We start from the raw sequence: 144179 nt of genomic DNA on the forward strand, positions 1-144179 counted from the left end.
CTGATGGTTGAGGAGAATGGAGGAGAAGAAACATGTCACCATTCAGCCTCTAAAAATAAATTCTTCAGAACGCTCACTGAACCGAGCAATTGCCGATAGCTTTGTTTCACATCAGAGGAACTGTTATATTTATTTTTCAAGTGCCCCTAGTAGGAAAGCTGCTCCTCTCCTGGATTTCAGCAGGCAGCGGTGGGTCAAACTGAGAAATGGAAACATCATGTTTTCAAAACATTTCAAACTAAATAGTTTATACTTTCCCCAGATAACCCAAACCACTCAGCGGAGTCTGTATGCAGTTGTGAAATGTTTGGGTACACCACAAACAGCGATTTCCTTATGGACTCTGAATGCTGGGAAGTGACAAGCTCAGGGCGCTCAGTGAAGCAGGAAAGTGTTCTTTTCCCTGGGTCTATGATAAATGATGAGCAGTGCAGCAGCTAATGGAGAGCTGATGGTATCGTGCTCAGGTTCTGAGGCCACAAGGTTGCATTGCTACAGAGATCCACTTGAAAAGCTGCAGCTCTATTAGTAAGGGCGTTATTGGATGAGAAGGGGAATTAGCTGTCCAGTTCTTAAGGTGTTGTCACACTGAAATTGCTGTTTCCCCTAGAGATTTCACTGCATTGTTGTAGGGCTGCAGTTTCTGTAACACAGGTGCTGCAGCCTACCTGGCCAGGCCAACAGCAGATGCAGCTTTGAGCCACCTTCACCAAGCTGTGCTGTGCCTTGTGCCATGCGAGCAGCCTCTGCTGGGCACCACTTTTGGGATGCATGCTTCAATATGACCAAATGCTGCTGTGCTGCCTAAGAATCCCCTACTGCACTCAAGAGGTTTGTGTTTGGCTAGCAGTGGTTGCTCTGTGATGTGGCTGTGATGAAGGAGCAGTGAGTCCCCAAGGTGGGGACAGTGGCCATGTCCCCAGCCTTGCCTTGGGACTTTGTGCCAGGTCTGCGATTGTGGCACTGTGTCTTCTCAAGGTGTGCAGCTCTCTCATTTCCTGAGCCCTCTTTCTACCTTTCTGTATTTACCTCCGACTTGTACTGATTGTACTCTGGGTACATTTTGTGAGATAAAAGGTGTCTGCTCAAACAGAAGAGCCAAACCCAACTGTGCTCTCTGTTGTCCTAGCTGGTGACATTTAGTAGGTCTGCAGCAAGGTGCCAAGTTTCAGATAATTGCAGCAGGGTTGGTCACACTTCTTGTTCTCAGCTGTTCTGGAGTAGAAATAAGACCTGAAGTAAATCTTCCAATTAAGAAAATACCTATTAAAAGGCTGTGTGAATGTGGAACCTGTAATATTACGTATGCCCTAAATCACATGAGTGGGTCCCAATGTGTCCAAGCACTGCACTGACATTTTCCTGTGGCACTTTTCCATTGGGAGTTTTGCAGCACTGGTTGCTCCCTCCTGCCCCCAGCTGGATATGGGGTGAGATGGTTGTACCAGGAAGCATCGCTGTTAAGTGGGCATGGTGGTGATGGTGTGGTGGCTGTTCTAGGTGATTTTAGTGACCTTTTCCAACCTCAGGAGTGTGGTGGATTTGCATGAATAGTCAAGTTCACTCCTAGAGCTGTGTGTGGATAGGGGATGTTTCTGTTTCATTTGTGCTGCCTACCAGAATATTAGTTTTGCAGGGACTCAAAATGTTATTGAAGTGGAGGTAGAGAAGAAGAGCAGCACATCCCCACCAAAGCACTCCTCTTTGGGGCAGCAGGAGCTGTCAGTGTTGTGTTTGCAGTGCTGTCACTTCAGTGGGAGGTTAACTGTGCCAGGCAGGTAATTCACTTTAAAATTACTGTTTTACCTCGCTCCATCCAATTACTCAAGTTATTTTGCTATCGCATGGATCTCTCTGTTAATGTCAACAAAATGATCACGTTAAGCAGCAGCATCAAGGTGCATCACCCACAGAGAGCGCTGACAGCAAGAGGAGCGTGCAGTGTTTCAGGAGCTCCATTAGCACCAAATGACACTATATATGGGCAGCCTGGTTGTCATGCACGGTCCTGGGGTGATGTTGGATTTGTGAGCTGAGATTGGCAGCACAGCCCTCCCTTTGGCATGGATGGCAGCAGTGGGGCGGATGGAGGGGACACATGAGCACCAGCACAGGGCAAGACCCTCTGCTTGAAGGGAAAGCAGTGTTGTAAAGAAAGAAAACTGGGAGCCATGTGGCTGTACTGGTCCTAAATATGTCCCAAAAGGGACAGCTTTGGCTGAGGACAGAGCAGAACTTTTTGCTCAGCAAAGGCTTTGCCACACCGGTCCAACTAATGGTGGGAGTGCCCAGAACCATATGAGTCACACAAATTGATCCAGAAAATATTCTACACAGAAACTTTTGTGAATTCCCTGCTGCGTCAGCACTCCTGATTTCTTAGCAGCAGGAGCTATAAAGAAAAGTCTAATTAAACAAGCCAGATCAGAATGCAGAAGATATTGAAATCTGGAAGATTTAATTCAATATTTTTATTACATACCTTTGGAACCCTGATTATCCCCACACCCTTCAGGTATTTATTTAACTAAGGAAAATTATACTGCTGATTACAAGATTGCAGCTCCATTTTCACCGCTTAGAACTTTTTTTTTAACAGCTCCTGTTACACTTGCATGACTTTAAAGTTTCAAAACATCTTGAAATTTTTAATGCTGTGTTGCAGAAAGGTACTTAGATAGAGATGAAGGAGGCAGAAGATTTGCTTTGCAGTCTTTTTGATGGGAAAAATGTTAGTTTCTTGGTTTGGATAAGCCTGTAAATGATTCTTTTGAGTCATTGGGCAGTGAATTCACAGCCTGCTGTTGTCCTTCAGACTACGTGCAAACTGAAAAACTATGAGAGATACCTTTAAACAGCATAAAAAGCAGCGTTTTCTATGTGGGGAGTAAGAATAAATTATGCAGAAATCATGGCTACAGGGTGTGTGAAATCAGACCTGCAATATCCTTCTGGTAAATAAATGACAAATAGAACAACATATTAGAAAAAAAAACAAAACCAAGAGTTTTTCCAATAAATCCTTGCACCTGGGCATTTTAAATCAGAATTCACTTCAGCCAGAACTACACACTGAGTTGAGGTCAGGAGAGATTTCCAGAAGTATTAGGATTATTATCCAACAGTTCAGTTAATAAGAGCTGTAGAATTGGATTAGATTTTTGTCATTTCGGATGTTACAGCAATAGGGACCTTTGCCTGACACAACATCATGAATATTGGATGGGATCCTGCAGTGCCTCTCCTCCACGTTATGATATTATCCAAGGCTGAAGGTTATGAATACATGAGTTATGTTGTTCACTTCTCAGCTGGTAAAAACAAAAAAGCCACCACCCCATAATCAAGTTCCGATACACAACTAGATATAATATAGCTTTTCTTTATATATATATATATATCTGTATATATATCAAGTAAAAAATCTAAAATAGTTGGAAGTAAAAAATGAAAAAATAGCTGATTGTGTTACTTTTTCTTTACAGTGATATGGTAGCAAATACATGGCAAATGAGTAATAAACCTTTACATAAGGTGTTCTGGTCCCGTCTCCATCTGCAGGGCTCAGACTGAAGTAGAAAATGGAACAAGGTGATTTTTGTTGGGTCTTTTTTTTGTGTGGGTTGTTGTTGTTGTTGTTTGTTTGTTTGTTTGTTTTTGGCTACAGCTTCTGCAGATGATGAAGATGCTGTTGGTAAGACAGAAGGAAAAGACAGCATTAAATAAATAGAACTCCAAAGTGTTTTGCAAAAGACTGTACGTACCACAGGGTAAAGTTTACTTCTGAACTGGGGGAGCTACCACATAGCGTCACCAAGTTTAACTTAGGCAGAAAATGCTCATGCTTATCCTGGCCTCACAGTAGTCCACGTGGTGCCACCTGCTCTTAGAAAAACCCCTGTTTTATTTCCCTGCTTTTAATCCCCTGCAGCCAATAATAAAAAGGCAAAACCAGAAATCCGTTGGCAGGGCTGAGCCAGAGGTGAGACCTCAGTGATGCACAAGTCATTCACTGCCCTTTGTCCAGGTGTGAATTTCCCCAGAATCCTTTACACTGAAAAAGTCCATTGACTGAGCTTGGCAAATGGTCACACTGAGCCCAATTCTGGCTGTAGAAAAGAAAGAAGTACAAGTCTCAGCGTCAAACAACATGATCAACACAAACAGTAATTTTTTCGGTTGTCTGCATAATAATAACATCATGTTTGCATATAGAACAGCTTTTGCATTATTGCTCTACTTATAAGAATATAGTAAGGAACTTATAACAGACTTGCACATTACAAACTTAAGGTTCTTTGGTGAAGAATGAGAGAACAGTATTTTAGCTGTAATTAACTCTTGGAGGAGTTTTCATTCTTATCTGTTGATCCTTTGGATTCTCTCACAGAGGAGAGAAAGGTATTGAGTCAGCTTTACCATCGCAACGATGGCAACGCCGCCGATCATCATGCACGTGGGCCAGAAGAGTGAGTGGAACAGCACGTTGGAGCTGTACAGTTTGGTCAATATCACATTCTTCTGAGTGCCCTCAGGGTCGTAGAAGCAGGAGAAGCGCTGATACTTTCTGAAGTTTTCCATCACAACATTCACCGCTGACATGGATTCCTCGTAATTCTTACCACACTTGGGTATGTATGAACACTGGGGAGAAATCAGAGGGAGAAAAATGCAGCTCCAAACCAGATACAATGTCTGTTTTCAGGTGGCAAGCAGGAAAATCTCAAGATGATTATGCTTTTCATAATAAGAGCGCAGTACTATTAAGCTAATAATAAATTTATCCCAGACAAAACTCAATATTTTGTACATCTACAGAATTTCCCATTGGAGAGCCTACAAGTGCTGTACAAATATTAATGCTTTAATCTGCACAGCGGCCTCATGAGATAGGTGAATACATTATTATTGCAAATTTACACATTCAAAAATGAAACTGATGAAGCACCTCTTCATCTTAAGTGGCATGCATACCCGTACAGAGAGATGGGTAATTGACTTGCTGTAAATACAAATCTGGCAGCTCAGATCTGGCTTGTATGGCATCAAAATGATATGAGTAGTCACAGGAGTTCACTCACAGAAGGAAAGGTCAGCAAGAAGCCTTAATACAAATCTTCCATTGGGGTAGTGCCTCAATTGAGGACAAATAGAAAACCAAGGAGACTTCACCTATTGCTGGGGCTCAGCCCTGGCTCTTGAGCTGTTGCTTAACTTGTTCTTGGGTCCTGCCATTTTCCCCTGCCTGCACTGCTGATCTTGCTTGTATGGGGTGATAGTTAAATTTAGGTAACTTAGTGATGGCAAGAGAGTTTTTCAGAGGAAAAGAGATGTCTTTATCATATTAATGTAACGCATGGGTTTTTATTACTATTGTTTTAAGTTATAAACTTTATAAATGTCCCTTTGTTCTTTTTCATGACTGCACTGTGACTTTTCATAGTGTACTGAGACAGATCTCTAGTCCTAATAACGATTCAAGGATTAACCTCATAACAGGATTTGATTGATTCATTGGCAAGTTTATTAGCCCAGAATGTGATTTGAAGCACGGCAGGAAGATTGTCTGGAGTTAGCCGAGTGCAGCATTAAGGGTAGAGCATGTCAGCCTGCCTTAATGAATATTTCATAGAGCCCTAGAAATTAAAGATGGAAAATATCAGGGCAGTAGTATCTCATCCATCTTCCTGCTGGTATAGAGCTGCTCCCCCCAGGATATTCTCTTGCACTCTGCCCAGCTTTGTCTTAAATGTCCAAAGCCGCAAGCCCTCTTCCAGCATCTGTGACTCTTTAATAGATCATAATCTAGTCAGTAGGGGAAAATTGTCAGTGAATCTGTACCTGATTTTCTTTTAGTGAGTCATGCTATCATGGCCCTAGCAGCAATATTGCCAGCTCTGATGCTTTGTTGACTTTTTTGTTGTTGTTGTTGTAAGTTTGGTGTGAGATATTTTTGTTCCTTGAAGTCACAGCTGCTACTGTCCTGAGAGAGGAGACTGAATGAGGACTTGGCTGCTGTTGCATAGTCCTCTCCTCTTGACAGAAAACAGCAGACATGTAAAAGCCCCAATGATGACAGATTCCTGGAATCGGAGGCTACAGAAATGTCCCCAGAGCGCAGTGGGGAGGTTCTGCAGATCTTGGCTTCCTGCAGGCTTGAGTATTCCACAAACACTTTTGAGGCAGACCTGATGCAGAAGCAGAACTTGAGCTGTTGCCTCCTACGCAGAGCCACCGGCCGTGTCGGGCTGGTTGGGCTGCCTGAGCCAACCAGGTTTGAAGTGATGAAGCCATGGAAGGCAGTCATGCAGGGGAGCTTGATATGCTTTGCATCACAGCCAGGCTCCTTGTGCCAAAATCATCTCTCCTCCTGCTTCAAGATAACTGGTGCCCTTCGCTCCATGTGCTAATGTCCTTGTTTCAGTTCTGCGCATTGTGTAGGTGATGGGCAGGCAGGGAGGCAGACGCTGATAATGGGATGCTTGCAGTGTTTTCTTTGGTTTGATTGTCATTTAGTTTTCTACAGTGCTTGGCAGGGAATTTTATATCTGCCATTCTTATGCTGTGTCTCTGAATGTAAACTACTAAAGCTACGCTGCTTTATTACAATTCTGCATTGCCAGACACCTGGAGGTCTGCAAATACAGAAGTAAACTTTGTCTGGACCTCTGTCTCAAGTAAGAATTCTGTGATAAAACATGGGAGAAGCGGCTGTTGTGTTGCTAGAGATCTGATCACAAAGAGCACACACTAGGTATCTATAAGGAGAACTTGCTAGGTTTCCAACCCTACTTTTCTAATTTAAAGGACTGGGCAGTTTGTACAGGCTATCTGCCTCTCAACATGTCCAACCCAAAGCCCTGCTCAGTGAGGAGTCACTTGGCCAGTCAAGCTGTGAGTATCTCCATTGAAGGAGACGGCACAACAACTCTGGGCAAGCATGTCAGTGGTTCTGATGATCAAACCTGCTTGCTTACCGCACTTATGAAGCATGGATATAAACCAGTGGTGACATGAAAGGAATTAAGATGATGTAGTATGGAATGGAACTGGGGCTTTTGGAACTGTTCTAAGCTGCTCAGCCCTTTCTTGGCATGACAGATGGCTCTGGGTGTAGGACACACTGCCCAGTGTACCTCCCCTGTCAACTCTTATAGTGTATGGCAACCAAGTAAGGAAAGTATAGCTGTGAAAGTATTTAAGCTGCCATGATTCTAGTATTGGCAAGGGGCTGGTCTTGCCTTGAGGCTAGAGATAAAGTACAGACAGCGAGCGCAATGACAAGCCATGAAAAACCGTGGATGCTTTTCTGGGATAGGCTTGAGCAGCTCAGCTGGCATCCATTTACTTCCCATTGAGACTGGCAGCAGCATGCCGTATGTCTCAATATAAATGGCACCTGTTCCTCACCACACCATGTGGGACAGCAGCTCCATTAGGTAGCAAGTCTCCTAGATTAATCATTATTTAAAATCAAAGTGCATTCTGCTCATTTTGCTGCTGGCAAGAGGGGAGAGATGGGCTGCAGGTGCTGCTTGGCATGCGTGGTGGTGCTCAGTGAGGCAGGGGGACCTCTTGGAGGTTGTATGTGCTGGTGTATAACATCTCTGTGCATCCTCATCTGTGCCAGGGCTCAGTGAACCAGGGCAGGCTTCTCTCTGGCTTATTTAGAAGGAGGAAAATGGGGAATGCAGACCTGCAAGGTAGGGGTGGGTAGAGGGGAAATAGTGAAAATGGTCCAGTGGCTGCTTAGGGTGAAGAGTTTGCTGGGACATGGATGCAGAAGGTGGGGGTGAGTTTGCTGGGAAGGTGTGATGAAGCAGAAGGAAGGTGCTGAGTACTGAGCATGGGTTGAGCAGGTGTGGGGTTTTTGCCATTTCCTCTGTCATTTGGGAAAATACTATCTAATCTGTAGCCATGTGTTGTGCTACAGCTGTGATGATCTTTGGGACTGAAATGGGACATCCTTCTAATCCCCCAAGATCTGCACTAGGGATTGTCTCAGTGCCTCTGCCACCTAATGCAGACCTTAGAAAAGGTTTGGGAGAAGGAGGTCCCTGCAGAAATGGACTGTGCTGGCCTGAAGCCTGGAGGCTTTGCTGATCCCAGCCAAGTATTTTACAGACACGGTGAGTGTCCGCTGAAAACTGTGTTTGAATTCAGGTCACATAGCCAGCAGCACGTGAGGAAAACCTGGGAATCCTCTTGAGAGCAGAGCTTAACCTGTAAAACAACCTTGGGTTGGAGGAGTATTAATTGTGCCCACATGAAATTAAGAGGTGGAGGTGTTTGGGAAGATTTCAAAACCTGTTTTCATCAAACAAAAATCAGTAGCAGAATGTGGAGATTTATGCTAAACCTCCTGATTTACTTGAATCCAGCAGAGTGCAGGCTGGTCTGATCTGTTTTAATCAAATCACTGGATTTTTACTTCTGTCCCAGCAGAGTCTCAGATCTACCCTAGCTTGTAGGTGCTGGGAAACAGGCTGTGGGTGCCTCTTTTCTGCACTGTTGGGGTGGAATGGGGACACTGCTGCATTTCACACCTCAACTCCAAAGGACTTCGTTTCTCAGCCACAGGAGCTAATTATCCAGCAGAATAACCAGCCCTGTGCAACCACTCGGTGCTTTGACTCATTTTAATATCGCTTCATCTTAATATACAGAAGTAATTTGGTCTCCTGAACTGCTGCCATAAATAGAAATACAATAGGTTACGCTGTCAGCTGCTTGAGCATGGGCTTTGCCTTTGCGGACTGCAGCATGCCTGTAGTTTGGGGTTCAGTGACCTTGGATAACTAAGAAGTTAAAGCCTCATGACTGAGCTGCATCATGTCTTGCAGTCTGTGGTCTTTGGTACCCAGTGCTGGGGATGTTTGGGAGGAGAGATGGGAGCCCCATACACAGCATCACAGAGGCAGCTCGCAGCCACCTGTGAGTAGGCACTGCTCGGAACAGTGCTGCCTGCGTGCCCACTGCCTGCATCACAGCCTCCAGGCAGGAGCTGTCTCTGTCCCACCTATACTGAGTCGTATGGGGTGTCATACTTGCTGAAACACAGACGAAGCACTGGGGGGGATGAGAGAAGGAGGCTCCAGCCACAGGACCGTGACACTGTGCAGTATGTGCTGTCTGCATGGGGTGGAAGAGGAGAATGTCCCCCTTCAGAGATGGAAGCTCTGCCTGGGTACTGCTCTCTGCTCTGCATTTACCAGGGAAGTAGGAGCTGCAAGTCTTCTATCACTTTTAAACAGGGACTGGCTATAACACAGTGAGCAGCCCTCCAGAAATCCATTTAGGAAGAAATTTCATTCCGTGCTCCTACCTCAGAATTAATTTTCATTGTTTCTTCGGTGTGGTAGAGCAGAAGCTTCTGGCCAGAAGAAGTGAGATTGACGTACACCTGCAGGCAGGGGTACTGAGAGATTTTCCAGCAGTCTGGGCCGCAGCTAAACGAGCAGTTGAAGGTTTCGGTGATGGATGCGTTGAGAAGCGAGCACTGAGCTTCTTCTGTCCAGACACTGAAGCAGAAAAAAGGAGATGTCAGAGCGTGGCTAGAATGGGTGAAAAGCACTGACCGTAGCTTGGAATTTACACTGGGGGTATATGTGGGGCATCTTGAAGGGCTTTGAGCCAGGACTGGACTTTCTCATGTTATTCTGCAGTGCCTAATGTTTGGGAAAATATCCCTATATGCTAATTTCTGTGTGTAGATGAGAAGGGAACTGGGACACAACCTGAAGAAGGTATATCTGAGATCAAAGGGAATCAGCAGAGAAGGGGATGGAGCAGCGTGCTCTGGGGAGAGCACATCTCAAGTGGGACGTTGTGATGGGATGTCATGAGCCGAGACTCAACCATTAACCTTGGCATCCAGCTCAGCTCAAGGAGAAAGACAGCCTCTCATTGCTGGGGTATGGGCATTCACAAGCAGAAACCTGCAGAAGCCCTTTTTTCTCACTTTTACCTTTGACTGCTGTTTTATTCACATGTGGGGGTAATAATGTAACACCTACCCACGGGAGACTTGTGAAGTGGGAATATTTGATACTTCCTAGTTGCTTCAGGCATTTTTTTCACATAGTTTGTCATATAAATCAGCTTTCCGCATGAGCAATTTTGACCTCAGCAGCCTCTGCAATTGATCCTGATGCTGCTGAAAGGTCTGTGAGGGCAGTTTGGAAATGCAAATACTTTGAAATGCTTAAAAGGCCTCGATCCCTGTCTCCAAAAATCTAAACTTTGCTTGGATTTAAGAAGGGACAAATACTTTTATTGCACAAATAAGATGCTGGATGGCATTCAGTTCATCCTCAAGTGTCATGGTTCTTTTTTCCTTATCATGGCAGAGTCAAGGGGGAATGGTTTTCAGTGGTTGGAGTGATATAATTGAGGATATTCATACCAGTTAATTTCAGACACTTGCAGTAGATAACTTAGTACAGACCCTGTGGTGGATAAGCCAATGTGTGCCAAGTTTTGGGCAGTGCTTCAGTTGGGGCATGTAGACTCCCTTTTTGATCCACAATTACACAATTTTCGTTCCCCTAACTTTGCTGATTGTGCTGGAAAAAGCATTGCTGACAGCCTTGTTACTGTCTGGGATGGATTTTAAATACGGCTGATGCTTGAAATCTGTTTTCAAATTCTGCATATGTATTACAGGCCAAAATTCCTGCTCTGTAGCAGAGAAGGAACCTAGAGAAGGCCTTGGAAAAAGTTAAGTACTATGCAATAAAGATGAAAGACGATACTTCACTTTCACAAATTGCTGTGTTCTGGGAGGATTTCACTTGTTAAACATGAAAGCAATAACCCACATGGAAAGCAACATGCTCCAAAGCAGCTGGATTTCTTTCCAAATTAATTCTCCATTTTTCATTGTTTCTCGAGAACGCTGAATACTTTTGCTCTCTCTAGAGTTTGCCTGGGCTTTGTAGCAAAGCGCTGGGGGGGCTGTTAGGGTTCAGCAGGCAGCAGAACAGCTGATGTGGATATTATGGTTGTGCTAAACTGCGGCAAGGCTAAAGCCTATGGATCAGATTTTGTCAAACAGGGATCTAAATTTTCCATCACTTACGCCTGCATTGCTCAGCTTGCTTTTGCTGTTGTTATGCCTAATTTGTTTTAGGGTAAGGAAATGCAGAATATGATCTGTGTTGACCAAAGGAGAAGTTATACAGCTTGAATAAAATCAGTCATAAGAACAAGGCATGGTAAGTGAGCTGGAGCAGTGTGTGTGAGGTCAGGGTAGCTGAACCAAAATTACCTTTGCATGTAGGACCGCAGCAGGGTGATTCCCAGGAGAAAGTACATCATGATAGAGCACACCATCATGGCCAGCCCGAGGAGTATGGCCCGGTCTTCTCCAGCTTTTAGGGCTGTGACTGTTTTCCTTTTGTCCAGTAGATCGTGATCCCTGATTTTTTGGTAAATATTTCTGAGGTTGAAAATAATACATTTTTATGTGAAGTTCATATTTAGTCAATGAACACTCCTTAGGGTGGGCAGTTCCACCTCCATACCCATCTTGTGGGAGAGAAAGGCTTAAGGGTCCTCAGGTGTCCTTATTCAATGGGTTCACTCTGACCTGGTGGAAATTAATTCATCTCCAAAACAAATGACAGCCATTTCTGAAAGGGTAAAAAACTCTTATTGCAAAGATAAAGATTAGACACTTGTGCCAGCTCAGTAAGTCCTTCTTTGGTGCAGCTTCATTGGCTCCCAATATTTATTCTATAGATGAATTTGATTTCTCAGTGCCAATTCAGGGTACTGTAACATGTTTTGGTACATAAGGTGTCTTCTCTTCAGTCGAATATGGTAAAAAGTCTGGTGTTACTGTATGCGGGATATAACTTGAAGAAAGTAGTCACTAACATTTTGTGAAGGGACAGCATTCTGTCCTGATTCCCTGCAGGTTTGTGGTCTGGGAAACATTCTGCCCTGAGTGGGGCTTAAGGCTCATGAAACACTTTAGGGATTTTGCAATTGATTTCTGTGGGTTTATTTGATTGGGAGCTTATTTGCTTTATTTAAAAAATATCTTTCTGGAAGCTCCGTTACTCATTACAATGAAAGCTCTGGCAGAAAATTATTCACTAAAGCTATTTGTTCTGGGATTAAAAAAAAGCAGATACAACAAACTGTTCCCCCTTCAGCAGAGTCCTTTCCATTTTCTACCCGTAAGTCCTCCTTTCATCTCTGAGCCTTTGATGATTCAATGGGTCATGAGGACACAATGGTGAAGAAGGAAATATTTGAGTACATTTCAAACACACTCAAACTTTGTGGGTTTAAAATGTACTTACAGACCTGAGGCTGGTCAAAATCTCCTGTGTTTTCTGTTACAGTTCTTTACAATCATCCAGGCAGCACCCGAAGCGTGAGAACCGCACACCTCTGAGCCCTGGCACCACCATAACATGGACATGGTAGCACACGCGGAAGGGATTCCTCTTCTACTGTCTGCAAAATGGCAGGTGAGCAACATCAACATCACTGCAAACCCTCCGCTCCTTTAAGATGAGCCACCAAATCTCACTCAACCTTGGAAAAAGGCACTGTGTGATGAAAGACCAGCCATATCGCTTATATCCACCAAAAGGGACAAAAGAACACAGTTGAGACAGATGGAAAACAGTACATGAGCACAGTAAAAACAAGAAAAGCCATGTTTAATCATAAACTCCTTAAAAGTGGAATTGAATTTGTGTTTAGGTGATTAGTCATAGTCAAGCAAAGCACAGGTGGTGTGGGGTGTTACAGCAAGAATTGTGCTTAGATGCTACTGCCGTCAGTCCCCCATAACTAAGACCTCTTGAGGTTTCTTCATCCTTCTGTAATTTACTCCTTTGGCTGTCCATGGTTTCTCTTCCAAACCATCCTTTAAAGCTTGTCAGTGTTTTTCTAGTTGGGAATGAAATGGTAATTCTGCCTGTCAAAATTTTTCCCTGGTGCTGGGGAGAAAAATATATTGTCAAGTGGTGGATGCCATTGCCTTCAAATAAGTGACGTAGAGTAATAATCTGATGCTACTTTTTTATGATTATTTGTCAATCTGTGTTTAACTCTGAGAGCTGCTATTATGATTTGCATTGCTCTCAAATGGAAGCAGGCAGGAAGGCAGAAATTGTCATGCAGTTCCAGAACATTACCCCATCACACAGCATAACTTATGTCAGCGCGTAGACATAAAACACAAAGCCATCGCTCACCAGTGTCACCAGAGCAGCTAGGACATAAAAGGGATACAAATGGACAATTTAAAAACAAATAGCTAATTGAGAACGGTTGCAAACGCTTCCTATGTGGCCTTGAGCTAAGAGTGTGTTAGAAAAAGATGGACTAAAGGGTCGGTAGAATATTTTGCTGCAGCAGGGAAGCCTGAGCATTGCCTTAGCAGCTATGTTACCCTGCCTGTGTGTTTGCTGCTCTGCAGAATGGGTTTTGAGCATGTGTGAACTTTTGGTACATATGAACTTTTGGCACAGCCCAGGGACTGGGTGAGCTGGAGGGGTGCTGTGTTCGGCCGGCTGCTGCTGCCCCCCAAGGCTGTTACCACATGGATCACTGCTCATCTCACAGCCTCCATCTAATAACTGTGGCAACTCCCCAGATATGATAGTGGCGTGGAATTGGGTGTATTTTGTTTTTAAAAATGTCACAGCTGTCAAATCACAAGGTCTCTCCACTTTCTGTAAAGACATTTAATAGAAAGCAAACCTCCAAGGACAAAAGGTATTTGATCTCATCATCATTTTCAAGCTGAAGTGTTCCCTTTGCCAAATTGCTCACAGGGTATGGGCTGGCTGCTCTCCCCTGGTTCAACTGCTAGAGAGGAAACCTTGGCAACCATGCCTGAGGGGAACAGAGCGGGGTGGTCCCCCTGTGGATTTGGCAGCAGAGTCGGGATCCCACTGGTCAGCAGCTCCTTATGAGGCCATCAGACAAGGGGAGAAGAGGGTGTAAGATTACATTAGTCAGCCTGAATGCTACAGCCAAGGAGAAATACAGTGCCTAATCACCTTTATAAAAGAGGTTCCACATCTTCTGCAGAGCTGCTCACACTTGTTGCAGCCAAAACTTTCCTCTGCCATCACTCGAGACAGACATTTTAGCAGTAGCTGATGAGGAGGACAAGGCTTGCCACTTGCTTCCCACCTGCTCTGTGGGCTGCAGGGTTGTTGAGATTCCTGTCTGCTGGGAATATTCAGAGTGACTTTGAACCTACGTTTTCTTCTCTGATATCACAGTTATTATGCAGAAGTCATACTTCTGATAGCTACCGATAGCAGAAGTCCTTGAAGAAAAAGGTCAAAAACCTCTCATATGTTAACCACAGAATTTCTAGTGCTCAGGGGCTTTTCTATTCAGAATCCAATTTATTTACATTTTTCCTTACTGGGAATGCTTACTTGCATCAATTCTTATTATCTGAAGTACTGCAATTGGATATGTCCCTGGAACCCATACATGAACCTCTGTGGTGGTTCCCATCTCTAAGAATGGACTTCATTCAGTTCCCTACCTTGTTACCTCCAAAAGACACCAAACTGAACTGCACCCAACCAGCGCTTTGGTTTTCCAAGCTTATAGCAGCGTGGAAAATATAATGAACTGAGAAGTAATGAGGTCTTGCCTAGGTTTCCAAAGCCTAAGAAGTAGCAGTTGGGGAGCAGCAGACTCTCAAACATAGCAATGAATGCACTTCTTGGCCTTGGTTCTACCGAAGCAGATGCCCAGGAGACACTCCCCACCCTGGAGGAGGCAATTATCCCCCAGCAGGTGACCCACTGCTGCAGCAGGCTGTTGTTTGCTGCCGTAAGTTTGCTGCTCCATCTGACAGCCTTTATATCTGAAGCTTAATGAGCACAGGATTCCTAGGAAAGGGTCATGTAGGGGATGTTATCTGTCTGAAATGTACTGACTGTATGATGTGGTGCCGCTGCCAGTGACCTTACATGTGTTAAAACTGACATCTGACAGCAACGGGTGAGTTCCTCCCGTTGTGAGCACTTGCTCTGTGTTCACACCTCTCTTCTGCAGTCCTGAGGCTGCAGTCAGCACTCTCCTGCTCTCATTTTCTCTTCCTCCAATTCCTTCTGATGGCTTGAAAAGGTACCTGGAATTACCACAGCTGGTGTATAGGGGTAGAGGAACATAAGCCTGGGGAAAACTCAATTACAGAAGAAGCTTGCAGAAGTACAGGAGGCAGTTAGATGTCCAGCTCCAACTGAATGCCCGTGGAAACCTGCTGCCAAGCTCAGGCCCTCAAAATACCGATTTGGGATTGGGTTATCCAAAGAGCTGAGCACCTCTGTGGTGTTTGCAGCAGAGTTCTGTGAATTAGGCTGTCCCCCAAAGAAACCCAACATCCTGTGGGCAGCTCTGGTATCTGGACTCAAAACCCATTTTCCTAGGTAGATGCCAGCAGTAATGTCTCTAGAATAACTAATGAGTGTGTTTTACTAATTGGCACTGTAGCTGCACTGACCTCCGGTTTTGTTTCACTTGAGTCTGATGTTTTGTGATTGTAGTTTGTAGTGACTGCAAGGAGAGCTGAAGGAGAGGAGGAAAGGGAGAAGGAGGAAAGAAAGGAAGGGGAAATGTGTTTGGTGGTGACAAGATGAGCTGCCCAGCAAATCTCATTACAAAGCAGAGAGATTTTAGAAGGATGAGCCTGAGCATTACTGACAATTGTTCTCCCAGCAATGATATTTAACTTCTCTCATTCCCAACTGAGTGCTGCCTTTGTCTGTAGACATAAAACCTCCCCTTTCCTTCTCTTCTGTGCAATTCCCTGCCCATTTGAGACTCAGTATTCCTGTGTCCATCAGCCTATTTCCTGCAGCAGCACAGCTGAACTGGGTTGGACCAGAAGCCAGCCACTTTTCCAGCTGTTTGCCATCACCCAGCTGTTGTGCAGTGCCATGCACACATGCTCCCCACGTGTGCATGCATAGAAACAGGAAGCACCTCTGGCAGCTGGATGCATCACATAGATGTGTATAAGGTACAGGTGGCTGGAAGGGAGGTAAAGGTAGTTGGAAGAGAGGAGGCTGTGAGCTGTGCCTGGAGCAGGGTGTGTGTGTGCTTTGGGCAGGGAGCAGGACATCTGTGAAGGGCTTGGAGCCATGGCTGCAAATCTGTGCTGGGGATTAGTGTGCTTTAAAGTGTGCTGTGTGCTGCAATAACCTCAGAGTGGGCCTTCAGAGAGCACCTGGGGGGAGCAAGGGGCAAGGGGCTTTGTATCTCTCCTCCCTCCCCCAGTGTCACCGCCATACAGCAGTGACAGGTCATGGTCCCAGAGATTCCAAACCCATCAGAGACAATCATCACTGATACCATTTACCTTTTCTCATCGTGTCTGTAAGATGTAGAGCTCCGGCCACTGGTCCAAATAAACATTTTAGAGGGTTGCCCAGTGTTGGCTTTGCTTGCTGCAGTGGGACGATGGAAGGACCTAGGGAAGAGTGATAGCTTTTGTCACTGCCCACCCAGAGCAGCAGACTAAGTTACACCCAGATCCGCCATGGCTGTGCCTGGGAGGGATTACTGGATAAACTTGAGCTGAGATGTAAAGTAATGAAAATGACAAATTGGTGGTGGGAATAAAGGATAAATCATGTTTGCCCCCCTGGTAAAATATGCACCACAGTGCACAGGCTTTGCACCAGGAACAAGAAATCGTTGGCAATTTAAGAAAAGGTTATAGCTGCATCCAATGTTATGGTGGTATTTTGTTGGAAGAAAGTGGCTGTTGTTTAAGCAAATGCATGCTTATTGCAATTTATTGGCTGCACAATGGCCCTCAGTGAGATGAGGCTCTCAGGCAAGGTGTCTGAATGAGGCAGAAGTATGAGACATAAACGCAGTGTTTTATGGAAATGTATCTGATGTGACAAAGATGTCTCTTCCCACAGAAAAATTACTGTCCCGAAACCATTTGGCCAGATCAGTCAGAGCTTTCTCTGAAGCTAATAAAGTATGGTTTGCTTGATGTTTCAACCTGGGCTTCAGGGATTTTTCTTCCAATATCACTTTCCAAGAGATTTCTCTAAAATCCCGCAGCATAAGCTCCTGCCTGGGGCTTCTTTGTTTCACAGGCGTGTGAGACAGGTGGTGCCTTCTCTAGTTCGGCCTTCTGTGTCTTCTGAAGAGGGGAAAGTCTGGGGGGTTTCATTTTAACTTCAAGCAATTAGATCTCATGAATGTGAAATACTGCATTGAACGGACCTCAAGAAGTGCTTCTCTTTTGTCTGGACCTGAAGGACTGCTCCGATTTAAGGAGTTATTTGCTATATCTAGTCCTAGAAGATTGTGGACACCCTGGATTAATTGAGTATGAACAACTGTCCTTCCAGATTGCAGTTTCATTGCCAGGCTTTAAGTATAAATAGTATGGATATTGCCAGTGGGGTTTCCATTCCTTCTCCTAATCTGCCCCTGAGTGCAGTGAAGTTGGCTATAATCTCCCTCTCTAGAAATGGAGCCATACAGATTTACACAGTGTTTCACGTTATTTCTTTGCTCAGCAATTTGTGCTTTTGGTTCTAACTGAGAAAAGTTTTAAGAAAAAACATGAATTATGCTGGATATTGAATGCTTTAATGCAGGTGTTCACACACTGGAGCTCACTGAAAAATACACCCAGCTGTTGATGCTGCCATCAGAGAAGGCACTTGAACTCCTCAGTGCTCCTTTCCTGGAAAAGTCTGTAATGCCGCTATCTACGTAAACATGCTAATTTCAATATTTGTGTAGTGATGAACCTGGGAGAATACTGAAATCCAGCTGAGGTGGCTGCAGGGAAAGACAGGCATGGCTGGGGGCCAAAATCAATGTGTACACAGATGGGCTGCTGGGTGACATAGCTGAGTGCTATCAGGCATGGCATGCACAGTAAATTGGTCATGAAAGTGGCTTCAAAGAAGGAAGGCAGTGGAAAGGGACTGTCCTCTGGTCTTTTCCCTGTGTCCATGGTCATCTCTGCAGGTCTGTGTGTCAGTAAACCTCTTTTTTTCTTGCAACAAGAATAGGTAAGCAATGGGGAATCAACAGTAAGAAAAAATCCTTCCTTCCTGTAATAACTGTAGTTTAGAAGGCAAAATAACATCTATCAGCCACCATCTAAGAATGCTCACAGAAATTTGTATTATGAGACCTTGGGTCTAACTCTACTCTGGTGTTTCTGCACCGAGCATTTCAGGAGAGTGCAGAGCAGCTACCTGAGAGGCCATGATGGGTGTTGGACTGAGACCTCAGCCAGGCTCAGCCCGGAGGCTCCTTAGTGCTGGAAAATAAAATGATGTTTGTATTTACCACTGCTGCCTTGAGGGTAAAGGATGGAAAGCCTGGCTGGCTGGGCTGCTGTGGCCTGATTGCTCCCAGAGATGGTGGTGAATGCTACCAGAGAGTCTGTTCCTAATTAGGAAAACCCTGGGCACTCGTTAGAGGTGATCAGCAGCTTCTGCTGCCTGCTTGAGTTGGCAGAGCTTCCTGGGTGAGGAGTAGACCCACAAACTCCAGAGCACATCACACAAGAGACATAGGGTGACAGCTGGGCAGTGAGGGGCTGCCCCATAGCGGGGATGCCAGGGGGGAAGAGAGGTGTCCTTCCTCATCTAACATCAAGGGATTTCAGAGTCCCTTGTGGTGCTGGCGACTATATGCCATATGTGATGGCATTAATGCTGCCTGCTTCATTAGCTGGGCAATCTGAGCTAACGGTCACTGTTTAACACACAATTGCACGCTTAATCTTGTGTAAAATCTTAAGTCTGATGACATCATGGAAGCTACACCAGAAGTCAGGTGGAAGTGACTCAATTCGTATCTCCTTTAGGCAGAGGTTATCTTTAAGGTGTGACATCTGCTGTTTCCTACTCACAGCTATGCAGTTAACTGCCAACCTGAGATTCTCCTGCCTGCATCCAGAGATGACCCTGAGGAGTTTGCTAGTCCTGGTATGGAAGTAATGTAAGAGCCAGAATCAGGACAAAAACAGAGTCTGAAACATCCAGCTTCCAGGTATGGCCCATTGCAACATGGAGGGGTAGATGAAAGTGGGGTTGGACCAGAGAGAGGTTGAGGTGAGGTGGTTAAAACTGAGCAGGTCAGTACCAAACTGGCAATTCCTGTGTTGTGACACTATTCACAGGGCAGTGTTTCCTTGAATTGCCTTTTTTCTCTGCAGGGCTCCATGTGAGCCCAGTGCCTGCTTCCCTGAATTCTACTTGTCTGTGGCCAGCATGGACTAAGAGGGAAAGCAATAAGTTAACTTACAGAAGAAATGCATTCGCATTAGTGGAAGACAGTTACCACTTAGGGAACATTTAACGCCCTGCCAGCAGCAACACTAAATCGTGAGGCAGTATCAAACGGTGTATTTCTGCCTTGTGACCAGACCTTGCTGTACTGTGAGCTAATGGGCACGGTGTGGGACAGAGCGACATAAATAACTGTGCTTGTTGGAGTATCCCAGGAGCTCTGGCTGCACTCAGTGACTAATCCAGCCAGCAAATGACCTTGAATTTGGGGTTCCTCATTACAGCAAGGGAAAACTGGGCAATGGGGAGCTGGTGCTTATGTACTAATGAGTTCAGGACGACTGGTTGCTAATGATGCTGCGTTAATGATTTCACCTCTATTTCTGGCCCTTCTCCTAAATCTTTCTTGAGCTGAGGGCTGAGCGTTCCACCTGGTTTTTGAGTTGAAGGAGGGTGATGCCTGGGATTGATCTCGCTGCGCTCCACTGGCACAGAAATGGCTGAGATGCTCTATGTCCCAAGGAGGAGGATGAGGCTGCTAGATATGACTGAAACTATCCCATGGGGATGTAACTTAGCTATGTGCAGAACACAGGGGCATATGGTTTTGTTTTCAAAGACAAAACTTTTAACTTCAGGTCATCCCTTATAATTATTAAATCCCTCTGCCCAGTATTATACAGGAGTCAAAGAGATGTTCAGAAAATTGAGTCATGCTTCTTTACTACATGATGACATCCAGTATGTACTTCACAAATAAATATTCCAAGGCAACCTCTAAATCATCCAGATTTTCATGTCATGATCTTTTTTTCTCCAGTACTGATCTATTTGTGAAAAACCTTTAAGCCTTATTATTCAGTTATTCTTTTAAGCCCTCGGCTTCTTTCCCACCTGGCCCCAAGAGCTACCTGCCTGGTAGGTAGTCCACACAGCGCAGATGCAGACTTTATAGTCTATACTCCTCGTGATCTTTTTGACTCCTCTTCCCTCTTTTTTCCCCAAAGCCTCTTCCTGTCCATTTCTACCTCCCTGTTAACTTGTTTCTCTCATCCTGGTTTCAGTGAATTCTGACTTAGCTGATCAAAAAGATCACTTTTTGAAGAAATTCTTGCATACACAGGTCAGCTACAAGAGAGAGAGAGCTGCTGCTTGTTATTGCAAACAAGAGAGTCACATTCTCTTTTCTTTGGTGACCTTCTGGGCTACTTCCAAGAGCCCTGAGAACATGGTTCAGCTCCCTTATTCACCTGAGGGCTGTGTCAGTCCTCCTGCTCAACCTGTCAGAGGACACCACCAGGCCACCTTCAACTGGCAGAGTGAAGAACCAGCCCCACTACTCCCATGTTTTGGTGCTGCTGAGTTTGTAATCTAAGCACGAGGCGATGCTTCTCTTGGCACTTCGCAGTTGCTGGGGATAATTGTCCCCTTTGCCTGTCAGGACTCTGCGGACATTTTTAGCTTTCTGTGCTTTGTCAGTTGTAAATTAATTTGAATCAACGTAGAAAGTGACACGTTGGACACGCGCTGTATTTATCATCTCTGCTGCTCCTGGGGTTCAGAAATCACCTATAACATGGGCTGGCTTTGGGAGGGTGTGCAGCAAGGTCAAGTGCTGGGTCACAAACCCCATGTTGGAGAGCAAAGGCAGTGCCATGTCCCATCAGCATTCCCTCCAGCTCCTCAGTGTCACACTCTTCCAGAAAAAAATCTGATCTGAGAAGTGCATGGTTTTTAAACATCCCTGAAGAGATGTTTCATTTGAGAAAGGCGGCACTAAAACCCTGTTAAAACCCTCCCTGTGTGGGAACACAAAGGGGGTGACAGGGAGAGCATCAGCTGCCCTTAGGAAACTGCAATGGAGGAGTGGGTTGTGGAGTGCTGTGGTTTGGAAGAGGGGTGAAGGCAGGGAGAGATGAACAGCCACAAGGCAGCACCCAAAGGGAAAGCAGAAACAGCTGGAGCAGATAGGGCAAGAGTGGCTTTTCTCCCACCTAAATCCTTGAGCAGCTCAATCATTTTTATCTCCTTTGAGTCCGACCCTGTGCCATCGAGAGCACCAGTCAGAACAAAGAGAAGGCAGAGGCAATGCTGAAAGGACAGCCCAGTGGGAGCTGAATGCTCTGGCACTATTTATTTTTGAGTCCACATTTGGATTAGCTGTAAAGAGCTGTGTGGATAAGCAAGCAGGCAATTACAGCTGGGACGTGCCGCTCATGAATGGAAATGGCTCCAATCTGCTCAGGACATATTGAAATTCTAATTCAGTTAGATTCCTTTAGTTACAGCGTGCATCACAAGCACTAAAAGCGATCGGATTAAAAAATAAATACAAGTCGTATGCTGTCTTTGCTCTGCCTTCCCCGTTCTCCTTTCTCCCCCTTCCCTCCCCTATGTTAGCTGTTGTTTGACTTTATTTTCTGTGGCAAAATAGAATGGTCTGCATTGAATAGCTTGTTAATTTTTATGAGAGTCTGGCAGTCTGCAGCTGGCTGAACGTGCTCACCGCTAACGGGTAGACAAATCCGGAGAGTAACTGAGGTTTCACATGTCATGTCTTGCTAAAGGCCATTACTCAGTGGTGTTTGTATTACCACAAACGTGCAGGTGCAAAACTGAGGTACAGAGCAAGGAGACTGTTTGCACAACTAAGGAATGGCCTTGATGGAGACAGGCAGCTTTAATAATTCCATGCTACAGACGTAACTGAGGCACGGAGCTGTGAAGTAAGCATCTCTGTGGCAAAGCCAAAAACCCAGTTCTGATCTCACAAGCATCCTTCCTGATTTTCTTAATACAAAAGGGTAAAATTTGCAGGATAAATACTCTGTGGTAATTTCTCATCTTTTCGGAACACCTCCCTCACTACCTGTAGCCTTTTGTTCCTTGAATACGATGAACTGTTGCAGTCAGCTTCACCAACTAGAATTTTGCATGCAAATGCCATAGAAGAAAACTGGAAATAAGTTCTCATGCATTAATTTCATATAATTTCCACTTTATGTGTCTTTATTTTTTTAAATGCAACTCTATAGAGGAAGTTGCCTATTGACTTTGGAGCCTAAGTCATGGACAGAACAGCTTCATCTCCATGGACTGCTGAACTTATTTTCTGTTTGCTTTGCCCACTGGTAGGAGTCTCCAGGCCCCTTGTCACAGACAGAAACCTTCTCTCCAAGTGGAAAAAACACTGAAGAACCCTAAATTTTACAGGAAAGGTGCATGATCCAGAGAACAATTTCCAGAATAAGAAAAGTGAAGTTTTTCTGATGGATTCATTTTCACAGACCAAATCCAGCCTGGGGAAAAAGGCTGAGAGAAAGTTAGAAATGAAATGGGGTACAATAAGGCAGAGGATTAGAAAGACGGGGAACATAACATACAAGGTAATAACAATGTGCTCACAAAAGAGAAAGTAAGAACGTATTCCTCAAAATAGTCATGAAATCTACAGAAGTAATGGAATGAAGTGGACAGGAAATCTGGTGAAGTGAGTCAAATGACTACTGAGATGAGGCTGACGAGCTGTGTTTGGTATAGTGCTGTGTCAGTCTACTGGGTAAAAATCACTGTAAGAACCAAATCATCTGCTTTGTGGGTGAGTTCAGAGTACGTTATGCTGGATTCTACAGATGCAGACATAGCCTCCTTGAAACACCAATAGCTTGAGAGCTTATGAATCTCTGTATAGATGTGTTCTTGTAATATACTTTTTAGCATAAAACCAATTTTTCTTGAGAGTCAGGAAAAAAAGATGATGAGAAAAAACAAAAGCAAAGTCTATATAGGAGGGAACAATGTGTCTACGCCCTCTATGCAGTCTTGAAACGACAAAGAGAACAAAATCTCTGCAGTCCTCTGAGGCCATAAATGCTCTGAACAGTGAAAGGGCCACATCCCCAAAACAAAAGTCCAATGTATTTTGGTCTAGAAGTGAAAACAATGGCAAGAACAGGCACAGATGCTTCCATTCCTCATATGGCAATAATCTATATTGATTACAGCAAGCGTCCAGCTTCGAGCAATGTCACTGCAGTGCTATTAATGTTGAAGAGTATTGAGTTTCTAAGGAGGTGAATGTCTTTTTCTCTCCCTAATCATGATTACTTGGTTTAGTACTTGAGCTAAGCTTTTATTTAACCAAGATAAATGGGTATTTCCAAAACCAGCCACTTAACACTATGCATCACATTATTACTCTCTTCTAAAATTTCTTGTCTTCTTTGCTATTTTACATAGCTGCTAAACACAAATAACAATAAGGAGGAGCTGTGCAGAATTCCTTAAGAATTAAAGATAAAAAAATAAATTAATAAATCTGATTTTGATTCATTACTTCCATCTATAGTGATAATATTTCCCCTCAACCAATCTAACATAAGGTTATACCTTCTATCATTTCCCTCTCTTGAAAGATGAGTACTCACATCACATTTCTGCAGACACTGCCAGCCTCGCTGACTAATATTTGTTGCTTTCTATTTGGAATCTCTCTTTGTCATTTAAGCTTATGTGCCAACACTGTAGGTTAACATTCAGAAGAGCAGATGGGGAATTAGAGGCAAAACTTCTGTCAGTGATAATGGGGCTTCTGTGCTTCATTTCCCTCAGGGCATGGGGAATGTTTCCCTTTTCAGTAGCTCCTTAGAACAGGGCTTTTCTTTCTTCTTCACAGACCAAGAAGGTGACTGCCTGCTGTAGGCACACATTGCTCACTGTCAAGAGATGGCACATAGATGAGCACATCTGTCCTGGGAGATGCTTCCAAGCTGAAGAACACCTCTTTGGGTCTGGTCATCCCCATGCTCTGTGGGCTTTGCTCTGGGCTATGTCACCAACACCATTCAGCAGACACCCAACAGCTGCTGAGTGACAGGAGCTAACAGGATCAAGAGGAATTCACTGTCCTAACAGGCCAAATGTCACACAGGAAATTAAAAGCAGTTTCTGCCTGTTAAGAGTGCATCCAAGGCAAGCTAGAGGCCTTACAAGAGTGCCACACAGCTGGTATCATCCCACTGTTTTCTTCTATGGGGCATCCATCGCTCAGCCAGGTCTCACCCAGCTTCTCCCTAACAACTGAAGGCTGCTGAGTCCCTGCTGAAGGAAGCAGATGCTGTGAACCAAGATGTGCAGATATCTGCTTTCCCTACTTTCTAGGGAAACTTCAAATTTGCCTCTTAATTTCCACTCTTTTTGAAGATTTTAACAAATTTCTTGCCTTTGTCTCTCCTAAGAATCCCCAAGGTCCAGTGATTTTTATTTTTATTTAAACTCATGACCAAGAATGCAGCTAAAGTAAGTTTAATCCAAAATGTTCCTCTTAAATGGCTTCTCCACAGATTCTGCTTGTTTCTAAAAGCTGGTATTTGAATTCCTCAAACTATGTAGGTCATTTTATGCAAAGATACCTGTGGGAAAGGTCACTGAGCTATCAGCTAGCACCCTGCAGCCAGCCCTGCTGCAACACTGGTGTGCTTCACTGTAATACAGCATAGGAAACAAATAACAGCTGGTCATCTCCCTCCTAATGTTCAGAGGGCTTTTCTCCTGTATTAATTTGATAGTAGTAATCCAATTAAAGCAAATGTCTTCAGAGGCTGTTGTGATGTGGACTGCAGTTTTACTTCATAAGATATAACTCTCACTCCTAACTGCTCCTCTCTCTTATATTGGAAATACTGTTGTGAATTTCCCATCTCAATGTTTTTATTTTTTTGAAAGCTGGTGTACAATCTTAATGAAGTCTATCATTTCAGTGCTCTTTGGTATGTACTTCAGAAGAGACTGGGTACTTGATTCTCCTCCTATTTACATCAGTGAGGCCAGGAGCTGAATTCAGAAGGAATCAAAGAGTAGGGCAATGGCACCAAAATTGTCAGCACCAGAGCAAATGTTTCTTCAGTTTGATTTGCTGTTTCAGGAGCACAGCCTTGGTCCAATCCCCAGCTGGACTAACACTGAAGGTTTCTGTGGAATAACTCCTTAAACTGGAAGGAGGTTCCAGAATCTAAATAGAATCCTTACTTAAAGAATACTCAAAAAGTCAGTTTTCACCTTCATGCAAGCCAAAAAAGAGATTCTCAGCGTCTGTAAGGATTCAAAAATTGATGTGGAACATTTTGTCCTGTAGTAAGTTTGCGATGCCTTCATAGTATTTGTATTTCCACCTTTTGCCACAATGGAAATTCAGGTCATATGTTCAATCAAAGTCAAGCATTTTATCACCCTTCTGCTCAAATATCTGCTTAAAAGGTAACACCAGCAGCTCTGTAAGCGATAGATGTATTAAGACATAAGGAAAGTCAGCCTTTTGCTCTGTATATAAGAAAAGATTTTTTAATTATATATATATTTAATATCCTGGTGGAGCCATGTGCTATGAGAACATGTTACCATCAAAAGTGGTCTGCCATCGACACCTCACAGCTGTAGGAAAACATGGTTACTTGAGTACTTTGGCTGCCAGAGTGCTCCCCAGTGAGATCTGTCTGCTGGTGGGAGGTTCTGAGCTCACAGCAGGAGCTTTGCTATCAAACCCACTTGCCAAGTGGGAACTGGCAATTCAGTTCCTCTCCCTTGGGTGCAGAGAAAAGCAGTATCTATTTAATCTGGAGTTTAGAAAGCTGGAGCAGAATTCATTGCCCAGAACCTTTCCATCTTCCGTTTATACCCTAAGGAATGCTTTTCTTCACCATTGCATCCAAAGCTCTCACTTCACTCACTGCTGCTGGAGCAATGTGTTTTTGGTAGCCAGCTCCTTCTGGAGTTTTCTGGTTCCAGGCTGGCCCTGTTCTGAAGATACCATAAGATACACCACCGGTGTTAAGGTGCAGGAATATACCTGCATATATCCTGGTTCTGCAGGTTTTGATGCTCAGAATTAATTCCCTGAGGTATGCAAGCACTGAGCAGTGGCCACTGAGCAGTGGTATCTATGTGCATGTTAGAATGAACTTTGTCCTAACAAATGATATATATAAGAGTATTTCCTGTGGCATCTACTCTGCCACTTCCATGAAAAACACAGAGCTGATCCAGAAGTAGTTAATTTGGCTGTTGTAATACAATCAAGGTGAAAAGCAGCACTGGAAGACCGCCTGTGGATTTCAGAGTCCCCATAGTTAAACTAAATGTCATCGTACTACATGTGGCTGCTGATTTCAGGTTTGCTAATTTGTAAAACAATGCGAAGAACATGCTGCAATTGAGAGCGGAGCAGCTGAATTATAGGTACTTATGCAGCACAGTAGGGACATGAATTCTCTTTATTGCACAAACCTGTCTCTAATTAATAGAAATAGTAGCATATTCTTGCTCTGCTTTCATTAATTCAGACCGATAGCTTTGGAAGGTTGGATTGGGTTAGGAACTGTTCTGGGTATTTTTGGAAGAACAGGACAGAACCACAAGACTTTCTTGACTTTTCAGCATGAGTCCTGATCTCCTTCAATGTGCAAGGAGCAAAATTACTAGCAGTGCCCTGCTGTGTGTAACAAACCATCTGTCACCAGAATTGTAGCTTTATTTTTTTCCCCCATACTTCTGGGAGAAAAGACCTATACTTCCCCAGCTGCCTGTCTGAACTGAGCATTATGAAATGTATTTTAGAACCTTGAGAAACAGCCACAGTGTGTCCAAAGCCTACTTAAACCCCAGCAGCTCTCCACTGACGCTGGCACCTGCTGATAAAAACTGGCTTCGGGCTTTACCTAACAAGCTGCAAACGATCTGAACAGCTATGACTCCTTCAAAGAGAGTTTTATAGGCCTTTCCTCTTCTCTGAGGAGGCATAAACATATCAAGCCCTCGAATTTTGCTTTATTTATCTCGGTGGAATGGCATGATATTGTTCCCACAGAAGCGCTGGTGATACTTCACCAAAGCAGACAGGAGGGAATGGCATTAGGAGTAGCTGAGGCATGAGTTGGTTTAGCCATTGGTGGTGAACACCACAATAATAGCATAGGCTTCAGCCTGGGTGTATTTTATTACTTTGGGTGTTTCAAGGACTAAAAGGAAGGGCTTTCTAGAAGGGTGTTGGAAAAGTATGAAAGCTGAATGGCTACATGAGAGGCAGAGGGCTTCACTTTGCTTGGCAGAATGCTTTGCCCCAGTGGGACAACAGCCACTTCCCTCTCAGGGTCAGAGGCATGGGAATAGATATGGCAGACAGGACTTTCTTCCCAATGGTTCATTGAAAAAATATTAATCTTCATAGCTTTCTTACATGAAGTACATACTGACCATTGAACTGCTCTAAGAAGGGCCTTTTATTGATATGACTCCTTAGCCAAGCGTAATGCAATTAAACGATTGGATTTCATTAAGCATATTGACAGGGTGTCAGTGACGATTTCCATTCCTCCCATTATTTCTATAAATAAAGTCATCTGACATAATCAGAAAATATGAACGTGCTAGACCTCCATTAATTCTTCCCCATACTAATCTAAGAGCTGGGCAGATGTTTATTAATACCTTGTTACACCGCATTCATCAGCTGTTTCCAAAAATAGAAGGGCTGAGACCTGATCTCTTGCTGAAGGTTAAATGAGAACAGACCTGCCTAAATCTAGACTTCTGATTAACTTTTGGACAATATTTTTGTTCTTTATCAAAATATTTCTGAAAATTTTACCCTTTCTTTCCCTCTCTCTCCCCCTCTTTAGTGTGCTTTGGACCATGGGTGAAGCTCAATGGTGCTCCAATCCCCCCAGCATGGAATTCCTTTAGCAGAGGTCCTGAAGTCTCTCTGGATTTCTGTGGACCTGAACAACATCTGCCTGTGACCTTCCCTCTGCTTCTCCCTCCTGGAAGGTATGTAAAGAAGTGTCCTAGTTGACACCACTTGGTGCTGTGTCTTTGCTGGTAATTGCTGGTAGCTTCTTGTGGATGGGTGTGAGAAACAGAAGGTAAGGGTGGATGTGCACTGAACTGTGAGGGTGCTGAGGGATGACCCGTAGGATGTCACACACCCCTCTAGACTCCTAGAGGCGGATTTTAGAGCTGGTCAGACCTCAGCCCCGAGTCATTTCCCACTGTCACCTGAGCTGGCTCTTCTCCCAAATTATCCACTTTTAGCACTCTTCCCCTTTCCTGGTACTCCATTTGCAGAAGTGCACATAAGCACCTATTCTTTGGGTCAGCATTTCAATTAGTTTTAAATTACACACTTCTATTTCCTAGGTCTTTACTTATTTATTATTATTTATATTGAGTCTTTTTCTGAGTGTTTGCATTGATTCTGATAAATCTGTTGGGTGCTTATCTCTATAAACAGATCAATAGCTTTTGGACTGCGCTTTCTGAAGCAACAGATTGAGAGGCTTGCTTCAAACTTGAAAGCCTCTGTATGGAATGTATTAATATATCCATCCATTACAAATGTATGATTGATAAAATGACTTCAACCCCACTAAAAAGTAAGTGGACCTTGTACCATTTCTTCATGGACAATTCTATTTGGCAGTTGCCAGTCTTATACCTTTTTACTTTACAGACTCCCTCAGTGCACAAAGGGAACTGAAGCTACCTGTGTTATGATGAAGTTCTTTCCAGAGCTGACAGGGTTGGGATAATTACAGGCCTTGTTAATTATGAGTCCCAGCAGACAAGGAGCATCATGGGTGTCTCCAAGGGACTCAGCTAATCCCTTGGGATCTAAAATGAATGATCTGACAGGAACCAATCTCCCATCTCAAATGGTAAATTCTCCCTTCTCCTAAACTACAGGAGAAAAAAAAAATCAACAAACAACCCTACATCCTTTAAACTGATACTGAATTGAAACTAGGCACAAAACAAGTGTTTCATTTTTATTTCTAGCTGCTCAAAAAAGACCTGTATGCACTGTCTTTCCCTAAGCCTATTTTGGGCTAAATAAGAAAACACAGTTCCACAAAATCTCTGTGTGAAGCCAGCAGAAACACAGTAAGATAATAGTGCTGCAAGATAAGGAGGATTAAGATTACCTCTGGGCTTTTTTAAGAAATAAAGGGTGAAAAAGTTAATGGAATGCTCAAATGGGAGATGTTGCTGGGGCCTGCAAAAAGTGATAGACTGAGATAGCTTGGTTCACAGCAGGCACTTTGTGTGGAAGACCGTTGCATGGCCAGCCTTTTCCATGTGGATTGAATTCTACACAGATTATGGCATAGCACTTCTAGGAGCTATGGGTAATGAAGGTGATAATTTCCAGCTGATGTACACAGAAAAGAAGTAACTGAAGCACAATGATTTGTCCATTAGCATAATGAGAAATACAACGGCTGGTAATACAATGGCATAATCGTTGCGAGGTGGGCAGTACATCTCCTGTTGGCTGGAAGATCCCTTGGAGGATGAGCTATTTGTTACCACAGTGGAAGGGGCTGTCTATTGATTATGCCTCATTTAGGAAAGTGTAATGGTTGCCTCCCATCCACTTGTGATTTTTCTGTGCCAATTTGTGTCTCGCTTAATGCAAGAAAAGGCTGTGGTGCAAGCACAGCAGTGCCTCCTGCGTTCTGCTTTCAAGAGCAGCACAAACTGAGACTTTACATTGTTGTGGAAATTAGAAGTAGCTTTAATCACTGTGGTGAGTCTGAGTGGAATATTCTGTGGAGACAATAACAGCCACTGACAATCCAAATGCAGTGGAGGCCTGGTCTGGCTTGTATTGAAGCTGAAGTAATATTTCTATTGTATTTAATGGACATCAGCCTCAGAAGAGCGCACTTCAGATTGAACTTCTCTGCTTTTGCAGAGATCCTATTAGATTTGCAGAGTTGATATTAGATTTGCTATGTGGTATGAGAACATGATTATTCAGTTAAATTACTTTTTCATTTAATAATACATTCTTTTCTACAAGGTTTTTTTTTTCTGAAGTCCTTTCTACCTGTTTGCATTCAGCTGGTTAGGGAACTCACGCTGGCTTTCTGTCTTGAATTATTGCACAGTGTTGCTCGGCAGAATTAAACAGCTCTCTCCCACTTCTCAGATGAGTGTCTCTGTACTAAACTTCTTGTCTCCTGAGCAGAGCGTTCCTGTTTTACTGCTGGGATCAAACCAGGGAGACTCTCTTGAGTTACTGGGAAACTTAAATCAGAGGAAATTCTTGACCTTAAGCATTTCTTCATACTTGAGCCTTTCCTATTGCAGCATGCAGGGAGGCTTTGTGGGCCTTTTTCCAAGGAAACAGATCTCTAAGCTCCAAACTGTATTATATTATTTGTAGTATTTACATTTGTAATGCTGGCAGTGTTCTAAGTGCTTTGTAGAGACACTGGAAGACAAAGTCCCTGCCCAAAGAGCTTAATATTCATATTTTATTCAAAATGAAAAGTATCCCTACTTTGAGTCTGTAAGACACCGGATTAAAAAGGCTTTTCTCCGTATGCCTGCATATAGAAATACAGCCCCAAGGGGAGCAAAGGAGGTGGCTGTGGAGAGAAGGGAGCCAGCACTGCAGTACACAAAGCAACCTGGAGATGCGCTCCCAGCCTGGGGTCCTCATGGACCCTCTGTCCCTGCGAGCCCAGCTGGGATCAGAAATAAGGAGGATATAAAGCGCAGTTCCCTAACCCTGACTGCACAGACTGCACTATTCCTGATATTTTGTCACATCATAATTAGTTGCTATTTCTATGTAAGTAAGATAGTGATAAAATTATTTCTAAAAATACATTAATTCATTAACATTTGAAGAAATTTGAGTAGTATTTGAAGAAATCTTGGAGAAAAGCTATATTCCTCCATGAGGTATACTTGAAGTTCAGTGGAAGAATCATAGAATCAGTAAGGCTATAAAAGATCACTGAGGTCACCGAGTCCAACCACAAACACACCCCCACCAGTCCCACTGACCACCTCCCTCAGTGCCACATCTCCATGCTTCTTGAACACCTTTCTGGGCAACCTGTTCCAACGAAGCGGAACTGGGATAACTTTGCCATAACAAACAACAGGGAGAGTGAAGTGGAGCACAGTGTTCAGGGAGGGAACAGGGAATGCATCTAATACATTTCCGAGCAGAATGCAAATCCAATATTACACACAGGGAGAAGCAGAGCCAAGAGTTTTAGAAGCCTAAGATCTCCAGCTAGCTACAGAAGTTTAACGTGTTTCCACGAGTTACATTTGTAAAAACAAGACTGGAAAATTGGAATTAGCAAATGAGTAAATTAAACTGGAATTTGAGCAAAGAGGTTTGAAAGTAGATTTAATCACTCCAGTCATCGCTGGCTTTGCCTCCAACATTTTTTCTTTTTTCCTTTGAAAACAGTCCATGAATTTTTACTGGATCTGAAGTTGTTTCCACTATAGACACGAGAGATTTTGCAGGGAAATCTGCTGGTGTTGTGGAACAGCAACAAGAACATCCCCTAAAGAGGCATTAAGGTTCTGACTTAATGACCTCCCTTTTGTGGAGCACTCATCGCAGATACAATTTCTGGGCTTCACTCCTGGCCACAACACAAGGACAAACACACTCAATGCAAACCTTGCTGGGAATGTCTGTAACAGCCTAAACCCAAATCTGTCTTTCCAGAGTTAATTACTTCTGAAACCTAAGCGAGACGCAAAGAAAACTGCAGGTACCAGCAGGACAAGTGACTCTGGCTATTGGCTGCACAGCAGGAATGTCACCCCATAGCAGCAGGCAGGGAAGAGCTGTGGGGGACCCTGAGGTGCACAGTGTGCCCAGCACCTGCACTGAGCTCCCTGCCAAATTCACTAAGCTAAATCCACCCCCATACAATGTTATGTTGATTAACGCAGGAGCTGGGGTGCTGACTCTGATATAAGCCAGAGAGCCCAAAGATGGAGAAAGCAATAAGCATTAGTAAAAGGAAGCAGCAGGTCGTGAATCACCCTGATGATTTTGTCAGTGTTTTGTCTGTTCCATAAAGACCCAGACCTGATATTTTATTGTACTGAGTCTCAAGGAACACTGCAAGGGTGTTAGAGGTAAGGAAACAGGTACAGAACAGTCCAACTACTCACCGTGATCGTACCTACTGAGTCACAATTAGATCCAAGGCTTCCCTCTGCAATTTGCAAGGTTAGATCACACTGATTTCATCAACAAGGTCATTTGAGCACCCACACTTAATCCAAAATCTAGGTCGATACTTGTTTAGGCGATTTACCTAATCTCTTTAAGACAATTAACTAGTGTTGATGTCCTAAGGAAAAGTCTCTCTGCCCTGTCTGGAGCACAAGGATTTGAGGTCAGAGTTAGGTGAAGGGTCTTTTCAAGGCACTCTGGAAACAAATCAAGTTCTCTTTAGAGACAGACCACTCGCAGAGAGGAGATTGCAAGTAATTTTGTGTTGCTTTTTGGCTTCAGCGTTTTGGCTGCTTTGGAAGCAACCAGAACATGTGTCACTGTTGCTGGAGCACTTGTAAGTCAGGAGCTTTTGCTCCAATGAGTTTTCCTGTTTCCACAGTCACTTGCAGTCCCTGACCAAGCAGACCTTGAATGCTCTGATGCCCTTCCAACATTGCCATATTCTGCCTCTTGGCCTGTCAGGCCACTAGCCCTGGGACCATGTGATAGCACCAAATTTCTTGTTATGGGAGAGGATGGGAAAGTTCACTCAAAGTCTCTGATGCTTGAATGCCAAGCCACTAATCTTCAGTAAGTCCTAATTCAGAAATCAGTCTTATTTTATTGGAAATACTTACAAAGATAATCTGTGGATAAAAGGTCAAATGATCATTTCAGGCTTTCAGGTTAAATTTTAGGAAGGGTTTTGAGGAAAAGGCCTTGAATCCTTGCAGCCAAAGCTACTCTGTGTATTGCGGTTGCTGGATGGATCTGAAATAAACCATTTCTACATGCTTTTGGCTGAGAATATGTGACTGACATCTCCTAAGATTAACCCTCATCTTTCTGATTGGTCCAAGAAAAATAACATATCCCACAGCAGTGATGTTTCCATGAGGCTGCTATCAAGTTATGTAGAATTGCCAGCGTGCAGTTCATGGTACCTACAATCTTCTTCTCCCTTAAAAAGATTGATGAAATTTTATCTGGATACAAAACCAAACAGAGCATGAAGGCCCACGGGGTTGGGTGCTGTGGATGCTCATCTCAGGTACCCTATTGCCTCACTGCTGGCAGCAACAGATAAATGTACCCATGCTCTGAGCTCAGGCTCACCAGATGGAATTGCATCCCATTTAGAGGTAATACTGAACTACTGTAGCCTCATGAGCAGAGGTCACTGGTTGTATCAACTCAGCTTATAGGCTTTGGACTGAGAGAGAGTTTGAAGCATAACTGGGGATCCTGATGCCAAATATCCTAAACCTGGGAGCACATCATGCAGCAGCTACACCTGGAAGCAGTACTGCAGCTCACCTAGTGAGATTTTATAGCAATGCTTGCCATCCACTCCATAGGAAGCATGTTACCTTGTCTGGCTGACAAATTGCAAAAGCAACGATTTTACTCCAAAAACAAATAAACCTCCCATTAGACCAGTGAGAAGCAATATTAAATCTCATTCTTCTACATTCAGGAAGCACTTATATAGGGTCCCATGTTGATATTTGGAAAAATGGCAGCTTATATGAGAAAACGTATGCACATAGCATACATATCACAATCTTCTTGGCATGGTGTACAATATTGGAGTCAAAAGTTATATGGCAGACATTGACTAGCACAAAACAATATTTACACACGAGACAGTCAAGGAATATGGTAAATGCAAGAATAATTGTTGATGAATTCAACACATTCTTGACAAGCCATTCAGTCCAAGCTGGAGTAGGAAGGACCCTTGTTTTGAAGTCGTCTGCTGTATTTGTTGCAAGCCACTGCTAAATCACATCCCTTTGTCCTAACTGTAGAGCTGGGCTGAGCACATGGCAAGACTTCTCAGCCCAGAGACCTTCCTATAACACAGGTCCCTATCCTTATGTACTTTCTTCTATTAATGCCAGACTAAAAATCTTAAAAACTGAAAGCATAATGAAAGATACTGCACTGATGTTGACTGTTTTGTCATCATACCATTTTTAATGTTATATATCCTAATGCTGAAACTCAACATTGCTAGGAGCTGTCAGACCAAACTTTTAATCTTTGCTATGTTAATTTCAACAGGTAGGAACAGTTAAGGCACAGCTTGCTGAACTTACTGAAAGCATGGCAAGTGAGAGCAATCAGCCTTGGAACTGCAGGTGGATGCTGGCTCCAGGTGCCCACCATCAAGCTCAGACTGGGAGCAGATAAATAGCTCACCCAGGAGCAGTGGTGGCTGGTTGTGGAGTTTTCTGCTAAGGTGTTTGGAAGAAGGCAGCTCTGGGATGTACTGGCTGAAGGAGTGAGGAACAGTTTGACGTGGAGAAAGAAGTGTGCATCCAAGGTACAGTGTCAAAAGCATTGAACTAGTCTCTTTCTGCCTATTTGTTACTTTCTTGTGTTTTGTGCCCTTTGTTATTGTAGCCTTTTGGGTGGAAAAGTGTGTTTTGTTGTGCTAAGGCACTGCTTTTTGTGTGTTTACCTTAAAGCTCAGCGAAGCTCATTGTATGAACTTTCCTCTTTGTGTAGGAATGTGGCTATGGAAGTGGAGTGCAGAAAGGCATCTATTGATTTATATCTCTTAGTGTTTGACAGGAGCAGATCAGGGGCTCAGTTCAGCTGTTGGAATGTACTAAATGCAGTCTGGTTCTGCAATTATTATGTATAAGTTATCTTTGATGCTGCTTTAGAAGTATTGTAGAAGGTGAAACAAAGCCAGCTTTATAGGCAATAAAAACAGAGTGGTATTATTTAGGCTAAAATGAGTCAATATTTGGAAATTTCCACTGTTAGCAAAAAGACCTTGCCTGAGGGAGACTGCTTGGTGCTGCCTGCAGTGAGCCTGCACCAGATGGGAGAGCAGCACAGCATCATGAAGCAGAGCAGCAGTGATCCTGTAGCTGCTGGAGGCAGTGCTGGGGGTGCAGCTTGAGGGTGGTGAGAGCTTGACCAGGAGAAATGGCAGGTGGGCTCTCAGAAATATGGGTAAGCACTGCTTTAGTTGCACGGTGGCACAGGATGAGTGGGGGGGTCTGTATGTCTGGTAGAAGGGGACATGAGCCTAGTTACTGAGGCATAGAGTGAGCAGAGCATAGCCATAGGTTTTAATTAATGGGTGGAGGAAAAAGCCAGCTTGAGTAAGGTGTGAAATACCTGGAGTCTTGTCCCTGGTTGTACTTGAAGCTGACTGTCTTGTACTGATGCTTGTCCTATAAAACTGACAGCAGTAATGAATGATAGTGTGTATTTCTGTAACCTCAGCACACCTAACAATGTGCCATTGACACCAATTTTGAGGGCTGGATTGCAGCCAGTTTTTGAAGTGGCAGTAGCTTGGCTGTGGTCCTACAGTGGGGAGCACTACTGTGTGCTGCTTGTGATCATGGTGGGGTGTGGGGCTTGCCTTTCCCTTCTCCTCAGTACCTCCCTTCCCAAGCAAACAGATCTTCCTTACACCAATGCTGTGTGTCCAGGGTTGTCTAGAAGGCATTAAGGATGTCACTTGCTCAGCCTGAGCACCACCTAGGTAGTCTCAGTGGAAGGTTCAAACTAGAAAGCTACCTCCTCTACTTACACAAGTTGTGCGTGTGTTAATCAGCTTCCTAATTGGAGCAGGTGTCTGTGGTACCAGACAGCAGGTGCAATGACACTGCTGGATGAGTTCTGGGACAAACTATAGCAGTAACTTATTTAATGCAACTCCAAGGGATCCAATTTTGCTTGTTTTGGAGAGGTACAAATCTGTGAGAAATAAATAAACCTCTTTCTCTCACTGGCTCATTGAGGAGGTCAAAAGTTCTCAGGTTATTTGGAGGCTGAATCTGTTTTCTGAGCTGTGAATGGAAATATCAGCCTTCAGGTTTGTGGTCTTTCTCTGAGAAAGGAGCTGCCAAACATCTTTTGCATGCAAAGGAGACTGATATAGTTGAGGGATGAACAACTTTAAAGGCTCCTTCAAATCCTGGAGTGTGGGTCTGCATAAACCATCTCACACAGAGCGCAGCTTGCACAAGCTGTGTGCTTACGCAAATAGGGTGAAGCTGTATTGCTTCTCGTGGGGCTTGAGGGCTTGATGGTGACACAGAGCTGACCCCCCGGTGTCTGGTTACATCCTTAATCCCTGAGTGGGAGGGAGCTGGCACCTGTTCTGCATGGAGGAGTGCTGGGTCTGTGCTGGGCTGTAACTGCCGGCTCAGAGCTGAGCGTGATTGCCATATCAGCAGCACCTGTGTGCTTGTTTGCTGGGCTTAGTGCTTATTTTCATGGATCAGGAGGTTGCAATCAATTCCAAAAATATCAAGAGTACAGTTTTAGCCCATTAGTCAGATCAGGAGTGGATGCGTACTTTGAAGAAATTGCTTAAGGGGTAAAAAAAAGTATTTTAAAGTATCAATCCTGTAATCACTGTGAAGAATTGACATCAGCAAGGTTTTTCCTGCTCAGTGAAACAAAATGAGTCAAAATTTCCAGACTTCTGGCTTTTCTGCTGATATCTGAAAGCAAGCAACAACATTCCTGTGGGCAGAAAGGGAGAGCTGCGCTGAGAGCGGATGTGTCCTGTGGCTTTAAGTCTGGGCAGTGATAGAGAGCTTTGGTGAATGCTATTGTATAGATATAGAATGATTAATGCGGGCATCTGAGAACGCTTAACTTAGCTTTTGGTGTTTGTTATTTCACTTATGGGGCTGTTAATATCTCATCAGGCCATATCTTAATGATTAATAGTCTGTTTTATCAGTAACACAGGAGAAATGTGATTATCTTTAAGTGGTGGAACTCCTGTACTAACTGGATGAATGGTATTAGATGGCTTTAGTACCTCAACCTTCAGGCTGGCTGGAAGGTCCTGATGCTTTGGAGCTGGTGTAGGTGTAATACAGGAGCAATGTGGTAGGGCAGAGCTATGGGACACTGCGGCTTAGGCGTCAGTGGGAGAGACAGGCTGGAGATCCAGAAAGAAAAAATCTGGTCCTCCCACACTAAGCCCCTCTGCTGATAACTAATTCTATCCAGGAGCAACCTGTGTCTCCTTCTGTTGGCCTGCAAATAGCAAGGGCCTGCAGACCTGTCAGCAGCAGTGGGATAGATGCTCCGTTCCTCTCCCTGCAGCTGAAACTTCCAGTGCTTGTCAACACCACACAGCATTGCTCAGGACTAATTAAGCTGAACACTTGCATAGACAGACTTCAGTTTCAAGCAGAATAAACCCAGCCATGCCCTACCCACATACTCATGACTGGGTTCATTCTATTTGAGGCTTTTATTCATTCTTCCATCATACAAGACATTTTCTCTCCCTATCAGCACTTCTACACCAGCAGTAGAGCTGAGAATTAGAAGCAGAGTGGTGGGGAAATAAGACAGTTCTCAAAGCTTGCCACATCTCCAGTGGGGAGGGCTGCTGTTCAATTCAAACAAGCCCAGTAAGGAAGCTAATTGCTGAGAACAGTGGGATCTTCCAGAGCCCTAATTAGAGGTGATTTTAGATCTCTGCAAGAGCAGGAAACCTCTTTTGCTTGCATACCAGTGAGTAAGACTACCTTACAGCTGGGAGTGCAGCTGGCCTCTTCTAGCAATGGGCATGGCTCTGCTGAGCAAATGGGGAGCTCAATGGACAGGAACTGGATGGAAACTTGGCCATGATTCCTCCTGCACCCCTGCAGTGTGGCTGGGATATTTGAGTACGAAGTGGCACAAAGCTTGAGCACAGTGCTGGGTAAAGTCAGCTGGTTTGGGACCCAGCCCAGAACATCAGTGTGTGTGCTTGAAGCACCAGGGTTACAGTCTGGCTGCATTGCTTTATCTAAATAACAACTTAGTTTTTAACTCCATGCTTTCCATCTTGCTTCATTTCTTGTGAGATGCCTACTGAAAGAAGCCAAATGCTACACCCAGCAGCATTTACCTATGAGCAGACACAAACAAGTGTGTGTGGGAGCCAGAGGGAGTTCTGCCACAGAGTTCAACTGGCACTAAAATAATTCCTATAGAATTGCATTTCTGCTATTGCACCGTAATCTCTCTGCTGTAGACCTCTAGCTTAAATGCACATTAAAGTCTGGGGTCAGGCCAACTGGCAGTGAGTTAATGGTCCATAGAGTGGCTGCTGCTGTGCTGCCTCCCCTCCATTAAGAGGCAATGTTGATGAAAGTGGTTGGTGTGCCCCAGTTAATAGGGTTCATGGCTTGCCCCTGCGCAAGGGAGGATGCTTGTTGCATTTAAACAAGATAGGAACTCAAGAGGCTCTGCAGAGCTTCTATATCCAAAAAGGAGACTGAATTGGGGTGGGGAAATCCTGGTGTGCCCCCATGGATAGCTTCTGGGGAATCATAGACCCCTGTCCCATTGTTGTATAGGGTGCTGCTCCTGCCTTACCCCAGAGAGTATTACAGACATCAGTACTCACATCTGCAACCTCTGGATGGACATGCAAAACCCAGGAGGCTCCTTTTTTACCAACACCCTTTTGCTGGCAAGCATGCATCATCTGGTTGTTGATAGAAATTATACACCAAATGATCTTTAATACAAAGGACAAAAATGTTGAGTCTCTGAACACATGCACTTCTCCAGCCTGCTCAGCTGCTTCAGGCTTTTGGTAGCAGCCTGTGAGGCTCGGTGCTATCCAGTACTCTGATTCTTGGCATGCAAAGAGGCACAGAGAGGGTGATTTCTCTGGCTCACTGAAAAGAGTAAAAAGATGGAAATAAGAGACATTTACCAGCTGTGGTGGTGGGAAGGGTGCTGAGGCCTTCTGCTTTCCTTTCCCATCGTTGTGCTGCTTTTCTCTCTGGGGCCCCATGTTGCAAATCCTACACTCCCATCTGGAGAGCAGTGGCTGCAAGCTCCCTCCGGAGCTTGTTGACGCAATCTGGGTCATTCTGGGAAGGTTGTTGGGAAGGATCCTGCGCATCCCTGTGGTGCCGGTGCTGGGATTTGCTTTCCATGATGTGAAGGGACTGGGCTGGCCCCATCCCAAGCCCAGCTCTCTCAGCCTGCTGCATCTCTGGACTCCCACAGTGCCCACTGGGAGGCCAGCTGAGAAGTGGATATGATGATCCCACTCCAGGGACATAGGAGGTACCTCATGGGATCCACCTAAGCACTTTTTTTGGATGAAGAGAAATCAATGGCTGAAGCTATTGCAGTAGCACTGAGGAGTGTAGCCTGGCTTCCCTGCCCAGGAGTGCCGGTGAATAAGGGGATTTCTAAAAGGCAGTGACACCCTTCTAGGGGAGGCAGGATTTGTTGAGGAGGGACTGAGTGGATTACTGTTACTGCTAGGAGCTAATCTGTAGGGCTGCTTTGTGGGATTCCCTAGTGCCCCCGTTTCGTACTTGGTATCAGAGGGTAAATGTGCAGAGAATTTCTGATTTTAGGAAGGCCGTGGAAAAGCGTGCATGCAATGGTGTGCAGAGCAAGAAGTCATCAGTTTGTATTTTAGCTGTATGTGTAACAGTCTCTTTCATTCCAACACCAGTTTATTACTGAGGGACCAAACAAGTTAAGCACCACAGCTCAGTGGTACCTTACTCTAAGTTTTAACATGTTATCTTAGTGTATCTAACATTGTTTGCAATATGTATTGTTTGCAACAAATCCAACTCCAGTGCTGTAGCTGAGATGCTTTTCAGCCTCCTGCTCAACACCCGCATTTCCACACAGAGACAGCTGCTCCTTGAGCCTCCCACAGTCTCCAGTCCACATTCAGTCCCCGTTCTCTGACCAGCTTGAAGGTAAAGCAATGGTCACCATTGCTGGTGCTGCTCCACTATCCCATGTGCTGCCTTCAGCCTTACTGCATTTAGGAATGTTTTGCTTTCTATGTGAAGGGCCCTCAGTGATTTCTAGAAATAATGTTACAACATGCATTCCAAAATGTTGCCATAAACCTTTAACTACACCACGAATGCTACTAACAGAAACTTTCCTATCTGAACAAGTGCAACTTGAATCTTGAAGCAGCTCTCGAACTACTTTGCACATAAACATCCTGCAGTCCCTTGACTAGCCCATCCGGTGTGTGCCTGGCAGACAAAAGTGCACCAGGAAATCCTTTTGGGAGCCTCACTTAGCAACCAAGCCTGAGTTCACTCAAGCTTTAACCACCCCCATGTGGATCTGCCCAGTAGCCTGCCCGGTGTGGTCCCCACCTCTCATGCCCCACAGCAGTCACCCTGCTGTGCCCAGTTTTACCTTGCCAGCAGCAGTGCCTAAAATGCAGGTCTCAACGTGGTTGGAGGGTTTTCCCCATCATCTGTGTGCTCCTGCAATTTCCAGCTCTGGTGAGCAGGAGACTTCCATGGAGCTCAGTGTGTATCCAGTTACTTCTCCCTGCTCTTGCTGTTCCTGGGTTGTTTGAAGTACTTTGTATTTCAGCAGAGGTAAAGCCAGCATTCAATGATTTCTCAGCATCAATCCATCAGAAGGAAGGAGGTGAGCAGACTGAATGAACCCAGCCTTGAGAAGCAGCGTTTCTTCTGCCAGTGCTTTACTTCCTGATGCTCCTCAGTACCCCTGTACTTACAGGTGTTCCTCTTTCCACCTGCTCTGCCTGGGCTCCTCATGTGCCCCCAGGGCATGGTGCTCACTGCAGGTGATGCCTTTGCTTTCACTTCTTCCTTGGAAGAAAACTGCAGGAATTGGGCAGAAAATCCAGTTTGCAGCAGAGTCTGGTGGTGGGGCAGCCCCTTTCCTGCCCTGATATCTTCTCGTGGTTCCACCTTTTCTCTCAGAAATGTCAGGGCTGTGATGGAGCTGCTGTGTGGCTTTCACTCCTGTGCTTGCTCAACCTTGTGTTTCCTTCCCTATGCGACACTGGGGGCTTTCTAGCCCTCCCCTCTGTCACCTCCATCCGGACCACTCTGCCTTTGGATGGTGTTTGCTCTTCTGAGCCAGGCGTGTGCTGGAGCAGCTCACTCACTTCGCACTGCTCTCCCACTCGATGCACTTGCTGTTTGCTCCTACAGCAGGAATCAAAGCTGCTTTTCCTGACAGAGGGAATGCACGGTCTGCAGTCGAGATAGGATCTTTTCCCTACGTTTGTTACGTGAGGTCTCATGAATTAAGAAGCTCCAACCCGTCTAGACCTTATACCAGTCAGTCTGATTCATCAGCGGATCTCCTTGGAAACTCGCTGTTCCTCTCTGATTTGTTACAAACATCTCTCCCAATTTAAAGATGAAATACAGTGAGAGCAGAAAGAGGAGCTATACCATGTAGATACCTCATAAAGAACTGTGTGCCTTGTGTGCGCAGTTGCACTGATATGTGTGGGAAGCAGCCTCTCCATGCTGTGGCACAGGTGGGAAGGGGCTGCCCTGTCCTTGCTGGAAATCTTTCTTTCAGGATGGGGTGACTGCAAAAAGACAGTCCTAAATGGGTGCCAGCAAACTGCCTCCGGCTCCTTTTACAGGGTAAATCTCCTATGTTTCTGACTCTTGTCTGGGCAGAAGTGCCCCAGAATCGTGTCCTCTGTTCCAGCCATGCTCAGATTTGTCTGAAATCTTGGCTGTGAACACACTGTCCCTACCAGCACAGCCTCAAGTGCTCAAAGCTCAGTTTGCTGAGTAATCTGGACTGCAGTGAGCAGCTGCTGATAAATGAGGGTTCAGGCAATCAAGCTCATTTTCAATGCAATTAATCCATGTCAGGAACATGACCTCTTTCTGGCTAATTGAAGTTTTTGCAGATAGTCTTAAGTGATGGTAATAAAGGGCTGAATCCCAGAGTGGGGGAGCCCCTGGGCTGAGTGTGATGCCCATTTGCCCTGCTCCCATGTGGCTGAAGTGACACAGGAGGGTGGGCATCTCACTGTGTCTCTGGTTTGTCACCTAGCCCAAAGCAAAACACGGGGGGAAGCCTCTCCTCAATCTCATTTCCATCTTTTTGCTTTCTTTGCGGAGCTTAAAGGAAAGAGTGAAGCTGTGATGCTGCCACATCTCAGTGCTGGTGTCTGTTGGTGGGAGAGAGGAGAAACGGGATGGTATCAGCAGGGAATGCTCTGGTGGAAGGCACCAGCATGGGAACTGTGGCTCCGTTCTGCACAACCTCAGCAAGTAATTTTTATGAATTAGATCTTTTGAGATAAAAGCCTTGTTACTGCAATGCAATGAGCTCTCATAGTACAAACTGGATTCATTTGTATTGGGAAGATACAGGCTTATTGTTTTTAGTCTGTTTCTGCAGCACCAGGAATTCTTAATGTGATAATCAGTCTGAGGAAATGAAAGTACAGAGGGTTGCAGCGCTCTCAGCAGGTGGTGATGGTGACAAGCTGTAATGCTGCTGGAGGTCTGTGGGTTGTTCACAGGTGATAACAGGAAGATGCACGAGTGATACCTGCATCCCTGCCCTTCCCTGTGCATTTCTCTGTGCTCAGCATTGCTCTGCCACAGTAGCAGAGGGCTTCTCTCTCACACAGCCTTGCACAAGTTGCTACAGAGCACTTTGGCCATTAAATGAAGTTGCTTTGACATATGCAATCAATTGCACCACGACCTGTGTTTGTGTGCTGCAATCAAAGGGTTCTGTGCACAGGGAGGAGGCTGAAGCCAGTGCTGGAGGTATGACTGCGGTGATGTGTGCTCTGTGGTGTTCACACTCATCAGGAAATTGCTTACATTATGAAGCAATTATCATGGTTTAAAATTCCAGTAGCATTTTGAAGGTGTATGTGCCAGGGGGCTTCCATTTGCAAAGAGGTTTTTATTGCACCAACTTGCCTAATGACTTTACTGCTTGAACCACATTGAGGTGTTTTAGAAGCCAATTTGTAATCTTTGTTGGAAAAACTCCATGTAGAACACTTGTTCCACTGCAGGCTGCTATACTAAAGTCCCTTTATGCTCTGTGCAGGTTTAACTGGGTAGAGTCCCATACAGTGTTAGCAGTAACTCTTGCAGGACATTTTCACCCATTGGCTTCAATGGGAAAAGGGTGAATGATGTCCATAAGCTGCTAAACAGTAAATGTGCTGCTGGAGGTACTGGTGTAGATTTTCAAATGTGGGATCACCACATTAATTGTTGTACCTTACCCATACATGTCCTAGCATAAAGCCCACACTCTTCTGGCAGCCAGTTTTGTTTCTAGATGTCACTGCTTGACTTATAGGCACTCACCAAACCTTGATTAATCCTGTAACATTTCTTTGCCGTACGTATGGTTCTGTGATGTCTTTAAGGTCACATGAAATTGTTTGCAGCCCCTTTTATAAATAATACTACAAAACATTTGCTACTAAATCTAGCTGTCAGCAAACAAATGCCAAGGAGTAAAATGATTATTACTGTTATTTGCTCTATTCCAAAATCCATTAATTTGCTTGTTGCAGTGTTAAGTAATGAACACTTCTGCAGCAAGGTCACTGTTCCATTTACATCACAGCTATCTCATGTGCAATACGCAGAGCCTATTCCTTGCTTCGGGCTATATATTAACATTATTTTCCTTTGTTTTCTTATGGATTGTCTACCATGGCTATAAAGATTACCTGTGTGACATCTCTTTTTAAATTCAGTGTATAATTATATTAAAAAAAAAAAAAACACCCCAAATCATATATTGCTATCTTAATACACCTCATTTGCTTTGAACAGGAGGACATATTGCTGTTATTTACATGACAACACAGGCTTAGCTGAGCTCTGTGGAATTTTGCTGTCTCTGACACATACTGGGTACAGGCAGAGCAATGATGGAAATAATGTGAAAGAAAATGATTCAGTTCAAGTCAAAAAGAGTAATGGAAGTAGTAAAACCGAGAAGACATGAAAGGAAGAATTACTGAAATAAATATCTGAGATGGGAACCTGCCGGAAAGGTTCACTGCAGCTGCACATTGCTGAGTGTCAACTGGGTTAATTTGCAGGGTGGTTGGTGTCATAGGAACAGGTGGTACTGAAGGAAAGATCTGGTGTCCTTGGACTGGGTCTGCCCATGGAGATGAGCCTTCCCAGGTATCCTTGGAGCATCCCTGATTTACTGCAGTTTAAGGTGGTTATGCAAACCTGCCCCCCCAGCTAGTAGCACAAGTGCCTCTTGGACTGAATAGCTATACAGTGCTTCATCTGCTTGAAGAGTTCTGGCCTCACCACTGCCATTTCCTCTGGGCCACTTTCTCCCTACATTGGCTGTTCCCTCTTCTCTTGGTGGGCTTCTCAGCCCTCCTGCCTAGGGACCAGGAGGCGAGTGCTGCTCTTCCATGCAGATAGAAAACCTTCTGAGTGATGTGAAGTACTTGGCTCAAGGTCACCATGTGCAGCTTTGAAATTACTTGATAAACACTGCATTCCCAGCAAATAACGCGCTTTGGGCTGTGATCTTATCCTGTAAATGAATCTGGGATACATTCCTCCTCTTTCGTTCTAGTCCAGTAGTGTATTTTGCCCACACTAAATAAAAGAAGTGGAAAATCATTAACTTCCCTTTCTGATATATGTCTTTAATTTCTTCATTCATAATGAGTTCATTGCTGCAGCAGCGGGGGTGAAATATGTTGTACTACTGGAATTCCTTTGCAATTCAGCATTAATTAATGTCCACTTCTAACACAGTGTTAACAGTAATGAGCCTAATCTTTCAGAGACCACTGTGGGAAATTCTGCTTTTTTTTTTTTTTTTTTTTTTCCTAGCAAGTTGTCAGAAATACAGTGAAAATTGTGCCTTAGCCTTTGTTTAAAGCTGCTGCTTTGGGATTTTAAGGGTTGGAGGATAGTTCAGCATGGTGCCCTTGTTCTCTGACCCTATGCCATGTAATGGGGACTCTGGTCTACCTTGCCAGAATCAGCTCCATCCTGGTGCACCAGAAGATAATACTGGACTTGTGTGCAGCCTCAGTTTAGGAGGTTTTCTTGGACTGCAGAGTAAGCTGCTGTGGGAGCCCAGTGGAACCAGCAGTTCATGCTGTATTGCAGGGGCTGAACCAGTCTCATGGCTTTGGGGAGGGATGTGCATCCCTCCTGTTTCACTGACTTTCCATCAGTGAAGTTTCTTGCTTTTGTTTCTGTATCCAACTTGGAACGTGTGTAGAAATTTCAGTCAATTAAAACACAAACAACGAAAAATAGGAATTACTGCACCCTGGGGGCAATGACATAACCCTCTGTATACAGCACTGAACTTGTTAGGACTGAGGAGGACTAAATAAAAACCCAAGTGGCAGCACAGGTGCTTGAGTTAATAGCACAAAATAGCACTTTAAAATAGACTGTAGAAAGCTTGAAACCTTTCTTTGCTACACCTGCTGACGAATGTAGCCCTGATTTATAATTTTTTATTTTTTTAACCAAAGATCCCATTGCATCTGTCTGTGCTGAATTAATATGCAAAAGTTTATATGAAATGATTTGCTTAGAGGTCTTAATGAATTTGGTTATCAGAGAGGCCTTTCTAATAAAGATAATAGACGTCAGCAGAGCTGGCAGCACTTCTACTGAGGCAATTTTTCATTGAGTCTGGAGTAAATGTTCTCTGATAAATCTTGTCAGTGCTGTCACTCTCAGTCTAATGGCAGAAGCAGCCTTTTAGTGCACACAACAGCAGAGCTATTCAGTGGCTTGTGGGTTCTGGCACCACGTTTGAGTGTTCTCCAGCCTTCCCTGTCTTGCTAATCCCTCTGCTACTAATTTATCAACTTACTTAGAACATAAGAGGTTGCCTCTGTGGGAGACTCAGCCTCCGCTGTTCAGACTCTTATGATAGATGCTGCCAGCTCTCCACGTAGGATGTGATGGACATGCTGCACTTCAACTGGCTGCCTTGTCATAGAAGCATAGGTAGAATTCATGCTTTGTTCTTAAAGCACCTGTTTTCCCTTTCTTCTTCAAAAAAACGTTTGAATTGGCTTTCTTTTGGCCTTCACAGCTAGGTGTTGCCTGGAACCTCACTGAGGTCTAAAAGAGAAACCATACTTTGTATTTCTTGCAGATAGCTTCATACAGCAGGCTCATTCATCACCAGGGATGCTGAGCTGCCAGCCAGCTGTGTATCTCTTGAACATTATGGTCCCTCTCACTGAGGCACCTACAGCCTAGGGCTGAGTCCACAGCTGTGAGCCCGTGTGTGCTATCAAGATGACAATGACCTTGTTTTCAGACCTAGGTCTGAAGCTGCCACTACCTAATGTAGGTTGTGTATCTTGCACTCTGAGACAAGTGAGGAGTTTGGTAAAAAGCCTTTTCCTGGTGCCAGGAGTGCCATGTTATGTGTAGGATCCAAGTTTGCTGTGTGAGCCTTCTGACAGGTGGTGGGAGGTTTGTTTGCTTTTAAATTCCTTTAAACTCTCTGCTGCTGATCTTACGTGCCACCAAACTCTGGTGTCTGTAGCAGAGAAAAATATAATCATAGAATCATTAAAGTTGAAAGAGACCTCTCAGATCATCTAGTCCAGCTGTTCACCTACCACCCATTGACTGCATCCCTCAGTGCCACATCTCCACAGTTTTGGAGCCCCTCCAGGGATGGTGACTCCACCACTCTCTGGGCAGCCTGTGGCAGTGCATTACCACTCTTTTGGAGAAGTTTTTCCTAATTCCTGAACCGAAACCTCTCAATGAGTTGGTTAGCATTTGTGAAGATCTGAAAGAAAGAAACTGAACACAGAATCAATGTTGTACAGCTGAGCTAGAGCTCTGTATCAACCAGATCTAAAGCTGGCTTTGGAGAAGTCCTTGGATAATGTGAACTGGCTTTTACTGCAAATGAAGAGAATAAAGCTGAAGCAGTTCATTCCAGCTGAATACCTGGTCGTTATATCTAATGTTGTGAAAGCTGTTGTGGAAGCACAGGCTAAAATGGCTATTCATCTTTGATCCTTCAGCAATATAGGAATATCAAGAAATCCCTGAGAGCAGGGTTAGAGAGAGCTCAGTTTTATCTACAGCCCCCTGAACACTGCAAAATGCTTCAGCTCAAAGGGGGCAGCGTGGTGTGGACAACCATGCATGGAAGTGTCCTTTGTGCAGACACCAGGGCCCCTTTGCTTCCCCAGACTGTTAGGAGAAAAAGCAAGATGGTGAATGCTGTGGTTTGCCTACCAAAGCAATGCTCTTTGAGAGTCCACTTGTATTCTGATCTTGTGTATGACAGTGGATGGATTAGTGGAGGTTGGGGGTGCTTTTATGGTGGATGGAAAGCTATTTTCTTCTCAACCCATAGTAATAATTACGTGTATTTTCAGAAGTTCTGTAGAAAAACCATTTGCCTCCCTCTGAACAACTTAGTGCACTGGTTATCTTGGAGACTGCAGGAAATGTTTGCTCTGTCTTGCTTGTCCTTTTCCCAACAATGCACATGCACAAAAGCCAATTTGGAAACGCTTATGCATTTTGATTGACAATAGAAATTTTTGCTTTGAATTTTGGCAAAAGAGTTTATGCTCCCCAGAATGCTTTTCAGTTAACTCTCATTTCATTTGCATGACTAAACAGTGGTTCTGCATTGCTTCATTACAAAAGATTTGCAGAGCTCCAAATGCCTTTCAATGCTGGGGGAAAAAAAAATACCAGCAAATCAAACTGCTGTGTATGGTTAAATTGCTCCAAAATAAAGAATTTCAATAGAAGCTGTTCCTTTTATCCCTTCAAATTTAGCCCTTGGCGATATGAAATGAGGAAGCTTCAAGCCCCAGAAGAATCTGGGTGTGGATGGTGAAAATGAGAGATGTTGTCTTTTAAGAAATAATCCTGGTTTCTGCCAGCACAATAATGCAAAATGCTGATGATTCACTGCTGGGATTCACTACCACATCAAATGTATTGCCATGAATTATTTAGCACATCTAATTGAATGTTAATTTTGCTATTGGAGATAAGTAGCCATTGAGCTTCGAGTGAGAAATCAATTTATATGTGTCATAGTTCTGATATCCCTTGAACTTGCTTGGGCATATCCACAGTGCTGCCTCTTTTTGCCATGGCTTTATGCTCCACAGGCATTGGTTTGGCTGGGGAAGTCCAGCAGCCCTAAGCCTCTGAAATTCTACATCCAGGAAGCTGTAAACCTCTCTGGCCTTGCAGGCTGGGGAATATCTCCACTATTTTTCATCCCTTTTGGAGCACTCGAGCACCTTTGGGCAGTGTGACAGATCCCTGGTTCCAGGAGGTTTGGGGTTTGCTGCTGAGCCACAGCATAGAGGAAACAGAGCCCCCTGGGGCTGGAAATGCTCTGCAAATGCTTGGGAACAGCACAGAGAGGCTCTGCAGGCTAAGACACCTAGATTTGGACTATCAAGGTCAGCATTGCCCACTGGAGGATTAGGTAGGATCAAGTAATTAAGGAAAAGGATAATTTATACCAGATTTCCCTCCAGGCAGAGCAGATGACAGTTTTGTTGTTGTTGACAATTCTATGTCTGTGTTTTTGTGCAGTAGCACGGGAAGGGGGAGGACAGGTAACAGGTTGTTCAAGCACAGTGCACATCATGGGGATGATGGTGATGTTGCTGAACCACTTCACTGCTGAATTCATTTGTGGCAACCTAAGCCTCTTCTACTTGAGTTGAATAACTTAAAGGTAGCAGAACAAGCAGCATCCATAGGGAAGCTCAAGCTTGGGTCTCAGCTCTGTGGTCTGATTGAATTGCCTCCATAGCTCATGTAACCCAATTGTTTGTGTGGTGTGGTTGGAACTGCAGGCTGGTGGGTCCTGCTGCTCTGTAGGAAGAGCTGAATCATAGAATCACTCAGGTTGAAAAAGACCTCTAAGATCATCTAGTCCAATTGTCCACCTACCACCAATACTGCCAACATTCCCTGTTTGCATTTGCTCTTAAGAGCCAGAGAATGTCTTTCCCTTGGAATATGCATTTGGATGAAAACAAATAATTGCAGCCAAAGGTAAACTGACCAATCAAGGATTATTTGCTACAAAATTACCCACTTGGTCTATGAGCAAATGGATCTGTGAATTGCTCTGGCTGGAAAAGGGAAGAAGGCTTCTGAAGCTGTCACCCCCTTCCTTTGTTTTGAAGAGAATGAAATGCTGTTTCAGTACTTTTAAAATTAAATTGTTGGACAGCTCTGAAATGGTTCAAAAATGTGCCTAAGTTTTAAAAAGCTAGATTTTAATATTTTAATGACTTGAAATAAAGTGCTAATTTCATTGTTTACATGAAAATTGTCCTTTTCAGATCAGTTTCAACTGATTTCTTTCTCTCAGGTCTTCCCTGGCCATCAGACTGGAACTGTCAATATTTGTCAATATCCAAAAGAGATACTAGATCCTTAACAAGTAGAAATATTGGTCTCCTAAAGCGAGCATAGCTGCTGCTGGAAGAGTTTGCACCAGGGAACCTTGCTGAGCTTTGGGGACAGAGTGTTGTGCTTGAATGCGCACCACACTGCCCTTCCTGACTCAGCAGCTCTGATGCAAAAGAAGTAGAGCCTGAGTACACTGATGCTTCTGGTTGCAATATAGATATCAAAGGATGATTCCCTCATTGTTCTTGCTTTTATTGCTGACACTGCAAGCTGCTCAACTGCAGCATCTGGAGCCATTTAGCTGTGTGCAAGAGAACATTTCTGGGTGTATATTAAAGGGCTGTGTTGGTGTGCCTTCCTCCCTGCTCCCATACTCACTTTGCACAACATGGGATGTTTATCATCTCCCCTGGTGTATGCGTTATCTCTTTTAATTTTTTTCTGTAGGTTCAAATTTGCCTTTCCCCCTTTTGGAAAGGCAGTGTGCACTTACACCCTTTGAAATTTGCACCTGAAAGACAGAAGCAGCATATCCAATTGCATTTGATTTGGCCTCCACTAAGCAGCTTGTAAGGCCCTCTGCTGTGGCATCTTGCTCAGAAATAATGTTATCAGATTAGCATAATCAAAGTGGGAATGGCTCCTAAAGCCCAGGTGGAGATAAAGCAGTGTAATCAGATGCAGCATGCCTGTCTTCTGGCACATGGGATGGGCTGTGATAGATGGTGACCCCAGCACAGGCAGATAAGAAACACCTGAGGTAAGGGGAAGAAAATAGGAAGATATTTCCCACTGTCTGTTTGTAGTAGTTTATATAGTGTTAAAAATTAAACTATGTTATATTTTAGCCTGTGCTGTTGTTAGCTGTAGCATTCAAGAGCAGTTATGACTTAGCACTGCTTTTATGCACTCCCTTTCTTGTCTTTTATGCCTCTTTACAGCTGTATGAGGCTATGAGGTTGCATCTCAGTGAGGAAGACATCAGCAGGACTGTGATGGGTGTGGGAGATGCTGTGGCATCTCTTCCATCCTAGCTGGATTTCCATTTGGCATGTTCTGTACTTGCAGACTTATGAATGGACAGCAAATAGCCAAACGTGCACCATCACTTCTCAGCACTGGCTGTGTGTCTGTCCTGCACAGCAGTTTGTTCTGGAGCTCCTGTTTGTAGGTGTTCCCTCTGTTATGATAAATGACAGATGGCTGTGGTTTACAATGTACCTTGGGCATACTGGAATAAATTGGTCTGTGTACATGTGTTCCATGTGCAGGGATGACCCCAAGAGACAATCTGATCCCAGTGCTGGCACTTTACAGCTGTGTATCCATGCAGTGCCACACAGACTACTGCACTTTGTTGTGAGGGACCTTCTGTAATGATCAGTGGGGCAGCCAGAGGCACACTTGTTGTGCTTTTCTTAATTTTACATAGTAAAGAACTGACACAGGGAATGGTGGTAAAGCTGAACTTGAGGTGAGAGCAATAGCACCATAGAGCAGATCAGAAGCTCCCAATCCATGGGAGTTTGTGCATTGATCTGTTTGGAAGCATTAACCTGAGGAATTTCTCCATCTACACTTGTTTTCATTTGGCTGCATGTTCACAGGGATTGATTTTCTTAAGATCTGAGCATTGAATTAGATGTTTTTCTGGATGTACTGTTTCAAACTCTGCTTTTGTAAGAAGGAATCAGCTGGGATTTCACTTAATTTGACTTTGTTATTGAGATTCTCAGGCAGTAAGCAGGAGGTTTGTGACTGCACTTTTCCCTGTAGCCCTTGAAAGGGCAGAGAGCTTTACTATCTGTAAGGCTTAATCATGTTCTCACCCCTGTGCAAAGCTGAGGGGCAGACTTTGGATAATGCTATGCAGTAGTAGGGTCATATAACTTGACATGGGGTGAATTCCTGCTGTGGTGAAATATGGTGACTTCTTAACAGGCAAAGAGGGCTATCGAAGAGGACTGCAGGAAGGCTTCCCTATTGTGTCTTCTTGGTGATGAGGCAGCCCATTTCCCAGCTGGCCCCGTCTGGATGCAGCCCTGCCTGCTCCTTGCTGTGTCAAAAGCCCCTGAAATGAACAGAACGGGCACTCATAAAGGAGGCATTAATAGTGTTTTGCTTCTCTGCTGGATGCAGGGTCTGAGCTCAGGCACAGTGTGTCACCAAAAGCTGATAATAAATAGATATGCAACACCTTTGAAATGCTAACTTCCCCTGGAAAGTCTGTTTCGTGACTATTTCTAAGCAACACAAAGCTCCTTCCTAGACAGTCTGCTCCCTTCTCTCTTTTTTAATAAGCAAGAAGCATAGCATATGGCTGGAAAGAATGTGACAAATAGCTTCACATCCACACAGCTCAGGAAAGCAGGGATATGGCAGAACTTCAAGGAAGCTCAGTTTCTAAGTGCAAAGATACTCAGAGAAGGGAAAGATGGGAGCAGCTGGGTCTCAGGCAGGGGACTGCCTCTCCCTCCTGCTCCCATCTTTTCCCCATGGGCTGGAAGTGGCTGTGCCTTTCCAGGGGCATGTTTTATTTCTGAAATGGTTGCGAGAGCAGCTGAAAGCCCAGGTTTCTGCTGTGCCAGGCTCTGTTTAACACAATGTGCACTTGCTTTCCCCAGCTGCATTTTCCCTGTGCTCTTCTGAAGTCGGGTTTGCTGCTGATCTCCTTGTGTGGGTACACTGTGACCCATTTCAGTTCAAATGAACTAGGTTAGATAAAGAGATGCAAAATGTAGGTCCTTGGCTGTTTTGCCTCACTTTGAGTGAAATCTATTGGCCACAGATGCGCAGTCCCTCGGCTGATGCAAGTCAATGCACCTCCTTTGACTTTGGAGGTTTGTATCATTGTTCCAGCTGCAGATCTTGCATGGCATCTGCTACGATTTATCCTGCGTGGTGTTTATTTTAATAGCTTGATAAAACTGTTATCCTCGAGGGGAGATGGAAGCTGGTAGCTGTGTGCTTAGTACAAATCTGCACCCATGTAGATTCCATAAGTATTTGCTTCAAAGATGTAAACACCACATTACCCAATTAAAGGAGCGTCCTTAATAATTTATCAGGCAATTAAAGTATTCATTGCCCTTTATCCCAGGGAGCTCCACCAGTGATATACAATCTGAACTTGAGTTAAAATGCGATAATAAATGAACAGTGATGCAGTGTATCAACCATAATGAGAACATTAAGGCAATGAAGGGTGGTTTGTCAAAAATGGAGTACATAACACAGTTAGCGGAGCTAACTTTATTTCTGGAAATACCACTCATCTTGGATTGGGGCATGGGGGGAGATGACTGCAGAAGAAATCTCAGAAATACATTCTAGGGAGAATTTACTCGTTGCAAAGCCAGATGGAAAAGGTCTGTCTTCCTAGTTGTTGTTAATAAGCCTCTTGAGACTGGGATGAGAAAGGGAAATGAGCTGCTGAATGAGAGATCGTAGCAGGAGCTGTGTTTCAGCTTAGCTCTGGCTGCTTGTCATAGCACTGTATCGCTTTGTCCTTCTGTAACAAGAAGCATGAAAGCAAAGGGGAAAGGAAAAGAAAGGGGGGAAAAAAAAACACAAATGCTTTTGTGACTAATTCTGGCCTAACTGTTTGAAAATGACCCAAGAGGTTAGGAGTCCCACTCAGAGAGTTTTAATCAGATACAGATGCTTCACTACTCTTCTGGAAATCTTAGTCACTGCTATAGAAATGCCAGGACAGCCCCAAGGCTCCTGTTGGTGCTGTTAGTCCTGCTGCTGGTGGTACCTGGGGCTGTGAATGTACACCCAGAGGTGATGTTCATACCCAGTTGAGAAGAGTTGAACTGGGCATGAAGAAGGGGTGATATCTCAATCTTCCATGTTTGAATCATATCCTCGGGTGGGTGTGGTGACTATAGGCCATTGTTATTACTTTTGAAGGGTTGTTCTTGTGCTGTCCAATTCTACATGTGAAGAAGGATGAGATGGAAGTGAATGCTGATAAGAATATATTGATTCCTCAGTTAGGCAGCCACAAACAATTTGCTTCAATAGAAAATCCCAAGCAAGACTTGTGCTCCAAATTGAGATGGACTTCACAGCTACAATTATTTTGACTGTCTGAATGAATGTGGCAGGCTTTGAAAATGAGTCCTGTAGTATCTCTTTTTAGTGGGTGAATTTGTGATTCTTTTATGGTGACACAAATTATTTCTTGGTTTAAGAAAGAACTGCAGTATATCAGGTAATGTTACACGCTTTCTGATCTATTTGCTGTCCTTCATAGGCCTGTATAATACTTGTGGAAACTTCAGTCATTAATACTGAAGGTTTAGTATAGCCCATCACCTGAAAGCATGTATCTTACATCAAAAGAAGCCAAATGACCAAAGATATGTTTCAGAGTCATTTGCAAGGGCAAGAAGTACACGGGCTCTATTCCTGCACTGTTACCAAACTGCTCTGTCACATTGGACACTTTGTGCTATTATTGTTTTTCCCTTGCTGATTTGGTCTCTTGTGAACTCTTTGGAGAATGAACAGCTGCTTGCAGCAGGATTGTGCGGTGCTTAGTGCTATATGGCAACTTGTAACAATAGTAGAGTGATTGGATAGTGAACATTATATTAACTAATTTGGAGTGGATTATATGGACTAGAACAGTGTACTTGAATGCAAGGCTCATCTTCTCACCACTACTTGCAGTACATTAATTCTGTTTATTTATATTGCTATGCTTTCCCCTTCATGTGATGTGAAGGAGAGTTGGTGCCCTGCCATGAACTCAGCAAAGGTTTTGGGGTGAGGATCTGCTCTCTACCAGATATGAGAAAGCTTTTATAGTTATTGATAGCCTCTGGAAGAAGTTTCTTCAGAACTACACGTGGTTCTGCCACCTTCCCAGTAGCATTGGTACCATTGTGCTGCACTCCCTTTCCTGATGGAACACACTGGGGAGCTTCTTCATGAGCTCTTATCCTAGTCTACAGAGTAAGCAGTCCTATGGGAATAAAATATCTTGGTTTTCCAGGTCACTTCAGAATCAAATTTTTCACTGAACAAATTTAAGGACGAAAGAATGCACTTCAAATAAGAGCATGAGCCATAAAAAATAATAGCAAAATGTGCTTTTAGTGTGATACTTAATGATTTTTTTGTTGTTGGTTTAACTCAGACAGATTTTAAGTTATTTGTTTTAAGCTGGAGCAGGCATCTCCCTCTTCTATCTTGAGAAAGGCAGAGAGAACATCCTTATTTCCTCCATTTGTAGCCTGCATGTCCTTGCTTTTCCCTCTTACCTTCTGCACTTGTTCCCTTCCTTTTGCAACTGAGCACTTGGATGCTATTCAGCCCACTGGGGGACTACAGCTGTTCTCTCACTCTTCATCATTCTGGTCATTTGGCTGACATTTCAACTGCATACTTAAACTTCCTCATTCCTGGATTCAGTCTGACTTCTTTGCAACCTTTTGTAGACAGAGCAGTACAACCTTTTGTATTGTTATGAGACAAAAGCAAATGTCTGTGCTTCTTAGAACAGTCATAACTATTTTTTTTCTTGACCTATTAAGATAGTTAAATGAGAAACAGCTTGTGTGGTTTTCTGATGCCCCGCTGCTGTAAAGGTTATGGGAACTGCTGAAGGTCCCTCTGCAGCTATATACTACCACTATTTTCTTTATATGAATGCTATTGCTTGGCATAGAATTTAGAAGAAGACCTGAAACAAAGCCAAAGACCCAATCTCCCCCCCTCAGCTACTTAGGAGAGATGTGCAGTTTTAAATGTACTGTGAAAATACCTGACTTGTGACTAATTCCAAGGAAGAAGAAAAGTTACTGCCTTGCAAAAAGTGCAAGATTTTCAGTATCATGTAAGACACATTGCTTTTGGTGACCATTTGAATCCATCTCGTGTCATATAATTTATGTTAATTAAATGCTGATAGTATCTGAAGAAGCATATTGATGGAAAATGTATTTGAGATACTATTATTAATTCATCACTCAGTAGCTGGTGCGTGAAATAATACATTCTGAGACTTTGATTTAGGGCATTTCACTTTTGATATTACTGAGCTGTCTCTTTCCAACAGAAATAGCTCTTTGCCATTTTTCTCCTAGAAAACAAAACAAAATCAAAGATCTCCTTGAAATCAGCTGAGTTGAATAAGAAATGTGCACTTCCAAGCCTATCATGCATGCTGATCACAGTTGTCCAGGCAGATGGACAATAAATCATTGATTTTTAAAATAATGTCATTCAAGTATGGAGGAGAACTTTTAAACTCAACATTATGTGCCATATTGCAGCCCTAGCTTAAGTCTCAGCAAGTATAAGGACATGATGGTCTTCCTGGAAGTTCAGCAAAACTTTGTGCCTAAATCCTCACCAAGCCTCAAGTGTCAAGAGTGCATGTAGGTGGTCTTGAACAGTGGAAAATAGCTGGGAAAGCACAGGGAGGATGGTTTCTCACAACTTCATGATGTTTACCAGTGTTGGAGCTGGTTTTATTCACTGGATATTTACTGATGACCTATACTTTATAAGCACCCCATAACTTAGCTGTTTCCAATATGCTGAACTTCTTTGGTGGAAGAGAAAGAGTCTGATATACAAAACTTGCTCTTTTTCATTAAAGGTTTTCCCTGCCACTTGCAGCTGTAACCGTTAGGTTTGCTGCCACCAAGAGGAAGGGCTGACACTGATAATTCCTCAACTGTGGGACAGGGGAGCTTGAATATCAGATGTGGGAAGAAGATGATGAGAGACTCTAATGTGCATTCCTCACTGACCCCATAATGCCTCTAAAAGGAATTTGTTGTTTTCATGGGAATGTGTATAATTAGGTCCTGAATGGCCTGTGCAGGTTTAAAGGTGCTCACCCAAGGCTTACAGCTTCTTCCACTCTATAAGATCATCATTGATTCAGGAGCTGGGGAAGCACTGCTGTTGACAAACCCAGTGTTAATGCATGGGGACTTCCATGCGTTCCCCTTCACTGCCTGGAGCCCCAGGGATGAGTTGGAAACAATGGAGAAACATAATGATGAGCTTCTATCTGGCAATTACAAATGTAATGGGGAAGGGAGTGGAGTAAGCAATGAAAACAGAGGTGAAATTTCACAGCTGACTGAAGCTGAGCTAACTGTGGGAGCTTGCTGAAGCTGTCCCATCCTCTACTCCCAGATGTGTGGCTACCAGTACTACCATGTAGGTGGCAAGCTGGATTATTCATAGGGTTATGGGGTTAGTTTTCAGGTGCAGCAGTGAGCTGAAGTTAGAAGGAGATGCTTTTGCTGAAGATGAAGAGAAATTGTAGCATTGCCAAACTGAGCTGTACAACTGAAGTTATAATGTGATGTGACAGCAGGATATGTGTACGCAGGTGCCAGCTCCAGCATGCCTCTTTGACAGGACTGATTCAAGCCCTGATGGATCACTTGTGATTTTCTTTCATCTGTTCAGATTTGTTAAAAATTGCTTCTGTTTGACCCATTAATGGAAAATTAGGAACAAGGATCAGCTCCATGCCAATACTAATGAATGCTGTGATTAGAAAATAAAGAAATGCCCTGCTTTCAGCTTGGGCCTGTTGTTTCCTAATCTCCAGACCTGCAACGAGCAGGTCTGCTCTGATTGTTACCAAAGGAGCTCATTTTGAGCTCAGGTATGTACAGTGCTTCTTGGTGTTGCCAGTCTTTAAGTTACAACAGTGTTCTACTGCTCCTGTTCCCTTACGGAGTGTGGAAAGTGTATTTGAAGATGCTCAGTCTCTACAGCAGGATAGCTGCAGAAGAATTAACCGTCTCCCCACATATGCAGACTTTTGAGATGAAAGCACTCATTCTTTTTCTCTTTTTGTTCCTCCCATCATTGTCAATCTCCTACTAATTTTCAAAAGATGAAAAAGATAAGAAGTCAAACCAGTGTAGTGCTGAACCAAAGGAGGCAGTAGGAATGTGCCAGAAGGGCAAGGGGATGTGGTCGCTTGCTGCCCTGGTTCTTCACAGCTTGTAATGCTGTAGGTTGGGTAGATAGACTTATATGACCATTAGGCTACACTGGGGAATTGTTGGCTTTACAGTGCTCACAAGCAGCTAGAAGAATTGAATATTTGGTCTTAGCCTCTAGAGACGCTTGTATTGCACCATCAAGAGAAATAAAGATCTGGGAAATGGTTTCTTAAAGCATCTGCGTGGAAAGGATGAAGATGTTCCAGATTGCAAACAGTCACTTTGCTCACCAAGACTAAATAACTACAAAGTCATTCGGAGTTTGTTCATAAACATTCAGGCTGCTGGATTCTTTACTTAAATGTAATTCCTGCAGCTTCTCAAATGGTAGCTGGAAAGCTTTCCATGCATCTCCACCAGGTTGCTTAGAAATGGTACTTGCTGCAGTGTTAGAATGCTCTTATGAAGGTAGGGCTGTCAAATATCACTTTCTAGGACTAGTGTTTGCCTTTGCTATTTGAATTTCTCATAAAAAGGGCTTTCAGGGCATGTTGCAATAGCAGGAGGTGAGGGGTCTGCAGTGCACAGCACAAGAAATTTTTGGCTTCTGCATCAAATGTACATCCTCTGTTCTTGCATTTCTGCTGGTTTATGTACATCCACCTGCCTGGGGACTTATCTCATTTGTAATCTATCGTATTAATTATTATTTGTGAAGGTGCCAAAGACACTGTGCCAGTGAGACAACTACATTATTTGTTAATTATTTGTTATTGCTAACAACTTGCTAGTAGAGAGCTGCATTGAGCGAATCCTCTCTCATGGTAGCAAGGTAGCAGCTTTATTTGCTTAACTTTCCTTGGTTGATGGTAGGGCTGCTAAAAGAACTGGGGGAAGATTTTCATGTAGGTGGTAACTTCTGCTGTGAATCTCTAAAATCTGACATAAAAATCAGCAGAAGGAATCTAGGTTTGCTAATCTACATCTGCATTACAACATAAGGCTGACTTATACCCAGAAAGCTAGGAGAGGGCTTTCCAAGGTGGGTAAGAGAGCTTTCATTGCCCTCACTGCCACTCAGGAGATGTATCCTCCTTTTGTATATCCACCCAGGTGTGAAACTCCTCTGGGTTACCTCTAAAGTTCAATGCAAAAGCCATGGTGATCTTCATTGCATTTAATTTTAAACACAAATGTTAAAAATAGAAATATCCCAGAGCTGAAATAATTTCCCCTTCCTAACTGACTGCCTCACTCACCAGGGTCCACTTACATTTTGCCTGCAGTTGTCAGACTGGAGCTCCCCAGTGCTAATCCCGGTGGTGGTTTTAACACAAAGATCCTTGGTCTTAATTTGCCACGGACTTTTATTAATTTCTCATCCCTCTGCAATCTGATTTTCACCATTCCCTGCACTGACTATTATAAAAATAGTGGAATTACAGATGCCATTACTCCAGTTTTTGAGGCCAAAGAAGCATATTCCTGGCTCAAATCCAGTGCTACCTTCAACCCACCTTGCTTCGTAACACTGCAGTTCATGTTGCTTGGTACTAGGGGACATCTGTGGTTGAAAAAGTGGCTTTTAGTGTAGGTAAAGGTCTGGAGCTCTGGTCCCAAATGGATGTGCATAGTTATGGTTAAGCCAGCTGCCACCATGTGTGGCTCCTGGATGTCACTGCTGCTGGGTTACACCTTGCTTCCGGGCTGGCTACATGTAACCTTGATGAGCTCCAGATTTAAACAAGGTTCTTTGAAACCTCGGGGAAGATTTAACAGGCTGTGTGAGACTTGTTTTGGGGTTAAGTTCTAATGATCACTTAACAGCTGATGTTTGGCTTGAAGAGGATAAGACCTTAATTAGTTATTTGATTGGTAATGAGTTAGGTTGAAACTCCTCAAGTGGATTCATCAGATCAGACTTTTCCTAGGGATGGGAGAACAGGAATGGAGGTAGAAAGCTGTACAATATCTATATATTTTGTCCTCTTGAAAGATAACCTTTCAGAGAGAGCTTCAATAGCCTGTATTGCTGTGTGCACTTCTGGAAATGAAGTAAAATCTGTGCAGGCTGCTGGGCACTGTCATGGTGAGCAAATCCCATGAGACTGTCAGGAGAATTTCTTAGTGTGTTGAGGGTGTTTCTGGGAGCTCTGAGACAGAGAGAAAAACTTTTCCAACTTCATGGGCTCATCAAAAATCCTCCTGGGACTCTCTGGTCACTGTGACTGCCTGCTCAAGAGATTTCTGCATCTGCTTGATTAGCATGTTGGATTGCTTTGGTAATCAAGGAAATTAAGTCTTTAGTACTATGGACAGATTTTCTGACAGTTCTAGAGAGAGTTGGGAGGGAGCTTGGGTGAAAATTCCTGGCACTGGAAGGGTAAATGTAGAGCTTGGCACTGTCATTATCTGTTTTATGGAAGACAGTTCAATCACTAGTGCGATCAATCTCTATAGATTGAGCTCGTGGCTATTATCAACTTTTCCTATGCCCTTCCTGCTCGTAATTTTAACTCCAACTGTCAGTTACTTAAAATGAAAGGCACAACAGTGCTGCAGAGAAAGAAAATGTAGCGCTTTCCCACCACATTTTGTTGTGCGCACCTTTCTCTGCATGAAGCTTAATGTCTGCCCATTGCCTACGAGGGCTGTGCCATGCATTCAGCCCCTTAGTGCTCTGTGGCTGTTGTTGAGCAGTCACAGTGCAATACAGACAGATGTGCCTGTCTCTGTCCCTCGACAGTTACATGCTCCTGTTGTAAACACTTTAAAGAAAAGGCTCTCAGGAGAGCACAGCCCATTACACTCAGTTGTAAGAGTCTCTAGCAGAGATGCATATATTAAATGGTTAGTATCTTATGTTTTGCAAGGCAGTTTTCCCTCTATTGCTCTCTCCAGCTCTCCTACTGCTCTTGGACTCAAATATTTTCACAGTCTTTTACTGATCTGCCTGGAGACGTTTAGAAGACAAGGTGGGAAAACACTGGAGAAGTGACTGTCGGTACTCCTGCACTCATGAGCAGCCTCAGGGCTGTGCTGCCGTCTGCTGCCTTCATTTCAGGTGGCCCCACAGCCCAACACTGTGAGCACCCCAGTGCTTGGCTGAGTGCTGCTGGCTCTATTTGGGAATGAGATGGCCTGGAGCTGGCATGAGGAGCAGCAGGAAAAGCCTTCTAATGTAAGCTCCCAATTTGGCTGCAGGCACGCAGAGTAATTTTAGCTCACATGCACTGCTTGACACCAAGGCGTTAAATTTGAGGCACCCCGATCTGTTTGCCTACAACTGTCTGTCTCACACAGACTGCTTCGTGTTGAGCCTGGGCATGAAGCCAATGGCTAGAAGCATTAGGTATGGCAGCAACAGGAGCATCCCATGCCAGAACCTCCGCCTAGGCTAATAGAAAACAGCTCAGATGCTTGCTCCATTTGAAAAAAGAAATGCCAACATGTCTTGGCTACTAAAGGCCTTTGTGTGTAATTGTGTAGAGACAAAAACTGCAGGAAGGGATGAACTCTGATGTCTCATCACCCGAAGAAGTGAATACCCCATATATTTTCATCTGACATGCATATGAATTAATGCCTTTTCTATACCTACAATCCCCTATAACACTACTCCTGGCTGTGTAAGGAGCAGTGAAGATCCCAGCACTTTTCCCTGAACCTCATACAACAGCAGTGCAACATCATCTTGACAGCTGCTCTGCTTGGTGCCCTGCTGCCTGGAGCACATCCAAAGCCATTCCTGCACCTGCCACGAGAGCGGAGCCCATCTGACACTGCATCTGCCTGCCCTGTCCCAGGTTCCTCATGAACACCGGGATGGCTCAGGCTGACATCTGTAGGAGCCTTGGTTCCACCAGCCTTGCTGCCATAGAGATTTCAATCCTTGCTCAAATGAGAGAGAAATAGAAGTGAGGAATGTTGTTTTCACTGTGACAACTTCTGTGCTAAGGGTGTGGCAAGGTAGAAGTTGGTCTTCAAAGCAAGTACGTTGATTATAAGAAAAAAACTAATACAAGGGACGTCTCCCAGTCCTTCCTGACTTTGTCTACAAGGTGTATGTGTATATACACCAGAGCTATCAGCAGAAAGGCATCACCCATAAAGAATTCTGCTGTTGGAAAGCTGAAGGTATCACTCATAAAGAAGCCCTCTTTGCTGCCTGTTAAAATCTTCTAATGAGCGAAAAAGATACAGAAAGTCAACAGCTTCTTGCCAGCAGGTCAACTTCAAATGTGTAATTGGTATCATGTTGTGATTCTACCAGAGCTAGCAAAAATCGTAACTGATGATCAGAAAGTAGCACTTTCTGGACACAGGTTTTTCTCCCTGGTTAAGTTAATTTAGCTGAACAAGTGCTACAGCAGCTTACAGCTCTCCCGCTCCTGGAGTGCCTGCAGCTATCCTTCATGGCCCCCTCCCATCACTGCCTAGGAGCTGCTTTCATCAGACGTATACTTGGGCACTGGGGCACATGGATTTAGAAAGAGAGCTGCAGAGATGCTGTGTTGAGGGTCTTGGGGGTCCTTTCAACAGAAAAACAGAGCAGTGTGTATCTTCAGGTCTCTTTCCCTTATTAAGGCAGTTTTTGTTCAGTTTGTTTGCCTCAATAGGCACTGCGAAGACTGGTGAGTGGAGGTGATGCATTGTCCTGCCATTCTCCCGGTGACCACCTCATTTCCAGGTTCCTCAGTTTCACCTCCTTTTACCTTGCGTGATCTCAGAGGTGGCGAAGGGGAGATGTTGTGATTTGACCCACGTCCTGCTGAACTCGGTGCATGTATACACAGGAAATTTCTGATCAAAAGTAATATATTTTTTACTTTAGGAAAACTATTGCCTGACAGTATCTGGGGCTATTTAATGGGCAGAGATGAACCGTGCTCATCTTCCCCTCCCTGCCCTCTGTCAGTCACCTCATGGTTGCACAGTTCAGTGGTGGGCTGTTATCTGAGGAAATGAAATTTAGCAAAAATATATATATATATATTTTATAAAGGCAATCTGCTCTTGGAGAGAGGATGGGGGAACATTACAGCTGCAGTATTTAATATAATTTAAAAGCTGATTACCCTGCATGTGGAATAACTACTTCTCATAAGGCTTTCAACTATGTATTGTACACACCCTAATTCATATTAACAGCTCCTTAGGAGCCATCATAGTTTATCAAGAAAGTAATATGCATTTTAAAAGCACTCAAATAGAGATTTACATGATAAACCTTAATGACTCCAGAATGCCTTATTAGTTATCCTACGCTCCCAGAACCAGTCACTCACTTTGGGCAAATTGGATAATTCAAGAAGCCCATAGAAAACTTCATCCCGGAGCGAAGCTATTGCTCACCCATTTGCTAGGATTTATTTCCTGTGTGAAGGAATGCTTTTACCTCTGTCTTTGTATGGAAAGTGTTGATTTTTGTGGACAGGAGCATCACTATGATCTCTTCTAAAGAAAACACCCTGTTAAATGTTAAAGCTCGTTATTTATCTTATAATGGCCTTGTATCTCTGGCAATATTTCCCTGCAATTGTCCTGTCAGCCAGATGCTAAGTTTGATATCAGTATAAACTGGTTTCACAGTATCTGTGAAATATTGCAGGAAGATAACAACATTACTGAGATGATGCTTTTAAATCATGCCAAGAGCAAGCCACTAAATTAAGCGATAGCTTCTGTAAAGCCAATGGAAAAATTATTACCGTGAAGAAGTGGGGTTAGCCACTGCATTTCCCCCAGCAAGATGATCAAAGCAACTGTGAAAAAGAAAGCTCAATGACTCTTAATTATGCTGAAGACTGGGACCCCCACGATACAAAGACTTACATGGAACCAGGGAAACTACATCCTAAGGAATAACAACCTGCTCCAAGTGGAAGGATTCACTGACCTTTCTCTGCCCTTGTCTAGACAGTTTCACTTTAAACCTCCCTCTTAGTGAGACTAGTCACATCATTACAAATGAATGGTGATTTACGTTTCTTTCCAGTGTCTTCTGAGCTGACCCTTTCATGCTGTCGTTTCTCTGTTTTTTGGCTACTCTGTATTTGCAGTTATTTTTATGGAAAAATATCAGTGCAGCACAGCCTGCTGGCATAACTGCCTTGTGTCTGCCTCCATGTGGGTAAGGAAGTGTCAATGGCTTTGGCAAGAAGTACTCACATTGTGCTGTGTCCAACCTTGTGCTCTATCTGAGCATGAGATGTTTCTTGGCCAAAAGGGAGGAGGGCTCCAGTGGCCCTTGCTCCTCAAGTGCTGCCCAACCCTGCCTCAGTGCTCCTAGAAAAAATGGGTCCATAGCTATATATATAAACATATATATAAACATATATATATATATATATATTTAAATAGCTATTTTTAAAAATCATTATTTTCCTTCCCTGTTGTTCTTTGAAAACTTGTGGAAACACAGTTTTATTGGTGTGTTTTGCAAAGTAAGAAAAAATAACTTTGGGGTCTTGTGTATGTCCCTCCTGCCCAGGCTGCTTTGAGGCTCTGCACAAGTTGTAGCAGTGGGAGCTGTGCTGAGCAGGAGGAAGGATCCTGGCTCACCCCCAGCTGACCCAAGCTCATTACCTGTTTATAAAAAGGCTCAATGTCCGTGAATGCTCTGCAAATCTGGAAAACTGGGCTTCCTCCAAATGAGGCCTGATGGTGTGAATGGCACACAGCTTAGTTTTGTGTTGGGGATGGAAAGGAGGAGGTCTGGGAAGAGTTGTGCTGTCTGAGTTTGCCTTTCCTTGCATGGGGCAGTGTCCTGCCCCTGCTCTTACCTAATGAGATTGTTTCAGATCCTGCTGGTCTGATAACTACTTTACACATATGCATTTAAAAGTAATGCTATTTCCCTGTAGACTTCTTTTCTTGTATCTCCTTCAGCTGCCTGATGCTGCTGATCCCACCTTGAGTGCTATGTGAGTTTCTGGCAGCTGGAAAATGAGCCTTAAGAAAGGGTGTTGTTTCTGTAGGAACACAGTGAAGATTTCCTTCCCTCCTACCATGAATGCTAGTCTTTGCTTTTGGAGCTTAAACTGTAGGTATGTTAGGTATCTATTTATTCAAAATAGAGAGTTTAGTTGTGAAGAAGATAAAAGCAAATCTGGCTTTATTGATTCTCTTTCTCGTTTAAGTGATCATAGAAGCAGCAGCCATAGCACAAATGCTTGGACACGCTCATTTCTCCTTTGGCATTTGCTCTCAGTAGCCTAAGTCCGACTTTGAAGTGAATTTTCTGCAAATTTGTTTCTACATATGAAGTTTGGCACAAGGCAGATTTGAAACTTGGCACAGAAACAGTGAAAGGAAAACTGCTCTGAAACACAGGGAAACAATGCTGGCAGCATTTCAGTGCTATTTACCTTCCCCTGGAAACCTCCCCTGGAAACACTGGAGCCAGTCAAAGGCCCTCCGTGCTCCCTTTGCAACTTGCATGCTCTCATTAATAGCCAGGTCCATTGGCTTGTGTGATCCCCTAAAGCCTGTTTCAAAAGTCTGTGCTAATTAAATAGGGAAGTGGCCTTCTCAGAGTGAGAGTGCAGCTCCAGAGTGGACGTTTGTGTGGATAACATGAGAGCTTTGAGTAATGGCATTTAAAGTTAATAAATGAGATTTTGGAGCAGCAGTAAGAATCTATGCTTCAGGGCTCAGTCTCTGTCACTATAAGACCATCATTGGTGTAGATGATTCTGTATTTACCAATGAAAGGTTGCTTAGTTTCTGACCAGGTTGTCCCCAGGCAGAGGTGGCAGCTCTTACATGAGGGGATAAGGCAAAAACAGCAGTACCCTTCAAAAAATTTGGGAGTAGAAAATACTGAATGGGATTTAACCAGTGTGCTGGGATCTGGGAAACCGCTGACTTTGATTTAGCCTTCCTTCGTGTTTTTGGACAATACGCATCATTTTTCTGAGGCTTTGCTCATCTGCTTTAAAATAAGAAAACAGCATTTTTTCCCCCTGCATTTTCAGTCCAAACACCAGCAATTGGCTGGGTAGGAATCTGCTCTTTCTGTGGGCTCATACAGTATGTGCCAGCACCGGGCAATCATGGAGCCTTGATTGAATTTGAGGATTTTGATTTTTAGCTGTGATGCTGCCACTCCCGGCGATAAGGATGACAGCTGCAGCTCTGCATTTTCTGAAGTTTATTGGTTTCAGCATTTGTTTTTATGTTTCATTTTCTTGTGGTAAAAGCCACTTTTCACACATAACAGCCTGCTTATTTGATTTTTAAATTGTGTGGATGGGTAGTAAAGGCAGTCAGGAGTTAGTAGAAGGTGAAGCAATTTCACAATATTACTAGGATCTGAATAAAGAAATCAGGTTTAATTTATGATAAAATGGTGTCTCTGTAACATATGTTTTGTCCTATTCATCTAGATTTAGCAAAGAAAGATAGCACAAAGCAAGGCACGTCTGAAATCTCTGGAGCTGGGAGATGCTGCCGTATATAATTTGTTACTGTTTCCTCATATCTCAGTATAAAATACTATAGATGAGAAAGATGAATTAGGGAGGCAAAGGAACTCTCTTTGGATATGCAATGTTTCCTAGTTGTGTTCAGGTGAAAGCCAGAAATATCACAGGCAGCATTATATCTGAGAAGGAATGGAAAAAAAATGCTGTCCTGGGAACTTTGTATCTAAGAATCCGAATGGTGGATACTGCTTTAGAGGGGAAGGCTTGTTTTTGTGATTACTATGAATCCTCATGAATGAAAATGTCATTCTTCTGGATTTATGATATAATACAGTGTGATTTAATGGCTGGCTACAAGCTCTCCGAGAGAAGAGCGGATGGCCCAGTTCCAACGATGCTGCAAATACAGCCTTTCCCCTCTGAAAAATGGCCATGCAGAAAGAGTCAGGAGAGAGCACGGTCACAGTCTGCCCTTCCACCTCCCTCTTCCCCAGCACTGCTCTGCTCCCACCTGCCCAGGATCTTGGCTGTTGTGCAGCCTTGGAGAGCTGCAAAATGAACCTTCTGTACCCACACTGTGGCACTTCATTTCCAGCTGCTGCTATCCCAATCTTTCATCACTCTCTGCTGCCCACGCTAAACAGTTCAGAAATATGAATGAGGTTCTTCAGGAAAGGAAAGCTGGGATCCTTCCTCATCCTTTGTGAGAAAGGTGGAGCAGGTTCCATGCTCAGCAGTCTCCTGGGCTATGGGTAGTGCTGGGTGACTGACAGCTACAGGATGACCAACAGCCTGCCAGAGCAAGGGCCTGTGAGAAGTGGCCAGAGGTCATTGCTTTGATACCTGCATGCTATATTTTGTTCAGAGCCTGTGTGGATTCACATGTGACATACTGCTGGTTCTGCACAGTCAGTATTGCACATTTGGGAAGCACAGAGCAGCCAGCAGAATTATGCCAATGGTATGTCAAACACAGACAGCTAATTACCGCCCTGTTCCACACTGTGCCCCTCTGAGATGCTGCAAAGAAACTTATATCCGGGTGCAAAACTTACATAGCAAATGCACATCCACTTGGGTTTTCATTTCTTCTTTACAAGCTATACCAGAGCTGTCCAGCTACTAGGGCTTGCAATCTTGCTTCAAGGAGTAAGAAAAAGGGCAGAGGGAGGCTGGAGCTGAGGACACCAAGCACTGTGTGGGATGGCTCTGGTTGCATCAGGGATGTCCACACTGCTGAAATGCTCACAGGCTCAGCCCTGCAGGGTTCATTTCCTAGCATGTTCCTCTTGGTGCTCACCAGGATCTGTACCCAAAACAACCTGTGTGCTCACATGGGTGGCTGCAGTGTACTGTTTCCTCCCACCGTGGGGAATCCCAATGGTATCTAATGCTTTATACGAGCATTGTGTTCGCGTGCCTCCTCCAACACATTTAATTTATCTTTATGGCCATGTGTTTGTCTACCACCTGGCACAACCTGAGGCTTTCAGCAGCCACACATCAGACGCATTAATAATAAATATGCCAATTAGGTATAATTAGTCTGATAGCTACTTTGTGTTTTGCATCATGCATGAAGGTGCACAAAAATTGCCATGTGTTCAGTGCACTGTCTCACAAACCACACACATGGGTACTCATCCAGATCCTGTACAAGGGACTTGTTCCCGAGTCCCAGCTTAAAGCAGTAACAGTCCTGTGCTTCATCACAAAAAAAAGAAGAGACTTTCAGTGTTACATGAGTGATGCTGTTTCAGACTGTTTTTACCCTGTAGAAAAGATGTGATGGTGGTGAGTTTTTCATAGGGCACACTGAAAATTGAAGACAAATGGCCTTGTTGTCCATTTGCTAGGGAAGTCTGGAGGAGCTCTTCATGCCAAGGGCTTTTGAAAATCCATTCTTTAATTTTGACAGGACCCTTTGAAGTCAGAGTGTTGTTATTGCTGGTGTTTGCAGCTTTTGGCAGATCCCAAATTTGTGATACTGTATTTCTGTCTCTGACCAGCCAGCATAAGGCAGTGCACAGCCATGCTGTAATGAATAAAAGAAGGGCAAGTGACTTTGTCAGACCTCTGATGAAGTGTTCACGGTTGATTTTCTCAACTTTAAGACAAGAATCAGGTTGATCTTTTTTTTGTCCAAACCTGTTTGTTCATCTTTAGTTGTCAAACAGGAGTAGAATAGGTTTCTGGTTATCCCTGGCACTGTGCTGAATAATCCCTTCTGTTGGGTTATCAAGTGCCATCATCAGCCCTCCATCAGGATCTTTTGCTGACATCTCTGAAGGACATTTCCATATTCTGATCCCTCCAGGGTAAAGCAGTTTGACACCTAATACAGTTCTCAAGGCAGAATGTGTTATGAAGGCAAGATTCTGCAATAACATTTATTCCCTGATTGCCTTTATAAACTCCCAGCGCATCTTAGCCTTTTTATATTTCTGACACATGCACAAGAGATGAAAGTTATCAGTGTGAAGAAAAGCAAAAATCATTAAGGATGCTGTCACAGGTGACTATGATATTTATTCATGCACATCTGGGGGACTTCTAATGCTTCCGGTATAGCCCAATAGAAATTATAGGGTTGATGGTTTTTTTTAGCATTAACAGTTGTTAAATATGTCAATGCTACTGAAGGCAGAGGAGCTTTGCATAGAGAAATGTAAGAGCAGCATGACAGTTGGTGAAATTCATTGATGAATGCTCGTAAGATTGATTGGAAAGAGTTATCTCAACTTCTCATGTGTTGGGGGATTTTAAATTAATTATGTTTTAACTACTTTGGAGACAGACCTGAGAATGGAGCCCAAGTGGAAGCGACTGTTTGATAAGCAGGAGAGAAATAGAAAAGTAATCAACAATTTAGCTGTGTACGGAATGAAAAAGAAATAAACCACTGAAAATATTATTATAAAACCATTAACATAAATAAATTGCGTGCTCTCCCCTCAGAATCCTTTTTCATTTCTAGTCATCCTATCTCATAAATTCTCTAATAGATGTAAAAGGAGTGCAGAGACTGACAGTGAAAATGATTAGAGATATGAGGAGATTTGTGCACAAGTGGAGGCAGTGAACTGGGACTGCTTGGAGAAGATTTAGCTTTCGTTTGGGGTGTTCCTGAAAGCCAAACACTTTCTATCTTTTTCCTTGGTGAAAAGGAGAGAACAAAAAGAGTATTTCTGAGTGAGATGTAACTAATGTTCAATGAGAAGGTCTTGGGGTTGTAAAGGAACATGTACACTTGTGCTTTAATAATTTTGGTGGTTGATTTTAAGTCAAATCTAGCTGGCTTTGCTGAGGCAATTAGCGTTACTATTGCCAGAGGGATTCTCACACAATTAAGGTGAGCAACGTTTGATTCTTCTCACAGAAACAACTTGTCTGCACAGAACTGGCTGACAGAGGAGTGGTGTTAGGGCAGGACAAAGGTGGGTGCTGACAGAAACCTTCAAACACAGATGAAAGCCTGGCTTCTTCCAAAGAAGTTGGGCAGACATATGAGCTATCTGGAGGAAGCTAAAATCTAACAGCAAGAGGTGCATTCTCACATGGAACTGAACTGTTGCTGTTTCCACAGCTTCTCTAAAGGAAGAAACGTTTAATTAGCTCTACCATTGCTATTTATCTAAAAGAGCATCTGAAGTCTTCCAAAGATATTTTTTCCCCTTTCCCTGCTATTTCTAAGGCACCTTTCAATGTGGTACATAAGTACCATCTGGATATCTGGCTAGCAACCAGCAGGCTATGATATGGGAGGCTTTTTAAATACAGGGAAGCAGAGCAGAGAGTAGAAAGAGTAGACAAACAGCAAACAGTTTAATGAAGACTGAAGAGGATATCGATGAAATCATTGAGAAAGAGGGTACAGAAATCCATTTGTTGTTGGAGGTTTGCTGTTCAAAGAACAGGCTAAGCACTTCTATGAACTTCCAAAGGCATATTTAAGCTTCCTGGAAAGTGTACTTTGCAGGATAGAATAATTAAGGTCAGAGAAAACCACTAAGATCATCTTGTCCAACTGTTGGTCCATCATCACCAGGCTCACTAAACAGTGTCTACTGCATTGACTCCTGAAATGAATATCCACAAAAGAAGGGAAGGTACAGCACTCAGCATAGGTATGCTGGATTTCTATTAAGGAAGGGAACAGCTTTGAGATAAAACATACCAATTGCCAGACCTTCTCCAAGGTAATTTCCAAGGCAAATTCAAGAAATTTAGTTTTTATCTGGATCATAAGAAATGAAGAAATTTTACAAAAAGTGAATATTTCTTTTCTGATTGACCTTAAGAGCTACCAAATGCACTACTGCAGGCTGTTAGTGTGAACAAACTGATGTTTACTTATTCAAACTCGCTCAGGTCAGTGGACTTCACTGTGTATGGTAGTACTGATCCCCATGTGGGTGTCCATGCATGTGCAGATGATGATGTTGCAGCCTGGCAGAGTTAAGACTGCTAAAGAAACTCCTGTTGTTGATTAATGGGAGTTTTCTTTCAACTCTGATAATTCCGGAGGTGAATCATGACTTGTGGAGTTACAACAGAATCTTGCAAGTTCTGTGATGGCTTTTGACAGCTTGGTCCCAGCAGGGAGAGACTCCTTGCTTGAAATCTATCAACCTCTTCATCACATGGGAGAAATGAAAAAGAAACCTGCCTAGAAGCTCAAACCGAGTTTGAAAGGGAATCCTCTCCAACTGAGCTGAGTCACTGCAGACATCTTTACATGACAAGCATATTCATTTAGGGAACCATCTAAAGGCGGGTGCACCTAACAAAGACATCCTGTTCACGCTTAATGCACCAGATAAACTGTCTTAAAATGTGGAGTTATTTTATGAGCTCTTAGTGAATAAATGCACTCGCATACGTATCTCTGAAGAGATTTTTAATTAATTGCTTTCAGTCTTATTCTTTTAGTAAAATTAGAACAATGAAGGCATAGACTGTCTGTGGAGTTTGGCCGAGGAAAGATTATACTAATCCACTTCAAATATGACTAAAGCAGCAAGAAGAGATAAAAGCTTTTTATTTTTTTCTTTCAAAACTTGTTTACCTGTGACAAAATCCTGCCATATCAGCTGCATGCAAATTGCTGGATTGTCTTAATTAAGCTCTACTAAAAAAAAGATTTTCCCGTGGACTTCTTGGACTTTACAACCAGAGGATAATTCCTGTGATGATCTTTGCTAGATGGAGAAATGCACGTTTCATGCAATTAATAGTTAGGAGGGCAGAAAAGCTTTCAAAGAGCGGATCTGTCATTGAGATCAATGTCTTATATGGAAGTAAATGAAGACAGAGAAGTTTTCAGAAGCTTACGCTGTGTCCTGATGCTTCATTAAAATGGGTCTTCAAAAGCCAGGACACTCATCTTCCACGAGATCCTCTGGTTAATAAAATGCTATGGTTACAAATGAACTTCCTTTGTTCCCTGCCTGGATTAGTGCTCCTTGAAGTATATGTGCTTTGTTGGAGGGATTGAAAGCTGGCCTAGTTGCATTGATGTTTTCCACTCAGTCTCTCTACCTGAAACGCTTATTTCCTGGATCAGTGAACTTGGCCAAATTACAACAGACATCCTTACACTGGCTCTACAAGGACTATTTTTCACAGCCATCGATTCTTGCCCTATCACCACAACAGCAGCTCTGGAATTCAACATACAAGCTCAAAAACTGCTCATCAATAGATAGAAGGGCCTCAGCAATCAAAGAGCACAGGCAAATTCTTGGGGCTATTTTGCTCTTCAGTTCTTCTATAACTCTTGGGCTCTGCTTTATGTTGCTATGGTCAAGATGTGGTTATCTGAAAACTGTTTCTGCAGCAACCTCATTGAGTACTTAGGGAAGAGGAGTTTGGGGGTGTTTAGATGGAAAGTGTGCTGTGCCAGGGCTGCTGCTGCTCCCCACATCTCACTTCTGGCTCTGCTTTCCTCCTGCTTTTATTGCACCAGCTCTGGTGCTTGCTGAGCCCCAGCTGGCATCCCAAAACCAAAGCACTGTTTCCTGGATCATTTGTGAGCTGATCTTATTTGCCAAGAGGAGTAGAGGGATGGGAAGGGGGAGGCAGCAGGAGAACAGGGGGTGACACAAGGGCAGCCTGGCTGCTGGGTCTCTGGGGCTGTCATCCCAAAGCTGCAGCTTCTAAGGTCAGCGTCAGTCTGTCTGGCAGCTGCTCTGAAGAGTGTGCCTGCTCCCATGGATAGAGACGGGCACAGGTCTCCAACAGATTTTATATTCCTTTGTTTCCTCTGACTTTGATTTAACCACAGACTGTGATGCTTTAAGTACCAGATATTAATTAGAAGTGGTAGGCAGTGTGTCCCAGAGGGACCATACTAGTGGCCTTCTCACCATTCTGAGTTTGACTTATTTCGAGTTATTGCTCTGCAGTATTATTTATTCACTCAGGAGCCTGATGTTTATAGGGCCCATCTAAATTTGCAAATAACTAATGGCTGTCAGGAAGGAGTACCACTCTGTTGAGGTGGAAAATAGCCTGCCTGCAAATAGAGTACAGCCAAGTAAACTGAATGTTTTCTGCAACACTTCGTTAAGGCAGCAATTTTATCCCAGCCCTGGTACTGGGCCTTGGAGGCACAAAGGGCTGTGCCATGCAAGGACTTCTGCTTGGACAGTGACACTGGGAGATGGACCCTGCTGGGCTTACACAGAAACTTCAGTCTCACTCCAATCTCTGATCCAGACAGAGAAGTGGGGAAATGGGACAAATACTCTTTTGTCTCCTTTGGTCTTTAAAATACTTCTGGTGGTGGTTTATATAGGGCAACTCAGTGGTACACAGAGCCAGGAGGAATGCTGAATGTTCCTGAATGTCAAAATGGCCAGGTGGCTGGCGCTGGTCCTAGCTGCCACATGCCCATTGCATCCACTGCCTGGGCATCTAGTCATAACCCCCGTTAGTGCTTTAGGGTCATCTAACATCTCCAGCTGTTTTCCCCCTTTCTCCTGAAGGACACCTTCTCTGCTGTTTTTGTATCTCTCAGTTCCTTGGGGCATTTGCAGGCAGGCCACTGCCAAGGGGCAGCGGGCAAGACTACAGGTTTGGGTGAGGTTTTGACCAGGCTCTGATGCAGGCAGATACCTAAAGAATTTGTGTGTTTACTAAGTAGTTTTGAAAGACTGTTGAGTGCCTCAGAGCTGACAGGTTATTCCTGCAGAGCTACAGAAATTGATGATAAACAAACAGTGGGGAACTCCTGATCATTAACAGCCGTGTTGCTGCCTCTGATCTTTCAGGGATCTTGGCAGAAGGTGCTACAACTCCAGGATTGTTGCTGGTTGTCCCTAAAGAACTTTTATCAGAGATGCAAACATGGCACCCAGCAATGAGGGCCGAACAAGCTGTGATTTCTCTGTTTTCTCTCTAAAAATGAACTACAGCTTTATAAATGGTCTATACAAAACTATCCTGCCTGGAACAAGCACAGAGATGGGATAACTGTGGCCAATAGGTCAGCTTTATAAGAAGAAAGCAAAAGCAGTATTTGAAGAAAGAGGCATAGCAGGAGTTTTAGCACTATCCAAGGGGTGTTTTAGGTTGGGATTTCACCCCAGACAACATGAAATCAATTTTTTTTGTAGTGAAGGTCTTCCGTGTTTGCTTTGTTTTTTGTTTCCCTAGTTTGTCTAGTTCTATTACTCTTCCCAATCCAGCACTGTGTGTGCCCTGACAACATAAATGCACAGGTACTTCCCATGGTGACTGTTGGTGCACGGCTTGTTTGCTCTGTTCTGTTCAGGCTTGTTTCTACTTTTAAAATAAACAGGGATATGTAGGATCATTGAGGTTCAAAATCACTGAACATTTGGAAGAGCCAATGAAATAGGACGTCACACTGCTGGTCGGCTCAATGCTGGCACAGCAGTGCCATCCATTCAGGAGGCGCCTGACTTGTTCTACATGCAGTGAAGTAGTTGGACTTGATAAGAGACCCGTGGCTTCCTATTTGACATAAGTACAGTACGAAATTAGTTCAAAAGGCAAACACATCCCTGTTCTATAACCTTCTCCTCCTCATTTGTTTCTGAGTCAAAAGCGCTTGGTATTTTGACAGCTGCTTTTTTTTCTTTCTGAGAAAAACCATTTGACAGAAACTCTTCGCCCAACTGCTTTTCCCTGCTTTTCAGCCATACACCAGATGTTAGTTAGCTTCCTTTCTGTCTGCTGCTTCACTGCTCCTCCACATCTCCCTGGCATGCCGTCAGCGCCCTGCATGACAACACTGAGCCACGTCACCCCTGTTCCCGCAGCCGGCACCTGCAGGGGGGTACAGCTCCAGGTCCTGCCCTCGCCTGCGCTTGCTGGGATCAGGAACCTTGAGGTAATAGCCTCCACTCACCAGCTTCATCGCTAAAAATTGTTAGGGCATATTTACTTGTTCATGCTGTGCCAGACCCTGTCTCATAATGTTCGCACTCTGCAAGCACTGTGAGAGAGTGGCCCATGCCGTGCGTAGTGGCTGATGCTGACTGTTCCTTTTAGCAAAGCTGTAAGAATTCAAACGTTTGCCATGAATATTCATATGAATCTGAAAGCTGTTAACCCGGCTCTCACATCTGCCTGGCGGGAGCCCTTCAGCTCTTATGTGTTGATCGTATGACTCCTTGCAAGACAGGAACTTTAAACCTGACTGCTCAGATAGTGATGGGAATCCAAGATGAAATTGTGCGCTTGGTTGTAAAATCTGCTAGTTACTTGGTTAGTTAGTTACACAAATCATCTACCCTAGGAACACCACACGACTAAAGGAAGCAACACGGTATGAATTTGCGAGCATTTGCCATTCCCAAAAGATCTGCCAGCTAAGTGTTATTTACTGATGAAATTCCCAAATAATATCAAATAAATAAATGAGAGAATTGCATGGGCTCCACAGGCGATTCATAAAGCAGGAGGACAAGTGAGATTCATAGCTTAAAGGACTCATTCAGCTTTTGAAGAAAACGGCGAAATTGTTTCTCAGCACAGTGAATCAATCTGATGCAGCTTACTTCATTATCTGCTGTGCATTGGCGGAGCAAAGGGAGCATGAAGAGATTTGGAGTCACTTCTGACAGGCTCTCAGACAAATGGATATTTGCTACTGGCAGACGTTTTTGTAAGTGGCAAATTTGTCTGGAATAGTTCTGAAAGCAGATTTAGTTTTGAATCATGGGATTTGCAATATGTCTTATTTACAGTCGAAAACACCTGAAATATGAACCTGCTCCTGCAACAAAAGTTTGCTTCGCGTTTTCCCTTTTCTTGAATGCTACGTGCAGCCTTGTTCCCTAAACACCGCCTACATGTTCACTGGTACACTGTCCCACAGGTCTAGAAATGCTACCTATGGTGAGGCTGGGGATTGCCCAAGCCCCAAAGGATGGAAAGTAAGAAAGGAGAAATTGCCAAAGCCTCTGGATAAAAAGGAGATGGAGAGGAAAAGATGGGTGTTTGGCTTCCGCTTGCTTGTTTCTGACACAGGTTTAATATCTCTGCGTAACATCTCTAATCCGTATTGCAAACTACTAGGAACATTTTCTTGAGAGATTTTTTTTCCCTATTATCATTTCGTACCACATAGCAGTGTAGATAGCATGGGTTGAAATGATTTTTCCCCCAGCCTGCAATGCAAAGCCAAGCAATGCGCTTGACTGAAAAGTTGTTGTTCGGATGCTGAATATTTTTAAGTTGTATTTCCTAGGGAGAATTCTCACTGTTCCCAAGCTAATATTGCCTCTCTTTGGCACAAACTGTTTTTGCTGTGACTGAAGGCATGTGGCACCTTTGTTGTCATCAGTGTATTGTTATTGAATGAATGACACCATGACCCACGCACAATTTGTTATAATCACTGAAATTCTCCTTAAAGGGAACATTTGCTGGGATGAGTAAATTCAGATTCCTCTGTGAGTCCCTGCTACGCTGGGATCCTTTTCCTAATGAAGCTGTAATGAAAACACTCAATCTACCAGAATTCTCTAAGTTGTGAACATCTAACAACAGCATTGTAAAGTATGCCTGTAGACACCCACACTGAAGTAGGTTTAAAATGATATCACAGCCTTCACTTTAATACTTAGCAGAGTAAGCGGCACTATATCCCTTGCTGCAAGACATGACTCTCAGCTCCTTTAAGTGTATTTTTAATAGCTCCTGTGAGAAGCATTTCCGCAAGCAGAGCATTTTATTGTTGCTAAATACCTCTCACTCTGAAGTCTCTCTGTTGTTTGGGAATTTGAAACTTTAATGCGCAAGTAGAAACAGTTCATCAGCCCAGGGAATGTCACACTCACATCACACACCCCAAACAATACTGATGCTGCATATGCACCTACATAAGGCTTTTGTTCATTAAGTTCCTGCTACTTATCCTGGTGTTACACACAAATGCAAATACAGAAACTTGCAGCCCAGCACTGAGCAGGGCCACACACAGACCTCACTGTCCTGTTCTGTTGTGCAGATCTGACTCTGCGGTCTGGACATTTTTAGGTCTAGCAAAGCCAAGCAGGCACATCAGTAAAAAGTCCTCCCAAAGGCTCCCAACTTTGCATATCTCCTCCAAGACTTCGGTTGAGATGAAACCAGCCTTGTTCAGAGGCTGTTTCTGTAACAATGATAACTATTTCTCCAGTCCCCAGCCCTGGCTGCAGCCCTTTGGGTACCCAGCAGAGCAGCGATCACATATCTTCCCCACACCACTGTTTTATGGAGGGGGGGGGTGACAGGGGTTGGCAGCAGCACAGCAGGGAAGCCCTCCCTCCTTCTGGCTGAAACTACAGTTCTCATCCAGCAAAACAATGTCAACAGTGCAGAGGAAGCTTTGATCACGCAAAATGGATGGGCACGTTATGTTTTCTTGGTTTTTGTTTTTTTTTTTTTTTTTTTTTGTTTGTTTTTGGTTTTTTTGCAATAAGTTATAACCCAAGGAGTTCCTCACCAGAAAATCCAGCCCCTTTTCATCTTCCCCTTCCCAAATGACAGCATTTTCCATGTTAACAGCAGTCTCCTCCAGCTGACAGATCTGTCGCTTTCCCCTTCCCCTTTTATTTTAGGGCATCCTCCCCTCTCCACCCCAGATGCAGCTCGCTAGCTGAGGGGCGAAGTGTTTCCCGCATGACCTCTATGCATTCCGCTCACGGGAGCGCACATGCAGCGGGGACGACACCGGAGCCGCTTTGTCCCCGAGACATTTCTGCCAGAAACCCCAGTGCTGGCGGCAGCGCTCCCCGCAGCCCGGCCCCCACCTGGCTGCACAACCCGGAGCACCCAGCAGCAACAGCTCCCTTTGTCTCGCATGCAAATCCTACCTCCGACAGCTGTCACATCTTCCTCCGAGGCGAAGCCTAATTGTTAATAAACAGAGCTCCAGCCGTATCCTCCAAAGTGCCACCAGTTGTTAAGCGCTGTCATCGTCCCCTCCCGGTGTTCCAACCCCTTTGGACCATCGGTGTCACAACCCCTACTAACTCATAGCTGGGTGCTCCCCGCTCAAAATGTCTGAGATAGTTTGGAAGGACAATGGGAATGACAGGCACACTAGACAGCCATGCTTGAAATTAGTTATCTCCGGCGCACTTAAGGCTGTTTGCAGTGCTTTAAGGCATTGCTCTCGGGAGGGTTTATTCACCCAGGCTGGGCGCACTGCTCCTGCCGCGATTCAGTGCTGGGAGAGAGCGGCTGCTGGAAACGCAGAGATCGCTCTCACCCCACGCATCCCCCCGCGGCTTTTAAACCTCCCCGGGAGAGGAAATTGCTTCAGTCATCCTTAAACTCACTGAGGCTCCTGTGCCTGCGGAACTGGGCTTCACACATTGTTTGGAAACTAAGGGAAAAGCTGCTCCGGGAAAGGGAAGGAAGGGACTGGAGCTCCTGAAGCCGATGCAAGCAGCAAAATGAGGGCAGCAGCACCTGAGGGGCTGAGCTGGGTGGTGAGGAGCTCACGGAGCTCCGTGGGGCAGATGAGGCAGGAGGGGAGCAAGGGGTTGTGGGGAATGTGCCAGTGGCTGGAATTACGTGGGACAGAAGCAGGCTGCACTTCCCAAAAGGTAAAATGCCGTTTGCAGAGAAGGTCTTGCAACCTAGATTTGCAAGTTGACAGAATGCAGGATAGTAATCAATGGAAGAAACACGAACAGTGTGGTATTTGAGGTGTGTGGAAGAGGTGTCGTAACTGGATGCTACCAGACTGCTGTTTTCAGTACACCTGTGTGCATCCTTAGATCCCAGGTCAGAAATATTACTGTCCTGCTGAGCATTTTGCTCCTTGGCTGCTACTTCATCACCAGCCTGGTGAGGACAGATCAAAATTCGTTGGCTAACATCTGCCGTCAGTCCGGAGTTGCTGGTCCCAGTGTGGTCCCTAGTGGACAAAAGGAAAAGCCACCAGTGCAGCTGCACCTCCAGCAGCAGCGCACAGAGACAGCCTGAGGCATTTGGCACTCTGCTTCTCACCAGCACCTGCCTGAATTTTTGGTACCATTCAGTTCATGACCCTGGGATTAAAACAAACATACTGTGCACAGTGACAATCCCTGCTTTGTGGTCATTTAAAGAAATCTTCCTCTACCAGGTGGTAGCATCTCCAGCATCTTTCTAAGCACTAAACTTACCCTCAAGGGGGAAGAAAAAAAGGAAGGAAATAAAAGTTGTCCTTGTCCTGAGCAGTGTCTCACTTAAGGGCTCACTCTGCCATTGGTTTGTGAGCAGGATGGCACAGCAGTTCAAGAGGCATCGGACATTCCTGCTGGAATCATACAGATCTGGGGGTTCTAACTTTGTTGGTGACTCTTTGAGAGCTTTCAGTGCTGAAGTGGAGACAATTGTGTTTACAGGCAGGCTGTAGCAGGGGATCATTGCCATCTATGAGCATTGTTCCTCACCCCTGTATGCAAGGTGGCTCATAAAGAATGGATGGCTCTAAGCTCCCCTCACATGGTCTGCAGAGAACCCCTGGACCTCCCTGCTACAGTGATCCCAAAGGAGACCTTTTGTGATGAGTTAAAAGTCATTCTGACAACAGGCACAACTGTCAGAGGGAGCTACATGTCAATGGCCATGATCTGCAGCAAACCCTCTCTGAGAAAGCCCATTGCTTGCAAAGGAATTGCAACAACTTAAAAATGCTTTTGTCTACCCAACAGATATGTGTGTAAGAAACAACCAAGGAGGGGAGGAGAGGAAGAATTCAGGAGCTTTGTAGTTTGCATGCTGATTTTAAGTCAAACAATATAACGAATGGAGAAAATAATGCATAATTTCATTATGAGTCATCCTAATTATAACAAGAATTTGATAGAAACATAACTAGGAAGTGTAACTATCTGTTACACATTTCTAATTACGCAAGGGAAGTACACAATATAATTAGAGCTGCAGGTTACACATACAATAACCTTTTCTCCTCCTGTGGTGATAAATTCTCTAGGAACATTATGAATTTGTTTTGAAACTGCATACCTATCAGACAGCACTCTTTCTACTCACTTGCTGTGTGCTTTTCAAAACATGTCTGCATTTGAAACAGCAGCAGGGAGACTCGTTAATCCATACGTACTTGGTGTGAGCCACGTGCTGAAGACATTGGAGTGGTGATAATGGCTCTTCCATGCTGCGTCAGCTCAGCATTAGACTGGCAGGGCTGCAGATGCAACATGCACAGCAGGTAACGCTGTGCATTAAGAATGTATAATTAGAGCATAAATGAATCATAGAATCATTAAAATTGGAGAAGACCTCTAAGATCATCTAGTCCAATGGTTCATCTACCACCAGTACTGCCACGTATCTCAGTGCCATATCTCCATGTTTCCTGAACACGTCCAGGGATGGTGACTCCACTGCTCCCTGGGTAGTCTGTGCCAATACCTCACTACTCTTTCAGAGAATAATTTTTTCCTAATATCCAACCTGAACTTTCTCTAGTGCAACTTAAAGCCATTAGTCCTCACCCTATCACTAGTTATCTGGGAAAAGAGGTTAACCTCTTTGCTATTTCCTCCTTTCAGGGAGTTTTAGACAGCAAAGTTTGTTTTAGCCAGAATAACCCTTTAAAAGAGGCCAAATTCTGTCATGCACATCCAGATACTCTTGGGCTTTGTGGTGGCTGAAGTCAGAACAGCTTCACTGATGGCAGATATTCCATAGAAAGGGTGAGTCCAGCATGAGGGAAGACAAAATCCTCATGTTGATACTGGCTACGTGTTTTAATTCCACCCCTGGCTTTTTGATGAAAAAATTACTAAGTCAGTTGATGTCAGTGCCTCCATTTACAGCTCTAGATACCCTCCGTTCTCTTTCCTGTGGTACAACAGTCAACACTGTCTCTGCTGCAGCTTTGGAGTGCTCATACTCAGCCAGGCTGCCAGGTGACCAGTTGTAATCTACAGCGCTAGCACAAAGCCAGAAATCACTTGTTTCCTGATGGCGAATTGAAGGCCCGTGTTTGGCCCCAGTCCTGCAGTCTCTGTTGTGTTGAGCACCATAAACAGCCAGGTGTCCTGCAGCTCTGTCCATTAACTGAGTTACCTTTCACAGAGTGGTTAATCACTTCCACATGCTGCTTGATTGTCCCCTTTCCATGCCGACTGGCTCTTTCTCACATTGCTCTTTTTGAGCCACTCGCCTTGGAGAAAATGACTACATCTGGAGCACTGTTAAATGACCCAGAAGTCTCTGCCTTCCAGGCTGACACTATTTGATGCAAATAGATGGCTTCTTGCTGTGAAAATCTCCTTGGTTGACAATCCATTGGGTACTTCTGGAGATAGTTATCTGAGGAGTTAAAGCACGGGCTCTTCTCTCTGCATATTGACACTCTCACCCTCACCCAACTGCAGGTATTAAATCCTTCCCGCGCTGTTTCGGAGGAGGCCTTCCTCCTCCCTGTTTGTTCGACAGCTGCTGGTGCACGTTGCTGATTCTCTTTGCCTTCAGCTTTTGCCATCTGCCATCATTAAGTCGCCCAGGTGTCGGAAATCTTCTTGCTCTTCTCTTGTAAACATTATTCTGCCTTCTCCTTCAGTAATTCAGCCTTCATTTATGTAAAGGCTGATAGATCAGGCTAGCTGTTCGCAAACATCTGCTACATTTTGTACTTTATGGGGGTGGATGGGGAACAGAGGATGTATACTTGCTGGCAAAAATAAAGGCAGCTTAACCCTTCCGTCACTTTCTGCCTCCAAGATCTTGCTGCCTTCCTGTGCTTCTAGATTACTGTTTGCCAGTTGTATGTTACACTGATCAAATATACCATAAAGCACAGCTAATTTTCAGAAACATCAAGGCTTCCACATGTTGTAATAATGTCTATAGCCCTCAGTGGTACTGAGGAACAGCAGAGGTGGGAAATGTCTGAGACAGTTATCAACAAAGACATCAGAATAATCCTTTTCCCCTCTCCTGCTGGTGCAAACAGGGGCTTTGCTATTTTTTCTGCTTGGATAAGAGTCAGGCATCCTTTTGTGATTACCCGGAGGGGACATTCAGACTCAAACAGCATCTTTCACAATGGCGGGTAGTGTAAACTATTGAATTCCTTTGGCAGAGATGATGAAATAAAATGATTTCTGGTGTGCCCAATCCTCCTCAGTAAATCACTGAAGATTGACTGTGAGTTTGAGCAGCAACAAAACAGAATCCAACAAAACAGGCTGCTTGCACAATGCTGCTTGCTGGGCCCGATGGATGTTTACTGCTTCAAGGGCAGTAAAATATGTATCTGAGGATGCACACCCAGTTGCTGGGGCCAGTCTCCAAGATGCGTGGAGAGTAATTCCAGCAGAATTTCATGCTCTGGTGATTTTACTCTGCTCTGTTTGGGGCTCAGCAGCAGTGCTCTCAGAGCTTGATTTTGTGTGCAGCCATTGGGCAGGGATGCTTTCCTGCTCTGAACAGTTCTGCTGAGAAGCAATTGCTGCCTGCTGCTTTCCCATTTGTTAAGCAATGGATTACTGCTCAAACATTTGCAGCACATGTTGGTCTAAGCTCTGCATGCATTTCTCCCAATTGACTCCTCTCCTGGAATGCCATGATCAGAAGGGTTTCTTCTTTGTTCAGTTATTTCCAGAAGCAGTGTCCCAGTCATCTCTGCTGTGATTTCCATGCTTTGTGATGGATAATTTGTTGCGTTATTCATCTTCCACTGAAAAAAAAACAAACACAACCAAATAGCCACTTAGATGCTCTCTGATTTTATATGGCATCTAGCTGTTTCTTTTCTACCTCGTGCTGGCTTTATCCACATTGTCCTGTTCCTACAGTAATTTTACTCCTCTGGCAACTTGATCAGGATACTGCTGGAGAATTGATCCCTCACCCTTTTTTTCCCACCCCCTGCAAATCATTTGCTATGCAATGCTCTCCTTTCTTCAGGACTCAAGTATCTCCTTTAATCTCTTCTTGCTTTTATTCTTTATTCAGCTGCTGCTTTGCTTTGGTGGAATAGTCACTTCTCTGATGAAGCTCATGCTTCTATTTTCATTCTCTCTCTTTTTGAAAGGTCTTTTGCATCAGCGAAATGTTTCTGTTTTAGTGCCTTTGATGACTTGGTGCTGTGTGCTCAGCTCTGCACTCCAGGTGCTAAGGATCAAGACGTGGAGAGGAGATGCAATGCAGGAGGGAAAGTGACTGTTGTGTTGAATGAGGCCATTTTCACTGGAGCAATGATGTGGTGTGGGGGCAAAGAGGCAAATACTCTGGGAGCTGTACTGTGGAGGGGCTGTTTTGTAGTGCCGTGCCTTGGCTTCCCCACCTGTAAGGCAGAAATAATGGCACTGCTCTGCTTTACAAAGTACTTTTTGAGCTTTGGCTGAAAACTAAAGCGTATGTGTATATGTAGATATTAAAAATTCTCCAAGGGTCCAAACCTCTCAGTGCTCCTCTGTAAATCAGGAATGACTAGCGGGATTTCACTGTGCTTACTGAAGTAGAGTTATTAGAGATTTATACCACAGTGGTCAATGTTTGGTCTGAAATGTATATCTCCAAAGATATATGGGCTGTATATGAAGTTACTTCCCACATGTGAAAGACTTACTGCGCCTGCACAGTGCTGCCTCATATTCCCTGCCATCACAACTGCTGAGGACGTGGGATGAGCTTATGGATAAAGGACTCAGTAAAAAAAAAAGGTGCTTGGAAACCAAACTGATGCTCTCTAAAAGAAAATGTAGAATGATAAAGCTTTGCCTTTATCACAGGCCAGAGGGGTACTCCTTTGGCATAAACACACTTTTTTCCATTGATAAAAGAAATCTGTGCTTTCCATCCTCCCTGATAGGTTTTTCAATCTTGCGTATAAAATATTAATGTATCATCAAAGGCTGCAGTGAAGAGGACTCCAGAGGAATTTAGCCAGCGAGTTATCTCGGTTTTTAATTACCTAACACTATTTATTTACATCTGCTTGAAATTATTTTACACTCATCATGCCTATTGAAGTAATGTTTCATCATTTCTCTACTTAGTTGATATTAAAAACATAACAAAGTAAAAGGAACAACTTGTCCATCAGCTCACCTGTAACCTGACCTTTCCTCTGCTCCGGGAAGTTTTGAGGTTCTCTAAATTCTTGTGCCTGTACTTGCTCTATTTTGGGACTCTTACAAATAACCTTGGTAGGCAAAGAAGACACTCTGCAAGCTGTGGGACACGTCCCTACTGTTGTGAGGGGATAAATGCTTAAAATATACATTGCCTATGGATTTGTCCCACAGGACCGAAGTCCTGTGCTTCTATTGCAGGGCTCCCAACCTTACCCTGCAGCCACTGGCTATGTCTCTGTGGGGAGACAATAAAAACAATATGAAAAACAGTCCCAGAAAGACTTTACTCCCTCAAATAATGCTCAGCTGCAGCTGGATGTTGTAGGATTTCCTTTTTTTTTTAGTTTTCATGCTTATATTTATATCAACCCTTGGTGCAGCAGACAAATGAAAACACAGTGTGGCCATGCCTAACCTGGGATAATGTGAGGATCAGTGACCAGGTGCCAATAGGTGAAATGACAGTAAGTGATGCCTTTCCCACACACCGAGATGAGGAACACACAGCTTTGAGTCCCAACACTGAAGATGTGCTTATTCTTCCCTCTTTCACGAATAAATCAACCACAGGCATTAATTGTTTTGGACAGCTCAGTCCTTTCAGGGTTTCCTGCCAGGGACCGCACTGTTGTGTCAAGAGCTGTGCAAACACTGAACAAAAAGACACTGTCCACAATTACTGATGCACTTTACTTCAGTAGCCCCTGGGCACTTTAGCTACTGGAACACTCCTTGGCCCATATGAAAAGTCTGAGGTACTCTGATGATATTTCATGTCATTAATTTTCATATAGCCATCTTGAATGAAATAAAGGAACAAGATTCAGCATCTAAATATTTGGTATGATACATATGTGATATATTCTCCATTCTTAAAAATGTAAATTCCGAAGTGGGATTTTGCTCCAGAGATCTTTCATTCATTTAATGACCCTCAATAATGTGTGAGTACGATGGGAGAGTCACCTAAATGTACTCCTCAGCTCCTTTACTGTTGGGCAATGCAGTTTTACAAAGGAATTCTTTAGCTTTCCTGAAGCCCTTCTGATTTCAGTGGGCTGAAAGGAATATAAACGAGAAGGAAATTTCCCCCTTTGCTGGCATCTGATTTCTAAATGGGATTAATTATGACAAGAGCTTCTTTTTATCCTGCATAATCAGGATAATTTGCTAAAATTTCCTTTCTAGGTTCATAAAAAATGTTTTGTGAAACATTTAAAATTAAGTGTGGTTTCTCTCTGCAGTTGGGTACAAATGTAGCTGAACTTTCAGCTGGACTCTGGGTCTGTCTTTGTTAATAACCATATTTCAGTTTCATTACTTTCTCTAATTCCAGCCACTGACCATTCATTTCATTTTTGTAATAGGAGCAGGAGATTAATTGTCCATGCAAGGCTGTGTGAAACAATCCTAGCACAGCCCGAGTGAAATGCCCTCATTTTTCTTAATTTTCATTAACTCCTCGACTTTACTGCTTGCATGTAGCACAAACAAGTACTAAAATGCCATATTGCATTCCTGTACGACACGGCTTGGAGGTCTCCTCATGAGTGATTGAAATGGCCTGTGTGCTGAAAACAAGGATTTGAATAACTTGCAAACATAAACTCAGAACACAGGCACCTATCAGGTCCCCAGATCTATGTTCTTTTCCAGGAGTCACCAAAGGATATAAAGCTGCTTAAGAATTAGATCCCCAGCCAGAAGGCTGTGGACACCTAACAACCTGTTAGCTGCACCACCCTTTGGAGCAAACCCAAGCAAAACACATTTAATATTCTCCAACTTATTTTCATTTCTGATCACCTGCTTCTGGGTACTTAACAATTCTCTGATACGTTTAAGGGAACAGCTTCACTAATTGCTGTGGGAAGTTATATGGTATTTTGTTTCCACTGGTGGTGTGGAAATACAGCTCTTACATTGCTTTTTTAGAACTCAGCCTGTTTCTTTCCCACACCCTGATTCTGTACTTTGGCACTGCAAAAGCCCAATTATAAACTGCTTTTGAAGTAACAAATGTAAAATGCTCCACACATGTTGAAAAAGAAAGCCAACAGCAAAGTAGGTAATAGAGGTTAGCTGCTATTTTGATCTGTCTTTGCGGGAGTCAATATGTAGGGAATCTATCTCCAGACAGGGCTTGGAACCCACCGCCTCTCTGTATAATACCTGCTTTGCATATTTGAAGAGAAATGTATATTCAATATGACTAAAGGCTTGCTTGTCCAACTTCAATGTTATAAAAACATTTACAAAAGAAAATGTCTGCTTTTTGACGGAAAGAATGCAACATAGTTTTAGCAAAGGCATATTGGGTCGCATGAATTTGATTCTTTTGTTCGATAATTTGTTTTCTTGGTAGAAGCGGTGCAGTAGATCTAATCTCTCTGGACTTCTCTCTAATCTCTCTGGACTTCAGTACATGACATGGTGAAAAGATTGGTCAAACTGGAGGAAACAGAGATTAGTGGAATTGTGCTGGAAGTCACTGATGGCTCAGGGAAAATATATAATGGATTGGGGGAAGTTTGGGATGCAGTGGCTGCCCTTGGACTCCCTTTAGGATTGTTGTGAGAGGTTGATGGCATTTATGATTCTCACGGGAGTTTATATTCCTCATGGGAATCACGTCATGCATTACTGATGTGAAATCTAGCATTGAGCATCACTGAACCAGGGCTGAAGAAACCCCACCTGGAGTAGCGGGCAGTCCTGGCACATCCATTCAGAGAAGGTGTGCTAAAATAGGATCATCTGCAGAGAAATGCAGCAGGCTCAGCCTTTATTTGGCATAGAGTGATGTGATGGCTGTCTATAAATGTAGAGTTAACACTGGAGAGCGAGGAGAGAGATTTAAACTCAAGGCTAGTGTTGGCACAGGAACAAATAGGTATAAATGGGTCATGGATATACTTAGGCTGGAAATTCTGAGGTTTCCAGCCATCAGAAGAATGAGGCAGCAGATTGGTCCTTTTGAAAAGGAAGTGGGGGTAAAAACAAACTAGCTTCAAGACGGGGCTTCACTGGTTGAAAGAGATCTTGTGACATGGTGACTTGTGACTGGGCTTGGTGACGCAGAACCTGCTCCCAGTCCACTGCTTTTCTCATCCTGCCATGAAGGCTTCTGATTCACAGCAATTTGTGAAACTCTGCAGGTCAGGGGCTGAGGAGAACTCGAAGGAGAGCTCGGAGGGGAAAATTTTCCCCTGTCTGTGGTGCAAAAAATACCAACTGAAGGCCAGCTCTGTGAGTCCATGTGTGAATATCCCCAGTGTGCACATTTGTGAGTGTCAGCATCTTTCTGGCCTCTGGATAAAGGCTTGCTCGATGCTGGGTACTCCAGCCAGGCAGCTTGGCTGCACTCCTCTTCCTGCCCCACAGGAAAAAAAGGAGTCAGGCTTCCTTGCAGCTGAAAGATTCATGACCAGTGCCCAGAATTTTTATCTAACTCCTGAAAATAGAACTGGTCTGAGCTTCAACTCCCAGGCAAACAGCAGCAGCAGAAGGTGGAGCAGTGGCAGTCCTTCCCCCTTCTTGTTCCTTGGGCTTTTGCTAAGTGACCTCCAGCTGCTGCTGCTCCTGCTGTTGTTGTTTGGGAGCAGCACTGAGGTGGGCAGCATCACAGGGCTCTGGCACCTGCAGAAGATACACACACTGCTGCAGATGGCTGCTGCTCTGCTGCAGTGCTGCTTGCAGGCCAGTGATCTTGGGGTATGTAGGCACAGCCTTCTATGCACCCAGCCCTGCATGGCAGTGGCTTTCCTGGTTGCAGCCTCCTGCTGATCACACCACCATGGCACAGGGATGCAAAGAGCATTCATGGCAGTGCTGATGCTCTGCACATCTCGGGGCTTGGCACTTCAACCAGGCTTGCTCATGTCTGCTGTTAAAGGTCCTAGCTCCCTGTCACAGCCATGCATCCACAGAGAAAAGTTCTCCTTCTGCTGGCACAAAGTAGGTGTCTCCTTAGTTCATGTAAGAAAGGCAAGCTGAGCAACAGCATGGCTGAGACATCATGTACCCATGAAAGTACCTCTTGACACATTTTCTTAAGAGTGACTGAAGCAACAAGGATGCCACTCAAATACTTGTTCTTATCTAAGCAAGCGTGTTTTCAGCTCATCCCCCAGCAGGTCCTGTCTTTGGGGCATGAAGGTACTCACAGAGTCCAACAAATTGCTGTCATAATTAAGTCAGGAAGCAAAGGGGACTGACTGTTCCTAGAAGCGACTGTATGCTTACTTTTAACAAGTTCAGGCCTTGCAGTGTACTGCGCAGTGTTCAGACAGCATTGTCTGAAATGGAAATAAAAGTGGGTAAGTTGGAGTCCAGGTACTATCAGCACTTGAGAAGTACCTGGCACTTCAGGAGAGCAAGCACTTGATTTTGGGAAGCTTCTGTGTGTCATAGGTTAAAGATGGAAAAATAAGCCTAGGTTTCTGATCACTGCAGAAAATAGTTTCTGAGAGGTGAAGAGCTTGTGTCAAATATCCCTTCCTTAGGAGCTGGGTGACAACTTTTTTCCTAGTGTTTCAGTTTGCTCACTTGGAAAGCAAATATTTTTCTGTTGCTGAAGATATTTGTAAAGACAGGCAGTGTCTGTGGAGTGCTTTGAGGTCCCCAGCAGTCCAGAATTGCCCTAATCCACTGGAGTGGGTAGGGGGTGCTGCTCAAACCCAAGGTCATGCTGACCTTGGCTGCTGGACACAACTGAGCTGCCTTTTTTGTTGCTCTTAAGAGTAGATGCAGTGAAAATGGTTCGCTCCCATTTGCTGTTTTGGCAGATCCTCTTTTACTGTGAGAGCCCGCTTCAAGTCAAATGGTCAAATTGTAAAAGGTTTCTGTCCATCTGGTAGATGCCTCAGAATGAGAGGAAGCCAGCAAAGATGACACCACAGCATATATCAGCTGCCTGAACTCAGCTATTACAGAAGACTTTTCCCCATCACCTCATCTGAGTATTAAATAGCTGAGGAGTAATTATGTCTAATGTTTCCTGATCTCTTCCCTCTTTGCACATGGTAGGCTGTCCTGTTTCTGAAACACTCACCTCATGCTCACGGCATTTGGCCTGCAGCAGCGAGGTTGAGTCCATCCCCAGAATATCTAAAACATTTTCTTCTAATAGATTGCTCACCATAAGCTAGAAATGCGTCACACACCAGCCAGTTATTTCCACATCATAAACTCCTAATGCTTCTTCAGACTGATGGGGTTTCGTATTTGCTAAGACCTGGAAATATGCCAAATATTCTTCCATGCATGATCCTTCTTTTATTTTAGCCACTGCTGAGCTAATCGTTGGGTATTTCTGGTGCTTGAAAGCCCCTCCATTTGTTTCTGAGAATTAGCTTAAAGCACCAACCACTCTGCAGCTTAGCAGCACCCAGCATAGCGGGGACAGGAAACAGTTGTGCTGCGATGTCACATATCAGCAAGGCCAGCAGGTTTGCATTGCAAGCATTCTCAGGGCTTCAGGGAATTCCTGGGGCTGGGAGCTGAGCTGTCCTCATGTCCAGGATCCCACTTGGTGTGCTTCCAAACATTGTCCTGGAGCTCTGTGTGCTGCGGTTTCTCTTCTCCCATATCTCTTCCTTATTTCCTCCTCTGCTTGCCTTTCCCACCTAAAACCAAGTTAAGCAGCCTGGCTGGGAAGTTTGAATCATTAGTGTTTACTGGAAGAAGAGGTGCTTCCTCTTGGTGCTTCAGAGGGTGGTTAGGAAGTGTGGGCTCTGAGTACAGATTTTTTTCAGTGGTGGCTTGACTTCTTCCCTCAGATCTCTGATGTTCCTGCTAGGATGCAATTATTTCTAGTCCCAAGAACCAAAATTTAACTCTTGTTCAATAATCACTTTGCAACCTGGTTTCTGATGGTTTTACCCACATGCTTTGCCTTCCACGAGCTGTCCCACCTTCGAAGCACTTCCTCTACTCACTTCTCCCTTTGAATTTGTTCAGTTTATGGCAAGACTTCGGTACCTGTTTGCAGAATTTCCCCTTTTCCCCACTGACTCCAAGCCTGGTGTGCTTTCCAGAGTCTCCTGCTGCTCAACACTAGTTAAAGCTGTGCCAACTTGCCAGCAACAAACCCTTCTTTATTTTTTTTCGTGTGTGTACGAAGCTTCAAGCATAACAATCTGCCTCAGTCCTGAAGCTTGGCAGACAGTGTCTTTGCCAGCTTAAAAATGAAGATAATACATTTGGCCATTTATCAGTAATGAAAAGTAATCATTGGTGTGATGCAAGAGTTTATGAGTTTATTTAACTAAAAATGAGTTTGATTTAGCACGAGAATTTTGCAAGGGATTCATGCTCAGCATAGCTTTATTGCAGTGCTTTAAATCCCTCCTCCTTCCTTTTTTAAGGTTAATGCAGTTGTGTTCACACAAAGGTAAGAATCTATGTATTCTGCAACAGTGTACTTTGTTCTCCAGATTTCTCCAGAAAGCTAGGTGTTAATTACATCCACAGACTTGCTTGCATATGCACATGCATGCAAATACACACGGGCACATGCACGCCTGGTTTGTTTTCTCTTTGCCCTTTCTAAAAGCTCTGACCTTGTAACAACTCTTCTCCTGGTGCTACAGGAACGGCTCCTTCCAGCTCTGCAGAGCTGCTCTCCATAAACAAAAGATTTCCCTCCTCAGTCTGTAGCACAAAGTACCTGCAAGCCTCCACTCCTGCATCCTGGCTGCCCCGGCTGACAACAGCCCTCAGTGTATACTGAGAACCCTTCTAATGTCAGCTCCCCTGGGGACTACGTATCAAAAGCTGGTAATAATAGTAATACATTCCACTTCAGCCTCGCTTCTCATTGAAGGACGCCAAAGCATTTGATCAGTGCTGGGTCCTGACTACGGGCTTGGAATAACTGAAGAAGAAGGGTGTGTTGGCATCTTCAAGCCTAGAAAAAAGATCTCTTGACTTGAGTGCAAACATCACCCCAGTGCGTGCTGTGTCCAGGGCCAGAGGCAGGATGGGAGCTCTGGACATGGCAGGCAGGCAGGCATGAGAACATGGAAGGAGGGAAGGAGGAAAGAAAGAACAAGGCAGCTGCAGTGATGAGATCCTGCTTTTACTGCGTTCTGGCTGTGTGAGTCAAACTGGTTCAGCCGAAAGCATTCCTAACTCACAGCAAGCAGTGTAAATCACTGTAAACAAAAGCCAGCAAATCCCCTCCACGCTACCTGTGTGCCTGCTGATGTATACTCTTACAGCCATTCCTACCTACACGGCAGTGTAAAGATGGACCAAATCTCACACTTTAAGATAGATGAAACCTCTAAACATTTTATGGTGTCTAGAAAATAGATTAAACAATGCAGTAGGTTTACCATGACTCATAATGCACAACAATTAATAACAGGAGCACAGTTACTGCCCAAATCCCTATAAGCACAAAACAAAAGCCTTCCTGTAATAAACACAGCATCGTGCTATACTGCTTAATTCCACCCCAAAACAATTCAAATCCCCTCTGCCACCGGAGGGCTTTGCAGTTATCAGAAATCCAATAGATGAAACCAAAAAGGCATGGCAGAGCTGAGGCTGTCCAAATTAAATCCCGAGTTTCTCTGTAAATCCATAAACAGAACATAAAAATCATTAATTTATCTCCTGCCTCCTGACAACGTTGTATCCTAATGTATTACTGGTGTCTCTTCCCAGCAGCTGGTGACAGTCAGAAGAAAATCAGGAAGGAAAGGGCTCATGGCTACCAGCACACACCTGGGCGTCACGCACCCTATACCCTCATGGTCAAGATGCTTAACCTTTTCATGCCCCATCTCCCTCTCTGTCCTGGATAACAACTGCTGATTTACTTCACAGGGCTTTTGTGAAGCTCCATTTGTCAGTGCCCGTGATGTATTATTTATTGTCAAAGCCATAAACAGTCGCATCCTGAAAATGCTGAGCACATCAGCTGCATTTTGATTTCTGCCAAAACCTGTTTCACTTAGGACAAATCCTTTCTTCTCCTTCACTACTGTAATAGTATTCTATTAAATGATGATCAAATTTAATAAACTAATCTGCATGTTTAGAGCCATGAAGTCAGCTCCCAATTAGAGGCCTGATCTAATGGGGGAAGCTCCAGGGAAAGCCTCTGGATCTGTGATGCAGTGGTGGCAAAAAGCTTTCCCAGTTTGGAGGACTCTTAGGAAGATGCTTGCAATGGGTATGCTGCAGGATGGCCTGCAGCAAGGTGTTACCTGTGTCTGAAGGCCAGCTTTTAGGGTATGTCCTGCATAGATGCTTAAAGAGCAGCAGGATAAACGTGATGAAGGAGCTGAGCAGAGCCCAGAAGAAGCATGTATCTCTCAGTTAATTCTACAAGGGGTAAATGTGTAGAAAATCTGAAAGTACGTTTTCTATGAATCTTGGTGAAAATACAGGTCTGGTTTTAATAATTATTCCTTTCTTCTGGAGATTCTGGGCTATCAGACTCCCTTGTTCCTGTTACAAAACTTGATGACAAACTAGGCAGCAGCTTGATTTAACATCCTGACTGACCTTATCTAACTGACCTTGCACCAAAGCAGCACAGCGTGCTGCCAAATTTCCCAGTTCTCTTCAGTATCTGAAATCTCAGGGGCGACATTTCCTACACAATTTTGCATCTGCTGACCTTATCACACCGGCCAGAAACAAAGCTGCTGGGCAGTCAGGGGGCATGTGAGCACACTGCAAAGAGGGAGCTCTGGGTGCAAAGCTTTTCTCTAATTGTGCCAAAGCATGGGCTGGCCCAGATGATGCAAAGGGCTGAGGGCAGCAAAGGCTCTTGCTGACATTAATCTGGCCTCCAAATTTCCAGGGAGGTGATGGAGTCACTATCACTGGAGGTTTTCAATTAAAGGGTAGATGTGGCACTGAGGGACATGGTCAGTGGGCATGGTGGGGTGGGGATTTATGGTTGGCCTGGGTGATCTTAGAGGTCTTTTCCAACCTCACTGATTCTATGATTCTATGAAATTCATCCAAATATCAGTATTTGACCCAAATCCTGTCACACTGTGGGTGTCTGAAGGAGGTTTCAATTTACAAAGTGCTGTGTTTCCAAAGTGGCAGAGCTCTATCCAACAGTTACAAAAAATAAATAGAGAGAGAATGTCAGAAACCTCTGCCATGGCTCTTCAAAAGAGTGTTATCTTGTCACTTGTTATGCAAGCAAAAAGTGGGCTTAATGCAAAATGCCACTGGCTTTTCAATCATTAATGGCACAATCAAGTAAAACACATAATCTGTCACGGTGAATACAGTGTTTGTAAACACGTGCAATTAAAGTGGAATAAGATTCAATTATAATGGGTTATGTGTGCATAATAATGCAGATCGTGCAATTCTTATTAGTCGGGCTGTAGTCTGAGCTCAGTTTGGGAGGAAATTATATTGAAATGTACTATAATGAAGAAGAAATTTTAATGAGAAGACAAGGTTGAAAAAATATTACTCAAAGCAAGAGAAATGAAAGCATCCGGAGGCAGAATGCAAATGACTGCACGGAGCCATTTGACTACATCTCCGGCTCTGTGCCAAGATCACACATTTACACTTAGCTGCTGCCAGGACCTGGGCAGAATTGGGCACTGCTCAGGAGCAGGATCCACCCTCCCTCCTTCTGCCTTCTTCTGGTCAGCTGCTTTTTGGGTGGGAGCAAATATGTTTTCTTCATATTAGCACACGGTTAAAATCCAAGGTAGATTTTATACACTTCCTCATTTTCCCCTTTGTTTAATCACTCGTGGAAGTTGGTTTACTTCACATGAATTGCTTTAATTAACTGTCGTGAGGAGGGGAGCAGGACCAGACTACTCAGAAATGCACAGAAAATCACTGGTGAGCAGCACGTAGCTGGTACTGAGCGCAGGAGAGCTGATCTCAGCTAAAACATTCAGACCTTGTCTAATTCTGGAACAGGCAGCTCACCAACTACTTGATAAAAACCAGTTATAATGGGTACACGTGTATAACAATGCAAACGGTGCTGCTCTGATTAGAACAAGGCGCTGAATTGACTCAGTCAATATCTGAGAAGTGAAAGCAATACAGTGTATGAAGTTAAACAAAATAGATGAGAACAACAAAGTGCTGTGTTGCATTACTTACACAGTTCTTAGGAGATTGAAATCCTGAGGAATAAGTTGTATCAGCTAGGGCACGGCATTAAGGATATCTGCCCTGAGCTTGCTGCTGTCAGCTAGAGCAGCTTTGCTGAAGAACATGAAGAGGAACTTCTGCATATAAGCAACAAGTGACTGCAAGTGTGGGAAATTAAATGGGAAATACAGATGCAAACCAGAGGAAACCCATGTGCATGCATCTGCATCTGCTCCCAGTGTACTGCCAACCGTAAATGCACTCAGACAATCAAGGAAAAAAACATTCCAGAGACCAGAATCCCAACTCTTCATTCTCAACAAAAGCTCATGAGAGGAAATTTGAAGTTATGGGAAGGAAATGATGTTGTCGCTACTACTCCCAGTGAGCGGTAGCCTCATACAGACAAGGCTGTGTGTCCTCCCTTGTCAGGAAATGTTTATGGCTCATCAGTCTGTATTTCCTCTTTCTCACTTCGTATTCCTCGTACTTTCATTGACACCCTTCCATGCTGCTGAATTTTTCCCTCACTTTGGTGTTTCTGCACTAGGCTATAATGTCTCTCCACAGCCATTTCTCTGAGTGACAGTGTATTACAAATTCAGCTCTTCCAGTACTGATTTAGCTCCTTTAATCTTTCCTTATAAATGAATCTCTCCATCCCCTTGATAATTTTTGTTGCTCTTCTCTGAACTCACTACAATTTTTCAATATCTCCTTGCTAATAAGTTCCCCAGAACTGAGCACAGCGTTCCAGGTGCAGAAGAAGCAGAGCAGCATCCAGGTGGGCAGGAGCAGGGCTGCCCCAAATGTGCTGCCCTCCCCAGTGCCCTGTCTCATTCCCAACTTGTCTCCACAGGTTTTGAATCTCCTTTTCTCCTGCCAATGAAAACTGATTGGTTTCTTCTGTTCCAGTGCAGAGAAAGCTGGTCAAATTCTCCTGTGCTGTATCAAGCACTGGGTTCATTTTGTAGTGCTCTTATCCTGCTGCTTATGCCTATGGATCTTTTGTGGAGGCTTTTAGTTCCTCCTAATGTCATCTCATCTGCATACTTGTTAACATGTTGCTTTCTTCTCTATTTCTGCATAAACAGGCAAGACCTTAAATAAAACTTCTAAAATTGTGCTTTGTGGTTCTTCCAAGGATTCCTCATCTTCTGCTCTCTGCTTTGTCACTCTCTGTTAACCCCTCTCTATAGCCTGCTAGCCTGTTTTCAATCAAGAAGGCAGTGTTCATCTCCAAGCTGATTTAAATTATTTCTTCTACAAAGGTTTCATGAGGCACAGTATCAAACGCTCTACTCAGATGCAAATATATTACAACTCCAGCATTCCCTTCATCCGTTAATTTTCTGTTTCTATCAAAAAAGCAATCAGGTTTGTCTGGTGAGATTTATTCCCACTGGACCAACGCAGTCTGAGACTTTGTGCTGCTGAATTGCCTCCATGGCAGCTGGGTGTGTAAGCACCCCCAGAAATGAATGTTGGGGTCACTGTTATGTTCATCCTACACTGGGGTTCTGCTAATTGGAAGTTCTGTCTTAATTATAATTAGTGCCAAGACTGTGATGGGGCGCAGCATCCCTGTAGGGCTGTGCCAGGGTTGTTGTCCCTCCACCTGCTAGGAGCACAACCTTTGTCCTGCAGCAAGGTCACTCCACACAGCTTGGGAAGCCCTGCAGCAGCACGCCGTGCTCAACACCATCTGCAAAGTGCCTGCTTCCCTGCCAGGGCTCTCAGCAGTGGCATGGTGCCTGGCCAGGATGGGGACCTCCTGCCTGCAGTCTCTTGACAGATTGAGGAGCAATGAGCTCCTGGCAGCAGTGGCCTTTGTCATGAGGGACTGCAGCCACCTGGGGACAATTGTGGGACCTTTGGATGGGCCGGGTTTCATCTGGCTGCATTTCAAAGCAATACGGATTTCTTTCAGAAAGGTAGAGTCTTCAGCAAGACGTGTTTGGGGATCATTTATTTCTCCTTCTAAGTGTCTACATGCACTTTTATTTATTCACCTCCCAGTCTTCTGTTTACAATTCAGGAGGGATGACCACAGGCAGTATGGTATTCTGCCACTTCCCCCCATATCCTGGACTCATCTCTATCAGCTGATTTGCATGTAGGATTATTTTCCCTTGAGTATTTTCTCACATGTTGACTAGGAAGAGATCTTTTATTGGCTTTTCCTCATTTCTAAATTGTTCACATCTCTTTCATCTGTATCATTAAAGACAGATTCTAGCAATCATTAGCTTCATGACCATCCTAATTTACTAATTAATGGACATTTTCTCTCATTCCCCTGAAACTCATGCAATAAGTGTCTTCCATATTCCCTTTAAATCCTTTGGCAGCATTAATTCACTCTGAATTTTTTTGCTGTCCTTATCCATCCCCCACTGAGCATTAAATGAATCTGTATTCTTGTTTGATTCCTTCCTCACCGTTTCCTATTTTCAGTACAGGTTTTTTTAACCTCCCATCTCTGAGCATTCCTCGTGGAGTCTCTGTAATTGCAGCATATAGCAATACTTTCATGCACACTTATTAGTCATGCAGATTTGTGAACACTCGGCTGCCATAGAAATTGGATGGGGTAAATGTGGAAATGGCCCTTTGTGAAGAGTGGATGCGGGACTGGTCAGGATGGGAACCACTGCCATCAGTCCTCCAAAGCTGAGTGCCTTCCCATGGGTCTTCATGCTCAGGAAGAGCAATAAACATCTTTCCCTCAGTAATTAGTTCCTTAAATAACTAGTTAATATCTGTATAGTGCTCAATAAGTGCACATTATTTTTGGCATTTCAGAGCCCTTTCAGACTGTGCTGGCAGCACGTAGTTCTTGGCATTAATGAGTTACATGACTTTGCTTAGGGGGAGATGTGTTTAGCAGGATTAGTTGCCATCTCTTTGCTATTTTGTGGGAGAAGGAACATCAGCTCCACTGGCCTTTAGGGCAGCTGAGAGCCTCAGCCTGGGCTCCTCAACCTGCTGCAAAGGGTTTCCTCTGGGTGGGAATCACAGCCTGACCCTGTCCAAGGCTGCTCCCAACACAGTCCAGTGGAGAATCCTTCCTCATATGAGGATCTGGTGGGATGAGGGGTAAAAGGTAAATCGTCTCCTTCTGGGCCAGGTAAATCATTGCTTTTTTGATTTCAGCATGGACATTGGTGATGTTAGCCTTAGTGCTGAGCGATGTAGTTACTTAATAGGGTATATCAAAAGCAAATGGAAGTGTTGCTGTTATGTGTTATATTGTTCTTACAAACATACTTAAAGCTCCTAACTAAGCTGTTATTCTGGGAACCTAATGCAAGGCAGCAGGTACTACAGTTCCCCTGCCGAGTCTATTTTCAATATTAATTATCTTGCTGTGCATTAAGTAGTTTTTGTTTTTGCATTAAAGGGTTTATGAAGATTAGATGATTAAAATGATAAAGACTAATTTTCTCAAGCATAGCCCCTTGGCAGCAGCCAATTGCAAAGAGAAAAATGTGTGTACTTAGTTGCTGTGGAAGGCTGGTACAGTGAGTAAGTTATTGTATGGAGGGGAGGGACCAGTGGGAAAGGCTGTTCCACCACAAACGTGGCTGCTGTCCTGCTGGCCATACACTTGTGCTGCGTTGATGTGGCAGCCATTCATTTTAATTCCCAATAAAGCAGATTTTTGTCCGGGAAATCAATTTCTCCATATGAAAACCAGTGACAGGAATGGCTATTGCTTGCAGACGTATGACATCTGCTGCAAAGCTAAGCTCATTGTGTCAGCGGAGTATGCATTGCTTGCTCTTTGAGGAGGAGGGGAGCTCTGCAGTTGGGTCTGGTTTCATGGCACTAAGCTGGGCTGCCAGGTGAGTGCATCTCACAGGGGCAGCTGTCACTGGAAGGAGATCTTATGTCTGAAGGAATCCCTTGTGTAATAGCCAGGTTTGTACCTTAGCTCCCTCACTGCCTGCTGATGAGGGAATTCTGAAGGAGAAGTCCCAGCCCTGCCTTCTGGGAGACTCTGTACAGAGTTTGTATTTCCTTTTCTTTCCCCTGGTTATAAACATGGTGACACATAGGCAGCATAAATTGTTTTGCCGTAACAGTCTTTCCTTCCTGTCAGGTAGAGGAGCATACATAGTACTTGCTAATGCTAAAGCCATAGGCATTAGAATCACTGTTATCATTAACATAGTCATCCCCCATTGCACAAATGAAAGTGAAAAGCAAAAGGTGCACTGTGGAGTACAGTGCCAAGAAGCTGAGGACATGTAGGAGAATTGCACCGATTATTTTCTATATTGCATGGATCATTTTCTACAGTCCTGTTATGATTTCTACATTTTGGAACACTTCCCTTCATTGACTTGCACTCTGAATAGGTGGTTTCTGTATGAGTTTGCTGTCATTAGTATTATGAACTGTTATTTGTTAGTATCATGAAGTCTTTTCAATGCCTTAGAATTTATTACAGGTTTCAGAAATGCCTACATTTATCCATTTTACACCTTCATTATCTGATCTAGCCTCATCATTACACCACATACATACAATGGTATTATCACTGCTGTCTCATTTCATTTTATTTTCCATTTCTTAGAAATAAAAGCACTAAACATTTTGTAAGAAAACATGCCTGAGCATAATCAGTCCCAGTATTATATACATCTGAATCTTGGGTATTGACAGAACATGTCCATTGCTCAGAGGTGGCACAGTGTGTGTTTTAGGCCAGTACTGGTAGACTGGGCCAACAAGAATGTCCATGCAGGATCTCAAAAAGCCTCTGAAAAGCCTGAAATACCTGTAGTGATCCCTAAGCTTTCTCAATATCCACAGTGAAGGTTCCTCACATTGTTAAATATAACACCTGTCCTTGGAAGATGAATTTGTCTTACTTATAACATCTGATGTTAAACTAACATCTAAACTTCTAACATCTAAACTAAACTTCATGCCATGTGAGGCTCCAGAGCCAGCTGTAGGGAGTGGAAAGAAGGGAGAAGGCACAGAGTAAAGGAAGGTACAGCTGTCTTGAAGATGAACATAAACACCACCCTCTGATGGAGGCAACTGTTGTTCAGTTCTTAAATTGAGAAGGATTTTTAAGGATCAACTAAATAGAAAGTAAATCCAAGATGAGAGGAACAGAAATCCAAGATGAGGGGACAGAAAGGCAGCTGCTAAGTGTGTGACACGAGGTGACTTTTGATTAAGAAAACAGCCTGCCCACAGTGGGAAGAGAAAATGCACTTGGAGACCAGATCAGCTCACTGAATATCCCTCCTGAGAGAAAGCATTGTAATAGCTGACCTGAATCCATTTTTAGCAGTGACTGTTCTTCCAGCTGGAAGTGTTTTCCAGCTACAGTGAACTCACAGTCGACTGTAGGCAGGATCTGCTTTGCTGGACTCTGCAGTGCTGATTCTCAGCCACAGACACTTGGAGGAGGACAGCCTTGTCCTCTGGCAGCATGAGGTGGCTCATGGCACTCTCTGACCACAAGAAATACAGAGTTACAGGAAGTCTTGCAAACTGCTGCAATAAAAGCAGATAATTACCTCTGTATTTTAGGGAAGCTTACAACGAGTCTGTGTTAGTAGTCCCAAATGCAGGGCATCAGCCACGTTAAAGGCTGAAGGGAAAAGCTCCAGTTTCTCAGTTTGCAAAGTGGTTTTAATAAATCAACCTACTGAGAAAATATTAGAAGTATTTTGGAACAAATAATGTGATTGAAAAAGGCATATTTCATCCAACAAGTCAATTACTACACCCACTGATATTTGTTAAGATTCAATTTGGTGAAAAAAGAAATCTGTGTTCTGCCACAAATTCTGGCCCACTTCCCATAGATGCTAATCCTCAATTCTTAGCCAAAATTTGCTGATGCATTGTCTGACACAGAAAAGGGCCTCTGAGCTCTGACATAAAACCTAATTACAGGAGGTACAGTAAAACAGGGCAAGAGACGATGAGAGGGAATGGTTTTAAGCTCCAGGAGGGAAGGTTTAGTTTGGATGTCAGGGAGAAGATCTTCACAGAGAGAGTGATAAAGTGCAGGAAAAGGATGCCCAGAGAGAATGTGGATGTGCCCATTCCTGGAGGTGTTCAAGGCCAGGTTGGATGGGGCCCTAGGCAACCTGGTCTAGTACCAGATCTGGAGGTTGGTGGCAGAGGGTTGGAACCTGATGATCCTTGGGGCCCCCTCCAACCCAAACCATTCTATGATTCTTGTAGTGTTGAAGACATGCGTGATGCTCACTCTTTTCCAGCAGCAAAATACCCAACATTAGTATCACTACATTAGTTTCAGAACATGCACACAGACACATACATATGCCTGTACTGAAAAGCATAAACTGCCTCCTCTTTGCTCAAAGTCCAAGCGCCTACAGCAATATCAACAAATGCCATAGAAATGAGAAATAATGCTCCAATTCCCAGTGCAAGAAAGCTGTGGTGTTTGCATGTCCACAGCGGGGAAATGTGAGGATTTGGCTAATAGGTGAGATGTCAGAATTGATTCCCCACAAAAGTGTCTTACGAAAGCTTGTCTATTCACAGGGACCTGCCTTGTGTCTGAGCAATGGTGGCAGCTGAGTCCCCACAATAAGCTGGGGCTTGCATCTCTGTGGGCACCGGTGCCTCCAGCATCAGGATGGATTCCCTAGGTTCCTTTCTGTTTTCAGCACTGGGGAAGCTGTGCTTTGCTGACACTTTTGCCCAGAGGCTGTTTATCCACACAGACAGGAAGAGTTTGCTCTACAAAGCAGCAGGGGAATGACAGTGGCTGGCAAAAGACAGGTAGCTGCAGGAAAGTATTTTCCATCTGCTCCCATTTCTGCACCCCACCATTGCTCTTCTCTGCCATCCATCTCATTCTCACCACATATCTGAGACCTTGTTCTGAGCAGCACGGTGTAATTCTAACACATCAGCATGCCATGCAGCAGCTGCCAGAGCTCACGTATAGGCCTCAAATGCATTTGTTTAGAGCAGGGTTCCCAGATGGGCACAATTAAACGGTCATTCTCTGAGATGTGACTGACCATGCACCATCCCTTTGCTAAAAGAGGATTAATATTTCGGAGGATTCGCAGTCTCTATGACCACTCCCTTTGAACAACAGCTTTGAATGTTTCTGCTCTCCTTGGAATCCCAGAATCACTAAGGCTGGAAAAGAGCACTAAGATCATCTAGTCCAACCACTGACCCAGCCTCACCATGCCTACTAAAACATGTCTCTTGGTGCCACATCTACATGTTCCTTGAACATCTCCAGGGATGGTTAAATCACTTGTGCCCCTGTTCTTAACCTAATGGGGTTAACTCCTACCATGATAGCAGGAGCTCAGTTTAACCCCTTCTTTTTCCCTTGGCAGCGCAAGAAGCCAAACTACAGCTATAGATAAAACACGCTGGAGACCGTGCTGTCGGATCTTTTCTCTGCAGTCCCCGCAGAAAGCAGTTGGCTACGGCTGGCCATCCGGCTGCAGTGCTGGTGTACTCGACGGTGACCGAGATGCTTCCAAAAAGCACTTTGTGGGGATGCGGAGCGCTGCAGCATCCCCCCGCCGCGCCTCCCCGCAGCTCCCAGCCCATTGCTGGGGGAAGAGCAGCACCTAGAGGCCCCGGGCGGCCCTGCCTCGGGCTCCGCAGGCACAGGGGTCCCCAGGGCTCCGGGACTTGGGGGCACTCTGTACTTCTGGTGGCTGGGGGATTTAGGGATGAAACCAGAACGAACCCAACCTCTCTGAATCCCAGCCCTTTTCCTCCCGCGTTCAGCCCTGCCAGCCTCTGCATCGAGATCTGGCAAAGAGAAAAAGTCTTATTCCTTTCAATCCTTTATTAATAAACTGAATCCACACTAGAACTATGTATGTGGCAACATGTTTGAAGACAGTAATAAGTACGTCTTCAAACACAAAAATAAGAATGATTCAACTTCTTGAGAGGAAAAGGTTGAGTTTCCCATAGTAGAAGAGGAGACTTGAAGCCCAGACCTTATCTAGGGTCTCTCATTACATGTATAAGAGCCAGGAAATTAAGTTAGACCTCATACTTCAGCTGGTCTGTAACTAGGGTTGTTCTCCAGTCCCTTATTTGTGCAAGTCATCACACTATAAACATGACGATTAGACTGGTAGAAGTATTTAACAGTGAATATTTTTAGGATGTAATCATTCCAGACTCAACTGGGAGTAAAAACACTGCTTTTAATGTCAAAGATAGGGAAACTGGGACACATCATTCAAGCTTGTTGTGACTGTTGGGATCAGAGTCCTTCAGCTCCAGACTACGGCCCTTAGTCAGTCCTATGAACTATGTTGTCTGTCAGTGCTTGGTACTGCCAGTAAATTAAATAATTGCTTAGTGGAAGAGGAAAATGAGGCAGTACTGACAAGGGAGACAAGATATGCTTTTCAATGAGACCTGAAAATTCAGACAGAGTTGATTAGGCTCATATCACTGTGCAATCTGGAGATACTAAGCAACCAGCTCCCTGCATTTACTTCAGTGGGAATATTGACAAGGTGGAAATGTTCCTCCTGAAATGCAGAACCTATCAGGGCTGCGTGGGGGAGGGAGGAGAGTTATTTTGGAATGGGAGAAATAAAAACTTTCATTGACCCCCTTAGAGAAACCTGCATACATCGGCATGGTCCCAAAATCCTCCTTGAGTTTATTTTGCAAAGATAGAGGAGTCTGTAGGTAACTATCCTACTGTTACCAGTACAACAAGCACATCTATACGGTGAGGTCACATCTATGTTGGGATGGGGTGAATAACAGGAAAGTGATGTCTGAGTGTGCTGGGCTTCAGGACAAGTGCTCCTGTTCCTGGCACAGGTTTTGCCTTGGCAGTGGTTTGGATACATTGGATGGAGGACAGACCAGTAGGTGAAGCAATTGCCCTGCACTGCCTCTTTAGGCCTTGTGGATGAATGAAGCTGGGACAGATACTGGAGTGGGGGAGATGAGGGACTGTTTACAATCCAAGGTTTTGTAAAGTTTTTCAGCAAGTTTCTTTGGTTGCAGAAAGGTCTCTCTCAAACACTCTGCCTTTCTGGGACTGCTCTGCCCTTAGTGCTATTGTAAACCTATTTGCCTCGTGATGATCGATCTGTGGGCCGCAGAAGGGCTCCCTGATCTGCCTGCTGGCTGGCAGAGATGTTCCTGCTGACTGGGGGAGAAACGTGCTCCAGGGCTCCTGGCTGTGGCTCTGCTTGAGACCTTGCACGGCCAAGGGGGACATAGCGTGTGCAATTGGAGGCAGTCAGGGTACCCAAGGCTTTCTGGAAAATGAGCAGTATTTCTGGCTGGCTGGGCACAGTGGTGAATTTACAGAGCTCTTTTGCCTCAAAAAGGAGCAGCAGAGGTGAGGAGGGATGGATCAGCATTGATTAAGCTGCCAGTTCTGCTAATGTCACTGTGGACACAGTCACTTTTCTTTGCCAGCAGCAACTTAAATAATAAGATGCAGAGGGAAAAGGAGGGAGTGTCAGTGCTGAGCTACTCACAGTGCTGTTGGCAGTATTTAGATGAGGAACTTGTGGTGTGATGGATGGCCATGATGCAAAGATACATGGTGATCAGCTCTGGAAACAGGCTGTTTAAGGACTACCCCTGACTAGTCTGAAGGTGACTTCACCAAGAGCTGGTTGCTAGATACTAATCAATTTTGTCCCACACAGCTGCTGGTCAGGCCCTAGGGTTCACAAGCAGAGATGAGCTTGTTTGATCCTGAGCAAAGCTGTGAAGGGTAGTGCAGCTTTTCTATCTCCCTTCCCCTGGCCCTGCTCCCCATGTCCTTGCTGATCAGCCACTGTGTGTGCTCACTGAACAGGCACTCACACCACAGTCTGAAGGTGAGCTCACTTCTCAAACCTATCAGAAATATTCTTCCAAATTCAAACTTCCTTCTGCCAGGCAAAGATTTTCCATACAGCTCTATCTAAACACCCCTAGCTTCATGACCTACAATGAGGTAGATCTTGTATTTCACACGCTGGCTTTCTATGTTGTACTGCCGGACATAAATTAGGCCTCATGCCTTTCATTTCATGGATACTTTGGTATCCCATGGTCAGACATAATGAAATGTGTTTTGTGGTATATATATATTTTGAGCTTGATGTGCATTATATATAACAAACCCTGATGAGCATCTCTGAGAAGACCCTATGGTATAAATACCTAGGCATTGTTGTTTGGGTCCACATCTCCCTGGTCATTACAGAAGGGTGATCTTTTGATGTCTTTCAAAACAGTACATCAAGTTACTTCCAAGGAGGTTTCTCCTTAAAAATGAGTATAGTTCTAATTTTGTAGGAGTTAACTTGAATGTTAGTAACAACTCCAACGTTTGACTTAATGTATAGAACATTAGGAGTATATATCTAGTGTTTCCAATTAACCAGGGACACGGCCTTTCCTGTCTGTTTAATCCAAGGACAAAAGTAATTTGTTAGGATAGCAAATTGCCTTCCACTCCTGCACATTAGCATTAGAGTATCACTGTGAAAATAATCCATACTATCTGGATTGTGGCAATGGAATTGCTACAAGTGAAAGCTGTTTTCTGAACTAAAATTTGGAGAAGATGAGAGAGAAAGAGAGACATGAGGGGCATTGTTAAATAGATTTTGGTATTTCTTGTTTTGAAAGGCTTCTACTGAAAAGGAGAGTACATCTATCTTGCAGAGGGTTTCCTTAGAGGGTTTAAATGAAGACTGAAGCTTTAAGAACAAAGTGAAAATGGAAGAAGAAATATACTGCCATGGGTAGCTCAGAAATGAGGCACTGGGGGTTTCACAGTTTTCATTAATCCTCTCCTGCCCTGAGGGTGTTCCTGTGTGACCATCAAAATGACACACGTGCAGCTGTGTGGTGCTTTGCCACATCTCTGGGTTTGATGTACTTTGCTCTGGGGATGGTTAAACCTCCAGCTGTTCAGAATGGCAGTTTGTTTCCTTCAATAAACATGCTCGGATGTTTATCTGAACTATTGAAGTCCACAGAATTAGATTATAAATTGTTTCAAAGAGTTTTTCAACATGTTTTCAGATGTTGATTACCAGGTTCTAGCAAGAAAAACCTGTCTTGCTCAAGCACTGCTTTACTGTTACATCAGGAGCTGGGCTGGTGGCTGTGCCTGGGGTCTCCTAAAATCCTTGTAGTACTTAAGGCTTAAAAAAACATAGCAAGAGCCACCTTACTAATACAGAGGGGAGGAAACCAAGCTCTTGTCTACCTGGCTTGGCAATAGGACTGCAAAGCTCATATGTAAAAAACAGTCACTAGGTGCTTCCCTATGGAAGTACAGCTCATAGCGTTACATGGCAGCATGTACTTGAGTAAAAGGAAGCAATGGGTGAGTCAAATGCACTCCTGGGAAGGCACTGTGCTTCTGCACACCCAGCTAAGCCAGCAGTGTTGGGAATGGTTTGGTTCTGATCACCTTATCAGCTTGGGCATTCTAGAGATTTAAAGCATTGAGAAACAGTTTAATAATAACTGAGAAGACATTAGCATTGATTTTTAACATGCTGCAAAGGTATGATAAAAGAGTAGGTATGTGATGGATAACAACTATGTGAACCATTTGTTTGGCTCAGCTCAGTTGGTGCTGACTGAAAAAGACAAGAGAGGGAAAAATGGATCTTCTCAGCCTGCCATGAATCTCAGCAGTGGAAGGTTCAGACCACCAAGGTTATAACAAATTTCAGAGCTTCTGTTAACACCCTACGGAATGATGTACCGATACAGAGATTGTTACTGAGACAGTATCCGATGCTTAGAGACAACAGGTTTATTTGCTTTTATTAAAAGAAAAGAAAAAGGAAAAAAGCAGGAAGTGTGGCTCAGGAGTGTGAACTGGGAAAGAGGACAGATATTTCCAAAGCTACTGCCAATCCCCTTACATGGACATGATGAGATATTGCGTGGTACTGGAAAAGGATCTGTGACTCAACATGTGAATCTGCACTGAACTGCATTCACAGGTTTAAATTTATTATGAGGCTTAAGGTCCAAAAATAGGAGCCTTTCAAAAAAATGTATTTTAAAAAGGTATTAGAGGGTGATTAAAAACACCATTAAACCTCACCTCTGAAATAATGGGAGCAGTTGTACATCTCGGCAGTGGAAGAACTAAAATCCAGGCATTTTCTGACTCGGATAAATCTTAAGTTTCCCACATGTGCTTTTGCAATTGTAAATCTGGAGTAAGAGTGCTGCAGTAAGATGAAAAGTTCTCTTGCCCTGGCCCTTCTTGCTCAAGCGAAGACATGTTTTTTAAGATAATTTGGTTTGTGATTAGTAGGCAGCTCTACATTCAGGTCTTTTGATCTCTTTACAATATTCCTGAAAGTATTAAATGCATGTGTAATATACAGGATCCAGAGAAACTAAAACCAGTTGTTTGGCCTCCTAACACACAGATGAAGTGCATTTCCCCACTTAAAAATCAGAGCAACTGTGTCAATACAGTGGAGGAAGACGTCACTCAGATGGTATCGCAGACTGATATAGGCAACTAGGTATGTTCTAAAAAGCTATGTTTGTATGCACAGCCATTCTACTCCTGTGAAGGGTTTTAGCTCTTCAGGTGTTTGGCAACACGAAGACCAGCTGTGTGCATAGCCTGTTAGCTCTCCTCCATAGCAGGAGGACTGTGCTCTTAAAGCAAAAGCAAACACACCAAGCTGGCTTCATCTAAACCATCCTGCATCGCTTCTGTTACTTGTCTACTAGTGCAGGCCAGCTGTCTAGACAGTGAAACAGAAGCATCAAATTACAGAAATAATAGAAAATGGAGAGTGAGAGGCCCCTTAAAGGTCATCTTGTCTGCCTGCTCCCTTGGCCGTGTTCAACTTAACCTATACCACAGCTTCATGGCCTGTCGAACTGGTATTCAAAAGTCATCAGTGATGGAGATTCCAGCTTTACCCACAAACAAACAAGTGAAAAGTAAAAGCTATGTTAACAGCTGAGCAGCTGATCGGTTCTGTCTGTGATGCTGGTCTGTCAAAGAAAATATCTGCTGCTGAAATATCTGTGTGCTTTACTAATGCTTCAAGGAAACATGCTAATCCTCAGGGGACGTGCACATCTTAGCACTGGGAAATGGGAAACGCGTGCTAATTTTGCCTGTAAGATGGTGAGCAGTAATCTGGATGTTTTGGCAAGATGGAAGTTTGGGACTATTGTACTTATGTGGTTGCCTTTCAAACTGTAATTGTAACAAATGTGATTAGTCTGCAGTTCTCCAAGAGAAGCTGTACTGTGACAGGGATGGAAGTATTCCCTTCCAACCAATAGAGGCCAGGCAGTGCTCATCCTGAGGATGAGCTGCACTTTTGTTTTCTTTTTTGGAACCTCATCCAAAGCACTAAAATGTAATGAATTAAGACAACGCTGAATTGCTGGCCTAGAGCTGGCTATTTTTTCTTCCCATGATTATTCTCCTGTTTGATAACAGTTATTGTTTGAGTAGATTTGGTTGAGTGCATCTTTTGCCTTGTTTTGTTGTTGCTTTTTTAATACAAGTTTTTAGAATGAGGTCCCATAGGAAGAGTCAGGGAAGCGGAAAGCAAAAGAAGGGGGGGCAGAGAAGTTGATGTAAAACCCCACTTTTAGACCTGAAACTTTCAGGTGATTTTTAATGTCTGCAGATGTATCCAGAGGAATAAAATATATATTGGAGAGTTAATTTTGTAAATAGTTCTCAGTAACTCACTAGAAGTTTTGGATATGTAATTGGATTTTTCCTTCCTCTTCCTTAAACACAGAAGTATAATAAGGAATGAATAGATAACTGTTGGTTGCAATATAGCTTCATACTGCCCAGGGCATACAGCGTCAGAAAACTATTTTATGTAAAAGCAGAAATTTCATTAAGAAACGACAGCTGAAACACTCTTTGTTAAGCGTAATTTGCTGTTCAAAGTCACTTTTCGAAGTCTCTGCTTTGCTTTCTGTCAGATGCAGAGGCATGATGTGTGACATGGCACACATCAATTAACTCTCAACATAAAAAGGTGTGGTGATTTTCTCTAATTGAGGGGATGGGAAGGCAACTATTTCTTAATGATCTTCTGAAATGATTTTAGATGGCTGTCAAACATCTGGCATCGATTAGTAGGCAAGTCAACTGAATGGAAGATTTTCGTTTTCTGTTATTGCCTGTTCCCAATGCTTTCTTTCTGAGAGTATTTTACTTTCTGACATTTCTGTTGTTACTTTCCTCCATTTTTAAGATGTCTTATATTCAAGTTTGCCTGACGACTTCAATATGCCATTCCGATAATTTCCTTTGGGATCAGTCAGTTCTTTTCCTATGGCTATGTTACATGAGAGGCTTTTTGATCTCCGTGTGACTACCATGTATTGTCCATGAGCTTTTTTGGTTTTGCTTTTGTTTCTTCCTTCTTGTTGGCTACTCTGGTGCATTTTATTCTTATGTCCCTACTGACTCCCATCATGTTATTTAACAGGTGAATACTGTTTTGAGTACTTTGTACATTATTTCTCTCAAACTCTGTATTCTACAGTTGTCAAGTGTATGGGAGATTGGTAATCACAGCCTGAACCTCTGATTAATCAGCTGAGGCAAGTGTGGGGTCAGCTGTGGGAGCACAGGTGAGAGTGATGTAGCTGTGCTCCCGGAAGGGGTAGAGCTCAACTCCATCCCCTCTGAGACCTCATTTAAGGGCTGACTCCCACTGAGGCAGCATCTCTTGGAGATTGCTCACCAGTGAGGACTGCCCCAGCTACTTCAGCCAAGGCACCACCACTGGTGAGTTTTCCTTTGCTTATTCCTTCTGTACATTTGCTACCATCTGTATATTAACAGCCAATACATCAAGATTCCACCTTTTTATTTTAGAAACCCATTTAGAATAATGTGGGGCAAAATGTGAGGAACAGAGAACTTCTGACTCTGAACGGCTCACAGCAGAAAGCCAAGCTCTGTGCTCCAGATGAGAGCTCAGGAGGGAAAGGCTGGCTGGTCCCACCTCATCCTGTCTTCTCAGGACACCACTCTGATAGCTTGGAAATGTGGCTGTCCCTGTTTCTGTCTCAGTGCCACTTCTTAAAGCAAACATCTGCAGCAGGAAGCCTATTGGAGACATTGGTGGAGGAGGATGTACTCTGAAAAAGCAAATGTTCCAGTGAGCCATAGCTGTTGCTTTGGGCAGAGTGACTCAGCTCTCTGGGCATAGGTTTGCCAGAATAAATGCAGTTTAACTCAGTTTTTCCCTGAAACTGATGAGTAAACTTAATTTGAGGTCTGGTACTGCCATGTAAAACTTACTGAACTTTTTGCTATGGAAAGGGATGAATTAAGCCAGCATATTTTAGTTATCATCTGTGCTACACTGCTATATATCTAATAGGCAGGCACTTAGAAGCAGTGCACGAACACCTAATAAATGAAATTCCCTCCCCCAAGGAATTTGTGTCTGTGTGGGAGAGGAGATTGGGCAGGAAGCGAACAGGAGCAGCCAGAGGTGATGTGGCTGACAGAAAGATGATTCAGATGCTGCAAAATATTTCAGGGAAGTGTTTGTTCTGTTTGATATACAAACTAACTTTGTGCTGTTTGACCTGCACTGTTTTCTGTCAAAAGTCCTAAGCAGACGTAAAATTGAATGAAAAGAAAGCAGAAAATAACAGATTCTTTTTCTTGGAGCTGAAAAGTCACGGTAATGCATTTGGAAACAAAGAAACAAAACCATGCCATAGGTGCACATGTAACGCTTTGGGTGACTTGGGGTTTGATACCAGAAACAGTCTGCAGAGAAGAAATGATTATTTTCAGAAGTATTCAGAAGTACAGGAAAAAAAACCCTCTGCATCTCAGTAAGTTCCAAGATACTTGAAAGATAATGTAGAAAATGGAAAGAAGAGATGGCTAGAATTTTTCAGTTTTTATTGCCTGCTCTCGACACACGTGAGCTGTGTTGTTTGGATCCGTATGATACGTATGTCTATGATACGTACCCCTTTCTCCCCACAAACCTTCTCCATGTTTGTACAGTGCAATATACCAGACTATTTTCATCCACCCAAGTGCCAGATATGACACCCTGTGGGTAGAAGATCTGCATGTCATCAAATCTTGCACTGAATGGTTTTCCTTTAAAGACACCATTTTCAATGTATCTCAAAGTCCAGCTTAGCTCTAAGTATCTCTTTTATGCTGGTACCACCAAACTGTATCAACATTATAGGATTACGAAGTGGGATCGCTTGCCCTGTCAGCTCTGTGCTAGCATTATGGCTTCACATTGATACTTCCAGCAGGGCAAGTGCTGTATTTTATTAGTTACAGAGATTCATTGCGCATCCAGAAACTGCCCTCTGCACCCTGCTTTTATAACAGGATTCACTACAGCTGAGCAAATACAACCTCTGTAGTATATATGAAATACAAGAAGATAATAGTAGCAGGACAAACTCTCTGATTATCTATATAGTGTGTGCAGTGAATTGGGAGTACAGAGATGCTTTGCACAATGGAGGGGAAAAAAAGGAGGGAAAATGTATTTAAGGTCTGCCATGAAGGCCCAGCAAAACCTGCTTAAAGGATTCCTATCCTAACCAACTCTCCATAATCCCTAACAAAGGCCTGAATACAATTACTTCTGCAGTGTATTTCCAAGCCAGGCTTTAGTTACATTCTTAAAATTGCAGTCAAACTGCAGGAGAAAACAAACCCAAATAAATCCAATGTACCAGGTGTTATCAGCCTCCAAATAATGAGCCGAAAGCAAACCCCCAACCCAAGCAGCTCGAGCCATTTGTTTCTACTTACCTCCATTTGTCTCTTGGATATTTGAAGCAAAGGCTCATTTTGTCCTGCAGATTCGGCGCTGCTGCTCAGTATTGTCTCGCCTGATTGTAAAAAGGCTCCTGACCAAAAGGAACAGGAAAGCAGTACGTAAAACAAACACAGAAGCCCAAGAGGAAAGCTACACCCTAAAGACCAGCACTAATAGCAACTGAGAGACAGGGAAAGAGAGAACACTCCCAGTTACTAACTTTTTCCATTGATACATCTGTTACAAAACAATTTTGCTGCAAACTTCTCTTCCTTCTTGCAGGCAATGCTTTGCTGTAAGTGTAGACCTCAGATAAAGCACACAGTGAGTGTGGGATTAGGATTTATTTTTTTTTCCTCTTTTTTTTTTTTTTCTTTCTTTTTTTTGGACCAAGTAATCGAATTAGTGAAACATAAGCTAGGAGCTCAGTTGACTACTCTAAAAGCATAGTTCTGGGCAGCAGTTATCACAAGGTGCATTTGTCCATACTTAAGCTGTTGTTTTAATCCAAAAATCTTCAATAGAGAGTGATATTTGAAACAGTCACCTATGGGACTTCCTGGCCAGAGAGCCTTGGTGCAGCAGAAGTGAATGTTTAGATGATTAATAACTTAATTTTCTAAGGGCGTGATGAGCAGGTGGAGAAAATATGCCGAACTGTCATTGCCACAGAGGGATTTTTCAGTGCCAAAAGAATAAAAATGGAGAAGGAGAGTTAATGATTTCACCTCTAAAGACTTTAGGATGAGGGGAATGTGCAGGGCACAAATGGGATTTACTGCAGCAGCAGAAGGCACGGGGCCCAGTTGTGTGCACACTGTCCCTCAGCGGGTTTTGGCTTCTCCAGGGCTGTTCTTTAGTGTAGGTCAAAGAGTAGCAACGTGTGCCCGCAATGGCTGCGTGGAAACTTTTCACACTGACATTTAATATGTGGCTTGGAACAAATAACAAACAATTTGGTTTAAATTAAAAAGTTTTGACAGTTCCATTTTGCCAAGCATTAGTCAGGAAGGAAAATTGATGGATGTGTCATGTTGGAAAATTCCCAGGGTGTAGTAAACTCATTTGTTTTTAGTTTTTGTTTTTGTTTAAAGTTAGGAGCAGATTCTCCTCTCATTTCAGCACAAATCTGGCCCTACTTCAGTGAGGCTGATCAAGTGGTGGTGACAGAAATTAAGGTCATGCTATTTACTAGGATAAGGGAAATCTGCTTTGAGCCCACAGCTGGGAAATGCTGCGTAGAGCACTAGAGGTGGGAAAGAACCACTGCAGACATAAAGCTGATGCTGGGCCCATGCAGTCAGCATCTCCTTTGAGCCTTGTTTTCTGAAGGAGTGTGTGTGGTGGGGAACCACGCTCAGGATGATCAGGGCACCGACAGCCCCTGCTCTGCAGTCTGCCTGTACTGCTGGTGTGCTGGCAATATGGGCTTGTTTTCACGCCTGCTGGCCTTACTGCAGGGCAGCTCAGTGTAGCTGAGGACAGCTCTCAGCCAGCAGTGCTCCAGTCAAGCTTTAATTCTTCAAGACAAGGTCATTACTGATTTGCTGCGCTTGCCTCGCTGACATGTTTTGCTGATCAACTTATTCACTGCGTGTGGCCCTCTGCACAGCAGGGAGCTGCTACACTGGGAAAGAGGGTTCTGTGTGAAGCTTTAAATAAGATTTGTTTTCCTTTTTTGTGCATTTGGAAGAAGCTCTGTGCTGACTTGTCAACATGATTTTCTTCCATCTGTATACATTTATCCTTGAATTAGAGCATCTCAGAAGCTGAAGAAGGGAAAAATCACTTTAGTCCATCTAATTTATCCGGGAGGTCAAATATACACTATTACACATTTTCTGAAGGTAATATTCCAGTTGATATGTTGCTTCTATTACTTTGCATAGAGGAATGTTTTTATCTCAGTAGCTCTCCTTCTCTCCAAAGGCTTGCAGTGGCCTTTTTCTCTCTACCCTCCTGGTAGCTACAGTGCCACTGTGTCACCCTCATTCATCTCTGCAGTACGGATGCTTTCAAAATCAGCTTTTATTAAGTGTTGACCAAATAAGACAAGTATTTTCTTCTAGTTTTCCTGTGCTTCCTACTGTCAGACCCTCTAATTGCATCGTTTTCTTTGTTTTTTTAATTGGGACGCAGCTTTGAAGCTGAAAATGCCATAGGTCTGGCTGTTCAATACGACTCTGCAGTCCCCATATGTGCATCTGCAGAGCACGAGTGGTTTGCAGTCTGCAGTTTGATGGCTAATCTCTGTTTCTGTGCCATGCTTTTGTCAAACTTAAAGCGTTAAGTACTTTTCTATTTGACAAGTGTTGGAAGGCGTTTCTACAACGGTGCTGTTTGATGGGTCTCTTTATCACCCTTCCTGGTGGTGCAGGAGGTACAGGGCAGGATTTCCAGTTCATTAGACAAAGCAATTTACCCTTAATGGTCAGATTTTCTAAAGAGCCCAACATGTTGAGCATTTGCACAACTTTGGCCTGAAGCAACTGGCTTGGAGTCACTAGTGAAGAAGCCTGGCCGTCAGTTGGAACCTGCAAACCTGAAGAGTGTACATGTCTCATATGGTGCTATACAGAATCACAGAGCTGCAGGGGTTGGACGGGACTTCGAGATGGAGTTCAACCCCCTGCTAAAGCAGGTTCCATACAGCAAGTCACGCAGGTGGGTGTCCAGACAGGTTTTGGGTATCTCCAGAGAAGGAGACTCCACAGCTCTCTGGGCAGCCTGTTCCAGTGCTCCATCACTCTGACAGTGAAGAACTTCTGCTTCACAACTGCAATTCAGTGCTATAGATTCCAGTGTTACAAACGTAGCTGTCTGCAGGGTTAAGGCTATGGGTTATGTGACAGGGAAGGAGGCAATTTCCAAGTCTGATTTCCAAATTTATGCAACCAGACTTTGTCTCTCAGCTCTCAAAGTGCTTCACGGACACTATACGTGCTGATAGGGTCAGTTGCTTTATGTAACACAAATACATGTAGGGTGAGGAGATGTCCACTGCAATGAGGTACTAATGAACTCTGCAGGGCAGGGGAGGCGACTGCAGGCGACTGCAGGCGACTGCAGTCAACTTCGTCTGGGAGCAGAAATCGATGCAAATTAAGTTTGTTCTACAAGAGCAGTTGGAGTGCTGGGAAAGCAAAGGAGCTGGAAAAGGGCGTTTTGGGAAAGATGCTAAAAAGTGATTTGCAGGACATTAAAGGTTGCTGTAAAATACTGGTAATCATAAAAAGCCTGCAGACTGCTCTGTAGTTCTTTGAAGCAGGGAAATCTAGTCTTGGGAAGCAAACGAGGAAAACAGAAAAAGAGGAATCAACCTGTACTTGGAGTACAGACTGTAAATTCATTGCAATCGGCACTATGGGTTGCAAGGAATCTCAGTGGTGCAGAAATGGTGGATTGGGTCCATGCTGCCCCTCTCTGACCGCGCTATTGACCTTTTAGAGCTAATCCGTGCGAGCAACCGATCTCTCGGGGTTCTGTTTGCAGAAGCTGTTGCCGGGCTGCTGCTCGGAGCACCAGAGAGATGCTGCAGAGCCTCCTTCGAGCAGCACGGCCACGCGCCGGAGCTCGCGGCGGATTCCCAGCTACGGGCCGAAGCCGCCGCGTCGCCACAAGATGGCGCTGTCGTCACGGCAAAAGAGCTACTGCAAAGGTAGCTGCGCTTTTAGCGGCCTTCCGAGATGGTGCTGAATACACCTCGAAAATAAACAAAACATAACGTTAATTTCGTGGCCAGCGATGTGGCGAAGACTGAAAAAGGGGAAGAAAAAAAAGCTTTGGAAGAATAATCTGTAATCTCTGAGTCTGCAAATTGGCCCCAAGCATGGAAAGCAAACGTAAATGTGGAGACAACTGTTGTGGGTTAACCTGGGCAGAACTGCAGTTCCAAAGAAAAGCAGGTACGTTTGTAGAAAGAAAATGGCAGAAAATGCCGAAGTCTGATGTGTAGAGCCGTACAGAGGGCCCTTCCCAGTGCAGGACCAAGCTCATGTCCTGCTTCCAGCAAAGGACCCTGAGGCGAGAACTTCCATCTTTTGCGGTGCTCATTTCTTAAAGGTTACTGTTCCTCCTTCGTTATATTCCCAGTTAAATGCACCTGGATATTCTTATCAGCAGAAACAACTGAATATCTTTCTTTAATTCCTGCTGTTTTGGCATCAGAATAATTCTCAGCTCGCTCTTTGTGAGTTGATTACACCATCTCCCCTACTAACCAGTGACATTTACTGGCACTGCTGCACCTCTTGCTGGTGTAACACAGGGCACAGTAAGCCTTCACAGGCTCCTGAAGTAGCTCCACAAGGATGATGACAGTTTCATATGGAGGAGCCCTGAGAACTCTGAATGCCTTGGAAAACCCTGCAGGAAAAGCTTCTCAGAACGGCTCCGCCTGTTTGGCTTTATAAAGTTAAGAAAGATCTGATCAGAGTCTTAAGTAACCTTACGGATAGAATATGAATTGATAACGTGATCTTCAGTCTGCTGAAATAAATGCAAGCTGATAGCTGAGGGTAGTTGAATGCAGATGCATAATAAGCTGCAAAATCCTAACGGGATAATTTGCTGTCAGAACAACTCTCTGGAGGCTTTGGTGGATATCCACCCCTAGGAGTTTTCATGTGACTTACTTAAAAATGCTGTAATTGAACATAGTTCTGCTATAGTATTTCCTGTACCTCTTCGGTAACAAAAGGAACCGGAGCCAACCTAAAGCTGTGGTTCATTTCTGTAAGACCAGCAAAAGCAGCCAGACAAGGAGTTTCAAGTAATAGTGCAGAAAAGGGAATGGTCTCTCACATGGAAATTATTTTTAGAACAGCTGAGATTAAAGAGGTTACTCTGACCCAGAGGCTATTCTGAGATATTGGAGGATTCCTCTTGCAACCAAATTCCCTGGGAGGTTGTAAGCAGGGTTTAGCAGGCAGAAGTTGTGGTATCATTTCCTCCAGAGAGAAACCTTGCTAAGATCCTTTCAGGTTACAGGTGTGCATATGGCAACAAAAAGGGAAGGCGTATTTCCAGTCCCAATTGCTACTTTGCCCCAATATCCTATGATGATACAAACTCACCCTGCAATTTTATGTTCAAATGTGGATAACTGAAGTGGCATCTGTGCCCTTTCCCTTCCAGCCCCTTCTCCTTGTTCCAGTCATGTATGTTGGCCTTAGGCAAAAAAATCTCAGCTTCTCCTGTGTCAGAGTGCCAGATCAGAGTGTAAGCTCTGGTAATGAGCTCATATAGATGGTGTTTCTGAGATGGAAAGTAGAAGTATCCTGATGGCTCATACTCACCTTGTTCATGCAGTGAGCAGTGCTTATCCATGTAACTTTTACAATTTGTCTTGCAGTTTTGATTTTTGTTGCTGGGCAAAGGTCTCCCTCCTTGCAGTTTTCACCCAAGAAGGGCTGCATCATTAGGACAAAACAGGGTTGAAGATCCTTTTCTTGCTACTAGCGTAGAAAAACCTGAGCAGACTTGACCTAAGTCCCTTTGAAATAACTATACATTATTTTTCAATTCCTTGTGGCTCCTCAGCATACATGCAACAGAGTAGGTGTCGGTTGCCAATGTAACAGTTTGGAGAGGAAATAAAAGATCCATTAATCCCTTGAAAAATCCACGTGTACTTTGCCTTGGGGTTCTACACTCAGCATGACCTCAGTTTGCTGTGTTACTCACACACAAATTTGCTTGTCTTTAGTTCTGATGCCAAAAGTTCCTTTCTGTGCTGGGCTCTGCTGTGAGCCTTCAGCTAGCCCTTGCCAAGACTACTTTCATTCACTGTGCCTTATTTTGGCACCCTGTCTTGGGAACTAAGGATTTGCAGCATACTGAGGAGTAGGCACATCTTCCACAATGTGGTTTTTTTTTCCTTCCTATTTCTCGTAATTTTTTGTTACCTCAAAGCTTGATTAGTTTGATTCTATTCCCAACTTTGAATGCAACGCTCACCTTATGTTTTCCTGCCATGCGGTATTGCTGCTTAAAGATCTGAACTTCTGTTTTCAGTTTTATTTTGCGTTTTGCAGTTCTCTAGTGTTTAGTCCTGAGGTATTGCTTCTGGTGAGCCTGCTGCCTCTAAGCCTTGTTCTCATGGATGCTGCTCATTTGCTCCGAGGAAATTTTTAGTGCAAAAGCTCTGTCCATGGGGTAAGGCATCTGTGCAGTGCATGGATGTGTGAGGTGGGTCATGGAGGGCATGGCTGCATTCAGTGGGAGAGCATCAATAAAGTTCACACTTGCAGTTTCTGCAGCCTTGGCCACTGCAGTGGCTCCTGTTGTGAGTGTCAGAATTGACCTTTTCTGGGATGGAAAATGATGCTGAGAGATTTCCTTATAGCTCCCATAAATGCCATGAATGCTTTAATATAACTAATGCATTGAAAAGTCACAAATGTGTGATACATCCAAGACGTGGGCACTTAGCCAAAATAGTAATTCTGTCAGTCCGCTCACTTTTTTGGAGGAGTGATAATGAGGGATTTCCTTTAATATCTATAAAGGACACCTGGGCCTGCAATGTTCTTTTTAGAAAGGTTATTCCAGCAGTAGGTAGGTATTTTCTTGTCATTATACATGGTACAGTATCTGCTCCCAGAGTCACTGCTTTACTACAGAGCCATTTTATTGAAGTATTACTCATGGATAATGGTCACATTCATGCCATGTATTGCCAAATGAACATAACAATAAGTGAGCAAATATTACTGCATGTGTACATCTGGGAGCTTACAGCCGCTGAGGATTACCAGTGCAGACAAACCATAAAATAGCCAGGCAAGGGCTTAATCCTTCTGTGTGCCCCACTTGCTGCAAGGAGTCCTTGTCTCTGATGGTCCTGGCACATATATTTGTCCATGGTCAGCTTTCAGCCTCCAAGACACAGTGCTATCTATAGAAGCCTCAGACTTGTTTGGTAAACAGCTGCCCTTGCAGTTAGGAGACACATAAAGTACCTTGTTCATTTGTGTGTCACAGCAGCCCAAGAGATTATTGTAGACAATTATGATTTTTAATTTGTTGAACATACTTTGTATGGCAAAACGTATTGCCAAAAACATAGCACTACCTCGGTTTGTCTTCTATGAACAGGGCATTTAGGTTGAAAAGCTACATGAACCCTGCTGGTATTGCCATGGGAGGGTCTGGATGCAGAATTAACAACTACTGCCAGGCAAGAAATTCCTCAGGAAATGCAGGTGAACCCTGGAGGAATTCTGTTTGCTTTGGTGACCATGGTCAGTTGTGAGATGAATAAACTTTATGTGCAATTGGACTTCATGTCCAGTGTGCACCTAGCCAGCTATGCGGTTAGAGAGCCTTCCTGCTGCTATCACAAGTATAGATTCTCAATTTGCTTTGAATTTTATTCTTTGAAATGAATCTGATTCATCTCTAAGTAAAGACTGTCCCCTAGTGACTCTCACGCTGGATGTGAGCAGGGTCACCAGGCATTTAAGAAGGGTCATCAGCTTTTTGGACTCACTTGTGTTCTGCTGCCCTTGCCAAGATTTGCTGCTGATGTTATTGATACTGTGAGGTTCTTGAGGGCTCTGCTGAGCCCAGTCCTAGGGCTGCCCAGATCGATCATGAAAGGCAGATCCTGCTCAGAGAAGGCAGGATCACGTGTGGGCATTGATCAGGTTATAGATCTTCTATGCTTCAAATTAGTGGGGCATACAAAAGCATATTCTTCTTCAGCAGTACTTTCTCTCTTTCGTAAGTGTCTCCCAAGAGAAGTGTAATGTATCATTAATTCTGAAAAAGGGAATGTTGGAAAGATCAAAGCCTTTCAAATGGCAACACATTTTTCCCCCCAAGAAAGCATTAAAAACAACAAGAGTAGATTTAGGAAAATGTTGTTAGTCTCCCACCTAAGGAAAAAAAAAAAAAAAAAAAAAGTAATTATTTTGGCAATTAATTATTTCCAAAAGATTAGAAGGTATCAAAAAATAGCCTGTTCCAACTGTAATTTAAAGCAATTAGAAAAGCCCTATTTTGCAAAATTCTGAGCTCTGGTAAAGGACTTTGATATTAAGGGTCCCTCTGGGATTTACCCATTCTGGTGAGTTCCCTTCAGCAAAGCAGCGGGTTTGTGTTCACAGCTTTGCTTCTCTTCTGCTAATATCTATCAGTCTGCCATGCGGGTGGCTTTGGGGTGTTCCCATTGCCTGTCTGGATGTTGGTACAGATACTCAACGAGGAACTTGTGCACTGATATGAGCTTTTTTCTTTTCTTTTTTTCTGCTGACTGAAGAGGAAGAAGGAAAACCCAAGCCTTGAATCAACCCCCTATCGCTGCTGTGCAATCCAAATCCAGGCCTTTGGTGGCTCTGGGAAGGTGGCAGGAGCTCTGCTTGACACCATTAACCTTGACCGTCAGGGTAAGCCTGTGGGAGGAAGAGACTCTACAACTTATTGCTTTGACCCTATAACATACCAGATTAGTCCTAGTTTAATTCCAGTAAATTCAGTAAGGTTCCATCAGGGATCAATTTGTTCTGAAGTTTTTATCAGTGCTTTCAAATATAGAAGTGTCAGGTATTATTAGCAACAGAAGTCTATCTTGTGAGATAGTTGTGAGAACCTGATACAAGCACGATTTTATTTCATATTGGCAGAGAATATAGGAAATGCTGTTTGACTCCCTTCACAGCATGGATTAGCAAAATTAGACTTGTCTCCTTTGCACTAACAAGCCCCAGAACGGACCGTGAGCTATTAAATAAAGGAAACTCCTTTCAGACACACACACACGCACAAAAGCTGTGGGAAAATAAATCACACAGGCTTCTAGGTGGATAGATTATTAAAGAGTTCATATCTGTAGGGCATCTTCTCTGCAGGATTTTTCTGTGCACAGTGATATGGCTGTATGGTTTTATTTACATTTTCTTAACAGTTCACATGACTTGTTTCTGTGGGGAATGCTGCAGTTGCCTGGAATACCCTTTTATATTTACATCACACACATGCACATGATTCTGCCTACATACTGACTTGGTGCCGTGTGACTAATCAGCAAGTAACTATGATGGGCCTGTTAATTTAACAGTTCAAGTCAAGCTTTAATCTCATAAGAGTGTTGCTAGGTCTTCATTTGATTTTACCATTTGCTTATTTTTCCTTTCTTTGATTTTTTTCATGAGTAATACTTTTGGAACCCAGTCAAATCTGGAAGCAGGTAAATCCTGTTCTCTGAAGCTGCATGTAATATTACTTGCTCTAGGCAAGATTTGCAGAGAAGCTCATTTCTATTAAAACATCCAAAAAATTGACTGGAATCTACCTTGCCCTTCAGGAACAGTCAGACCTGGATGCCTGTTATCTCCTAGTCAGGAGCTTCAGATTTGGGGTAACATAGCCCTGAACAGGCATTATGAACACTTGTAATTTTCTCTGAATCTTATGAAAATCTGCCCTTGAGGTTAAGCCCTGAGCTGACTGTGGAACAGAACGACTTCACTCATTTTAGTCCCATGGGCCTTGAATCTGGCTCCAGCTAGTTTCGCTTGCAAATAGAGCTCAGCTTTGAGTTGAGGTTTGGTGAGGACAATAAGTGTGAGTTAAAATAAACCTCATCTATGTTTGCCTTTTCAAAGCATTTCTCCGTAGAGGTTTTGTGCACAGACTCTGTTCACACAATGAACAATGATGTTTCAAAGTATTCCTGGAAATTTCCTCCCATTTCTGCCACCTGCATACCATCCTCTGCTTGGTTTTGCAGAGGATTGTGTTAGGAAAGTCTTGGGTTCAGAGCTCACACCTCAGGCAAAAAAGCCTCAGTGTGTAATGAGAAAATTGCAGTTTCTTCCTCAGCAGATTCTTCTGAGCAGCAAAGAAGCGTGCCTTTCATGACATTTCCCCTTCTTCATTGCCTCTCCCCTCACCCCTTCAGAATATCAGAAGTCTTTTGAACTCTTCAAGGTACCAGACTGCCAAATGTCAGGCAGGAGCATAACACCACAAAGTGTTAGAGCTTCATAAGGCACCAGAGAGCTAGTCAAATGCCACAAAAACATTGCTCATGTTCAAATGACATTATTTCGGTTCTGAATGACTGCGCATTCTGACCACAACCACTTTCCTCCTTATTAACTAATCTCATTTGTTCACACTAGACTACTTTTGCTCGCATGCGTGTTAAAGGAATGACTGTATTTTCTGAGGATTTGAATAATTGGACATTTGTTTCCATAAAGATCATTAAGTGCATGCCACATATTACCCGTTATTTCATTAACTATTTATCAATTATAATGTCAATTTAAGAAGTTCTAGTTATCCGGTCATCTAAAAATGCTGTCATGCAACTTGTGACATAATTTCATAATCATTTTATGTTACAAAAGTCTGTCATTGCTTCTGAAGATGGTGTCACTTGCCCGTTTTTTCCCCTCATCCTAAACAGTCCCATCTTTCATCACATGAATTCACTTGGTCTTTCACAGGAGGCCAAGAACCTGACCTAGGTTAAAACCAGCACCATAAAGCGCAGACAAGAACTTGTGCTGATGCACAAAGGAACTGGCAAGACAGGGAGTACACATGAGTTTCTGGATGAGAATTCATCTTCTGATGGCCTGTGTAAACTGGAACTGATTGAGAAACAACACTGTAAAATGACTGTTACCCTTGCCTGAGGAAGAACTGGTGCACAGCCAAAGCAACGAGTTTGTGACTGCCCTAGATGGCAAACGTGTTTTAACTACTCCTAGATGTGGGTGCCTCCCCTTGCAAGGGCAAAGAAACCTCCTAGGTGCCCTTGGGAGGCCTGTGGTCTCCATCACAGCACCATATGCTATACACACAGGTGGGGGTGACAGTGTGGTTTTGTACAAAGACATCAGGCAGCGGTTCTCTATCCCTACTGGAGAAATTGGCCTAGCTTTATCAAGAGAAAAAGATTTAAATCAAACAACCACTTTGTATTATGTTAAGCTCTGTTCAGTTTAAGAAATTTCTGCCTGTATCCCTAGTGCTGTCACCATGCTGCATTTCCTTATGCATTTACAACCCCGTCTAATCACCTGGACTGGCGGCCAAGTCTGTGCCAGGAAGATTACTGCTTTTAAAATGCAAGTTACTGGCTAAAGAGCATCGTGGTGTAGTTGCAAACCCATCACACTTTGGGGCTCTTACATGTTGTAGCAAAACTGAAATGCAATGTCCAATTGATTACCCTTTCTGTCTGAAAGAGTGCTTCTGCAGCTCAGCCAAGGTGTTCTTGAAACAGATAATTGCATCAGTGCTTTTCACAGGATAGTAAAAATGAAGATTAACCCTTGACCAGTGTATTTGTCCTGTGCAGGAATTTTCCTTCAACTCTGCCCCAGACTGGCTCATTTTACAGGCAGAGATCAGCTTCTAGAAAAGCTGGGTTCCTCTTCTTGGCATGCCTTATTCTTCCACTCTCCCTTTTGCTTTTCATACTGTCATATGGTTTGTTGACTGTTGGTTAATATATTTCTCCTATGGCCCTGGATAATGTGTCTGTTCTTTTGTTTCTCTTGACTCTGGAACTGAGAAACAAAGCAGAACATCTCAGCAATGCACGTTGTTTTTTTGACCTCGACAAATTGTTTTTGAGTTTGATTTTTCTCTTTCCTCCTTCAGTGTCTCCAGTAATCTCAAGTCTCTTGAGCTCCTCTCATCTTCTCTTCAAGGTCTCTTCCTACTGTGTGTTCCCAGAATTGTTTGTCATGCAGATAAAGAGCAGCATCAGTTTGCTAGAAAGGGAATTGTCTGTTTAAACATCACCAGTCTAACATGTATTGACTTTTATTTTAGGAGGTAACATGTAGAACAAATAAAATGTAAGTTTCTGGGGCTTTCTGCTTGGTCAGGCTGCAGCCCCTCCATCACTGCTACCTAATGACACTGTGCAATCCACCTCCATACGCTGACCCACCTATAGATTTTCCCTGAGGATTTAATTTGTGCTGATTTATTTACATTACAGCCCTGTGTATGTGCACATTTTAAACTCCAAAATGGTACAGTGATAAATTTTTAGCCTTCTATTCTGCTTTGCATCTGAATCAAAGCCCTTTCAGTGGTTTTATAGAAAGCATATCACATCACTGCTTAAGCTCTCTTTGAGCCTACAAGCTGAAGGTGACCCTATGCTCCAAGCACACCTGCCATAATCAGTTAATTATCCTGTACCATGGCTGCTTATCAGACCCTAGCCTGTAAGAATGCCATGGCCTGGCAATGGGAGACTGTCACACTCATGTGTGAAAACACCCTGGCATTGCTGAGAGGCTCATACAGTGTTGTAAAATGAGTGTCAAAGTAGTCTGTAAGAGGGTCAAAGAAGAGCCCCCTACTTCAGGGGGGATGCACTGCTTCAGCTACCTGGGAACCTTAGGAAAATAATATGAAGTTTAAGGCCTTTCAGGTGGAGATATGCCACAGCTGCAGGGCTGATGAGCCATTTACTTCCACTACAAAGTCATTAGGATTAATTCAAAGCACCTGCAACCCTAGTGAAGCCGGTTAGAAAGATGTTTGCAGCAGCTCAGAGCTCAGTTTTCTCTGTAGCATAAGGGCTCCATTATCTTCAGTGGTCCAGTGAGATCTGTAAGGGACTGATGAATTGTGGTTCCACCAAGTTCTTTGTGATGAGCATGTGGTGGGTGTGAAGGATCATAGTCCTCTGACTGACCTGTCCTGCTTCTGAGGGTGGCCAAGCTGTCAGCAGCACTGCGTGGAGGGGTAAGTACTTGTGTGTGCCTCCTTCAGGAGTGATTATAGTTATGTATGTACTCAGTACTGTGCTCCTGTCTTTGTCTAGGCCTCTACCCAGTGTTGGAGGGTCTCAGTTGAAACTTAGTGAGCACCTTCCTGACTTTTTGCTGTCTGCCGCGTGCTTCCATCCATGTGTTTGTTATACTGGCTGCTCTGGGTAAAAGTAACCCCTTTTTGCAGAAGCCTGCTGTATCTTTCATTGCGCTAACTTTGTACCCTGGGTTTTAATGCCACGTTGGCTGTGTCCCCTGCTACTTTGCTTGCCATTTGCGCTCAGAAAACTCTTAATGCTGGCCTGTATTTATTGATGATTGAGCTTTTCATGGTTTTGTGAAGAAGTGCGTGCTGCTTTTGATCATAGAGGAAATTAATGTAGGAAACCACTTCAGGTTGCTGACCTTTTGAAATCTTAAGCATGAAGCTTTCTTTTCTTTAGTGTCCTTATTGGAGGTTATTTTCAAAACACAGACAGGCTTTCCATAGTGCAACATACCACTCAAAAAGGCTTTTTTAAGCATCAGTGTAATTTTTAGAGAGGACAGGTTGTGTACCGGAAAAAAAGCACTCTAACACAGTGTTTAAATTTACTGTAAGCTGTGCTAAAGTAATACAGAAAATGAGGCAAATTAGTGTCTCTCAGCCAGCTGAAGTCCACAGGTTTCACCTGTGACCATACCTATTGTTATAGATTGGCTTGGTTTCCCATGATGGAAAGCGTTAGCAGAAATAGCTAATGTACTTAAGAAGAAAGAATGAACCTTGTTAAATGTGATGAGCTACCACGTGCTGTTAAAGGTAATCACAGTGCAAAGCACAAAACCATCTTTGATTGCAAGACAGCTTTAAGGACACAAAGAACTTTGTGCTTAATGTGCAAGATGAAAATGTATAGTACTTGGCTGGCAGTGTAATTTAGCTTGCTAATTCTGTTGGTAGCTCATGGAACTGACAGGTGTTGTCCATGTTGCTCTTGCAGGCTGTCTGGGTTCTGAGTGGGAGGATGCATCTGCTAGTGGGTCTGATACCTAGTAACATGTTGTGTATTTTTATTTCTTGACTATACATAACAGGCAGTCCAGTCAATGTGGTACACAGCACTTTTCTTATGCTGTCATTCTAAGAATGAGGCTGTATTTTAGTAATTTACTGGTAAGAAGCTGTAGTGGCTTCCTGGAGAAGTCTAGGTGACATTACAAGACTTTTTTTCTTGAGCTGAGTCTTCTGGTGATGTGCTATTGAAACCTTGAAGTTCTCACGAACATCACGCTTGTTTTTAGGAAGTATTTTAACTAATGTCTCAGCAGTGCTGAGACAAAGAAAAACAGATAATAAAGGAAACATTAAAGAAAACTACAAACATAAGTTGCAAGCTTTCATGTAAACAGTGTGAAATAGGATATGTAACTGAGATCTTAAAGTACTCCAGGTTACTCTGAAAAATGAAAATGAGAACAAATAGTAGATTTCTATGTTTTAAACTTTCTGGTCTTCACAATGTGAATTGGTCATTAAAGAACAAAGTGTTGCATGATGGTATTGTGAGACTCTTGGGACTGCTCGTGGAGGCCATGGCGTGGCCAGACCTTCATTGCACTCTATCAGTTGCCCAGGTCCAGCTCAGCCTTGAGGGCTCTGTGCTGCCTCAGAGCCTTGCTCCCAGCACAGCCCCTGAGTGTGGGCAGCTTATAGTTGTTATAGTCTGTTTTTTTTGCTTCTCTCACTCATTCAGATTTATCAGGTGTGCAGCACTTCTTACTCTAGAGGTCAGTATAATGTTAAGAATGGAAATGGTGCAAACTTGCTTCTTGTTCCCTGATGAGATGTTCCAGAGTGAACTCTAAATTATATTCCTTCCAATTTAAGATGGAAGAGAAATTTCGTACTAGGGAAATGTACTTGTAAAAGCACAACAGCCAATATGGGAAGCTCAGAGGGCGTTAAAGAAAACAATCATTGAGCCTCTTTGTTGAATGGAAGTTATGAATACGCTAGTAGTAATTTTCTGAAGCCATAGACAATAACATAATGTGAGTGGGTGATGGAAGAAATTGCATAGGGTGAAATTTAGAGAGCTGACAGCAGCCTATGCATCGCTTAAGACCTATTTCTGAGGGCTTAATTGCAGCTTAAATAGCACACAGGACTTGTTCTCATCTTCTGCATAGAAACAAATTCCATCTAGAAAGAGCACTGTGAGCAGAACATGGAAATTGTAATCTGATCAGCTGTAAAACTCCTGCTTTGGGGAAAGGGTGTTCTGTACTGGGAACAGATGTTGGCAGTGTGGATTTATGTTGTAGTGCCTACACTATAAAGGTCTAGTGCTATGTTTCACCATAGGATGCAGTGATGTTAGTCCAAAGAGATGCCAAGAGAATATCAATCTTTAAACAAATGGGAAAACCGAGTAATGAGCACACTCCAGGACGTGGTGATTATCTACTTCACTCGTGAGCTATGTGGCTGATAACACTAAAAGCAGTCTCACTTACGAGTGCTTTGGAGGCATTTATATTACTTTTGGGCTGGCTGTCCACAAATATTCATTCTTAGTGGTTTGAGGGCTTATAAAAAATAATCTTTCAGTTTTGTTGTTTGGCTGTGCAAGAGAAATCAGAGCTGGGGAGTTGTGTATTTGCTACAAAATGGTTGTGAGCTACTTCAGTAAAAGAAGATCCAGAGAAATATCAAGATGGAAAACCACTTTGCACAGTGACTATTAAATGCGTGGGTTTTCAGTCAGTTCTCAGGATCTTTAGAAGAAGGTACGGTGGTAAAGCCAAACCCACTGAACTTGTCCTTATCTTTACATGCTTGGATTTCTTGTAATATTTAACTTTTTCTTTGCATTTCCTGGACTTAGGGTTCTTAGTTCTGTGACAATCAATATTCCCTTGCAATGTATTTTGACATATGTTCCTGATAAGCATTTACCACTTGAAGTCCTAACAAAGGTTATTTTGGTCAGAAAAGAAAAAGTAAATGCAAGTAGTCTCCCACTGGCTCTTCTGAAAGCAGAAAGAGACAAAATATTAGGACTACTCTAACAGCACTTTTCAAAGCATGAAGCTCTATGGGTTTGTTTTCCTTTTAATTGAGAAGCAACCTGCAAATCATTGCTGTTCTCTGAAGAGATCTGTTATTCAGATGTCTGTTAAATAGTTTGCATGCATTCTATTCCAGTTCAGGGTTTGTTCACAAACCGTTCACAAATTGTCTACTTTTATGATTCACAGTGTGTGATTGGGCATGTGGTATATTTTCAGCTCTCTGATTTAATGACTGAAACATTTTGACAGGGAATAACAAATGGTGAATGGCAACTAGTAAACAACATACAACTTGGGGCATTTGCAAGCACTTTCAAGAGTATTAGCAATTGGAAGAATGTTTCTGAAGCCTGGGCAGCCTGACCCTTATGAATGACAGTGATTCATATCTCAGCCATCTAGCTACAGTTGCATTTAAGTCAGTTTGCCATTGTTTACTCAGCTCTACAAAGCCTGCAAGGGAAATCATTTACTACGAATGATGCATTTTTCTCTCAATTCAAGCCTTACGCTACTTGTAAGTAGTCTAATTGTGAAACTTGCCCACAAAGGAGCAAATTCTCTGTGAAGTGCATGTATAATTAATGAAAATAACACACCTTCCTCTAGAAGGACTGCTGACATGCATGAGTGCCATATTCTTGTGTGAGATGTAAGCACAGTGCTACAGCCAGTGTATCTGACTTTAGAAATGCTGCATCTCCAAGATGCAAAACTAACACGTTCATTTAATGATACCCTGTTACTTTTCTCCAGGCATGAAAATCAGCCCAGTTTGAGTTGATAAACTTGAGCCTCAGTTTCCACACGTTTCTTCACTTTTTTAGCTTGGCAATTAAAAAATGACCCCGTTCCAATCCAGAAGGCTTTGAAATGGTGTATGATGTGATTCTCACATGGAATATTTTTAACTTTTTTTTAATTTTTTTTTTTTTAGTTGCTTTGTCCTAAGATCCTTGAACTGTATAAATGATTAAGGTTTCATAACACTGCAGGCAAAATTCTTTCCCTTGATCTGAGCTGCAGATATCCTTTGCATTTTCTGCACACATGGTACTTTCATTTCCATCAATGGGAATTCCACGCGCTGAATAAGGAAGAAATATTTGCATTCTGGATAAGTGCCTTATTTGGGCACTTTTTCTTGCTTACTTGTGCAAAGCTCCTACAGACTTTGATCTTGTTGGCAAGCTGCCTGTTGGATGAGAATCCCTGGTTTGAGGAGTTGGTAAATGGCATTTTAATGGCAAGGGTCAGTAATGATTGCCGTACCATTTCTCTTCTTTCCCCACCACAAAGCTATCATCTGAAGTAAGGCACTGCAGTTCTTTTCAGAAGATTAATAGTTCTCTGCTAGTAACAGATTTTCCACTAGCCAGAAAGCCGTACACCCACTGATGAGTTTATCATTTGAACTTTGAATCCAGTCGGGAAGTTGAGACGTAAACTCTTCCATGATGGTGATTTGTGGTATATTTCCAGTTTTCAGGGTCAGGTTAATAACCAGTGTAACAGTGATATAAGCACATGTCGTTGAGAACATGAATCAGAGGAAGCGTCTGACAAAGACCTCACTGTGCAGGCAGCTTTCCTTGGAGGCTGTGCAAGCCTGATGTGTGTCACGAGGCTCCAGGTGTCAGGCTTGAATGTACCACAAGTATTAACGACCTGTGTGTGTATATACAACTGTTCTTGGCTGCATTTTTTGGTGCTTAGTGTTTTAGGCAGTGGCCTAAGGAAGGATTGTCATTTTGTTCAGACTTCTCGGTTTTTCTTTGCTTTTCCTTATTGATATTGCGTAGTTTTAAACTTTTTATGTAGAATGAATACTTGCCATTCTGTATTTGGTAATCTTGTTATGTGTTCCTGTTGAAATGAAGATACTAAGAGAGCAAAGTCAACTCCAGATCTTGAATGTGTGTCCTGTCATCCTGAAAGCTCTAAAATGTATTAAGAAAAGTGGGGAAAAATTAGTGGCATAAAGAAGGATTTGAGCTGTACAAACATGAAATTATTACCCATAGAAAAATCTGGTTTTTTTTAATTATTTTTTTTGTCAAGTTTCTGTTCACAACTGCAATAAAAATTGAAAATCCTTATGAACAAGAAGTTCTGTAGGACTTGTACAGTGTAGAAATACTTGGCCTTTTGTTTAGAACCAGCATAACGTGACACATCTTGGGAACATGTTATAAGAATTGCAGTTTAGGTGTCCCTTGCCTCCATTTGGCTGGAGGGATTAGATGTTCTTGCAGTGTGGTCTGTCCCATGACACGCTCTGTTTTATGGCTTCCACAAAATACTAAACACAGAAGAAACCAGGAAGTACTTCCTGTGCCACGTTTTTAATCTTGCAATATATTGTTTTGGTGTATTATTTTCCCCCCATTACAAATTGCTTTGAGGAAAACCTTCCAACTAGCTCTGAATAATAATAAGTTCAGGTTCTTATTCAATATATATACTCTGACATGCTATGGCAACTTCTCTTTTCTGAGCTGGTTGATCTAAACAAATCTTTACAGCATTCCCGTCCTTTAACAGCATTTGAAATAATGCTGCATCCCTCTTCTGTACTGACTCCTACGCAAAGAACTTGATGTAAGCTGCAGATTTGGGTGTGATTTAAATGCAATGAAGTCATGCAAGTTTTGTGGTCTAGGCAAGCAGCATGTGAGATTTAGTTGTACGTTGGCTGGACTTGAGAGAAGAAACACTTTTGTTCCATTGCAGTGGCTTAAACCATGCCCAGAGTCATGCTTGTTACTTGTAGCTCTGCTGATGGCCTGCCTTTCTGCTTCTGCACAGGGACTCCTCTGCTTTCCCTGGGGAGAGATGGTAGTCCCCATTCAGCAGCTGTTGTTGTAGATTTACATATCACTGACATGCAAACACTAGTTCTCAAAATAAAATATGTATAATAATAATAATAATAATGTGTATTGCATGCACTTAATTCTGCATATTGAAAATGTGAGAGGCTGAAATGCTGAGAGAAGGAGCCCATCCTCACAGTGTTCTGCCTCCTGTGAACACTTTGCTGTTGCCGTGAGGTGGTGCAGCAGCCTCTGCTTGTGTCGCATGAAGTCCTGCTGCCTGTGTGGACAGAGAAGCTCAAAGGCTATCATATAAATTAAGAATGAGTAATTGGAGAAGATCCCCACTTTTCTAGAAGCAATACACAGACTGGATAATAGGAAAACTAACTAGATGATAGGGTTTCTAGCTTCGCATTTTCTAATTGCTTCAAATGAAACCCTATTAGAAACAGCTGGTCTGATTCTCAACTGATAAAAATTGTCATGTATTTTTCAGATTTAAATAACACTCCGCTGGCCTTGCCCAGTTGTAAACTTTGGCCTGGATTATGCGATAGCTATTGGCTTTGAATGGAAACTTTAGTGTTACTTTTATGGGCAAATTTATTTTAATTTATAATCAGAAAAATCTAGCACATATCCAGGTATCGTGTGTCTGCAAAAGCAGTCAACAATGCCAGTCTTCTAAGAAGGCAGAATAAAAGCAATGCATGTATCCACATCATTGCTGCTCAGGGCAGCAAGCTGAAACAAGAATCCATGCTGTGTGCTGGGGGCTGGTGATCGAGGGCTGGGTGCACTGAGCCAAGGGCATCCTCAGCTTCCTGGCTCCAGCAAAAGAGAAAGGCATTGCACTTCAGGGGTGCCAAGATCCTTGTAGAATTGCCAATACATTAAGAGAAATGAAAGTAGCTTTCTAGCAAAAGTAAAATGATTGATTTAAACAGATTTATCTTATGCGATACGGGGATTCTTCTTTAAAGTACAAATGTTTTCTGTTTCATTCTAGGATAGATTCTCATCTACTTAACATTCAGGAGAAATCACAAATCTGGCCCTTATGTTTTCCTTATTGGGATTTGGATTAGTGTTGAGCAGCCCGTTGCTATAGACTTTTTCAGCAGAGTTGTTCTATAGATTTATTTTTTTTTTCTGACCCACATTGAAACAATTCTTCCTCGTGGATCTAAGGCCTAAGGGAATTGGGTTGTGGTATCTGAAGTTAACAGTGATGCAACATTATAAGTAGGATGAAGGAGTCCAATTTCGTTCCTTCTACTTTTCCATCGTGCATTCATTTAATAAAGCATGTATGGGGGTGGGGGTGAGAATTAGAACAGGATTAAAGTAGGAAAAACTGTAGATTTTTTTTTCCAATAACCATAAGCTAACTACTTCACTATAGAAGACCTATTGGCTATAAAAATGATTTCTATTTCTGACCTAATTTAAACTGATTTCAGAATAGTCGATGCCACTATACATTGCTTTAAAAAGAAAGATTTCGAATGAGCTCACTCAAGGAATGAAACATCACTGAAGTTTGTAGATATTTGCAGCTGTGGGACTCATTTTAGTGAATAAATTGTCTGAAAGAATTGAATTCCAAATTACTTCCTAAATTAATGACAGTTTTCCTGCATGTCTCTAGTTTTACACAATTCCATAATCAAGCAATACAGAGTCACGTGAGTAATTAAGGTTATAAACCTAAAGCCCTACAGTACAGAAATCAATATAAATATACTCGGCAGCAAAGGATTGTTATGTTAATGTGTGTATTGATCAGTTACAAAATTATTAAAAGGCCTCTGTTGAAAAGCGCAAGGTTTATAATAGGATGTTAGTTGGTTAAAATTCTTATATCACAGACAGCAAATCTTTTCTCTGATAAAACAGCAAGTTAACAAAAGGAAGCAGATTGTAAAACTGCGATGAACTTGTTCATTTTTCCCAGTATAGAAGATGTAAATAACTATTCATGTTACTACTATTTATATGTTATTCCAAATCATCTGTTTCATGTTAGCCTTGCAATAGTTGATTACAGCTGCTCCCATTTGGAGTTAAAGGATATTAGATAAATTTAAAATTGATCTTAGAATTTTAAAGGACTTTTTCTACCAAAATGTCAACTTGAAAATGCATTTTATTTGATGATTTTTATTTTTTTTTATTTTAATTTTAATTTTTTTTCTGAAAAAAATGGACTCAGTACATTGGGAGTAAAGCCTAAGTAGAAGAATACAAACTGAGTGACTGGCTTAGAGACCATATGAATAAAAAGGCCTCTGTAAGCATTAGACTATATTTCAGTATCTTAATTATCTTCAATATCTCATGCTTTTCTGTTCAGTCTTCATACTTAAGATTTTCTGAAGGATACTGCTCCCCCTTTCTGGACAATCCTCAGTGGGCTTTTCTTCACCTGCAGCTTATTTTATTCTGTTGATGGCCACATTTATGAATGTGGATACATTTAAGTGTTCAGAAATCATCTGTCATGTTCACCTTTCTTCCCTATGATCTCCTCCTCCATTTTATTTTTTTTTTCTTTTACACCAATGAACATTGCAGCTTTTTAGAAGTTTCATCAGATGAGCGATGCTATGGGTAAAATGTTTCTTCATGTGCCAAAAAGCTGATGTTCATGTTCATTGGATTAGAACACTTTAGCTGATAGTAACTGAACCTCACTGGGCTGAAAGCATAAGGTGTTCTGCTGATACACACCAGAGTTTGTGGGGCTGGAGATCCTCTTGATAGATATCACTGTTTTTATGTGAAAGCAGGGAATGTGTAGAGGAAAGAAAAGCAAATACAGTGCAAAACATCATTCCCTTCTTCACATTTTGTTTCCTCCTGCTGTTCTCAGTAGACTGTCATCTTCCCTGTCATGGATGAAAAAGACAAACACTGTTTGCACCAGAATCTGGCAGTAAATCTTCTGTTTGCTTACATGGTTGCTTCCATCTCTCTTTCTGGGTAAATTTGCAGAGTAGATGCCTGAGCCATTTATCAGTGAGTAGGTCTGAGGAGGGAGCATTTGAATGAGACACCTGCTTAGAGGCAAACATGGAGCCTTTTAAATCACGACCTTGTGCTGCTCTTTATTTTAGAACTAAAAGAGAAATATGCATCTCAGTATTTACTGCCTTTTTATTAGAAGAAGCTGTTTGCTATTGCTTACAAATTTTACTCATTTTAATAAGGCCACATCGTAATCATCTGGGTTGAAATTAGGAAACATGCTTAAGATGTTACCCACTGAAGGCAAATGAAAAGACTGGATTTGCTCTTTAGCTAGCTGAGAGCATCAAGCTGACGGAGACTTGCACAAATGTGACAGTGCAAAGACAACATGGCCTGACTTGTCTTCACAACCAGAAGAAGAGTGTTTCTCACTTTGGGAACACCAAATGTCTGTGACTGAACCTTTCATTCATCTATCTCTCTATGTCCTTTGTGCTGAGTGAAGGCCACGGGGCATCTCCTGGGGATGTTTTCCCAGTCTGTCTGGTACCCGAAGTGAGAATATGCCAGGACCTCCCACATGCACTTAAACTCACCCGCAGGGGCTGGTCCCTTCCCCTATGCATCTGGTGTTCAGCCTTGCTGATGTGTTGGAGGTTTTGGCAGGACTTGAGCTGCTAAGGTCAAAGGCTGTTAAGATGCTGGGACTTGTGCTGTTAGGCACCAAAAAGCTCAGCTTTCAGGGCCCTGTCACAATTTTATGTGTGAAAAGTAATTATCTTAAAAATGTGGAGGAACAAAGGGAATTTTTTTCCCCTTTTAATCCCTTTACATCTCAGTTTTGCATCTGTGAAAAGAGAACAATATAGCTTCACTTTTATGAGCAGCAGTATGTGTTGTATTCCTCATGAATCATGCAAATGCTGTGTGATGTCCCACATTGTCATAAAGTGTACGAGGAAACAAACAGTGGTATTGTCAGAGCACAGCAGCACCAGAGGTGGGAGGGAAAAGGCTGAGAGATTTTTCCAAGTGAGGAAATAAAAGTAAAGCACCAAGTAGTTGCTCGTCCTGCAAATGTCTTCTCGTTTTCACTGAATGAAGCAGAGGTTCCTGAAGAAAGGTGATGTGAGATGTGCAAAATATAAATCTCCATGTATAGCAGGATGGAATTAAGCAGTGATAATTCTGGTGTTTCTGTGCTTTCATTACCTAATTAAAATGAGGTCTTTTCAGCTGACTGCAAGCCCCGTGACAAGCGTTGATAAAACAGTACACGGGAGTAGATGTTAGCAGTGTTTGGGGATCCCCTGACTAATGGAGCTGATCTATCATAGATTCCCCTTTTTGTGATGAGCCCCTCGTGGCAGGGCCTGTGCTTGCAGGCTGTTCACTTCGGATCCTGGTCCTGGCTAGTGATGGAGGGCAGCACTTATCTATAACTGTTTTACCTCTCCAATGAGCTCGATTACAGGTCACAGTGCAAGAAACGTTGCTCTGCCTGTCCGTATTGGTCCTATGCTCTCCTACACTTCCAAATCACATAATCAGCTTTATAAATTCAGAGTGCTCAGTATGTGAGTTGCCAGACACATCACTTGTCTGATGCTGAAATATTTTAATTCCATCTCCCTCTCGAATATTTTCACACATAATGGAACATTTTGGCAGCGTAGATATCCTTGAGCCTGCTCAAGTGTGGATGTTCCCATTCTGCTGCTATGAAGGCCGCAGATGAGAAGAGGTGGTATGACTCAGTCTTATTCGAAGGTATTAAACTACTTCATCTTTTATCCCTACAAGCAAAACCCGAGAGGCTGTGGGTGGCTATAATGCCAGTGTCTCAATTTTTTTTTCTTTGTATTTCTGTTGCTCAATAAGCATTAATGCACTGTAGGAGAGTTAGAGATTTTATTTAGCTGGAGCTGTAAAAGTGCTCGTTCCTCTCTAATTTCATCTTATTTTTTCCCTTTTACTGCTGACGACTGGCATCATCTGTTTGTCTCCTGGAGGGTTCTGAACTCAATTATGATGATTGTCTCTTGCTACCCTTGTTTTCTGCGCACAACTTCTATATTCCTATTGTCTTAGATTTAATTTGCCCATATTCAATCCCTATCCTTAGCAAATTTAAGCCTCAATATGGGAAAGAATGATCCTAATTTTTAATATGGGATTTCTCACAGACTTGGGAACGTTGTGAGCTTTCAAAAGCAACAGTGTTTTCCTTAAGACCTCTATGGATGTTCTTGTGCTTTCTGCTCTTCTTGCTGCCTCCTCAGCCCAAGATGCATAGTTCATGGTTTGGCACCTTGGTTTCACGGCTCATTTAAAAAATTGCCCTGTCCCTGATGTTTTCACTCAAGAAAATTCTATTTAACTTAAATACACACCTAAACTAGGACCAGGTCTTAAAACATTGGGGTCTTATGACTGTATAACAGAACTGCTTTTTCTGAAGTGTGCAGCTCCTTTCCATACAACCCTCCAAAATTAATATTGCTCAAAATCAAACTTCTGTCCAAAATGCGGGAGGGGAGGATGTTTTTAATGAAGATTTGCTGTTAGAATATCTTCCTATGCCAAGTGTAAATGAAATAATTTTTAAACAAACCAGAAATATCAGACATGTTGTTTCAAGCTGTGAGATTAAAATATGTACAGAGGTGGGTTGTTTTGTTTTGTTTTTGTTGTTTGGTTTTTTTTAAGCTTGTGTTCCCTTCTTTTATTAAACCTCTGAGGCAATTCAATGATTTGATCTGGATTTACAAATAATTGCAGCTGAGAAAGATTTTTCTCAGAGAGGAAAAAAAATTATTCACAAAAATACGTGTTTGGCTCCAGCCAAGTAGCATATGGGGCTGTGTAATTCCTCTCTGCAGGATGCGTTTAACCCCAGGTGACAAGCATACTGTCAGTGCTTAATAATTCTCAGTGGAGAATATGTCAGGAACGATGTTATTCCTGGGACCTCAGCTTATTTATGCATTACCTGTAATGAACCCTTACCTGAGGATGCTGGGCTGCCTTTCACCAGTTCCTTTTTGTGCTCTTCATTCGATGGCCCATGAAACACACTGGGCAAGGAGAATTGTGCAGCAGAAATGATCTTCAAACCTCGGGCTACCATAAACTGAGCAATAAGTATGTTCTTTGTTGCTGAACCAGGCTTCTTTTTAAAATTCCTTTCTGCCTCCTTATTGCTTATTGTCCTCCCATAGAGATTGAGGGCAGAGGAATGATATAATGTTTGGTAGTAAATTGGAGAAATTATGACCACAGGGTTCCATGCTCCCTAAAAACATTTCTGCTATTCTGTGTTGAAAGAAACTTTAAACCATAAGTCCATCCTTACTTCAGAGTATGCTAATATCCCTCATTTCTCCGGTCATTATAATGAATATACTTGGGTAGCTGAAGTTCTGATACAATATGTATGACTGAATGAAAAATAAATTAATTTAAAATGGTTTGCAGACATACAAAAGGTTTATTCACTGCATGTAACATGCTCAGTAAAATAATATCCTTTAATATGCTGAACTCTCCGTGCTTTTCATGAAGCTACATCTAATTGTACTGCTCGGAGTTGACTAATTCTGCCATTGCTTTCCTTTGAGAGAAATAGCATTTCAAGATATGACTAACGCTCTAAGTAGTCATTAATTCTTAATTCAGAATGAAAATGAAACTTTTATACCATATATATCAAACTGAATACCATACAGATACATGCAGTCAGGTCATTTATTTTGACATTAATATTGGTTAATATTAAATGTTAAGGGGAGGGTAGAAAATAAACCCTTAAAAAATAATAGCAACAGCCAAATAACTTACTAATATAAATATTGGTTTTATTGACATCTACATGTTAATGAATTATAACAAGGCTTTGTTTGTATTGCATGATATAACCCACTGTCTGGGAATATTTTATGTTTTGAACATGAAGAATGAGCTTACAATCATACCAGAGTGAGTGAACCACTACTACTTATATTTATGTCACGAATATTGAATCTGACAGTCCTTGTTTTCAGTTTGCCTTGGTGAAAGAAGGTAGAGATGTTTGTATGTCATTCTTCAAGTAGGTTTTTCTCTTGACAGTTCCAGGGGAGCTCTCACGTAGCCAGGAATTCTATTTTATGGGTCTTGTGGGCTCTGCAAGGGAGAACCCATCAGAAAGAATGCTACTATAGCTGTGTTTTGTTACTGCTGCGGTTATGGAAGATGTCATAATAACATGGGCTAGCAGAGACCTATTTAGAACAGGTCAGCTTGACTCTGTATGCTTCTGACCAAGCTGGATACAGCTGTGTCAGGGACGTGGTGGATGACAGCATCCCAGAGTCCTAAGGAGAAGAGATTCAGTAGCAAGTGTTTCTGTTCCCCCTGGGTTGCTTATCTAGAAGATGAGAATAAAAAAATAATTCAGAGAATAGGCTAATAGAAGTTCAGAGACCCTCTGAAGACATGCTTAAAAATATTCCTTCTAAGGATCTGGAACTGAACCCAAAGACTACTGGAACATTTTAATGTGTGGGAGACTGTATTCATCATAAAACCATCTCTTTGCAGCCCCTGAGCATCAGACTGAGCAGCTATTTTTCTCTTTTAGTCCTCTTTTTTTGCAGGACCTGGCATTATAAACCTCTTGGGCAGCAGTCATTGGAAATAGGCTTACCTGATCCCTTGTGATAACTGGAGATGAGCAGCGTCCTAGAATTAAACCCTCTAATGAAGAGCTCAGGGTGGGAATTTTGCCTGTTCAAAGACATTTGCACCTTTCTATTTCTCAGAGACAGTGCTACACAGAAATCACCAGCTGTCTGGCTGCCAGCCTGGTGACAATACAATTCTTTCCAAGCCCCTGACCAATTGCTTTTTTCGTCTCCAGGATTGGTTGTTCCCTGCCTCTTGCATTCAGTCTGTTAGAATAAAGGTAATGAACTTCAAACAATAATTTCAATGCAGCTCTAGCTTCTTTGCTGATAATCAAGACACAATATACCGCTGAGGATGTGCTCTGTATTATGCAACTCATTCACCCTGTAATTATCCCTGATTTTCCACCCCCTTCCCGTTGTAGCTCAACAGCTACAGATGCTGATGTGACCATGCTGTGTGGCTCCTGCTGTTTGTTAACTGCTGAGATCACAACCAAATTGGTGGTGGTGAGCTGGGGTCTGTGGAGATGTAGAAATCCGAGTTCATCTGTTGTCAGGGTTCTTGTGAATATGTCCAATAACTGAAGCTTACTGCTCTGATGAAGGTTTTGTGTGGTCAGGATCTTATAATATTTCCTGGCCGAAGTGCTAAAATACTTTAAACCTTCCCTTTCCTCTTGGTTCTTCAGTAGAAGCTGGCCTGGGAGGTTGCTTGAAACGTTAAGTGATTCCAATACTGCTTCAACTTGGAGCTCCTTAGAGATCAGCTGAGTGATGGATTAAAGGAGAGGAAAAAACATAATAATCTATCTGAAGCTGCCCATTAAAGGTGTGGAAAAGGAAGTGCAGCAAGTATAGCCAGTATGTCTTAATTGACTTAGAAGTGGAGAATCCCATCCAAAGACCACCACTTCAGCCTGTTACAAAACTATGACACCATGGCTGTGGACCCTGATGGCTGTGCCCGTATCTCTGCCCCACTGTCTGCCAGCAGCTCCTGCAGCAGCACACCAAGCTCTGATACTGTTTGTGCAGCTGTTGGCACAACCAGCTGGTGTCAAACAATCAGAGATGCTAGGCTATGACCTTTGTCCTTCTTCCTGTATCCTGGTACCCAACTCTCTGATGCCCTTCTGTATTTCACACTGTAAATGTGCCAATTTCACCAGCCTGTTTCTTTGGAAATAACTCTTTCTTTCAACCCCTCCGTGAATGCTGGTGTCAGTGGAAGCCTTGTGTTCCTTAAGGGACTTTTGGCCAGTTCACTGTTGTTGTATGTTGAATGTGGGGCTTGCTGGAATTCATTAAATAAGCAAAATTGCTGCAGACTTTCAGAGGAGAATGGGGAAAAGGTACTGATATGGATAAATGCACCCCTGTGTAATGTAGTCTCCATTAAATTCAGCATGTTTTTTTTCAGGATTCTGAAATATTCACCATTATTGATTTCCATTTTCTCCTGCTGGATTTCCAAATTATAAAACAGAAGCCATCCCAAATTCTGCTGCTTCAGTCAGTGCTACTGAAGGGGTTTGTTCTTGTGTTTTTGCTGGGCAGTGTTACCCCTATTCCAGATGCTGTTCCTCAGGCAGCAGCACCTTCCCCTAATGAGCCAGGAGGTCAGATTTATACCTGGACAAGTTTGCCCACTGACATTGTATGATGATATTCTTCTGTACATATTCTCACCAGGGCAGTGGTGAGCTGGACAAGTGCATGGTTGATCAACAAGCCATAGCACTCCAATATTTCCATCCTTTTTTTCTTTCTGTATGGACTAAACAAAACATAAGGCAACTCAGGCATTTCCAGCATGATCTCTTTTTACAGACCACAGACCTTGTAACCTTGGGTTAGATTCTTTCTTGTAATTGAAGTTATATGAGCCAGGATGCACTCAAGGAGCCTTTTACTTTTATTTATTTATTATTTTTAATTCTTGATACTTAACCATTTTTTGCATTGTGAATATTATGAACGCTCACTGGCATTATGATAAATTGTGACAAACAACAATAACATACAGCTTTAAAATGAAATGACAGGAGGAAACAACAATATGAAATAGTGCAAGAGGTATACTCATCTGTCCTAGAAATAGCTGTATTTTGGGATCAGGCTTTGGGTGGAATTGTTGGTCTTGGAAGGTGAGGAAAAAAAAAATCTCTTACCTGCTTTTGTTCCTCCAACTCAGCCCATGCCTTTGGCTTTATGGCATTAACTTTATGTGCAAACACAATCTTATCCAAAATTTCACAAATTCCCTGAAGCAGTTTCATTGATTTCCAACAATTTCTTGACTTGAATTTAATTTAAGTATGGTTGTTGAACTGCAACCAGTGATATCTGACTGCTGATGGGGAAGGTGAGTTTCTCCTTTCGATATTCTAACCTTGAGTCTTCATGAGATTATTATCGAAGTATACTATTAGAGGGTTTACTAAAATAAATGAGGCAAAAGCTGACAGCCTAGACTTAGTTGCATTGCTTTGAAAATTTACAATGTCAAAAAAGGGTAAAGTAAGTCTGAATGACAGAAGCATTGCTGTATAGAAACCAAAGCTGCAAGGAGTGTATATCTATGAACCCTGTATGGGCTCCCATTCATCCAGTCCTCCTGTGGGTATAATTATGGTATTTGACTTTTAAATCTCTACATGCGCCACCATGGTGAAGAATAGGATAATAATAATTGAAAAGTCTGGTGTTACCTAGCAATGATGCAGTTTATGCATTACCACTGTGTTTTAATCCTATGCTTCATAAAAGACAACAAGACTTGCTGTAAGTCTTAATCTGTCACTAACACTGTAATCTAGTTGGGTGAGCTGTACTTTCCTTCTTGCACAGATAAAATAGCTCAAAAAAAGTGGATAATTCAGAGAAACTTGGAAATGAACTTCAGGGAACAATTACTCTGCATGCCAGTTGCTTTTGTCCTCTATACCTGGCCTAGCTTCAAAAATGCTTCTTCACTGAGGAATTTCAGGTTGTCAAAACTAGGAAGGATTTTTGTTTGAAGAGGGAAGTCGCCTGTTCCTCTCTGTGCTGAGAGGGAAGTTCATGCTGGGGACCAGCTGTGGCTTCCATTGACATGTTTGATCTCTATGTGGGCACATTGGCAGGGATGAGATACCGAATGTGCTTCTTTATCCCTGTTCCTTGCTTTTTAGACAGTAAACCCTTCTGGGCAAGGGCTGCTCTCTCCTGTGTGAAAAATACCAGCAGCCAGGACTTTGTGCATGATGATTTTTTTAAAGCCATGGGCACTATCTTCACTGCCTGGTCTCTGTAGAGTTCCAGCTTCTGCTACTGCTTCCTACAACTGAAGATTTAATTTCACAGATGCGTATAAAAGGTGTATTAATTTTCCCAAATGTTAAGCCTGAAATATCTGTTTGTTTGACCTTCTAGCTCAGTCAGGACTGGCATGAATTCAACCTCCTGCTAAATGAATACTGCCTATTGATTTCAGACAGTCTTACACCAGTTTGAATATGTTTAAAAGGCATTCCTTCAGCTTTCCAAGGATTATAAATCAAAGTATTGTGAAGCTGTTGGGGATGGGCTACCTGGACAAGATACTCCAAACAGACATCCTTTGTGTGGGTGTTTCTTAACAGATCATATTTTTCATGTGATAAGGCCAGATCCTGGGTTAGAGGCTGAACACCCAGGGCAATCGGGGCTGTCAGATAATATTTTTTTGGTAATAAGTTTTGATTTCTGTGTTTCTGTTAGAGGGGAACTGGTAGAAACTTTTAGACTAAAAAGGAAACGTGCTTTGGTCTCCCACTGGGGAAAACTAGGTTTTCTCTTGTGTTTTATTTATGGAAGAAAAAAAAATGTTTTCTGACATAATCTTTAGAGTATAGGATCTTTGTGTGTTATTTCACACTCTCCTGGAAGTGGCTGCATTTCAGTGGCAAAAGATTTATTAAGTGTTCAGGATGCTCTGGGTTGTAATCGTCCTCATGTATAGTCACTGGAACTGACAGATTAGATTAAAGTGAGTAGAATTAAGGCCAGTGTGTGGTGACTGTGATCCAAAAGTTGTGAAATGCAACTTTATCATTTTCTTGGAGGGGGAAAAACCAACTTGCTGAACTCACTGAGGTTCCTAACTATGATGTGATAGCAGTAGTTACTTACTTAGCCTATTTAATCTTTCTGTATTTCTGGAGTAATTCTCCCCTTTTAAAAACATCCACACAATCTTCTTATTCTCTTCCTTTCAATATGTGGTTTTATTTTTAATCTTTCCTTCAGTGATTCACTTGTAAGTTAGAACAAGGCAATTGTGTGTTTATTTTGTGTCTTTGGTAAATTTGGAAGCCTCAAGGAGAATTAAGTTTTGTGCTTCTGATGATTATGGAATATTTTCATCTTATTTTTAATTCATCATTGTATGGTCAGTCATTCTTTATGACTGTTACTACAACCCTTTCTCATCAATTTGTCCTGAACACGAGGTGGTTTATTTGGTTATTCCATCCACGTAATCAAGAGAAGCTGATCAGCAGATGGGAAATAGCTACATTCATGGCTTCTACACAGTCTTTTCTCTTTGACTGTTCAGTACCTGGAAAGCTGTAAATAAAGGAGTGTGAAATCCTCAAAAAACAAACAAAAAAAAACCTGTCCTATCTCTAACTGATAAAAGCTTTGTTTAATCTTTGTCATTTTCAGGTATTTATGTTCTCCTCTGGCAACACAGATGAGCTGGTCATGAAACACCTACAGATGACAGCCTGAAACTGCCTAGCCTTGAAAATGGCTGTAAACTCCATACCTTGATGATTTCCAGCGCTGTTTTCCAGAAGATTCAGGTAGGTCTGCTTGGCTTTTTTTCTTTTAATGTTTCTGGTATCTTCTACTTGCCGTCTTTTATACTTGATATTAAAATGTGTGCTCATCCTTAGAATTACAGATCTCAAAGAAATGCTGAAGTTATATTTAATAAGGCATTCATTGAACAGTATGTTTTCCAAATGCTACAAGATTATTTAAAAAGCATTGTGATGTTTGTTGGCCAAGTAATGAGTAGATTATGCTGTAGGAGGTCTGTAAAATTTGTAGTCCATGTCATTTGGCGTATGACAACCAAGAACTGTTGTTATCAAACTGCTGGGATTTGTACTGTTTGTAGGCAAGCAGAGACTGTGAGACAGGAAATGTGGCGTTCATGGTTTAATGCATGTAATGAGCTATTGGAATTGTTTAGAGATGTCACTGAACACTTTTCTAAAGTGCAGTAGTAGACTGGTGAGCTTTGAGAGGTGTGAATTTGTTCCGGAGTAAGACTTTGTGCAAAAGATACTGTGAAATTAATACTCTCTTATTTTGGTTGAATATGGTTGGATGCTCTAGGAGGAGCCATGTAATAGTGAGAATCTTCTGGAGCTGTGTGTCAGCTGTCTCATTTTGAAAGAGAAATGATTTCGGGACATGAGCAAAAGATTAGATCATCTAATTAAAAGTAGACTGATAACACTAGAAATGTTTTTCTCCATTGTGAGTTAGTAGGATGCTGTGAGCTTTGAAAGTTACAATCTGAACACTTACATAGAATTTGTTTAAGTTTGGACTGTGGCCTGGCAGAATGAACAGGAGGATGTGACTGATATGGCTTTGGTATGGTCTTGTGTTTGGACACAAAGTGGTGTTCTCCAAAACAGTACTCAGAATCCTTAATCTCTGTATAAGATTATTTAAGGCTGTGATCTCTAAGTATACTAACTTCTAAATGAAGCCTGATTTCTAAGTGCTTGAAGGCCAGCTTTGCAAAGGAATTCAGATGCTGGTTTTAAGTTCAGGAATATGTCACTAACCTCAGTGACTATTTCCCGTGAATTCCATATTCTTTCTAAATTATTTTTGCTATTCTCCTTATATTTTATATTGTGTAGTAGACAACTTTACCATTTTGGTAAATTTCCTTGGCACTTACTTAGTATGAATTGTACTCAAGAAAGATTTGGTATTTGCTCTCTGTTTCTAGAAAAGAAAAACCAGTCACCCTTAGCTTGCTTGTTAGGACATCCTCACCTTTTTAATCCATGCCTTTTAAGAGAGTAACAGATACTTTTAAAGTCCTCATTATTCTGTGTTTGACAGCTTTGGACAACATTTGCTACTATCTTCCAAATAACCTAAGTCTTTCTATAACTGACGGGAATGTTCCTAATTCACTGTTCACAATCAGTTTGTAAGCACTTCTCAATTTGCTTCCTGTTCTAATGCTTGTTGTGTACTTGGATGACTTTCTCCCTCTTTTCTGCTCCCTGCAATATTGCAGATATTTACTAGAGACCTTGAATTAGTGTGGTATTTTTATTTAAAACAACCTAATTTTCAATTGAGAATCTGCACAATCTTCACGGTGTTGTTGTATAACTAAGTGATACGTGGCTGCTCCAGCCTCTGTTCCACGGGCTTGCAATGAAGCGAAGGGCTGGAGGTAGCAAGAGATTGTGACAGGAGGGAGAGTGGAAGTGCTGAGGATAGTGAAGCCAAAAAGCAGGACTGACAGCTTTTCAGCTGCCTTTAGCTGCTTAATTAACAGGATGGCAGTGATTTGTACCTATTATAGCAGGATAGTTTCCATGATTTTTCTTATTTCTGTTAGTGTAAGTTCTTTTAAAGAGCTAACTATGGCTCTCCAAATGCAGGGCACCCTGCATGGTGGTATTTATTCATTTATTCTAATGTCTGATTATTTAGTATGAGGTTTTTACTTGTAAAATTGCACAGCAAAAACTACAGCAAAACCAAAAATCAGTCTTTTTTTTTTTTTTTTGAACAAAGTTTAAAAGAAGAAAGTAGCATGCAATTATTTCTTTAATAGCCTCTGGGACAACTCATCTGCTGGAAAGATGTAAATGGTATAATGGTATGCCAAGCTGTGAGCTGTGGCACTCTTCACTAATTCTTAAGTGAACACAGTTTCTTGACAACCTTCTGATTGAACTTTCCTCCTCTTCCCCTCTTAGACCAATTTAATTCAAAGTATCAACAGAAACAATTTCTGTGAGGAAAATGGAGAAGTTCATAGGGTAGCTGAAGTTGCATACCCTTTCCCGTTAATGCCTCTGAGTGTTCATTCCATTCATCTATTATTTATCTTGCCCCTGAGGTGTAACATGAATAACATTTCTAAGGCATTACCACTAGACTTCTTGCATATGGTGAAATAGTATTTAAAACAGGGCCAAGAAGTTTTACACAGCAGTTTACCATAAGACATTCGCTATTATAATTGTACACAGAGAAAAACTGTTAAAATAGGCATGTGTTCCTCTTGTGGAGGTGTTGTTCAGAGGATAAATCCATTTTTCCAGCTCTAACAAAGAGTTTTTCTTTGACCTTGGGCTTTAGCAATCTCTGCTTCCATTTTCACTCTCATACTTTTCTCCTTTAATATTTTGGCTAGACATATGGCTTGTGCTTATACCCACACGGTGATCCTATTCCCTTCAGCCTTTGCCGTGACCTCGTGTCACAGTGCTAATGGGAGCAGCAAACACGCCTTTCCTCTCTGTGGGGAATAAACTGCATCTGCTATCATGTCAGCATC

At 43.1% G+C, this 144179-nt stretch overlaps 1 protein-coding gene across 6 annotated transcripts; it reads right to left on the minus strand.

The window, feature by feature from the left end:
- Positions 1-3585: 3585 nt before the first annotated feature.
- Positions 3586-110410, minus strand: LOC140256334 (calcium-activated potassium channel subunit beta-2). 6 transcript variants are annotated; one of them, XM_072344783.1, is made up of 5 exons: positions 110326-110410; positions 16355-16465; positions 11270-11440; positions 9326-9521; positions 3586-4644 (listed from the first exon to the last, which is right to left on the minus strand). In XM_072344783.1, exons 1-5 carry the CDS (start codon positions 110361-110363, stop codon positions 4360-4362), a joined length of 801 nt encoding a protein of 266 aa, XP_072200884.1. In that variant the 5' UTR covers positions 110364-110410; the 3' UTR covers positions 3586-4359. The 6 variants fall into 6 exon arrangements, with proteins under 6 accessions (XP_072200884.1, XP_072200888.1, XP_072200886.1 ...); XM_072344787.1 differs by lacking the exon at positions 110326-110410 and adding an exon at positions 77184-77584 and having other exon boundaries at positions 11270-11419; XM_072344785.1 differs by lacking the exon at positions 110326-110410 and adding an exon at positions 77184-77584.
- Between the last annotated feature and the right edge of the window lie 33769 nt (positions 110411-144179).

The sequence above is a fragment of the Excalfactoria chinensis genome, chromosome 9 (genome assembly GCF_039878825.1).
Source record: "Excalfactoria chinensis isolate bCotChi1 chromosome 9, bCotChi1.hap2, whole genome shotgun sequence".
Classification (NCBI taxonomy): domain Eukaryota; kingdom Metazoa; phylum Chordata; class Aves; order Galliformes; family Phasianidae; genus Excalfactoria; species Excalfactoria chinensis.

Bases quoted from the DNA above. Each gene is read 5' to 3' on its own strand.
- LOC140256334 (XM_072344782.1), bottom strand. From the start codon at position 39,063: ATGGGAAAGGAAAGCAGAAGGCCTCAGCACCCTTCCCACCACCACAGC. The intron at 16,466-39,013 runs GTAAATGTCTCT...ACTCTTCCCTAG, and splicing joins CCTTCCCACCACCACAGCTG to GTCCTTCCATCGTCCCACTG. The intron at 11,441-16,354 runs GTAAATGGTATC...TTTCAACCTCAG, and splicing joins TACAGACACGATGAGAAAAG to AAATATTTACCAAAAAATCA.